Source organism: Lagopus leucura, unplaced genomic scaffold (assembly GCF_019238085.1).
Source record: "Lagopus leucura isolate 7727_CA_CO unplaced genomic scaffold, USGS_WTPT01 Super-Scaffold_100004, whole genome shotgun sequence".
Classification (NCBI taxonomy): Eukaryota; Metazoa; Chordata; class Aves; order Galliformes; family Phasianidae; genus Lagopus; species Lagopus leucura.
In genome coordinates, this window is record NW_024962264.1 from 10233979 (window position 1) to 10360883 (window position 126905).

Consider the following 126905-nt stretch of genomic DNA (forward strand, 5'->3'; position numbering starts at 1 on the left):
TTCCAGGGAGAGGGCATTCACAGCCTTGTTGGGCAACCTACTCCAGTGTCTCATCAGTAAAGTTCTTTACGGTTCCAGTGTCACCATAAAGAATTTCTTCCTACTATCTAATCTACATCTACCCTCCTTCAGTTTAAAGCCATTTCCCTTCATCCTGTTGCTGCATCCTCTTATAAAAAGTCCTTCCCCAGCTTTCCTGTGAAAAAAAAAAACAGTTTGTGAATGTCCTTGTGTAAGTCAGCCTCCCCTGAACAATATGAAGGAACAATCCTTTTACGTACTCTTCTGATGCGCGCTACTTAAGGCTGTCCTCATCCCCTCAGTGTGATAGCTGATGGATTTGATCACTCCCATGGGAATTTTTAGTAGAAAGAAGATTTTGGCTCTCCTTTTTATTTCCCTCTGGAAATTTGATTAGAACCTGTACACTGCAATTCAACAATGCAAAGTTTCTAATAGCTTTAGAGTGCATGCGTTGTATTGAGGTTTGCTACTTAAACATAGATCTCTTGTGGAATAATTTATACCTTGAATAATTTGTATCTGAAATGTTGGCTGTTACTCAAAGGCATCAGAAATCTGTCTCTTTGGTTACCATCAAGAGTCTTCTAGAAGAAGATGTTGAGTGAGTATGGTGAATATCAGAGTGGCTGTGATTCCCAGTAGGACTGGACAGTAATACAAGCACTGCAGAGTTTGTTCCTGCGTTTTTCCTGCTCTTCTACTCAGAACTAAATGTTGCACGTGACGGATACATAGCACATGAAGTCGCAGCGCACCTTCTTGCCTGCCTCTCAGCAGCTATCTTTAAGCAAGATTTGCTGGAAAAATCCTGACGTTGTCTTGTTGGCCTTGTGGAAGAAACTTGAAGTGCTTCTGAAACTTAAAAAAAACACATGAGTTGCAGGGTCCCTTGTATAAGGAGGTTAGGAATCAAATAATGATGTACTGTGTACTAGCCAAACTACTCTTTGTCACAGAAAGAGACTTAATGAAATTCTGGAGTTTCACAACCAAAATAAAGATAACTCTTTTTATATTTTATTTTCATGAAAAGGATAGATTAAAATGTTTTAGAGGAGTCAGAATATGAGCATGTGGTTCTAAATTTCTGCTTGGAAAAAGAAAAATTGAACAGGATGAGGAAAATGATGTTTTTCTCCTCTGGATTTTGCAGTTGCACTATTTGGATTGATCTCGCTGTAGAAAATTTCGTTTCTTTAGAAGAAGCATTTTGGCTTTGTCCAAACAGCAGCAAGAGAACACTTTCAGGTGTAAAAACTACAGATCCATAAGGCAACCCCACAAAATTTAGAAACCTGAAAATAATAGAAAGCAAATCTGTTAGGAATTTCTATTCATATCAGAAAGACATCTTGCAAAAAACTTCTGGATTCTAGATTCAGGGAAGGGAAGTATTAAGCAAAGCATTGACAAGAACAATGAAACGGTCCATGAAATTTTGGCCATCAATAATAGAGAATTCATGTTTGCTTATACATCTTTGGTTGTGGCTCTGAAAAAAGTGAATACTTCTGCAGTTCTATTTATTCAGTTTCTTCATATTCGTAGCTGCTGTGTATTTTGTTGATTGTGTGTTGATGACTCAGAATGAAAACCTGTAAGATGAGCAAATCAGAAATAAAAACATTATAGTAAGTCTTACAGCTTTTAATAGAAATTGAAGACTATGTAACAGAGAACTGAATCCCTGAAATAGCACATGGTGGCAGTTGCACAAGTCTGGATCACAAAGCTTTTGCTTAAGAGCCACTTTCATGTATTTTTGACAGGTCATGTTTTAAATAATATCTTATTATTACCAGAAATAAACCAGAACTATTTAGGGTTCACTTTTGGCACACCAGAGTGACATCATTAGTGCTGTTGGGTAGGCTGAAGTTTGTGAAGGAACGGAGGGAGTCCTAGAGGTTGATCTCCAACAGAGGGAAGATGTCCAGGAGATTTTCTGTGGCCCCAGTATACCCATCCCTGCTGTGCCTGTCCCTGCCATACCCATCTCTGGTATCCCAGCTCTCCAGGAAGATTGCACCTCACAGCTTGCCCTCATAGTGATGGCACAGATTGGAAATTTCCATCTGAGTTTGTCTAAGAAATCTCTTTTAATAGCAGCTGAGGATGTGCCAAGAAACATCTCTCTGCGTCTGTAGGCCCTGTGTATATCTGTTTATTCCACACAAGAAACAAGGATGAGAATTTCCCCTGCCTTTTCCTAACAGGTCAGCCTAGTTAGCTGTCTTTGCCCTGATGCAAATATAGGCCAGCACAAAATTGTGCTGTGGATGAGTGACTTTATTTACCTTCTCTGCTCCCCGTATCAGTGTGGCTGAGGCACGCCCTCATCCTGTGAGGAGCAATAACGGCACAAGATGTGACGGAGGGGGTTGCTCTTCCTGGCGCTTCAATGAGGCTCGGCTCACAGATCCTTTTTTTCCCACTTTTCCCAGCACAAGTCAGACTTTGAAGCACAGCATAATTAAACGCGGTAAGTAATGAAATTGACTTAGTCTGAATTTGATCAGAGGGTTTCCAACTGAATTTTATATGCTGGTGGCCGTTTCCTGGCGGGAATACCTCTGCAAAAAATAGCCTCTCTTGGGAGTACATCATGCTTCCAGATGGCACGCTCAATGAAAAACAGGAAATTGTCTTTTTTGCATAATACAAAATCCAAAAGGTGGAAATTAAAATATTTCTCACTTCCTTAAGAGAGTTCAGAAGGAAACTTTTAACTTTCACCTGCTAGTCAACCCAAGAATAAATCAAATCCTGATCTGATTCAATCAGGAGCGTGCATTTACTAACTAGCCTGATTCTCCTGGACAGAGCCATCAAGCAGAGCTCACACCAGGTCTTATCAGCCCATTCTGAAGAGGGGCTCTTCCCTCCATGCTAGTGGCTGGATGATCCTGCTCCCCACATGAGAACAGGCAGGATTCCTCATGTGAGCAGCAGGACACAGCCAGGGTTTCATAATTCATAATGCAGAGACAGAGAGTAAGGCAACAAGAGTGTCAGCCTCCTTGGAGATCTTCAAAAGCCACCTGAACATGGTCCTACATAACCAGCTCCACGTGGCCCCCGTTCTTCACTAGAGAGACTGAATCTTATGACCTCCAGAGGTCCCTTCCCATCTCAATCGTTGTGTGATGTGGTGAAGAGGCTAAAGATTGGAGACTGAAAGTGGAAAAAAGATATGTGATAGGGCAAATGAACAAGCGAGGGGTTAATGTGCAAGCAAGAAACTGGTGAAAGCAGGAAGACAGGGAGGAGTAAAAAAACTGTGCCAGAAGGAAATTTATCCTACAGAGAATAAAAAGAGAAAGTTGGACCCCTGGATCTAGTAATTATTGTCATAGCCCTGGGACAATTAGAAGATTCGATACAAGTGTGTAAGTATAGCAAACTGAAAACCGAACAAGGAAAGATAACAGTAGTCTGATAGATACTTTAGGGAACTTTGTGAAGCCTTTGAAATGCTAATGATGACCAAAGATGCTTTAAGTGATAGCTACTCCAAACACACAGGCAGAGATCTTCCTTTTAGGTAACAATCCTGCTGCTCCTGCTTGTATCTTTAAAAATGCCTGAAAGTAGAAAAGCTTAAGAGAAAGACTTTCTTCTATCGCACAGATGGGAATTCCTTTAAGAATAAATTAATACTTTATTTCTGAAAAGATACTTACTTTGTTTTACTTTTTGAGGACTCAGTTTTCTCTGAAATGAGTTAAAGGCTTTACAGGAATCAGAGCCTAAGCACCATATGCTCGATCTTCAGACCCGAAGTTAGAGGAAAACATGTTTTGTTTTTTTGTTTGTTTTACCTTTCCTGTAAGGGGCTGAGGGAGCACTCTAAAATGTCCCTGAGTGAAATGTTCACTCTGCCATTTTACCAAGGGGGCAATTGCACACTGTTGATCTTTCCCTTCTAGGGAAGGGGTTTGTTTTGAGGTTAAGGGAGACAGCTACTGGAAAAAAAAAAAAATCCTATTTAATAAAGAAATGAACAATTTGTTTGGCAGAGAAGACAAAAAATGCCTGATGAAGGAGAAATAGGAGTGTTAACCTCAGACTTTGTGTGTGGTCTACAGATGAAGTGTTTTGAAAGCCATGTTTTGCCTGTCCTCTCTGAGGGAATAGAGAGGGAGAAACAAATGAGTGCCATTGCTGCCTGTGATTTTTTTGTCTTGTTTTAGGACAAGCAAAGGCAACTGTGAGGCCAGCTTACTCACTGCTTGTGATTGAGCATCCCATTCTTGCGGTCATGGCAGAACGAGGCAGTGGTTTGGACCTCCAATAGCCCCCACCCCAAGTTCTAGATTTCGCTGAAAATACTCTAACAAACCACTTTGTTCCTTAAATCGTTGCTTTTCAGAGGAAATTTAATTTAAAATATGTATTTATGACTAAATGAAACCCTATGCTATGCAAACAAAAAGATTATTGTTTGAAATAATTCCCGTCTTCTTGGGATCTTGTCCAGAACTCATATTTTGTCGGAGCCAAACTGCAATGGGACTACAAGTGTTCTGCTCCAGATCTGGTAATTCACAACTTCAGGGGCCACATCCTTCTTTCAGCTCAACCGCTGTAAGTTCAAAGTTACTCCACTGACTTCACATTTGGCCCTAGATGTGGAAAACAGGATTTCACCTCCGTGTCACGCTTTGCTCAATTTCTTCTTGGATTTCTCTTTGTTCATTTTGCTCTCTGATTCAAAAACAAGAATTTAATCCAGCCAACAGATTCACTCAAGTAATAAAGAGCCAAAGTAAAACGGGCCAAAAAGAAGTAGAAACTGGAATGTGCTGGTGCATGGAACTGAGGCCCAGAGGCATGCAATACCTTTTGCTCTGGCTGACAGAAGCTGTTCCTATTATTCATGTATTTTGAGGAAGGGAGAGCAATCAAGTTTATGGTATTGCGCGAACAAAAGTGTGTTTTAATTAATTCTGAACATCAGGGATTGTCAGCTTTGAGATCATATTTCATTATGTTTTCCAAAAGCTTGCTACCACAATTGGTTCTGCTTTAGGCACCAAAGTGAGCCAGGCCCTTCTGTGTGTCAGGATAATGAGAAGTCTAAGTACGCAGCCTTTTCCTTGCACAGCTCACACAGAAGTAAAATAAAATTTCAATCTGTGCATTCCTCCCTTTCCTCCTATCCTCCCTGCTGTAAAAAAGGACGCAAAGAAATGTGTGGGAAAATAAATGTGGTAACTTGAAGTATTCCTAAATCTTGAGACTGATTGAAAAATAAACTGTGGGCTTTAGAATTCATCTTTCCAAATCTTTGTCTACAACTAGAAAAGCTCAGACCCTTTTAAAGAAAAGCAGAAGCTGGCAGCCTCCAACGTTCTCACATTGACATGTCTCTGGAAGCATGGGCTGTGTAAAAACACACTAAGTATTAGATTAGGCAACAAAGACTGTTTTTCAGCTCCATGCTAATTACTGGAACCGGCCAGACTTGCATGTGCAGAGAAAGAAACTGAGAGTAATCCTACCCCAGAAAAGTCATTCCTTCCCCAGGCATGCGAACTCAGATCTAGGCAGAATCCTATGACATGATTTATGGTTTCCTTAATATAAATTAAAACTATCAAATAAATTATTTATAACATTTCTTATAAAAAATTACAAGTGCAAAAGCTACTGCAAGGTATTAACATGGGTCAGCTTGTATATGCTTTGGGGATGATCTAAGCAAAATGTGACTTCATATAAACACATTGCCTCAGGGTTTACACCCTCGCTTTTGTGTCTACTGGAAACGCAGATATGTTTAATCAGAAAGTTAGCAAGCTTGCCTTCCCATATCAGAAACATTAGCCTCTATTAATCACATTCCCATCTGATTTTTATTCCATCCTTGGTGTTGTTCTGTCTTTTATATATACATATATATATACATATATAAATAACCAAATAAATACAAAAAAAAAAAAAAAAAAAAATACCAAATAAAGCTTTGGCTTGCTTCCTGTAATTGCAAAAGACTATATGTGAATGGGTTTCTGTTTACTGCTTATATGGGAACTGCTGAGTCAGGGCCTGAACCTCTGATTGATCACCTGAGGCGAGCACTGAGTCAGCCAGAGGAGCACAGCTGAAGGCAATTCTCCTGTGTGCCGGAAGGGGTGGAGCCTGGCTGCACCTCTCCTAGACCTATTTAAGAGCTGGCTACCAGTGGGGAAGGATTTTTTTGGGAGATTGCTTCTGTTGGTGTTTTGTGAGTGAGTCCAGGATAGGGGTAAGCCTTTTATTTATTCTCTTTTGTTATCATAGTTTACTTTGTCTCATTTTCTTGTTTATTTTATGGTTATAGCATCTTAATATTCTTTGATTATACATTGTTGTTGTTATTGCTCTTGTTGTTAGGTACACCTGATCAGGCTTCCTCAGTCTTGAGGAATGCATCACCAAGATGGAAATAAATTTACTCAATAGCTGTTGAGCATCCAGACAAACTAAAAGGGGCTGAAATGTTTTCAGTGGTTGCTGTCTTCGCCATTTCACAGCCTTTTCCCCTCCCTTGTTTTTCTCACCTTTCACAGGGATGTGGGATGCTGGGAGAAGGAACAGTTTTGGGAAGCAAAATGGATAAGTGTTTTATTTGTTTGCAACTCTTCCTATAGTAGAACCTGTATTGTTTTTTCCTACCTTGAAACAGAAAAGATGAATCAGAGTTTGTTGTACCCCAACATACTGAATATTACCTTCCCCCTGTGACTTCCTACAGCAAAGCACTCATATATAAATAGCTCACAAGGGAAATGGAAAAGAAATTTTGGGAAGAGTAAACTGCAGCTAACAGTTTTATTATCATGCTGCATAAACTTGGATTGTGTGACCATGAAAATATTATTAAAGCATTTTCTGCTGAGATTTTCTTTGCAAACTAAGTACTTGCCATTGCCACTACTTTCTCTTACACACATGAGTCAAGTGCCCAACAGCTTCTGTTTCTCTGTTATGTCCTTAGAGATTTTTGTTCATTAGGGCATGCAATAGTGGAGTGATGCACAAGGCAGGCCTGCGTTAATGCAGCTGGACTTGAGGATGAGAAGTAGACTGGTCAACTCCTGTTCTCCATACTAAATTCAGAGACAGACCATTGAATTTCAGTGTGGGAAGAGTGAACCTAAGGAGGTTGTACTAAGCTGGCCTCTATGTGATTTTTGGGATCAGATGTAGATAATAGTAGTAGAGAAATGTCAGGTATGGTTTTAGGAGGGATTGCTACTTCCTTACTTGAGTGTATTAAATGCTTAAAATTCACCAAATTCCTAAATGTCCTATTGCTAGTCTCTAGTACAGATGGCCTGGGATATTCTCTAATGATCTTCTGTCAGAAACGCTTGCTAATTATTTTGCATTATAGTACTAAGGGAATTTCTTTCTTAGAGTGTGGAAAAAGTCTCTTTCTGCAAGCTCTTACAGTGCCTTCTCTGTACTGAAGTAAATGAAGAAAGGAACTGGGAAGCCATGAGATGCAGCCTGGTACATTTCAAGATAAAACAAGGCAGCATTATTTTTCCATTTTCAATACTGATCTAAAATGAGAACTCAGGATAGAAAATTACACTGCAAACGTTCAGTGATAAGACTAATCAAGCTAGGTTGTCATTCAGCCTCTAAGGACCATGCCAGAAATTGTTTCAGAGCGTGTCAATAGAAATAGTCATGATCAGTTAGACAAAATAGCTGCCTTTGACCTTTCCTTTCCCAGTGAACAGGACTCTTTCTGGAAAAAAAAGAAGTGTACTTCCTAATGGTGGCAGTTCTCCAAAATGGTATAGAAGTGCTTATTCATTAATGACATGATTATCACTGGAAAATTCAAATTAAGTTGGATTCTTGCTATTTTAAGGCAATTACTAAAAGCCCATTCCTGATTTCTTTCACATAAAGGAACTGATGACTTGAATGAGAAAGACAGACCAGATCCATCTTAGCAGTGTGCGGTGTGTCCATTCCACGCATGCAGCACGTGGTGCTCTATCTGTGTGCAAGGCAGTGCACTCATGGGAATCTTCCAATGCCTTGGTCTCGTAGGCAGGGACCTGCTGGGGCCTGATGTGGCTCTGCAGCTCAGGTGGATCTCTTTTGGAGCACAACACACCCAAATCACACAGATTTGGGATGTGACCAATCTGTATCATAGGAGGTGGATGATGGAAAAGGCAGGGTATAAACAACCTGTACATAATTAGCAAACTGAATACAATTATAATTTTGTTCTTGCTGCGCTGTTCTTACTTTAATTTGCACAAGAAGCAAATGCTTCTTCAGTATACCAGGTGTTAGAACATTATTCTCATGCCTAGAAGCTTTGTCACATCCCTAATTAGGGCATTGCTGGTCTACCTGTCATTCAAGTAGCAATGAATTAAGTGGTAAAACAGCCAGTTGAAACAATGAACTTCTGTGCTATTGCATCAGGGTATCATGAAGTGAAATCATAGAATGGTTTGGGTTGGAAGTGACCTTCAAGGTCATCTAGTTCCAACCCTGTTGCTGTAGGCTGGGACATCTCCTGCTCGACCAGGCTGCTCAAAGGTTCATCTATCTTGCCTTCATCAGCTGGTAACTCCTTAAGCAGAAGTTAGGTCAGATAGCTGTGCCCAATCCAGCTCCTTCCCCACGGCCGGGACGCAAGAGGTAGTGGGAAGGCAAGGTGCAGCTTCAGCTTCCTTTTGCTCTGGCTACTGGCTGTTTCCTGCATGTGTTCTTCACTCAAGTGTTGGAGGACAGATTTACAGTGTGGTTTGATTCCTCATAGAAGGTATTCCTCTTATGGCATTTTGCCCGAATTTGAGCCTTTGCTTGTGAAAATCCCTGTTGATGGGGATTCCATTTTATGTAAATGCACTGTAGTGTGCACACTGCATTAGTGTAGAGAAATTATTTGTTTTTAAACCTGCTGATGAAACACTATGTATGATACAGTGATAATTTTTGTTATATGAATAGAGCAAGGGAATGTTGCTGCCAATATGAATCTCTTTCATAAAAAGAAAATATATTCTTTCTTGAAAATGAAGTGAAAGAGGAGTTGATTCAGCTCAAAGTTGGCATGAGACTCTGTACTTCAAGTTCTTTAACTTACCATTGTAGAACTTTTTTATGATGTGTGATACAGCTCAGTGCTGGCTTTAGAGAAAAGTTATAGCTAATGGGAAGATCTTGAGCCACACTTAAGTTTTTCCTTATAGTTTGGAAACCTTAATAATGACAGATATCTGAATCTGTCCTAATTCTCAATGAAAAACAAGTTACAGTATGGCTAAAGCTTGTGATACGACTAAGACATGGAATCCCTGAGATTTGGGGACTGTTGTTCTTCCTATTTTCAGTGAGATTGATGAATCCATCCTGGACAATTTTCCCTCATGGTGAAGAGATCTCTGAGCCATGGGCCAAATGTCCCCTTTGTTGAGCTCACCTCCTAATTCCTATATGCCATGACAGAGCTAAGGGGGCATGGAAATCAAACAGAGGGAGGAATCCTGAAATTTGGGTCCAAAGGCAACATGATCTCTATTTCCACTGCATGAGCAGAAGCTGTATGATAACCACTTTTCTTCTGTACAAAAAGATCTACACATGGAAAAAAAAAATGCAGAAAGCTGCATAAAGCTAGTAGTTTGTACTAGTAAGTAACCACTGCAGTATCATTTGGTGTCAGGTACACAATTTTGATTCCAATCTATTACCCATCACTGAGGAAATGTCATTATAGGACCGTATCCTTCCCCTCTTGCAAGCTGTACACAGCTGTCTTAGCAGTAATGAGTGCTGTAACAACATGCCTACAAAGGCTTTGCAAACTGTTATTGATTGCTGCAGTGTATGAGGAACGCATACATAAAGATTAACGATTCTTTCATTTTTATAAGCTCATTATATCTGTGCATACGGAGAACGCCTGTAAGCAGTGGAGATTATGCAGGGCAAAGCTCCTTCTGTAATGCACTGGGAGATTGTTGAAATGTTGTTAATGATATACTCACACACGCACCTCTGTGGTGCTCCATACCGTCGTGATGGCTTATGAAGCAAAGTGATATTTGTCTTACTAGATCCCTCAGAAAGTTGTTCATGTCCCAAACTGTGTTGATTTGCTAAAGCTGTTTTGCTGATTCTCGTGAGATAAGGGCTTTCTTGATGTTGGAGGTCTGCTCTGGTGGATGACAGGGTATGCAAACTACTGCCATAAGAAGTTGCACTGTAATTATATCACATGTACGCATACCCCTGTGCTCTGCAGAAAGGAATGCCAAACTACTCCAGTGTTTATCAGTTCCCTATTCCATGGGTAAGCGAGGAGAGCTGCTCTTCTTATCTTACCAAGCCCATGTTTCTGGAGCTGAAGGTCGCAAATACCAAAAAGCTAGATCACAGCTTGGTGTGAGCCTGTGTTTGTGTCTGTGGCCTCTAACCAATGGCATCTCGTGTTGAAACTGAATTCCTGTCAGCATATATGGGCTGCCTTGAAGAGAATACATTTTCAGCTCACACAGAAAAGACAGACTGAAGTGTTGCTCAGTTCCTGCGCTTTCTACCTTTTACATGCTGGCTGTGCTGCAGCAACTGAGAAAGGTCCACTTAACAACTGTCGTATACTGTGTTTATTATGGACTTCAGCTGTTGACAGTTATGCAACTGGGATGAAATGCATCCCCATAAAAAGCACTCATACGAGGCCAATGCCGCCACATCGATGCTGCCTCAAAATAGACCTCAGGTAGGCCCAGCAGCAGCTTGGAGTCTAAATAAATGACAGCAATCTGTGATATTTTGACAGCACTCTACAATATTTTTCATGTATAATTCCTCTACTCCAAGTAATTTCACTTCCCCATCTCTGGTGCTGCCTAGGCACTTTGACAGGAAAACAGCAAACACAGCAAGTTGCTCGCTCTGCTCTTCCCTCAGAGAAACTTAGGAAATCACACTTTTAAAATGCTGAGTTACAGCTTGTTTAGACCAAATGCTAAATTTGCATCATGATATGATCTCTTATTTAAGTTTACACTTGGTTTTTCTGCAGCTTTGAAGAACATGTCACATGCTTTCCTCACTCAGTGTGGTACTCTGCACAATTACTTCAATTCCCAACATATTCAGCAAGTTGCAGGATGTTGGGTTTTGCTTTTGTTGGGATTTTGGCAGATGCTTTGTGGAAACAGCAGTACATATGTATGGTCATGTAAGAGGAGATTTATGGTATGAGCTTTTTTGTGTTTCACCCACATCATGTTCACTTTTAGGTTTTACACACTGTGTTACAGAAAATAAATGTGTACTTGTAAGCACCTCTCCTCCAGTTGCTTATGCAAATATGGAGGTGGCGCAAGCTAGCCTCTGCCACTGTTACAAATGGGCCTGTGTGCGTATTGTTTGCTGTGCACATACTGCAGTCCTCAGTCCTGCTAAGTCCTTTCTGCTCTCTCCATATCTCTCAGCTTAGAATTGTCTTAGAATTCTGCCTGTCTGAAGAAGTGGAACACAGCAATGTGTACCTGTGCTACACTAAATCTTTAACTGGGTTTTAAAAGGTCAAAAACTGGATCCAACATCTCTAAGCTCCGCAATTCCTACTTGAAGCACTCTATCCTAACTTTACATGTTGGCTGAAGTTTTTTCCCCCCAAACTTTACTGTTCTAAGCACTCTGAAGTCAGAGGACATATTTCTATTGATTCCTGTTTTCATGCTGTAAGCAGCGAGAACTATGTCTTTACTGTGCTGATCAAACATAAGCAGAGTGGGAGCAGGCACAGGAAAACTCGGCAGTTGCTTATGGCAAGAGGTTGATCTGGATGTGAAACAGACAAGGGCTTGTAGCATATTTTCTCTCTACCAGTTCTTGGTAACTCCATAATGAGCACTGCTGTCATACTAAATTCCTGCTGGGAATCAGAAAGGGTGCAAAGCAGAAGAGCCTCCAACACTACCTCCAGCCCTGTGCCTGCTAGGAGATGCAGCAAGTACAGCCCCCAGGACTCTGCTCCCTATCTCATGCCCCTTTTGTCCCCTTGACAGGGGAAGAATGAAAGGCTTCGCTGCCATACAAGTCTAGGAATTCAATCTCAGCGCAGGGCGTAAAGACAACCTCTGCTGCAAGAAACTTTCAATCTAAGACCGAAAAACCAAAACAAACTTGGGCAGTGAATTCTGCATACAGCTTTGCTTAATTCCCAGCATCCTCATCATTTTTGGTGTTCACTCTTTGCCTCTTAATGACTAATGACATCACATACTTGTCTTACACTACGTTACATATTCCTTACTTGCCAGCAATGCTTGCTACAGAATAGTATCAGAGGAAAATCACTGTTGCCCACTAATATCAATAGACTCTTAAATCTGGTTCCTTTGTGTTTCCCTACTGTTTTTATTAGGTATTTAAGTTGCTGTGTTCTTATTACAGGTTGTAGGATGTTGTGACAAATGGAAATAAGCCTTTGTAACAATTTTGACATTACTAGTCAGAATCAGTTCACTTTTCATAAACCTGTTCTATGGGAGCCCTGTAGATGCATAACAAAACACAAACTGTGTACTGTTGGTACATCTCCTTTCAGTTTTCAGACAGAAAACTTCAGAGTATAAGCCAGATCATTTTCAAAGGAGAGTAGAGTATATCATATGTTATAGTGAACCAAAGTAAACCAAAAATGTGTTACGTTGAAAGACTGTAACTGTACACCAAAAACAGAACAATCTCTTCTTGAAAGCGAGATCTTTATTGAGCAAAATGTCATGGGGATAACTCTGCACTTTTGCAGTGGCAAGCCTGATTGCTCCATAGAGATGGACATGTATAACCACCAACTGGCGTAAAAGTGATCGAGGTCATAAAATACAGCTGAGGTTATGCTACTTCTCCTCACCTTATTGTGCGGAGGGATTTCAAACCACTTTTAACCTTTGGTTGGGTCCTAGATAGGCTTTTATCAAATCTGCACATGCGTTGAACAAATTAGACTTTAGCTTATTATCACTGTGTCTCTATCTGGCTTTGCTCAATTAGGTGTGTTGGGCACTTTTCAAATGGCATTAAGTACCTCATTTTTTGCTACAGTAAACACAAAAACAGCTGTGCCAGGAAGAGAAAAAAGCTTGCCCCTGCAGCTGACGGAGCTGCTGCAGTGCACTTTGTCCCACTGAGCACAGAGAAACAGTGCTGTGAGTGCTGGGTAAGGCACACCAGAGCTGCTTGTTTCCTTGAAGAGCATTGGTGCTGTGGAGCAAAAGTTGTGGGTTCACCTAAATAAAAGTGGGAAAAAAAAGAAAGAAAAAAAAAAAGAAAAATTATCTCATTTTCTTGATGCCTGTAGCTATCCAAAAGTTTGACAGCTTCAGCTCAGTTTTGTTGCTTGTTCATTTTTGTTGTTGTTTTGTGGTGTTACCTATCCTTTCTCACTGCCAAAGATGTCGAGAGCAGAAAGGATGCTCAAGATTCCTGCTGTTAGGTCACAACACTTTATTATTTCTAGTTTGTTGTATGTGGGAGGCTGAGGATTAGCATAGAACTAAGCATTGCAAACTCAGATCTTCCTGCTATCTGTGCATGGTATTACATACGTACAACATCCAGATCAAGTTTGTTGTGTTTGAGCAGAGATGTTATCCTCATGGGAAGGCTGATATTCTGTGTTTACACAACAGGTTAAAAGATGAGGGGCAGAACACCCTTTGGAGAGGGACCTAGCTACGCGCAAGCAGTTGCCTCAAATAATGCCATTGCTTATGGCCACGGGTCACCTCCTTCCACGTCTGTATGCCTGGCTCCTTTTTTATCAGTTCTTGGCTAATCCTGTGTGCCTGGCCCTGCCAGCCTCTTGTCCTCCCAAGCTCAGGACAACCCTCTGTCGCTGCAGATTTTCTTTCTGGAGATCCCTGCTTTGGAGTTTTCCAGTGAGCCCTGGACAAGGGTAAGCCCTCAACCTATTCTTTTTGGTGTAATAACCTGTTTAGCTGAACTCTCTTTTGTGTTTCTTAATTATAACACCTGTATGTTCATTGATTTATACACACTTTCTCTTGTTCTTTCTAGATGTGACTTTATACATCCTGAAAGAGAGTTGTGGCTCCATTGCCCTCCTGCTGTAGCATTTCTCTCTCATGTTTTTATGTCTTTTCAGATGCTGTGTAACCTGAGGGCTAGACATTTCTCTTTCCTTGACTGTGGCACTACCTGTCATATTCAACCTGAATTCTTCTTTCTGGTTTGAGGGATACAGAAACAGAAGATGTAATTCAAACCCAGACAATATGATACACGCCTCACTTAACTGAGAATATCCACTTTACTTCAGTCCTATGTGCTCCTGACAATGTAACAGTCATTTGAAAACACAGCAGACTGAGCCTGAAAGAGTTCAAACTTAGGGAGAAATCACTTCTCGTGAAGACTGAGTCCAGTGTAGAAATACTTAAATTTTAAGTAAAATAAAAAAAATCTTGCACAGATATGTGTTCCTCTGTTTGGGAAGGCAGAAAAGAAGTACACCTTCCTGCTCCACTCATGGGTGTATTTAAATCATAGAACGGTTTGGGTTGAGAGGGACCCTTAAGATCATTTAGTTGCAATCTCCTTACTGTAGACAGGGATGCCTCCCCCCTCGCAGCCCCACACAGCCTGGCCTTGTGTGCTTCCAGGGAGGGGGCATTCACAGCCTTACTGGGCAACCTGTTCCAGTGTTTTCCTAATATCTAGTCCATGTCTACCCTTTTCCAGTTTAAAGCAGTCATTTTGCTTTGTCCTGCCTCTACGTGACCTTAAGAAGTCCCAGCCCAGCTTTCCTGTAGGCCTCCTTGGGATGCTGGAGGGCTTCTATAAGGTCCCCCTGGAGCCTTCTCTTCTCCAGGCTGAAAAGTCCCAGCTCTCTCAGCCTGTCACTGAGACCTTAGATACTGTTGTAGGGGTTGATTAAATAAAAGCAGTGATAGAAACATTTATATCTTCTACAAAGTGGGCTGTGAGAGATTTAAGCCACTGAAGGTTTCACAAGTATCTGTAGAAAGACATTTCTCTCCTGATTGCTCTGCCTAGAAAGGGTTGTCCTGGCTTCAGTGCAAAGTGCTTGATCCTGTTTTTCAAATTTTTTTAATCTAATGAGTAAGTTTAGTAGATCTCCTATTCCTGCCATTGATAAAGCATGTAGAAAATTCTCAAAAACACTAGATTCCTAATATTTTAGTCACTGAATTATGGTAATAGAATAACAGCAACAATAATAACCATAATAATAATTTCGGACTGGCATTCATCTCTGAGAATATATTTGCTTTCGTGACTTAGGTGCTGAAGTTTCATTTTACCTACCTTTACATTTTACTAGCAAAGCTGACTGTCTCCTGCCAAGCTGCTTGTTCTGACTCTTCTTATTGTCAGTGGAGATAAAGAAGCACTTCAAGAATGCAATTCAACCAATCACCTTAACATCTTCCTTTGGAAGAGACAAAATGCATCCTATCTAGTTATATCTCACCACTGACTATAAAGGATGTGTAGATGAGTAACTCGTATGCAAACGACTTCACTGTAGATGACTACAGTGAGATGAAATCCAGCCTAGATGACTTGCACTGCTAGCTGGCTAAATACAATAGGACTCCTCTTTGGCTGGTGCTGTAGGCGATTGCCAGAACCAACCCTGAAACTGCCCTTACTCGGGTTGAAAGTATTAGGGTGGAAGGCAGGCATTTCTTTTTCTTCCAGTGAGACATAAGAGATTAAACGGGACTGTCTGAAGAGCTACTGATGAGAATGATGGCTAATCATTTCTGAAGGAGATATCCTTAAATCTGCAGATAAGGTAATTCATAGTTCTCTAAGTTGCTAACTTCTCTGCAAAGCAGCAGCTCCCAAATAATGTGAGTTTGGGTTCCAGTGCGTGATTCTGTAGTCTGAGAACTTGTTTGAAAGGTATTTTCTAGCTGTCATCTCTGCTTTGTGATGGTAGGTGCTTTTTTGTTTGTTTTTTTTTTTTATGTTGTCACAGAAACCTCCATCCTGAAATATCTTCTTATTTGCTGTCTCTCCACCTTTAACTAGTTCCCCCCTACTCTCTACACTGCAATAATTTTTTGGAGGGGAAGAATTCAATACATCTTTCGCTGTGTGTCTTGTGGTTTGGGTGGTGAATTCTTGGCTACGCACACCATAGTCTGGTCTCGTGTATGACCATGCTTTACAGTTTATCCTGAAAAGTCATCTCTGTAGTAAGTAATACATATTCCTATTACAGGATCAAATCAAACTTGTCTTGTTAAGTTTTCATCCTTGGCAGAACTGTGTAAAATCCTTCCTGTGTTAAGAGAATGCCTCTTGAAAGCAGGAACAACTTGTTTTCAGCACTCTAAGATAGGTGCAAAGGTATTGTCCTTATGGAGGGAAAATACTGCTGATTGATTTTTCAAACAGTACAGATCAGAGGACATTTCTGCATGGCTGGCCAACCAGCTTGTCTGCTCCTTCTTTCTTACTCCCTTGCATGAAGCACGGTAGTCAATTGATCCCACTGCAAAAAACTAAGGACAAACATTTATCAGTGAATTTCCATTCCAGGAGCAGGAAGGAGAACTTTCTGAACAAATCACAAGGGAATTTTCAGTCTATTACACCAATGAAGAATTGAAAACTGCTCTCTCTTTTTTTTTTTTTTTTTTTAGTGAGTTTTGCAGTATATACTTTTCTTTGTTTACCTGCATCAATATTGAAAGGAATAATAGAAATCAGACAAGAGGTAGTTTAATGACTTGCAAACAATTCTGAAGTGTACAGATATCAATCTCATTTAATTATATCTGGTTTGTATTACTCTTTCCTAAATTTCTTTACCAAATAATCTAAAGAACTACAATCTGAAATTAATAAATACTGGATGATGTCATCCAGTGACAAAAGAACTCTGTAGATTGAATTTATTGAATATCTGAATTTGAATATTTCTGAACTTAAGGGAGATGTCTGAAAAGAAAACAAATGTCTGCTGGAGATCTTTTTTCAAGCTTGAAAAATTTTAGCACCGATTCACTGTTGCATAAATATCCAATCATGTTTTGCAGTACAGCCTGAGATATAAAATATATTTTTTTCTTCATTAGAGTTTTAAGTTTCCTGTGGCACGACAAAGTGCAAGCTTTATTTATGCAAAGGGCACAGAAGAGCTCAGCCATCATTAGGAGGAGCCACAGCTGAATGAGGCAGCAGTGTGAAACTCCTGGAGGCATGTGTAGTTTTTCACACTATACAACACAAAGTCAAGGTGTGTAGCAAGCGGTGTCTTATTATGCAAGTCAAGAATTCCTAAGCCATTTGCATGAGAAATCAGTATCGTTTATATTTTTAGAAACAAATCCATACGAATTTAATCTCCTCATCTATCAGCTCCTGTTTCCTTTGTCAAGAGGGCTTGGCAGGCAAACCAGGAGCAAATTGATTTACACATGACCTACTTTATGTGGTGAGCTATATAAACAGTCTACTCTGAAATTTTGGAGAAGCCATTTAAAACACTTCAGAAGGCACTCACAAATGAACACAGAGTCAGCAGAGGGACGAAAGCATCTTTCATAGGAGGAAGGCAGCAATTGAGACAACTCCAGTCAGAGGCGCCTGATGTCCAAGGCAATTAGCTGTGCTGGGGCAAGAGCAGTCGCACAGCAGGGCACAGTGTCACTTTGTCAGTGCAGTGTTTTGTTCAGAGTTCCACACAATGCAACTCGTGGCAGTGTCTGATCATAAAATGGATGCTGAGTTGGACGACAACAGGGATTCATAAATAGCAACACACGCAAATGTGTAGAAGTTGGGCCTGGAGTTATGCTGGCATTATAGCCAGTGGGAATTCCAGCCGAGCTCCCTTCCTTCACAGCTCAGCTGGGCACGTCTGCTCCTTGGCTACACGTAAATGCCAATTATAAGCTTCTTTTTTAGAAATGGGGAAAGCCTCTGCAACGTAACTAGTGGCAGTGCTTAGTTTCCTTACTGCTAGTAAAAAAAAACAGGCAGTGTAAATCAAGGAAAACTTGCACGGGGAAAAAAGAAAGGCATCAGTTCCTCAGAACGAAGATTTCAGAAAACATGAAGAGCAGGACTGATGACAGTGTGCACATCAAACCTCTTCAGCTTTTTGGGCCATCGCTGGCAAGCTAGCAAGGCAAAGTAAATCCTTTTCTCTCCAGGATAGTCCTTGAACAAAAACACGAAAGAGCTCCACAGTGCAATTAATTGAGCTCAAAGGATCTTTATCCTGCAATCTTCCTCAATAACAGCACCCTTGTATGGTTATAAGCAGGGACCAAGAGGAGAGGGCAGCTGCATCCTGACACGCTGCCACAGCAGCCAGTCAGCCCAAGGGCAGCATGACAAGCTGACTCCATGTTAGCTTCCCCAGCACAGTGCGATCAGCTGAGCCCATGCCTCCTTGCATGAGATCCGGACTGTGTCCAAACAGGCTGTGCTTGGCCTTGTTTTAAGTCTCAAAGCCAAATTGCAGCAAGAAAACTAGCCGAAGCTTCCACTCTTGACGGAGGTCTCTGCAACTTTTATCCTATTGCTGGACTCCAGGGCAACACTGGTCTCAGTGTATTTTAATGCATGAACATGCAAATGTTTTGAAATTGGCCAATAGGTAACTTGTTACGTTGGTGCTTCCGTAGAGTCTGTTTAAGCCAAAAGACTGTCTTTATTTGATTAGCCCTTGAGATTAGGGCTAATTAGCGGGGTTTAAATAGATGATTGGATCATGCTATAACATCCTGACGATGATGGAATTTTTATTCACACAGATTCTACATATTTGTGCTCTGATAATACTGAATTGCCTCCAGGTTTCTAGAGAACAGTGGAAAATATTGTGGTCTTATCTGACATTTGGAGATAATGTGGAAATTCTTAAAAAATTGCAGTAGCAGCTTGAACAAAAGAGTTACAGCAACAGTCAGCTTAAAACCTAAAGCTAGCACTGCAGGTTTAAGCACTTCAGTCCATCTTCACCAGCTCCACACATCACAACACTTCTTTTATGCTTCCTGGGGCCCACTGATGCAGTTGCAGGGTTGGTGTGCAGAGATGTCAGTGAGGACCACCTGGATGCTCGGGTGTGCACACTTTTAATGTTGACAAAGGACAACATTCATCTATTCTAATTTTTATTTCTTTATTTTTTTAGCAGAATTCTTGTGCTCTTTTACCACCTTTCTTTTCGTACTTAATAGCGCTTTGCCAGTTTTAACACTTCAAGAATAAAAGAAAATAATTACGGTGAACATTTGTAAGGGTTTTTAATGGCTCCAGGCTTTCACCTCTCATTTTCCTGTTATTTCTGCAAACGACCCCGGTAAAATGATACAGACGCTGCCTGGCAATCTAATACAAAGCACCTTGATGGATCCCAGCAAGCAGCAGCGCGCTTCCTGCAGGGAAGGCACACTAGGGGGACTAGTTGTCTGCGGTGGAAGAGCGCTGCTGCTAGCAGGCAGCGGGACCATCCCAAAAGCCTGCAATTAAATCATACGGGAAAACAAAACAAACCACCAACCCTGTATTTTTGTTTGTAGATTTTTATTTATTTATTTATTTATTTATTTGGCGGAGAGCATTTTTAGAAACGAGTTATTGTATGAGTTTCGTCTTTTAACTGAACGGCATTTGGGATCGCCTTACACATCAGCCTCCTCGCTTCCCCCGCCGGTGACGAGTCGCACGGCTGCCGAAGGGGAGCCCAGCAGGCGCACAGCCCGCACACCGGGGGCGCGGACCCGGCGGAGGCAGCAGCGCCTGGCTCGGCAGGGCTTCGGCTGCCGGCTTCTCCGCGCTCACAGCCCAACTTCAACTGCGGCTTTTTTTCTTGCTTTCTTTTTTTTGTTTTTTTCTTCGAGGCAACTTCAGACTTGCTGAGAGGAGCTTACTTTCGCAGAGGTGTTTTTAATGCAGTTTTTATAGCTTTCTTCTCTTTTTATCTGTAATGAGCTGTGTTGCGGTGCGTTTCACAGGGCTAACCACCGCGCCGGCCGCAGCTTTGTTATTCAGATCGCCGCTCTCTCACAGAGCCTTCCTCGCGCCCCTGAGCGCTCCCCCACGCCCCAAAACAGACCTAAAAGCGACTCGAGGTGGGCTAGGAAAGGCGAGCTGCGCTTCTTTCCCGTCTTCTTCACCCCGGCCCCCCACCTCAGCGCACGGCCGCCGCCAGCGCCCGTCCCACCGCGCCGCCGCATTCCCTTTCGGCCGCTCCCTCCCTGCCGACTACAGCTCCCAGCAGCCTCTGGAAACGCGTGCCCGCCCCGCCCGGCCCTCGTTGTGCGAGAGGCTCCGGCCGAGTTTCGGGGCAGCCGCCGCTCGGGACGCCCGGGGGCGGGCAGAGCGGGGAGGTGCCGGCACCGCTGAGGGGTGGGGGCCGCGAGGAGCGGGACGGATCCCTCCGGGACGGAGAAGAGGCGGCCCCGCGGCGGGGCACGGGCGAGAGGCGGTGGCTCCCGCCCCGCCGAAGGAGGCGGCAGAGCGGCCGTTCCCCCCTCCTCCCGGCGCAGGGGGAGGAGAAGGAGAAGGAAGGCAGCGTCCCGCCAGGCAGCGGGGCCGAGGGGCGGGAGGGTCCCGGGGTGCGGGGCGGTGCCAGCCAGGCGGAGCGACGGCCGCAGCCTGCCCCGGGACGCCGGAGCTCGAGTTGCGGCGGAGGGGCGGCGGCCGCCCCAGTCGGCTCTCCCGATGCGTGTGTGAGACGGCGGCTGCGGGAGGAGGAGGAGGAGGAGGAGGAGAAGGAGAAGGAGGAAGGGGAGCCTCCCGCCCCGGCCCCGCTCGCCCTCCGCTCCGGCCGCTCGTTGTGCGTGAGACACAGACACACACAGCCCGCGCCCATCCCTCCTCCCGCCCCTTCCCTCGCCCCGCAGCCCCAGGAGGCCGAAGCGGGCGCGGTGCTGCCACCGCGTCTTGGGGCTCCCTCGGCCCGGCCGGGCCGCCGCCGCCGGAGGAGCAGGAGCAGGAGAAGGAGGAGGAGGACGAGGCGGGCGGCCCAGCCATGAGCGGCGGGGAGGTGGTCTGCTCGGGCTGGCTCCGAAAGTCCCCACCGGAGAAGAAGTTGAAGCGCTACGTGAGTGTCCCCTCTCCCTCGCGGCTCTCCCGCTCCCCCCGCCCTGCCCGGCCTCCGCCGCGCGGTTCCTCCCGCCGGGCCCGGACGGTGCGCCCTCCGCCCGGCAGCGTCCCGCCGCCGCCTTCCCGACCCCGCTTTCCTTTTCTTCTTTCTTTCTTTATCATTATTATTATTTTTCTTTCGGGTGTTTCTGCTTCGCTTCGATCGCTTTTCCGAGAGAATCGGGAGCGAGAGGGGGGCGGAGTTTTTTTCCCTTCTTCCCTTTGGATCCGAGCTCCGTGTAGATGTATTTTAAACGTAAACACTCGCCGGCCGCCGCCGCCGGTGGGGCTCGGGGACCGAGGCTGTTCGAGGAGCGGCGGAATGTCGCTCTCGGCCATGGGTGCCGCCGCCGGGATGCCCTGCGCGGAGCCCTCCCCGCCGCCGGGAGCCTTTGCCCTTGGGAGCGGAGCTCTGTAGATCGGGAGGGGGGGGAACCGAAGGGGGGGGAAGGAGGGAAGGAGATTGCACGAAGCGTGTGCCGTTTTTTCTTTTCCTGTCTGCCCGCCGTTGCTCAGAAGTGAATGTTTGAGAGGAGCTGACATTTAAGTTCGCAGGAAAATGGAGCGTTTGTGCTGAGAGGGCAGATTCGGTGACAGGGCAGCGGCCAGGCTGGGGCACGGGGTGCTGCCGGGCCGCTGTCGGGTCACGTAGGAGGTGCGGGTGATGCCAGGAGCCTCTGAGCCGAGCCCTTTCCCATTGGCACCGGCACAGCTCCACGGGATCTGTGTAATTGGTACGAAATGTTGGTTTTGTTTTTTTTTCCTTCTCTCTTTTTAAAAAAAAAAAAAAAATTTTAATAGTTATTTTCCTAAAGCCTGTTAGGTGGGATTGAAATTGAAACGGCCCTTTGCGATTTTCAGTATTTTTGAAACAAGCTAAACATTGATCTGAGGATTCATGAGCGTGGAACCAAGTGTAACCACGCTGTTTTGCATCTGTTAGTGATTAACGATCGCTTCTTGAAAAAGAACTGTTGCTTTTGTGGACAGTTTTTTATATTCCAGGGAATTGGTGAAAAGGGACTGTTCAACACAGAGGAATAGTCCATTCACAGGTTCCCAATGGCAAAAATCCCACTAATCCAGAGGATGCAGGATCAGATCTGCAGACCGTGACCTGATGGGACATGGGAGGGTTGTGCTTCCCTGGTGGATTGGACATGGGCTGCATTTTTGCCTCGTCCTTTGTGTGTGTGTGTGCGTGCGTGTGCTCCATGGGTGCTGCTGTACCACTCTGTAGCAGTTGGGAAAACTCCATTTTGCTCAAGTTTGAGTTAATTTCCCACTCAAGCTCCAAATAATGTACAGTCTCATTAATTATGGAAGAAAGTGTAAGCAAGTTTGCTGTCCAAAAACGATACCATAAATGAATTCCTGAAGGCATAAGCTTTTTTCCCACGTAACTGTCCTTTCAATGTATTTCTCCTTCCATATTAGAATAACATCAGAACCTTTGAGGGAAAAACTGACTATACTTTTTGTCAAGTGGCACTCTGTCCTCACAAAGTAATTTATTTTCACTTGAAATAGGGATCTGCTTTTTGAGGATGCAGTGTATGAGTTGAGTGAGCATATGGCAGGCTCACATCAGCAGGACTTGATTTAGCATCTGGATGCACTGGAGGCTTAAAGGTCATAAGTTGCACATCGTCGCCAACTGATTTCTGCTTGTACACTCCTGTATAAGAGAAAGCCAGATTTGAAGTTGCTTGCCTGTGGTGCCTGATTAGTTGTAGGCTAAAGGTTCATTTTAAAGGTGTAAAAGTAATACCCATCTTTAAGCAAAACTGAGGTTGACAAATGTGAGCGAATTTTAAGTGAGAGTGCTTTGGCTCCTGCTCTTTGTAATTCTATGCTTGTGCTGGGACACAGAAAAGCTGTATTTTTTCGAAGCCATATTTTATCCTGCTGATGTTTCAAGAGGCTGTACCAGAAGAAAAGATGGGAAAGTGATTTCAGTAGGAAACTGTTCCTCTGCAACACATACTTTTCACATGTATATATGGAAAATTGTAACTTCACGCCCTATTAGTTTTAGCATGCGAGTGTTGGGGCAAATCCAGGTTACCATCTGTGAAGGGAGATAAAAAGTCTGAAATTTCAGTTAAATATGGCTTCGGTTCTTAGGAAGGGTGAAAAGGAGCACTTTGAAGCTAGTGCACAGACATATGTTTCGCAGGGACTGCAGTTTTTAGTTTAAAATAGTTGGATGCAGTATTAAAGCTTGTGATCATTTGAAGGCAAAAAAAGAAAGGAAACGATCCTGCAGGTGGAAAAAACAGATTTACTTGGATGTATGACTTAATGCCATGCGTATCTTTCCCCCTCTTAAAAGGGGTCCTATTTTAATGTCATGTTTGTGAGTTCTGGGTGCAGCAGTAACTTTCCAATAACCGTTGGCACCTGTTGTTGGCTCCCTGGAGCTGATGTGCGCAGCAGTTCATTTGCTGGAACAGGCTGGTGGTTTTCAGCTGCAGATTTTGGGGGAAAATAAAAGTAACTTGTGGTGTCAGCTGCAGCTCTGAGATCAAGATGCGGTTTTAGGAGAAAGGGAGGGAGAGGGAAGCGGGGCTATATTCTGCACAAGTCTCTGCAGCCTGGGCAGTGTCTGTGTGAGTTGCACTGAAGAACTTGTTTCTGCGCAAGGATACAGACCACTAAGCTTGGTGACTTCTGTTACATCCTGCATTGTTTCCTTTCCTGACTTCGTCTGCTGCCTTCAGTTCTGGGAACTTTTTGGCCAGCTGTCACCAATTTGCACTTTTACTGTTCTGGTTCTCTTATTTTTCAAGATTAATTGGAAATCCCTTTTTTCCCCAGTCGGTGATAGCAAGCGGTGGTTTCACAGGTCTGTTACGTTGCAGGTCTGCTGTCTGTGTGCCCGTTCAAGTAACTCGTTCTTTGTGGCAACAGCATATAGAATCTGCCATTTTGTGAGGAAGCCACCAGATACTTCGACACAGCTGCTCTTGGTAAAGCTATGGAGAAAAACTGCAGTGAATGTTAGTGAGTCTTCTAAATTCTCTCGTAGGGCTGCTTTGCTTTCGTTTGGGTGGTGCCTGGGGCTCAGCAGGGTAACTGGATATGCTTCAAATCAAGGTTTTAGTGTTGGTGCTTCATTTGTACAATTGATTTGTAGAGTCTAGTGATGTGACGAGCAGGTGGTTCTGTGGTTTTCTTGTTATTTTTTAAAATGAATGTGGTAGAGCTGAAGCTGAACTTCTTTTTCCACTGGTTTGTATTTCTGAGTGAAAATATCATAATTCTTGATATTCTAGACTGGAATGAAAGGTAAAATTTCATCAGAACCATCTCACAGGCTATATTGGAGGAAGAAAAAGCACTTCTTTGGGTTAGCTGGTAACCAAAAATGCGTTCGGGTATTTGACTTCATTATTATTAATCCCATTTTTAATTATTTAAAAATGAAGAGAGAAGAAGTGAGAAGTAAACTTGATTTCCCCAAGGCGATCAGGGAGTATGGATGTATTTCAGACGAGGCTGCATGGCATTCTACTTTTCATTCCAGTGGTTGTAGTTACAGGCAGCAACCAAAAAAGGGACAAGACGACTGAAGCAGCCACTGATGTTGTAAAGCCTTGTCTTAAACCAGTATAAGTATGGCAGTATTAAAAACTGAATATTTTGCTCTGGTCTTGTTTGGCTGTTACTCTTTGGCACTAATCGTGTGGGTAGCTCCTCTCTCTTGGGTAATACTTAAATGTGCTAAGAGATGTAATGGCGTTAAGAAATGTTTTATTCAGCAGAACATTTGTAATCTGGTAGAAGCTGCAGTGCATGACAAAAGCCCTTTTTCTGGAAGGCACCTGTTTGCGTTCAAAACCTCTTGTGATCTTGTGTCAGTATAGTGAGCAAATCTAAGGAGCCAGTCAATTTACACACAATCATTTAAAAAAAAACAAAACCCAACAACAACACAACAAGATGAGCTGGTTTGACATCACGGTGCTGTTCCTGTAAAAGTGGGTGGGAAGAATCAAGGCAGATGGCTGTAAGCAGGTAATGTGATGTGCCAACTTACTATTCTCAACTTGGTTGTGCTTCACTCCTCTAGGAGTTGCTGACGTTTTGCAGGAGTAAAGTGTAGAAGGGTTATGTTCTGAAAGGAAGCCTGTTCCTTCCCTTCTTCTACGGACTGCACAGGAACAGTATCGTGACATTTGATATTTTAAGACATCAGTTAGTAAACCCTAAACCACAAATTGGAAAGCAGAAGTAAACCGAGCATTTGTTTTGCTAATAGAAGCAGGTTGTGTGTGCTGATGGAAGATGCTAAAACCATTTTGGGTTTAACTTTAGGGGTATGCTGACCTTTGCAGGCTTATACTTTGGGTGAAAACCTCACTTTTGCAGCGTGGAACTCCATGTGCAAGCGTTTATCATTTCTACATGTTCTAAGAAAGACAAGTTACTCTGATTTTTCATAGAATGTGTTGTACTGATATATACTGTGCTTTTTGTTTCCAGCTTCTTGTGATGCTGCATAGCAGCTGATATTCTACGTATGCATAAAAGCTTGCTGAACACTGTTGAGCGCTGAGTTTAAGCCATTCATGCTTTCAAATCAAAGGAAATAATGAAATACTCCAAATTTAATTTGCAGTTAAGCACAGATAACCTTATTTTTTTGTGTTTTAGTCAATTGTAAGTCCAAATGTGAGGGAAAGCATCTATGTAAAATAAAGGTGAATTGAGTACCTTGAGGAAAGGAATGTTTTTATTGGCCAATTTGGCTCTAAAAGGTCTAGACCCTAATTGTCAAAATGAACATCAATTTTGGAGCCCTCTGGAAGTGCTTTACTACTCCCAAATACTTGTACAGAAGTGTTATTTTTGGTTGGTGAGGACACCATCATCAGGTGGGTTGCAACCCTTTGGTTTTCATTCTTTGTTGGTACTGAACTGTCCCATGTTTAGAAAGAAGAGAATGTTAGAAAATCATTTCCAGCGTCCTTTAAAAAAAATCTTAAAATCTTGGAATGATTGCTCACGTGCTTCTGGGATGTGATGTTACTTTTTGTTGCTTGTTTTTTCAGTTGCCTTTTTTTTTGGCATGACTTGTGGATCAATGGCTTAGAATGAAATGTAATCTTGCAGATCTTTAGGACAATTCATTTCTCGTTCGATTTGGGCTTCTGGCTTTGAATGGAGTCTTGGTTTAGGAGTGGAAGGAGCATCAATGATTGAAGATATAGTTTCAAGGAAGAGTAATTTCATTTACTGTAGGGGGCTCTGGTTTGGATATTTAATGTTTATTTAGTTTTGCTATTATGTTCTTCTAGTCCAAAAAACAGACTTCACCGAATCGTACTGGGTGAAGTATTTTCTTAAATCAAGAAGAGAAGTACAGCTGATGGGATGCAGGTTTTGTTTTTGCACAGAGCCGATGAAACAAAGATACACCACCTTACCTTTCATCTGAACTTCTTCTGTAGTATTGCAATAACAAACATCTGGAGACTTTTTTTAAACTGACCTTAAAATTTTCCACGCTTCAGTGACTAATCATTTTATTGCCAATAGAAGCAATTTAATCTGTTGCAATTTAATTGCAGTATTTCACTAGGAGGGGAAGACCTTATGTCATGCAAATTACTTGAGCGAGGCAGACAGAAAGATCAGACAAAAAGGGGTCATCTTGTCAAGGCAGGTATGTTGTAGACAGGTGAATATTGTTGGTTCAATGTTATTTGCTCTTATTCTAGGGACTCTAGTGTGAAGTGGGATTCACATATGTAAAACCTACGTGTTTTTAAGGCAGTACTACATTTCTCTTTTTGGGGGGTTGTGGAGCAGGAAAAAAGTTATGCTGTCTCTACAGCAAAAGGAAGGGACTGCTTATTTGCAATTCCTTCTTTGTCAGTTCTTTAAGAGGCTATTGCAGGGGTTTGGGTCTTTTTTATTTCCCTGCATTATTTACTTTGGAAAGTATTTGTATTCATACAAATAACATTAGGTTTATGGTAGTTGTATTTTCCGATGGCTTCTAAGAAAGTCTTGGTTTTGTATTTGTGTTTGGTCTTGCTTCCAGCTGTTAACAGAAGTTTTTTTTTTTGTTTTTTTTTTGGAACATGCCACTTCACTTTCAGTTGTAAAAATAATCTTACATTGTAGGTGTTCAACTGTCTTAGCAATATCCACGAGGGAAATACACACATGGTGACTTTCACTGAGATGAAAGGGACTGATCTGACTGCTTAACTCCCTCTTTGTAACCAAAATAATTCTCTGTGTTCTGGCTCTGGCTGGGATGAAGTTTGCTTCCCCGGAGCTGCCCATATGATATTGTGCTCTGCACCTGTAGCTACAACAAAGCTGATGGCACACTGATGTTCTCACTGTTGCTGAGCTGTGCTGGCGTCTCAGTAGGGTTCTCTCTGAAGCCAGGAAGCTGGGGTAGGCAAGAGTTGTGGCGGGGGCATAGCCAGGACAACTGACCTAAACCCACCAGAGTGTTATTGCACACCATGCAATGACATATTTTGGGAGGGAGGAGAGGGCTTGTACTGAGAACTCTGTACTCACGATCAGCTGCTATGCTCTTTGAAATCTTGCTTTCCAATTCATGTCTGAAGGTCACTTGCTTCTGTGCAGCCGTTGCTTGTTGCAATTAAATTGATCTCGACCCTTGAGCCTTTATTTTCCCCATCACATTTTCTTCCTGCCATCTTCAGTTGAGGAGGAGGAGTGAGAGAGCAACGTGGTGAAGACTGTCCGTGTGAACCCACCACACTTCAAGGCAACATGCCTCGAAGAGGAGCTGCTACTGCTGGGATGCCCTGCTAAGTTAGTTTAGCGGTCTGCCACTTATGTGCAGCTTATGTGTTCACACTACATCAAGAACTTAAAAGGGTTTTGCTAGTATGGCACTTTATTGGCAGAATCATTTTAAAAAAAGATTCATTTCTGGGGAGCTGTGCTTTACGCTTCATGGAAATTCTTGAAGAACAAACTTTGTCTTCTCTGCTTTTTATAAAGGAGCTCATTTTTGTCATCTCCCAAACACTGGCAAGCTTGAAATAGAAATCTTGGCGTCAGGATGTTTGCAGAGGAGGCCGTGTGGCTTTCTGCAGGTAGAGGTGGGTGGGAATGGTGCTAGGTTATAGGGATGACCTTGTGTAGCAGGACAGGAGCTATCTTTCTCTTTGCCTGTTCTGGACTCTTGAGTTTTCCAGCAGGCTAGATGATCACATGATGGTTGTTCTGCTCTTTTATAAGTGAAAACAACAACCGATAAAGCCTTTGTGGCAATGGAGATAGTGGCTGTCACAGACTAAATCTGCTTCCCCACCCACTTTCCAGCACAGCCAGCCTTGGGGCAGGGTGATGGCAGATCTGCTGCCTGTCTTCCTTCAGGGTAAGTCTGTCTCCACCCCAAAAGGAATGCGATGCGTTTCAGTGGTGCGGCAGGCACGTTTCTCTCCGCTGGGGTTACAGCTGCTTTTGGGCTTTTCAGTATTTTGGCCTCAAAAGAAAAGGGAAAAGAAAAACAACACAAAAATAGACAGACTTCAGTTTATTTTTCTGTGTTGTCTCGGGCTTGGGATTCAGAAGCAAAATAAACCTTGTGTAGGTGTTTATTGCCGACAGGAGGAGTTCATGGGATTAGATTTGGGGTATGGAATAAGAATACAGGAAGTTATTCAAATGCAGTTAATTCCTCTGCCTTCAAACAGACCTGTGATATGATCAACACACAAAAATTACAGTGCATTAGGAGGAATTATTAACAAGGTAGATATGCACATGTTACCAAATAAAAACAGGTTTTTAATCCTAAGATTTTAAGTAGAATGATACCTCTCTGTATTTCTATACATATAAATGAATCAAGTGTGAAAGTAGTGTCAGTTTGTCATCTTTCCTTGTATGAAGAACTGCTCTGAGGCTTGTCACGTGCTGGACAAATGTTCCCATTCGTTCTTCATGCATGCTTTGTTTACAGTTTTCTGATGCTTACGTTCCTTTGCAGATTCTTAAGCTGGTTTAGGTGTAGTTGAAACGTTGGGCTTGGTTTTTGGGGGGATGGTGCAGGAAGGGCTGACAGTTATGAAGGGTTACTTTTTGGAACAGCTCAGTCTAGCATGTGAGCAGTAGTTAATATTGGTGAAGTCCAAAGTCCTTATACATGATCTGTCTAACAGTTATGATCAAAACAAACAACAAAGAAGAGGTATATACATTTTTGTGATCCTTGGAAGTGTGCTGAAATACTGGCAGCAAGTCTGCCCTTTCCCAAGAAGCGCTACTGAAAAAAAAAAATGTAATAGGAAAGCCAGCAGGAACAACTTGTCTGCTGCTTGCAGTGGATATTGTATGGATTGATGTTGTGTACTTTTTGTCGAGGAACAGCAGAGGATGTTGAAATACTTCGTGGACCTAGGAAATGCATTGGTGATTTGTCCTTATGTAGTGAAAAGAAAAAAGAAGGGGAAGTGAGAGGTAGAGGGGAGGGTGATCAGCACAGCCTGGGTCTGAACAGGCTCACTTATCCCAGGACAGATTAGGCAGTGGAGTCCTGCCATGTGAGGCCTGAGTGAGGAATGCAGGAGATTCCAGGGGACTTGGATCGAAAGCGTCTCACAGCTGTACGAATGAACACGTGGAGATTTTGGGCGGGACAGAAAGAGGCTTCCAAAATGTTGTGTTCTGACCGGTTCCATTGATTCACCTATGATCAGTCTATTCCTAGCTCTGCTGTTGTGCTGCAAGCATCAGAGATAGTTAACGGGCATGATTGAGACTGGCAGTTCGGCCTTCCTAGGAAGTAGGGATCTGTATGAACTTTATCTGAGATGTAAGCCACAGACTAATACAATGGTACCCCTTTTGAATGCTTCACTTGTCGCAGAATGCCACAGTTGTTCTTTTTTTTTTGTTTGTTTTTGTTTTTTGCGTGGTGCTTTTCATTAAAGAAATGTTTCTTTCTTTTAGTTTTATAAGTAGAAATGTTCTTGTGATGACATTAGGTAAACTTTGTGTTTACTAAATCATTTTCTGTTGCTACAGATGATGACTTTAAAGGAAGAAGTGCAAGAGTAAGTATCAAGTATAACAGCGTCCTCCTGGTTCTTGCATATTCTGATGTCTTGTTACGTTCAGGTCTACATGGTTGTTACTGAAAGTTTGTGTTATGCTGCGTAGATAAGTTTTGTAGTCTAATGATTAGTTTGTTGCCCAGTGTGAAGTAACATCCTTAAAGCTCAAGGCTGAGATCATGTCACCTTCTGAGTAGTTGTCTACCTATGTCTACCTATCTGGTAATGTCTACCTATCTGGTAGTTGTCTTTGTGCATAACTGAAGTGAAATGCGTAAGCTTGTCAGCTCTGTGACAAGTAACTTCAACTATCATTTTACTGTTAAAGGTCTGTCAGCAGATAGAACGCTTGCACAGATTCAAGAGGTGGTTATTGCTGAGATGACACCTGGTTGGTTTGTTTGTTTTTCCTTTCTGGGGTTTTTGGAAGGAGAAGGGAGATTTTGGGGGCTGGGAGGGAAAGAGATACGAAGTAAAGAGTAGCATTCAAGTGACTCATCAGTGTAAATTGGGAAACTTAACCTTGGTTTCATCCCAGGGTAATTTGGTGCCAGGACAAGTAACTGCAGAGTTTTCTGCTATGGCGTGTACTTCTAATGCTAAGGTAATTGCCTCTTCATGGTCCTTTGCGTGTTTCCCTGACCTGACAGTTCAGTTTATCTGGGAATTTCTATGGATCCAGGATCGGGGGAAAAAAAGGAAGTTTATTGTCTGATTTGTGAGTAGTAGCAGGATTGTCTTTATATAATTCTAGAAATGAGACAGGACTTTACCTAAATTTCCTGGTGTCCTCGATGGCATTCTCATACTTGTAGTACAGCCACACCTGACAGATTCAGATGTTCTACTTGGCTGTTCTAGCATTGGAATGGACCCACTTCTAAATTGCAGTAACTGCATAATTAGAATTTTTGCTGAAGCATGTTCTGTTGGGAGTCAATCGAAAGCACTGTGAAGGGGAGGTGCCAAGTCATTAGCAACACAGATGAGGTGCCCACTCACTTCCAACAACTGCTGGCAAGGCAGAAGCGTTCCCGTCATGGAGCTTCTGCTCTCTGTTTATGGGAAGAGGTTTTCCTGTTGGTCTTTAACTGGCGTTGGACAGGGCTGAAACGTGTTCCTGCCTCCCTTAGGTGGCTGAAAAATAACCTTTTCCCTCACTTTCCATTGCTGAATTCCCATTTCAGGTGGTTGCCTTCTCTTCCCTACGTTGCGCTTGTTGCTTCCCCACTGTGGGCAGTGCAGTACGGGCGGAGGAGATGGCAGAGACCTTTTCTGGTGAACTGCTTCACTGGTGGCTTCTGATACTTCAGAGTGCCCTGTGGCAGTGGAATGAAGCCAAGTGTCCCAGCTGCTACTGAACTCGTAATGAGGTTGTGTTAGGAGAAAACATCAGCCTCCTGGTGGTTTGAATCCTTTGCTGCTGGTCACTGCTGATAAGAGGGGAAGGGATTGAGATTTCAGAGGTTAATGCTGCAACTGCTTATATGGAATAGGGAACAAAGAGGACCATGATCTGTCCTTTCCAGCTGAGTGTCCGAGCTGGACAGATGTTTCTTACTCAGTGCTAAGGAGGAAAGTCCCTGGCCAGCAGCTCTAGGATAAGGGTTGAAAGGTGAAGAAGCCCTATGGGGGCCTCCTGCTACTTCAGCCCTGCACAAGTGGGAGAAAAGATCCAAAACTTGTCTCCTGTGTTCTTTCCTCCTCCTTCCTCTTGTTGCAATTACTTGGTGTTTATTTTCCTACTTTTAAATTGCATAATTCAGTCCATCCTGTCACTTCCTAATGTCTGAATCATAGGTAGCTCTTCCTGCCTGCAATAAACAAACATTTTGCTACTGGCACCTCTCCTGAAGTTGAAATTGTATTTGTGGGGAGGAGGGAGGGGGAATATCCCTCTGTCAGCTGCTTGGGAAGCTAATTGTCTTGTGTGCAGATAGGAAAAACAAAGACATCAGCTGGTGATGGAAATGGAAGCGTGTGGATACAGCGTATCCAATTTTGTATACCGATGTCCCCCTTCTGTTGGTCGGGGTGAGAATGGTAGCAGACAATAAAAACAGAGTATAAGCAGTAACATGCTTCTGAATTTATTAAACGTGGCTACTCTTAAGCTGCCTCATATCTCTCTGCTGTTACCTCTTCTCTCTTTTCTTGAAGCTTGCATGTATGTACACTGCTGAGGTGCTTGGTGCCTGCCATGTAACCAGTCACTTTGGGTAGGCGCTGCCTTGTCTAACGATGGGACCTTCCTCCTTTCTGAACGCTCTCATGGTAGGGCAAGAAGGTGGCACAGAGCACTGTGAGACACGTGGGCTGCCTCTGTCCATCTGCTGGACCTCTTAGCCCATGTCTGTGAAAGCTGTTAAGCATGCTAACTTTGCTTTTCCTGTTATTCCTGTTAATTTTAGTCTGTAAAAACCTTAATTTTATTTTCATTTTTAAATCGAATGTCAGTCCAGAGTGATGCGTGGAGGATAAAGCTGATATCTGTGAGGGTCTCTCACCCCCCTTCTCTCTCATTTGTTCCCTTTTGCTCTGCTGGGCTGTACTTTAAGAGGAAGGTATCATTGAGTCTTCGTAGATCACAGTACAGTGTGCTGAATGGTACAGCTCCCTACACTGCAACTGCATGTGGAATTTGTAGTTTACTGTTTTAAGTCCACCTGAGATAGCAGAGGAAAGATCCACTAGCTGTTCTGGCAGCTTTATGTTGGTACCTTCCTATCCATCTCTGCATTGTCACTTCCCTGTCTGATTCCCCTGCTGTAATGGGAAGAAGCTGAGAATAAGTCAACTGTATTAAGGACAGACTAGGTGAGGTAAGAACACTCTGAATGTTACACTAGCTTTTTAATACTACTTCTCTTGTAATAGGGTACCTTCTTTTTGACAGTTACAACCTACCTTGATTTTATAGCTGCCTTTCATATAGCATGGGAAGCACATGATTTAAAAATAAAAGCACAAATGGGCTTTGCCAGTCAAAGCAACGGAATAGTATTCCAACTTAGTTTAATAGCAATTTCAGAAAGGACAGCTGGGGCAGAAAAAAAAACCCACTGCTGTCAGATACTATGGAAATGCCCTCCTGTTTCCCCTTTACTCTGACAGATTATGTGTGCTTAGGAGTAAAGGGCTTTCCATGTGCCTTTTGTTCTCTTCTAGTCAGTAAAGGCAAGGACAGAAGTTCTTCACAGAGAGAAGATAGAGAGATTTTGGAACTGGTAGCTCATTTTAGAGGTTATGAAAGAGCTGAATACCCTTTCTGTCTTCATCTTCTGCTTAATCTGTTTCCTTATGTGTAATGAAAGAATTTAGATTTCTTTCCATGATGGTATTTGGGCTATAAAAGTAATCTTGGAGGTGCCATTTAGGTAGCGAATAGTGATTGGGAGCTGAGAAGAAAAGGAAGTGTGACGGAAGACAGTACTCTGTTAATAATGGTAGTCTAAAAATAATTGCAACCTGTTTCTTAAAAGGTGCTATACCATGTAGTAACCGAAGATGGAAACAAGTTTGTGTTCTGATTTTGTCCTTTGTTACATGAATTTTGGAATCCTTGCAACTGAGTTGTACAGATTCAAATAATACTTGTGTCCTACATGCTGCATGGTGAAATTTTTTGCTGAATCAGAAGCAAAAATGTAAGGGTTGGGTCCTGTAATTATAGTATTACGCGACCTGTTTATGATTGCCTTTTAATTTAACTTTGCAATATGAAGTATTTCTGGTTGGAATGAAGATAACATTGAGCAAAGAATAATGAACCCAATTTTTCAGTCTTTTGCATTACTTGATCTTTTAATGTTCCTTGGTAATATTTTGTCAGTTTTAGTCATGAAATATCACGTTGGTGTGTAAATCTTTTCATTTGAATCTGCGGCTCTTGAATTGTAATCTTACCATGGGTTTCAGTAATTGCTCTTGCCACTTGTCTGAGGAGATGATGGTCTTGCCTTCTCAAAGTATCTTTGCTGTTTTTCTTGGAGAAGACACAAGTATTATTGAAGTAAAACCAGTTAGAAGATTGTATAATTTTACTTCTTTTTTTTTTTTATATATTTTTTATTTTTTAGCAAATGGTTAATGCAGTGCTTGTGAATAAGTCTCAATTTAAAATGCAAATATTTCTCAAGGCAATTGAACTACACAGCCTGAAGTTGCTATAAAACACCTTTATGGCGTTAGGAAAAAAGTCATGTGAAGCTCTATACCAAAACTTGTAACTCTGACAGCAGGCGTTAGCCAAGAAAATGGTTGAGACTGTAGTAGAAACATACTTTCCCACGAAATAAAATCCAAGGATGTAGCCACCATAATTGTGCAATGAATTATCATAAATGTGATGTCATAGTCTCTGCAACCTACTGAAGGGGTAGTGTGATTTTGAAATCAACCAAGCGGTGAATAACAGTTCTCTGAATTGGCCCAGACAACAGCAGACGCATGTCTGCATCATTTGAGGAGAGCAGTCATCTCCTTAGAGTATTAAACTATTTCAAAATAGAAGTTGTTGACTTAATGTGTTAATCTTGGCTTTCCATGAAGAAGCACAGTGTCCCAAACTGATTATTACTTCTTTTTTTTTTTAACAGATCCCTAAACTTTCAGATATTGTAGGTGTGTAAAAGGCTGATTGGAAGAAAGTTTCTTGGAAACCATTAGATGTTGTTACTGTCTATTTGTCTTTAGAAAACTTTTTGCTGCCTGGTGGAAAGAGGTACAGATGTGATTGCAGGATTGTACCTTTCTATCTCAAAGGATAAATAGAGAGCTTTGCCCAAGGGTATGTTTTGAAGATTAGGTGGAAGCAACAACCTTTAAGGTATGAATGGTACAATTGAGAAACTTCATTAATTGTTGTATGTGAGAACCAAGATATGTTGCTTGAACCCTACCTGTGGTAGGCATATTTTGATGTAAAAGGACCAAATGAATGTGTCCGTCACGTTTGCTGCAGTTCTGGATTAAGAATCAGATAAGTTAATGAACTTATTAGCAAGAACACATTGAACTTCCATCAAGTATGGTACAAACTTATCTGGGTGTCCAAATCAGTATATATTCGGAACATAATGAAGTGCAATATGTACTTTCATTGCTTACCATAACCTCTTGCTGTAGGTATATTATAATTAACACAATTAAGTAACTTATAAATTAGTGATGGTACCAAGAGAAGATCTCTCTGCTTTCCTAGCACTAAAATCTTCACACCCATCCCTGTATCCTTCAGGCAGAAGCCTGGGTAAATAAATAGGCCTTGCAGTGTGCCCTGAAGGTTGTAAGGGGGAGGCGAGAGCAAAATTTGGAGGCAAGAGCATTCCTGGAAAACTCTCTACTGGGACATCTCTGTTTGGGAAGTTTTGGCTTCTTCCTGGGTCAGTCTTTGCTCATGACTGTTACAGATGTCTACAGGTGACCTTTTCCAATCTGATCACTTGTGTCATTGTTCTGCTCGTTCTCTGTATACGCATGTATTTTCCTTTGATCTTTATTCATGTTAGAAACAGTCAGTACCTCCTTCTTGAGCTCATATATTTAGTCTTGTGATGCTATACCCTGTACTCTGGTAGTCTGATTAGTGTCTCTCCTGAAAGATTGTAATATTGTTTGTTTTTTTCTTTTCCTTTTGGTCTCTTTCCCTTGGCAGGCTGTATCTTCTCTATTAGTTTCTGTCTCTTTATCTGTGCTGTTTTTGGGCACTGACCTGTCCATAGGTGACTTCTCACACTTGTTTTACTGAAGTTTTAGATGAACCGTGTTTTCTTTATTCTCTTTGATCCTAAATGCAACCTCTTTGAATTGTCTTCTGTATAGAATCATAGAATCACCAAGGTTGGAAAAGACCTTCAAGATCATCCAGTATGTTCCTACAGTTGCTTCAATACCAAATGAAGTGTATTTTTTCTTTTCTTGTAAGCCATCTCTGCAGTTCACATTCTCAATTACTTTAGGAGAACATGGACGGATACATCTTCATAATTAAGTCTCTTGACTATTGGCATTGTCTGCTCTGAGAACAATTAGATGGTTGGTGTTTGTCATTGGGTAGGTATGAAGGCTTTTTCCAGATGACACAAACTGCAGTTACTGTCATTTTTTGTCAGTCTTGCTACCTATGTGTGTATCTTCAAGTGCCACGGCTAATTTCTTCTCAAATGCATTAAATTCAGGCTGTTTCAAGGTTATATTCAGAGCCTTTTGTGATTGCATGATATTGCTATAAAGACACTTGTCCAATAATTTTATTTGTCTGCTCCAGCAATTTTTTTTATATAACATTTTTAAATTTAGGGTAAACTGGTTGAACTCCTTTCTGGACTATTACAACTTGACTATTTTCTCATCCAGTTCTTAATTCTGGCTATTCTGTTATGTGTACAAATGATTTGTGGATTATTCTTCTCACATTTATATGAAATGCTCCTACATCTGGAAGGGGTTAGGTTCAGCTTAAGACAAGGAGGATGCTTCCTACACTGGGTATGTCACTCAACATGTTATTGTTTGTCACACTTAAAAATGCTAATAAATGTGTTTATAACTTGTTTTTCACAAAAAGAGTGTTTGTGTCAACACTCTTTATAAAGCAGAGCAATTGAATTGACCACTTCCCCTGTCTTAATTCTGTCTTTCTGAGATTGCACACAACTGAAGGAAGGAACTGTGCTAACACAGGAGTTTACACTGAAAAACAGTCCCATCTCTCCCTGGGCTTGGAATGCACGTGGCAGGCTTTAAAAGAAATTGCTCTTTTTTTCTTTTTTTTTTTTTTATTTTTCAGTACAATCCGGGTGGAGTGAGAGATTCTCTGTAGCTGGGGCTTTGGCTCTGTAGAGATCCATAAGGCTGAAATGGCTTGGATCTGTGCATAGGAACAATTGACAGAATACAAACTGGAGAGCATGGGAATTATCTGCGCTCCGTTAGGAGACCTGCCAAGATAAGCTGCTGTCTTCTGTATCAGCTGCAAAGTTTCTTTGTGGTCATCCTTGAGTGAAGCCCCAAATAGTGCACATGATTTGAATTCCTTTGAGATATAAAAGCAAACACAAATATGAAAGCTGGCTCCTGAAAGAATGAAATATTTTTTTAATTATAAAGCCAAATTGTCTTTCATTTGATGATCTCATTATTCTAATTTAAAAAAAAAAAAAAAAAAAAAAAAAAAAGACATGCATTCCTGCATCTGAAGGGGCTAAAAAACTCGTCAGTATTTGCGTGCTTCTCTTAGCATGAAAATTGTCTCTCCTGGACTAAGCTCTGTTGGATATGCTTATTTCTTTCATCAGGCTTAGCTGAGGTAGTTTGGGAATGGGAGATGCGTTTGCAGTGGTGGTGTGGCTGCTGGGGCTACAGCATCTTGATTACAAAAGCTCTCAACAGTGCTCTGAAAGTGAATTATTAGAATATTGCTCCTCTTGCTCTGCAGTGAAGGGAATCTCCATATCCCAAATGCTGTTATGTTATCCAGGTCTCTTGCTCTGAATGAGTAAGCGATTGGGTGAGCTACCTGGTTTGAGTTCTGCGTGCACTGAGATCCTTAGAGGCATGGAAGGCTGCTGCTGGTAGAATGAGAACTTATCAGCCTCTGTTTCAGCTTTCCTAAGACTACAAGTGGATGCGTGGGGGAAAAAAGACAGAGCTGTCTGCAGGTGGATGTGCAAGCTTCGCCTGGAAGCCTTCCAGGGCTGTTGCTTACTCTTGCAGTTATACCTCTGCATCTCTGTGCAAGAGATTCCTGGAACGGAGGGATGGAGATGATGACTTGTTATTTTCTGATCTTGCTAACCTGCAGTGTTCATAATGGGAATAACTGGAAATGAAGAGGCTACTCAGGTGTAATGAGGTTTAACTAATGTAACCAATGTTTCAACTTGTTCTACTGCATGTTTGCTCTAAGGCTTGTTTACGTATTGTATAAGCCAAACCCGCCTGTCTTGTTAGGTGAGTGTGGTTAAAAGTCTGCAAAGCTAAGTGAAGTAGTGTAATATCTTACGTAGCATTAACAAAATATGCCCCTGTGGTATGACACACTAATGGCATACGAAATCTATGTGCTTTTGAGACACTCACCGTAATGGTGATAGCACTTATTATTGCAGATGGTGGGAAATCAAGTGTATTCAAAGCGCATTGCGATTATCCTTACTTGCTCAAAAACACCCCGAAGGTGGAGGATCAGTGCTGGGATCAGAGCTCCTAAGGGGAAGATAAATGGAAGCTGGAGATACTCTACCACTGTGCTTCAGGCTTGTTGTGAAATAAATTGAAAATGTTTGCCTTGATGGATGGTTTGTATCATGTGAGGTAGTTTTTTCTTCTTCCCCCTCCTTCATAACTTCTCAGATATGCTGCCTTCATGGGCTTCTGGTGAGCTTTTGGGCTTTCATCACAGGAATGCTTTTGGTATTTCATGTTTTGTCGCTTCTGACCGACGTTTTTCGCTGGAAACTTGTGCTGTAAAATGAATGTGGCAGTCACTCAGATAACCTTTTTGATACTGAGGAAAACTGCTCCAGCATACTTCTTTTTTTCCTTTAGGACTAAACCTAATGAGTTAATGCCAAGCGAAGTTCAGCAGAAAATTTTTCAAGTAAGCTGCTGATTCAGAGCTGCTGTAACTTGATCAGAGCTTTGCTGAATACTTGGTTGCTAACATGAAATAAGTCTTAAAGTTTTAAACCAAGTAACCTCCGTAGTTACTATGTTGTTTGCCAGTTTGACTCACGAGGACTGCTTCTGCTATAGAATCTGTCTGTTATGAAACTATTTTCTGCTTTATGCTTAGGATTTTTTTGCGGTCCTTTATTAATGTTAGAATGTAATACCTGTATTTCTGTAAGAAACTGAAGCTATATATTGCAGTAGAACAAGCAAACAAAAAAAAAACTCCAGCTTTTAATTTCGTAAGAAAGCAATTATAAATGGTATAAATTCTTCATAAGACTGAAAATACAGCTGCGCTACATTTTTGTTTCCTTTCTGTGCTCCTCACTATCCCAAAGCATTGGAAGGAAACACAGCATCATAATTTTAGGGTTTCCTGACTTTTGTGTTGGCGGTGTTCCTAATATGCATGTGGTGGTTTGCTTAGACTTTACTATCTGAAGGCTTTTATGGTAACTTAAGGCAGAGATAGTGAGCATTTATACTCATGTAAAGCTACGTTGTGTTTTTTATCACAGTTCTTCAGTGTAGTTCTGTGACTGTAATCTGTGTTACTGGAAGGAGGCGTGTGCAGAACACTGGCTCCTCAGGTCATGACCTGCAGTGATTTTCATCGAGAAGTGGTGGCTACAAGGGAAGTTCCCTTGTGTGAAACTAACCAGTCATTTTTCATTATTACTTTTTTCAGTCCAAATATTTTGGGTGTTGTGTAAGAGATAGCAGTCTCCAGATTTCACTGGCATTAGTGCGTTGACTTCTATAGTGCTGAGTCTGGCTTTTTGCCTAGGATCTGGATGTGAAAGTGAAGCCAGTGATATGTTTGAAGCACTGTGAAGGTGTCAGACGTGGCCCTTCTTTATTGTACTGTGAAATCTCTGCATGGCTCAGGTAGGGAAAGCTACAGGCAGTAATTCCATCTTAATGTGAGGGAGGTTGTGACTGGCCATTCTTTCTCTGGAGTTGGGCAGATTTGTTTAACCCAGCAAACGATCTGGAGGTAGGGGAAGAAATTCCTCGCTGCTCTTGCTGTCTTAAATTGAGAAGCAGCAGAGAAGAATCCAATAGTGGGCTAAGTGCACCAGGGGTGATAGAATGGCCCTGTGTATTTACATTTGAGTTATTATAGTATAGTCATTCTTCTCCATCTTCTAAAATTAGCAGAGAGCAGCATAATTATAATACTTTCATGCTTCAGGATAAGCTTTGCATTTCATTAGTTCATCGGTTCTTATTTATGCTACGTCAGTTCAGGAAGAAAAAATGTTAAACTGGAATAACTTGTTTTGAAAGTTCAGTACGAGTGTGCTTTCTTCATCCCTAATTTTCAATCTCCCACCTCTTCTCTTAATGTGAAAGTCTGTTTGCCTTGTCCTCTCCAGTAAATTGTAGACTTAACCGTGGAGCAGCATCAAAGCAGTTTATTTGCCTTCGAATACATGTATGTATTTGATTAGAATTTTTCAGCTGACACCCCCTAAATCTTCCTTTCTTCCTCCTTCCCCACGCAAATATTTTTAGGACAAGATTGACTGGTAAAAATAGTAACAGGTTTGAGGCATCTTGCTCTTTCTCAGTTTTGCTTTGGATTCCGAGCTCAAGGTTGTGCATCTCAGAGAGGCAGTGGAGTTTGTCACCCCAACTCCTCAGCAGCTCCTGTTGGTTTGGCAGCACAGTGCTGCGCTGTGAATAGTTGCTGGTTCACAGGCAGCTTTCAGGTAGGTCAGCGCTGCTCTTTCTCACAGTAGGTTGTGGTCTTCAGTGACTGCGTTGTACAGAGGTTTCTAACCATTTTGGGAGCCTTGCTTGAGGAAGAATCTGGGAGCAGATGGCCTTCCTCTCCCTAACTCCATCCAGTGTGGGGCTGATGGCTGCTCTCTGCTCCTCCCTTCCTAGCGAAGGCGTCTGTGGAGCCCAGTCTTATTCTGGATATCCTCACCCAAGCAAACATCCATGCAGATAGTGCATGCAGGAGCATGCGGCCCTGGCTGGAGCCACTCGGGTGTGCCTCCCTGGGTGGACTTGTGCTTTGCTGCTTGGGAATGGTCCGTGTGAAAGGAGCCTGTGTTCCTATGGGATGGGAGGCTTTGGTGTTTATCTGCCTTGAACACTACTTGAAAGGTAGACGATGAGGAATGCACCCTCTTTAAAGATCATAGTCTCGTAGTATTTTATGGATACTTTGTAAGGCAAAAGAGTGTTTGGCGGGGTTAGCGGGCAAATAAATGTATGTGGCCCTGGGGCTTTTTGTCCTCTTCAGGAGTTGTGCTAACATACCTTTCAGATATAACCAGAAGGATGAGCTAGTCATATTCCCTCTCTTCTATGAGCTGTTGCACAGACTGGAGTAAGAAATGAAACGTTTGTGCTTCAGACCTCTCTCAAGGGTACAGACGCGTTCTTGGTCGTACTGCCTTTATTTTGTGTGGATGTTAATGGAAGCAACCTCTTTTACCACACATTTGGCTTGTTCGCAGTCTTTTATGTGACCTTGTAGTGAAGTCATAAAAGCCTGAATCTTTGCTATCGCAATCCTTGCCATAGCAACATGCGTCATAGTCGTATAATTATTTATTTAATGGGTTTAATTATGAAAATTGGAAAAGGCACTTAGGAAAGCTGGGTTGGATGGAATAAAGCACACTTTTAAAGGATAAAGTACTTTTAAGGTAACGTGAGACAGTAATAAGTTCTGAAACATTTGTTTTAAACTGCCTGCTTCCTTATGTGTCTGCCTTTTCCTCCTTTTTTTTTTTTACTTTTTTATCTGCTGCTGTGCAAGACTCATGCAGCTGCTTCAGTGATTTTTTTTTTTTTCCCTTTTGCAGACCTATAAATACACTTCCTTTGTCACTTTGTCATGTTGTTTCCTAAGAACTTTGCTTCCAGATAGTGTTGCTATTTGGAATTTTTCTTCTTTGAATTTTGTACCATTGTGATTTTAAAAAAAAAAAAAAAAAAAAAAAAAAAAAAAAAAAAAAGTAATTAGAAATCCTAAAAGCGAATGCTGTTTATTAGTCTTTAAATTTCATATTGTCTGCAGCTTACATTTCTCACATTAGGAAATAAGGGAAATTGATTTTGCTATTGACGGGCACTCCATGAAAGAATCATACAGGAATGCAATTTGGAGTATTTTAAGAACATACGGACACATTTACTCATGGAATGGAGAAAGTAAGGCGTGTTTTCCTTTCTTTTTTGTAGGACTGTGCACTGTCCTCTGTAAGATTTCTCCACTTGCATATCAATAGCACATATACCAAAAGTTGTGATCAGCAGTGTTTAGTAGTAGTGTGCTGTCAGTCTGTTCTCTGATGAACAGTTGAAAGCAATTGGTTCTTGCCTTAATTCATGAGGGAAGAATGAAGTGAGACAAACAATGTATTGATTCCATTTCAGATTACTGACATGTGAACATTCAATTGAAATCAATATGTAGCTTTGAGGCAGTAGCAGAGAAATAGCTGAACTTCTGGCAGAGTTGTCCTTCCTTATATCTCTGCCTCCAGGCTGTAGGGAGCCCTGAATGAGGCTGAGCCAGTGGAATGGTAGCATCAGAGCAGGTCTTGGCAGCATGAGGTTTTATAGACATTCTTGCTACAACTACATTAAAGGCTTGTTGCGAAACAGGACTTGGTGACAGAGCATGAATTGTTAATCCAGGATGGGGCTAGAATTTCAAATTTGAACTTTTTGGCATAGAGGTAAGGGTGGGGTTTGGGAAGGAATTTTGTTAGTGGGCTTGTGATATAAAATGCAAAGACTTTAGAGTGAATACTCAATAAGTAACTTGGAAGACGTTTACTTCTATTCTGTTGAAGTTATTATTGACTCAGAAGCCTTCGTTAGTGAATGTTCCTGCTCAGACCTGATGCATGGAAGCAGAGTTTATTTCTTTGTTTTGCGTGTTTGGTTTTCCTTTGCAGTGCTGAAATGTGAAACCTTTCCTGTTGGCACGTTGGCTGACTTAATCACTTCTTTGGTAGACTCTTCCTCTTTACGTAGGAAGACGAGACATCGGCTCCTCCGTATGTGAGGAAATCTGTGGGCCGTGATCTTTTTCCCTTAGGAGATTACTTTTTTTATTTTTTAAATTTCACAGATGTGATGCAGAATTGTACATAGGACCAAAGATTTGATAACCCTTGGGAAAAAAGTCTTGAATTAGTTTTTCCATTTGTGTCTTTTTTATCACATCGTGCCGGCTGCTTGTGAAATTCTGTCTTCTGGAGCTGCATTATTTAGGAAGGAGTCACCTGTGGCTCCATTGCTTGTAAAAGGAAACAACACTGCTCTTTTGAGTTAAAAACAAGCAAACAAAAGTAGTACTAAAAGTAGACTGGATTGGTGAGCGCTCCTTGCTGAAAATGTCATGTCAGTGCTGTTACTGTATGATCTACCTGTACAAACCACCCTGAGACTCTTCACTTGTCTCCTTGGTTGCAGTAGTGGAGCTGCAGAAATGCAGTTCCGGAGCTCTGAGAGATTGCACTCTAGACTTACTGGTGGTTTAATAAAGCTGATGTGTATGTTCACAGAATTACTGTGTAAGCTTCTCTAGGCCTTCCAAGTAGAAGCTACACCATGTTAAAATGACTAATGCACAGATGTGTGGAAGTTTGTACCAACTACCTTCTTTCTCTGCTAAGTTCTTTCTCTCCTGTCCTGATGAATTTGTCTCCTACAGGCAGCAGCCTTTTTGATTTTTTCTTTTGAGCTCTGGGAATACAGAAACTTGGAGAGTGGCTGTCCAGCAGAATAGGCTGCACTTGAGTGGAGTGGTTGTTTGCTGGGAGCTTTAGAAGTGAACCTACACCTGGTGAGAAGGGAGTGGCGAGAATAACTTGCACCTAAGAAAACAAACAAACAAAAAGCACCAAAAAGGAATAGGAGAACTAGGTAATGTTACAATCTTTTCCACTTGCCAAAGGCAAGGTCACTAAATTGAGCATTTGATTACGTAAAGCTTATGCTTGGAATGAGGAGCTCTAGAATCCACAAACTATGAAAAAAATCTCACTTTTGGGTACTTTTTTTCACTTGTAGTTTAGCAATTCAACCTTATTTCTACCCAGGAAGGTCAGATGTTCTTTAAATGTTGCTGCAGAACTGTACCACTTCTCCGTGTTTTGATGCATAATGTAATCAGCTTGATTGCTTTTAAATATGTCATTCAGACCTACAGTTACTGTCAGCTGGGCCAAAGACATTCTCTTGGGGAATTTCAGTAATGCTTTCTGGCAGATCACAGCACCTGGTGGTAGCAGGATTCATTGTTGTTTTCATTTTCATTCATTGCTGTTAGCAGCAGTTCATTGTTGTTTTTTTCTGTTGTGTGTGTTTTTTTTTTTTTGTTTTTGTTTTTTTTAATCTTCTGAGGCTAAACTGTGTCCCTCAGAGTAAATAGTGATGGGATGTTATAGCAGAAAGCTGAAGCAAGTTGTGAAAAGGTACTGGGGTCTCTTTCCCCTCTGCAGTGAGGAGGGACTGTACAGGGAAGGTGCTCTGCTTGTTACATAGCAGACAGCCGGTCTGTACTGCCATGTGACAGGCATAGCTTGGGCTGGGCCTGTTCCTGGTGCAGTTTTTCCTCAGGAGGAGAAGCTGAGGAGGGGGAAGGTGTGCTAGCTTGTAAGCTGTGTTACTGGGTGGTCTTCTTTCTTGGTTACTAGGCGCCCATGGCTCGCTTTGGTTTGGTCACTGCAAAGCTAGTACTAAGTCTGTGACAGCTTTAAATGCTTTCCTGCGCTTTTTTCAAGTTGTAGTGCCAGGCTGTGTTAAGAGACAAGGTTTGTTTTTTCATGCATTTTGTTCTTGAAAGGCTTCGTTGGCAGTATAAGTTGAGAAAATAAGGCATGTGCATAGCTGTGCTCTTTTCTTCCCTGAGCGTGGCGGCATATCAGTGCTAATGTGAATATGATCTCACTAAAGAATCAGCTGGTTGAATGTGGGACCTCGTAATGCTATGCATTCTTGATTAGTTGCAAACTGAACAGGGCTGACTAATTATGATCTTCAGTTTTCTTATTGGAGTGGGATGGTTCTAGAAGACACAGGCGCCTCCTTTCTCCTTCAGTGAAAGGAAATATAAAAAAATACAGGTGGGCTCATAAGAAGTTAGAAAAGTGACAGAGGTAAGAGATTGTTTGGCTTCTTCATTCATTTGCTTACTTAAGCATACTGCTATTCACAGATCATTCTTATAACAACTTTGTGCTTAGTTGTGAACTCCTGAAGAAAGACATCTGGCTGCAGCTTGCATTAATTATGAATAGTGAATTGCTGTTTTGAATATACTGTTTAACAGAAAATAATCCTGATGTAATGAAGTACTTGTGTTCTTAAGGGGGGAAAAAAAAGTTATCTGCGTGGGAATGTGAGGAAGACTTAAAAGTGGGACAGTCAATAATTGCCCTTACCCTCATTTTGAAGAAGGAAGGCTTTCCAAGTAGCACTGAAGAAGGTATAAATAATTATTAGGCCTTAAGGTAAGAGAATATTGGTGAAAACAAGACAAATCACTTCTTCAGGCTGCTTTTATACTGCTGGTGGCTTCTCTTGTGTTAAAGGTAGCAATTTCTTACTGTGACATCTTTATTTCTTTCTTCCTCCTCTCTTCTTTTCAGAAAACTTGTTGGCGAAGCTGTCAATGCAAATTTGACCTTTTAAGTTTTTGTCTGAACAGCTCGTGCTTCAGGAAATAGTTCAGAATGTGTGAGATAATTTATTGCAGGAATTTAGTAAGTTTTATCATTTTTGGAAGTCGTCAAGCCATTCTAAAATCCACGTCTTTCATCTTACCCTATACCATGAAAGTATAGGTCCTGCTAATTGATCACTTGCTCGGTCCACTCCTGCATGTGGCCAGTGAAGCTTGACATGGGTAGTGCAGCGAGGCTGGGGCCGGTCAGGCTGTGGGCGCTGTAACGCTCCGGGGCGATGCTGTGTAAGTGAGGCAGGGGACTTCTGGCTCTGTTAACCTCGGGCAGCGGCAGACCTGAGCAAACCCTGCACCATGCTCCATTTTCTCCTGCTGTCCCCTGCTTCTGCTGCAGTGATAATATGGAGCGGCTGAAGTCACCCAGCTGGCTGCAGGCCAGGCTGAACTGCCTGTAGCTTGTGTGGGGACCAGTGTGGTGAGCAGAGCGGTGACAGTGCAGGCAGAGGGGCAGCTCCCAGCGAAGGTATGTTTGGTCCTTTTCCCTTTCCTTCTTGAGCATAGTGTAGTCCTGCTTGCACACAGGCTGTTTCCTTTCTTTTCACTAGCTTTGTGTTCTGTCCCTCGGGATAATTGTACTTTTTTATCTAGTTAGACAAATGGGCACTGTTTTGTAAGCAGTGTTCTATCTCCAGTAAGTCATTAAGTAACCGTGTTTCGTTGTTACAAGTCTTGTTGAACAGCCTTGGCGTTGAGGGTCAATAGACTACCTGTGTGTAATAGAAGCGCAGGTGTGCAATCCTTGCACACCTTCAAAGGATGTCAGTCAACTTTGAGAGAAGATCTTCAAATCTTGTCTGAGTTCTCTGCAAGTGTATAATAACAAAAGAGAGAAAGTCTGAAATCATTCCACAGGAAGTACAGAAATAAAGATCTCCTTTAAACGTTCACAACTTAGTGAAGCGGGGAAAGAATCCTGTCAGGGGCTTGCAAGTAATCTAGGTTCTTGTAACTGTCTGAAAAAACGTAATAAATCGCAGTCTTTGCTACTAAGATGACTTTTAAGTTCTGGTGATGCTGCAGTGATTTGTCTTTAAATTTGTGACTGCTAGTTCATTAAGGACATTGCAAAACTTGTTTGTTTATTGCTAGGACATTATATGTATCTGACAAGCGATTTGCTTTTAAGAAAAACTCTGGAATAGGCAAAGAGAAAAGCCAAGTGTTTGGGAGATGCTTGTTGTCCCTTCCTGTTAGGAATGGACTTTTTTTTCCTCATTGTGCTGTACCTGTTGTAGAGAAACCATTGGATGATAATGGATTGCTGAAAGGTACTTCATGTTTAGAAAGTACTCTTTGAAATGAATAAAGTTAAGTCACATTACAGCTATTGATATTCTCCTGCTGAATGTAAATGGAATGGCTCTGTTTCTTCTTTTAGGGATGATTGTATGGATTCTGCTTTAAAAGAGGAACTGCTCCCTTGCTACGCCATCAAATGAAAACAAATTAAGTAGCAATAACCTTACAGAAGGTGGTTGCTTTTTTTTTTTTTTTTTTTTTTTAAACTGAACCTTTGAGAAAGTGCTCGTTTGACTGAGATATGACATGACCTATGTAAGTTCCTGTATGGTATATTTGCAGTTTTTATCTATTACTGTCATCTTCCCATATAGCTTGAAAAAACGTACTCTACTTTGGTTGCATTTAACTTTCCAGCTAAAAGAATGGGAGACTTATTTGTGAAGTGTCTTCTGAGCAGCAGAATTCCATGAAGGTGATTATGAAGTGTAGTCAGGTTTTCTCTCTTAAATGTGAGGATCTGATAGTAATGAGAACATCTGTACAAAAGTGGAAGGGTTTCCAGTTGCTTCTTCTGATGTAACTTAATCAGATTTAATGCTTAGTAAAAAGGAAATGCGGAGTACTAAACGGCCAAGTGGAGAGGGAACTGGAGAGATAACAAGGCGTTTCACCTTCTCAATTTGTAAATCAGATAACGTCAAACTGAGTGAGCTCTCTTGTGGCTTTAAACATTTTATTTGTGCGTGCTTCTCCTTGTGTATATATTTTTCTTAGTTCAGTACTTACAGGAGTATCGCAAGCATCCCTTAAGCTTTATTACAAGTAGTGTGTGTATGCTTGGCATAAATGTCAGCCTCACTGCTCCTCCCCAGAATGGATTTGTCATTAATAGAAAGTAGTTTATGTTCTGCTCTTATCCATAGTTCTTGAGTGAATTATTTTTAGCTCTCAGATTACAATTTCCTATTAAGAAAACATTAACATAACTCCTACTGAAGAATTGCTTTTCATTATCTTTTGATCTGAAGACAAACTAAAAATGTTGTGTGACGGGAATTGGTGCTTTCTCTTCAGGAATTGATGCTTTCTCCTTTCAAATGTTATATTTTCTAACCGGGTTTTCTTCATGCAAACAGTATTAGAGTGACAAGAGCTAATGCTGGGCTGCCAGGTGTCTGAAAATGGACCAATTTTGTCTGGTTATGATAAAAAAAAATTGTAATTGGCAGGTGTGGGCAAGACCTCTTAGAAGTTCCCATGCTACTTTTGGACCTTCTAGAGATAGCGAGAATAGTCTTACGTTCAGGGGGTATTTCAGGAAAATTCCTTGCTTGTGATAAACAGGAAAGACAGCGTGTAACACAATTATTAGCAAGTTTTTGCATATATGTACTCACAAAGAACTTTCTGTATTTCTCCACATTTAAGAAACTTGATCAAACCTGTAAAGCTTCTTTTTGGATAATCCACAGACAGAAATGCTTGTTCTCCTGCGCAGAAGGGGAGAGTCATTTTTAAAAATGGCATAAAGGTGTGCATTTGGTTCATTTTGAAAAGCATTGGTTAACTGTGCATTGTAACAGGAAATGTTTTCATTTCTTACTAGGAAGAGGATCCTTAACTCTGTACCTAGCTTGATTTCCACTACTCTCCCTCCTCCCCCAACTCTTGAACTGCTCTTCATTTTGTCAAGACTAAGGCTGTAACTGGAAGCAATACAATATAATGCTCTGCTCCCACCAGCTATGCTGTAGAAGCCTTGGCAGCATTGAATCAGTCAGTGTGACTCCTTTAGTTAGTTCTTCACCAATTTGAGAGAGCAACTTCCCAAGACTATTTCCTTCGCCTGAATTCTTTGACTGTTATCATATCGTCTAAGAAAAAAAAAATTGAACTGAACATGAAAGAGAGGTTAATTTGATTTCCTTATTCAGAAAGAAATATTTCTTCCTAACAAGATGCTGCTGAGAAGTTTTTACCCTCTAAAATTACTGTTACTACTTGACTCTCTAAGTACCTTTTACGCATTGGAGTCTCAGCTGAGCTTAGAATCAAAGGCCATTATGTTCATTAATATCATCAGCTTTAGTCCATGAATTTTTTTTTTTTTCCTGGAGAGGTGGGACATTGTGATCAGTTTCTGTGCCTTAGTATGCAGAAAATAATAGCCTTAATGAGGGGATCGTGAACTGAGGCAGTTGTAAAGTAAATAATTTTATTCTGTGAAGGGCAGTCACTATGCTGAAATACACCAAGAGTAGTCATAAGCCAAAAGAGACACATCAGTAGCAGATGAAAATCACAACATCACGTCTTGGTGATATCTTTTACTTCATTTGTAGGAGAAATATCATCAGCATCTTATTGAACTTATTTGCTTGTTTTTAAATTGGTAGAAGACTTCTAAGATTCCTTTGTTGGCTCCAAGATGTAGGTCACAGCTAATTAGCAAGCTCCTTCATTTGAAGCTTCTTCATTAGAGATAATGCATAATCATGGTTAACGACACTATTTATTATAATAGCGTATAGTCTGGAGCTGCATCAAATAGTAATTTGTTACTCAATTCTGCTGAATAATTAAGTTGTTCCAGTAATCACTCCATATGGCTGTTTCTTACAAGTCGGCCCTGCACTGGGCTGAGTTAGCCTGCCTTTCCATTCTCTCAGTGAAACATCTATCATTTGTTCCCTTCTTGGGCAGGTGAGAAGCCTAGATGCTACAACGTGGCTCCTGGCTCCTCTGAGAAACATTTCAAACACTGGATGTTTACTGAGCCATTCCAGTGAACAGGACAATTGTTAGAGTGCAGTGGTTCTGTCTTCTAGGACCTGCAAAGTTGAGGCAGTGTTTTCTGGTTTATTTTCCTTTATAGAACGCACTTGTTATTTTCAAGTAAAACATAGGTATGTGCCTCCGTAATGGCATAACTCGCTGCACAGAATTTAGCTGCTTCTCTTAGTATATACACGCAAGCATTACTGGTGTTTTGTTCAGTTTACATCATTATCTTGTGTAGATAAAACAAATTACTTTCTCTAATTTAATAAGCATTTACACAGTGCTGTTTAGCTTAGATGACCCTTGATCATTTGTGATTCAACTTCTTGCAGGAGCAAATTTGACAGTAGTGATTTTTGCAGAAATGCAACTTTTGAATTAGAGCATGCGTTAGCACAATTGAATAATTCAGGCAACTGTGTGTCATATTGAGCAATGCCAGGAGGGCAGTTGATTGCCGGAAGTCTAAAAGTACTTGGTATAATTTCCTTGCCTCGTGCACACTTGCGATGGCTGGAATCTCAAATGTGTGCTTATTTACGTCCTACAGCTTGAAATTCCAGGATTTGGAAGAGCCCCTGTAGAAAAAACAGCGAATTCTGAGATGGGTATGTAGAGTAACGTGTTCATACAGTCCCATCCTGTGCAAAGCTGTTACAGCTAACATCTGGGACGGTGATGATTTTCTGCATCACCTTGTGGGAGGGACCAAAAAAAACCCAAACCAACAACAAAACAGGACATGACACTTTCAGGAAATCAGTTGTTGTTCTCTTCTTTTCAAAACCGTGTATGAGAGTGTGTGCACCTGCGTGTAACTTGTGGGAGGCTGCTGAAGGATGAGCAGGGATTGTTTTCCTTATGATTTTAAGAGGTCCCTCCAATCAAGTTGAAATGAAAAGACACGAAACTACTGGCTTTGCTTTTTTGTGACACTTATGAATATAAAGTATCATAGGTAGACACACAGAAATGTACAAAGAGTTTTCCTAAAGATGGCCTCTGTAAACAATGGCCCCAGATGTATGTTCAGTGTGCTGTCATGTGTGTGCTGCAGCCTGTCTCCCTCTAGAGCAGGACAGGGCACAGACGTGGTCCTGTGAATGCAGAGCTTTGTGCTGCTGTGCATGATGCACTGCTGATGTATCGGGTCTTTGTTGGTGCCAGTTGATTTCCCTCTTCTTGCAGGTTTGTTTTTTGTTTTCCAAATGCTTTGCACCTGGGGAAAGTAAATCAGTACTTCCATTTTGTCCTTTGTCTCATTGTCATGGTTTTTTGAGTTTTTGGTTGTCAGTATTTCGCATCATAACATCACGTGGTGCACTGAAGTTGAACTGTTAATGCTCAAGTTCCGGGCGCCTGAAGAAGAAGAAGAGAAGAAGAACTACATTCCCCAGGGGGCTTGGCAGTCAGAGAGGAGATATAACTCCTGGCAAGGATGCCTGATGGGCTTTTCTTCATCTGCTCTTCTTCATCGGCTCTCCTCCTGTCTCCCTGCTGCTCAATGACTGCGCATCTCACCTCAGTGTGATGGTGAGGCCTATCCACCTTTCAGACGTTCTCTCATTATATTTAATTTATTAGCTTCAATTCTAATTCTATTGTGTTATGGTGTGTTGTCTTGCATTCCGATACTGTATTTAGTGAATTAGTTTGTTTCTGCTCAGATCGTTGCCGCTGTTTTTAATTATTTTGGGGTCCCCTGTTCCCTTTTTCTGGCAGCATGGATTTTGTGAAATCGCTCTGCCCAGCTGGTCACGGAACAGGGCCAGACCACCCTGTAAAACGTTGACATTCTTGGTGGAGAATGCAGGCATTAGCTGCTTTTTAGCTTTTTAGAACGAATCTCTCTCTGCTCTCCGAGAGCTTCATTGGGAAAGTTTATCTCTTTCACAGGTGCTTACTGAAAACTTAACCTTGAAAGTCCAGGCGGACTGCCAATATTCTGGGATATTTGTAAACTTAAGCACTGCTATCTTGCTTCTGTAAAGAGAGGGAAAAAAAAATGATTTGGCTTTCTTTTTTAAACCTGTTTGCAGAGGGAGTTGCTAATTTTGCAGAACATGGGATTTTTAAACAGGTTCCCAGTCTCTCCTTGGAATCCTTTATGCATTTTTTGAATGCTCACCTGATCAGCTTGTTAATCTCCCTGAATGTACTGCTGCTCATCATTTCACTCAGTATTGGTATTTATCATATTTTGAGAAAGCCTTCCCCAAAACCGGAGAATACTGAGTGGCAGGGAGTGTGGAGACACTTGGGAGAGACTTCAGAGAGATGGACATCTTTGGTGTCATGGAATTTTACTCCTGAACACCTGAAAGACGCTGAGAGCTTAAACACGTGTTTGAGACAGGAATGTTGCAGCTCAGGCAGATCTGAGAAGGCACAAATGATTTGGGGCCTGGCTAATGCTTATCGAACCTTATTCAATACTGCCCCAGAGAAGGAGAGAGTTTGTGAATTTGAGAGAGAGAGCATCAGAGTGCTGGAAGGGAGAGTCTCGGGGAGACAGTACAAAATGAGCGAGAGTCTCCAAGCTGAAAAGGAGAGTTTCCAGGGGAGACTCTGAGCCAAGAGGAGACTCTCCAGGCTTAGTGAGAGAGTCTCCTAGTTGAGAGAAAAGACCTCCAATCCAGGAGAGATGCCCTCTGAATTGAGAGAGACTCCCTGTAATCCGAGAGACAGAGTCTCCAAGGCGAGACAGAGAATCTCTGGGTTGAGAAGGAGAGTCTCCTAGCCAGGAGAGAGAATCTCAAAACCTGCTAAGAGTGTCTCCGAGCTGAAAAAGAAGGTCTCCAAGCCCAAGGGGAAAATATCCGAGCTGAGAGAGAGAATCTCCCATCTTGACGAGATGACTTCAAATCTGAGTGAGACTCCCTTGAATCCAAACTCGACATCCTCCAGTCTGAATGGGACACCCTCCAATCTGAAATAAATACTCTCATAATAGAATAAGACAGACTCTGAGTTGAGCTGGAGGGTGAGAGCATCGTAACTGACCAACCTGATCAACTACAGGAGGCACCATAACTGATGTCAGTTACCCCTGTAAGAGGGCGGAAAGTGAAACGAATCTCAACTCAGAAGAGAAGAAAGAGGAAGAGGGTGAAGTAGAGGAAGCAGTCATTGTAAGAGAAGAGGAGGAAAAGAGGTCTAGAGGAGTGGCTCCAAGATCGAAGGGAAGCACCTGTGAGTCCAGGGGAGGGATCCTCAGTAAGATCATGGTCACCAACACCTACGAGGGCAACAAGAAGTCCTGAAAGAGAAAGAGGTGAGCAAGATATTGTTACCATTATTGATGGATCTCTGAAAATGAATGGAATTCGAAGTCTGAGAAAAGACTTTTCACGTTACCCAAATGAATCTATTGTCACCTGGTTACTTTGATGTTGGGACAATGGGGCCAACAGTGTGTGGCTAGATAGTAGAGAAGCTCACCAACTGGGTGGCATTGCTAGGGACTCAGCCGTTGACAGAGGTATTAGTACATGCCAGAACCAGGCTTTTACGCTGTGGAAGCGGATGCTGTTAGCTGTAAAAGAAAGATACCCCTTCAAAGATGATCTGATGCCTGAGAAAAAGAAATATGCCCTGGATTGGAAGATGGTGCAGGTTGCTTATTAGCCACATCTCAGGCCGAGCATTCACTCTGCTGTGTCCGAAGACTTGTCTAGGCCAGCTCTTTTTTTCTTTGATTGTCGATAAGGCAATGCTTTACCCTTCAGATGGAGCTGGTTACCCTGGTCTGTTCTCTGGTAATAGCTATTGTTCACCACTCTCCTGTCTGAGGGCAGTTGGGAGTAATATCAGTGGAAATGATCAGGTTTCTTTGTTCTAAGCTGTTTAAATACAACATTTATCAGAGTATATATATATGAGTACGTATCTTGCCTTGTGCCATTCACTTGGGTTTTTCAGTGTACTAGACAGGAACTGCAAGGGCAGGCTGAGATACGCCTTTTTACAGACGTGGTCTTGGCGGTGCCATACAGCACATATGTTGAGGTTTGTGGTTCTGAACTATATCCATGGTAAATCCTGTAGGTGAGGTTTGAAAGTATGCTGGCCTAAGGAGCACCTGCACTTTCCCAGGACAGACTCTTTTAAATATGCAAAATTAGAAAAACGCACAAACAACCCCAATCCCATACATAATGTGGCCAAATGTCCACCTCCAAAACCATTTTCTCATGTTTAAAGTTTTCTGTGGGTGTAACTTCCAGTGCAGCTTCACACTCTCTGCTTCATCATAATGGAGTCAGAAAGAAATTACTGCCAGGTGGGAAGATATTTCTTAAAACCATCTTTCAACATTTGTGTCTATTGCAGTGCATTGGTTACAAGTATGGAGCAATCTGTTGGTTTTGACCAACGAGAAATGTGTCAGAAATTATATGGTTTTTATGAACTAAAATAACTTGTCAGACACGAAGCGTTATTATGGTCATATATACCAAGCTTGAGGTAATAATTTTTTGGTACATGACAACAATTGCGAAATTCTTTCTAAAACTGCAGTTCAGCCTGAAAATTTGTTTCCTGTGATCATGTGCTGAAAATCAGTTTCTTCCTGTCTTTCACTCTTGTGCATTCATTGGCTATTTGCATGCTTGTGCAATTTTAATGTGTTTTAGAGTGCTTTGCATTAGGAAAAGTATTTTGGTAACAAGGAGTTCAGTATAAATAAACTAAGGAGTTGTTTGAATTCCTTAGTCAGTTTTTTCTACCAAAAAATGACTGTTGCTTTGTTTTATTTTTGTCAATTTCTGAATGATAGATTTACATGCACGAGTGAATTTGTACTCCTTTCCTCCTCTCAGTCCAAACACTCAGGAAAATTGACCAGAAATGTGAGTGATGGCACTTGTTTTGATTTATGCAATATTTTTGGATTTTGAAAAGTATCTTAGGAAATGCATATGAATGGGTGAATTACTAAAAGGCAAGTGGTCACTTGAAAAAGAAGTAATGGGGGAAAGAATCCCATCCTTGAATTTATATTCAGTAAATATTTTTTTTTCAGAGCAAGGTGTTTTCCTTTTCATTACCCCTGCATTACTTATTCTTTCCTAAGCTTTATGTGTCTCTCCTCCCTGAGCTTTGAATTCTGTTGACTTAATCGGCAGTCTGCAGAATATCGTGGCACTACGTGAAATCGGGATGTGTGACTAAATTGAGGTTGATCTGTTTGATCTGTTGTCTCTTTCACACTGAGAGTGCAATCGTAATTTTCTGACTTTCCATTTCAATTAGCTTTTTGGATCTCTATGGAAAGTAACGTTGCAACACCAGGTATGTTAATATAGATAGACCAGCCAATCAATTTCTAAGTTTTAGGTTGTTACAGAGTTAGTGCACTATTGTCTTCGTTTAATCGTGTTAAAGCTGGTTGTACTTATTATTCTTCTTGTCCTGGACATCTGAAGTGAGTTGAGTGTGTGTCAGAAAATAAGTGAAAGTAAAACAGATATTGGAGTGTGTGTAAGGCAGTTAAATTCTTTTAGTAGCAATGTTGAGAAAATCGGGTAAGCATGACAGTACTTTTCAGGTTGAAATTTGTGTGGATTGTGGGAAGGAACAACACGGTTTCAGAAGGTTACTAGCAGACTTAATGAATATTGTTCAAATTTGGAAGCAATATTAAGTTGCTGGATGGAACAGTTATGTGTCTAGACCTACTTAGGGCCCAGAAGTTTAGAGACACTTGTGCATTGCCAGTTTTCCACTTACCAGTGTTGTGGTTCACGTTAGAAACTTTTTTTATGTTGAAGCATATAAAGTTGCCTCAGATTTTTAATGGTTTTTTTCTGACAAAGACTGCGTTGCTCTTTTTTGGTCGATTTCAGTGCTCTCTTTAAGAAACAGAAACAAAGACAGAACAACAAAAAAGGATTAAATAAACGGCCGTCAAATGCATGTCCCCCTTTTCCACTCTCATATGTCCTTATTATCTTTGCAGTTATTTTGATGGAACGTTGAAATAAGCAATACTGATTTGTAGCCATAGGGTTTTTTATTCTGTTTTTTTTTTTTTGCTTTGTTTTTAAAATGTGTTAACAGTTTAATCTCCATGGAGAGAGAGATCAAGCCTGACTATCCATCTTGCTGTTTAAAACTGTATTCCTTGTTAGGAGAGTCTTGCAAGCTGTTGGACATTGCTTTGGAAAGAGTGGATTATTTTATTCCTTCCAGAAAGCTCTTGCTCAATCACTGGTGTTTCAAATCACAGAGGATACGATAGTTTTTGCTTATGCAAACTGTCCTTTGGCTTGTGCATATGTGGAAAAAAGCAAAACTTTGCAACCATCAAGAAAACACAGTGTTTGGTAGCTGCTTGATGATATATTCATGTGACTGAGATCGGAAGGCCTTCAGGAGGTGTAGTCTGGCCCCCTTTGCAGACCACAGTCAGAGCAAGGTGTTGAAGTTCACTGGTTGAGCATCTCTGAGGACAGAGCCCTTTTTGCAACCTGTTTCAGTTGGCAGCCTCAGGATAAGAAGTTCTTTCTTAGGTCTAAAAGAAATCCCTTGTACTTCAATTTGTGCATGTTACGTTTTGTCCTTTTACTGGGGCCAACTTAGGACAGTTGGGCTCCACTGTCTTTGCTTTCAATGCTTATTACACATGGATAAGGCTAGTCTTTTTTTATTCCTAGGCTAAACACGTTCTTGGGAGCCATCCCTGGAAAACTGCTTGTACCCCAGCCTGCATGGATGCCTGTTTTAATCCTCCCAGGTGTAGCACTTGGTATAGCTCTTTGAGCTGGAAAAGATTCTAATTGCCCCACTTCTCCAATGTGTTGAGCTCCTCTGAATGGCAGCACAACCAGCTAGTGCTTTAGTTGCTCCTGGCAGTTTGGTATCTTCTGTTTTCTTCCAGTCCACGGGAACCTGTCCAGAATGCCTCCATGACTCTCAGACTGTAAGTGGACTTGCAGCGATGTCAGCTAGTTCCTCGGTGCTCGTGGATGCGTCCTCTCGGGTCTCATGGGCTTCTTTGATTTGTGTAAATGTTCCTGAACTTCTTCCTCTTCCACTGAGGACAAGTTTCCATTGCTCTGGCCTTCCCTGTAATCTCAGGAGTCTGGCATTTCTGAATGCCAGTCTTTGTGGCAGAGGCTGAGGTAATGAGGTGTTGTGTACCGTGTCCTTTGTCACCAGCCCTCCTGCTACCTTCAGCAGCCTTGTCTCTTGCAGCTGGAGGAGCTATCCTATTTTGGATAGATGTTACCTTTGTGTTAAAAAGCTGTTGTTTGGGTTTTTGGGTTGGTTTTTTTTTTTATTGTTGATATTTTCATTTGCTAGCTTCAATGGAAGCAGTGAGTGAATCTCAGGTGTTACAAGTGGTCACTGATTCATGCACCTCCTGGTGCATCAGGAGTTGAGTGGCACTCTGCATCCCTGAATATCTCTGAGCAGCTGAACAAAAAACATGGGTAGATTCTTGTTTTTTGACTCTTGTTTGGCACTCACCCAGTATCCTTTCTGTTCCTACCTTACCCAAGCTTCCTTCTTGTCTTCAAAATCTGGAAACTGCCTTGATGCTGTGTTTATAAACAAGGTGTGTTAAAGGTAAATGAAAAATCTTCAACGAGTTTGTAATTCTTAGGAAATGAAAGGTGTTGGCTCAGTGTGGAAGTAATTGAGTTTAGGTGAGAGATCAGCATGGCCCAGTTCTAGTATAAAGGCTTATGTGTTTGTTTAGCAGCGTTACTTGTGAGATTTGATTTCTAAATTTGAAATGGAGACCTATTTACCTTCATCCTCTAAAAATTTGAAGCTATTGACTGCTTGGACTTGGAACAGTTTATGTAAAGCTAGCTGAAAAAGTTCTGATGCTTTTAACGTTGTGTTTTACAAGATTGTCAAATGCTGTTAGGTTACCTTTTTATCTTAGTATGCTGCCCTGAGAAAAATAAAATAAAAAATTTCTAAGAGTGGGAAGAGTCCCAAAACAAATCCTGTCTTCATTTGGTCCAGCAGAGTGTGTAGGCTTGGATAATGTAGGTAAGAAATATTTTGATTCTGTGATCTAGCAATTGCTGTGCTAGCTTTCTCTTCTTTAGCTCACTTCTGAAATAAGTATCCTTGCAATGGATTGAGAAACTTTCAGAAGAATTTGGGGGTTTTGCTTGGTCCAGCAAAATGGTTTGATAGTCGGGGATAGGGTTGTAAAGGCCCCAAGTTGCTTCATGCCGGTTGATTTTTTTGTTGCTTTTGAGATTCTTGATTTTACTTGTGTCAAGTTCTAGGAGGTTCTGTGCAGTTACAACAAAAATGCTGTAAGATTGTAGCCTTGTGTACTGTCTGGTCTCCTAGATTTCACTTCTGTTCCCTTCCTAGAAGCAGCTAATGGTGTTCACCTTAGAGAAAATGATTTGTGTATTGGTGAGATGTTTGTTACAATCCCCAGTCAAGTCTAGGTATATGTGTAGTCCTCAGAAAAGAAAATGGCATTGCTAACTGTGTTAACATTTCTGTTTTTGCTAGTGTGTTGTCTACAGAATGAACTTTCTAGTGCTAATGCCTTCAAACACTTCTGGAGAGTAAAGAGGTGATGTCATTGTGGTGAGGTAGTACTACCTAATTTAAAAGACGTCTTAGGTTATTGGCCATCAATCTTGAGCTGTTTTGGACAAGGCACTTCATTTGCCTGGTATGAAATGTAAATACTAGAGAGGCTTGTTTTCATTATCTTGCAAGCTGTGTAGTGTAGCTAGCTGCTTTTTTTTTCTTTTCTTTTTATTAAGTATGAGCAGCAACTGGATCACCATGTTATCTAGAAAGGTATTAGAGCTCAGGGCTGTTTTTTCCATGCAACTGAAGAACAAAAAATAGACTTAGCTTAGCCAGTTGAGGCTTAATGTATACATTTCTTCATTAGCTTCATCTGTGGAAAAAAGAGCAAGCTTTATTTGTTCACAAGTAACAGTATGTTACTTGTGAAGCTAGAAGCAGCCAGCCTACTAAGTGAATGGTGTGGATTACTGTAGGGTTTTCTTATTGGTAACATTAAAAAGAAAAATAAATAAATATAAGAACCCACGGTACTGTACACTCCTTTTGATGATGATTGTGGAATCCTGCACTTCAGAAAACATAGCTACTGGTACTGCTTTTAATGAATTTAGTATCAGAGGATGATAACTTACGTGCTCCCAGCTTATACCTAAACTTCATGTTCTTTGTACGGGCAGTATTGTGCTTTGTTATGATTGAACATAGAATATATGTAAAACTTAAAAATGGGCTATAGCTCAAGCCTGTTGAATGTAAATGACGTTCATGTTAAGATTTGAGCATCAGTGTGTTCTGTACTTGAGCTGCAAAATCTAGCTCGATTTTTTTTCATGTGCGTTTTGCTGCAGTGAGATAGAAACTCCTCACAGTTGTGGCTTCTGTGCACAGCAGTCATCTAGTTCTAGGAGTGCTATCAGAGTAAGCTGATTAGCATGATTGATACTGTATGTCATGGGATTGGCTTAATGGGCTACGGTTGAGACTGCATTGTGAAACCACACACAGATGAGGTAATCTCATTAGATGATTAAAACCTTCATCAGGTCTTCAAGATGGCAGAGCTCTCAGTTGTACTGCAGTTGGGAACTGATGCGAAGTAAGTGTAGTGTTCTGCTCGGAGTGGTGCTGAGATGGAGATCTTGCTGGCTCTTTCTGCTGGATCAAAGTCTCAGCAGCCCGGATAAAATGCTGATGTGGGATGTTCCATCTGGCTGTAGCTTGAAGTAAGATACTAAATTAAGTAATTATTTTCTCCTGGAGAAATTCATTCATTAATTACTATTTTGCTGCTTTTTGTGAAATTATGTGCTATTTGTGTTTTATTAAAAAAAAAAAAAAAAATTTGGCTTTATGTAGCTTTCTATTCCCTTACGGTAAGAGTGAATTTTAAGTGTTACATTGCTGAAAACAAAACTGCTGTTACATAAAGTAACTGCCTTTGCTGTTGTTTTCTTTTTTCCTCTGGAAGTTGTCAGCTGTGCTTTGGCCCCGGAGCAGAGCAAGTGTAAATGGCACTCCTTGTCCTCCTGTTTGTCCTGTTTAAAGTCATCATGGCAGGTAGAGCGTGCACGTGCTAGAACAGGTGGCATACAGAAATCCTGTTTGACTTGGTCGTATGCTACGTTTTAGGCAGCTCATTCAGTGACATGAAATTTGAAATGAGAAGTAGTATATTTGATTAGTCGTATACTTAAGCCCTGGTTTGCTAGCAAGCTGAAATGAAAAACAGATGTTTCTAATTCTGAATTTCAAGTGTTACGGTATGTATAATGCAGGTATTTATATGGATGTTACTGTATGTATAATGCAGGTTATTAGGAAATGCTTAGGAAGGACAGACTGCTCATCTGGGACTGACAATAACTGCTTTGGCTGTAGAGCTGAATTCTTTGATATTAAAGATGGTACTGGCAGTCTGTTTGGGGAGAGGGAAAGAAACATTTCTGATTTGCATTGCATGTTCTGGTCAGTTGGTCTGTTCTGTTAGTGAGAGCAAATACTGTGGCACTAATAAATATGTATGTGCAACTAGTGAGACAAAATCAAGCACAGATACTCTGTTTTGGCAAGGGAAGCCCTGTGATGTAGTCCTTTCTGAACCCTTCCCAGATGTGGTCTATTTATTCTGCAGTTCTGCAAGGAAGTGATCTTTGTCTAAGAGCTATTGAAGGTATGGTGTAAAAAAAAAATCCTCAGCAAAACCCTACAGCAGCCTGTTCCAGCATGCTAAAAAGTGGGAAATTTGCACACTGTGACAAGAATATTCTTTCACATGCATTTGACATAGCATAAAAGTATACATTTGTTAAGCTACTAGGGGATTAATGGCAGTGATATGCTATGAAGTATGATGAGTACAGTAAGTACGTGGATTGAGGCGCTTCAGGTTTAATTTCCTTGATTTATTAAAAATGGCATAACTTGAGATTATCTTGTATTGATTTTTAAGTGCAAGGTCATGCTGGATTTCAGTGATATCAAATAAAAAGCAGGATAATAATTTGTGATACTCAGCTTGGTTTTGCACATCATGTACTCAGTGCAGAAGAAAACTAAGGTTCTGGTGAGCTTTGCAAATTTTCTTGCTCTTTCTTTAAGCAGTTACCTAACCTTTAGGATGTGTTTTTGTGTAAATCTGTTTTTCTGTATGTTAAACTTAAATGGATTACTTGACTGTTTTAATAGGCACAGAAACATTTTCTCTCCTTTTTAAGTTGTTCACCTGAGTTGAAGTATCTCAAGAGCTCTTATTTAGAGACTTTGGTCAACTCTTGACCCTGCCTGGGGTTCTGGAGAGTACTCAGTTAACAGAACGTTGGTAGCTTCTTTTTACTTAATGGGCAAAGCAAGCGTCATCTGCAGCTGCGTTTTTCTGCAAAGAATCTGTTCCTCTAAATAGGTTTTAAAATTATGGAGTATTTCCAGTGAAATGAGGCAACTGTTTTCATTATGAAAATAGAAACCTCCTTTGTTGGGCTGACTGCAAATCAGCTTACGCTCTCCAGAAATTTGGCCTTGAACAGGGGAGAGCAAATCATAAATTTGAAGATTCTTTTCTCAAGATCATTTTCAATGAGAAAGACCCGGTGCGTTTCTTTCTCTTGCCTGCATATCACATCCACAGGAGGTGCCTTAAGAAAAATATTTGCAGGAATGATGCCTAGGCCTGTTGGTTGCTGCGAAGTAACTCCAGGTTCACTGAGGCGGTGTGTAAGCTAGGGAGAGCAATCCCTGATTGTCTTAGTTACTCTGCTATTCTTATTTAAATATTGGCACGTTTTTGTCCTGATTACATAGGCTGGTTTGTAACCTTTGGTAAATCTGTAGCTTACTTTGGTTCCTGCATACTTGCTTTCTACGTTATATGTAATAAACTGAATGCCCTCGTGAACGACAGTAAGCAGCCTGTCTTAAAATGCTTATCCTTTGTTTCAAGTGGGGAAAAATATCTTCTAAAATATCTTTATTCTAATGTTTCAGAGAAATGTGGGGCAGAAAGGGGAATTAGAGCCAGAGTAGTTGCAGACTGTTCTACGAAGTTCTGCCTGGAGTTGAGCATGCTGTATGGAATTGCCTGCTGTGTGTATGTCTATATTAAATACTCAAGAGTTATTTTGCTGCCTGAGCCGTTATTATTTTTTTTTTAACAAACCTTCTATGCTTCTGAAAATAGTGATCACAAAATATTTTGTTCCACTGTCGTGCTGTTTTTTTCCTTCCCGCCCCCTGTTCCCTTTCCATAACAGCATAGTATGTGAACCCAAGAAGAAACTAATGTTCTACCTCTTAACTGTTTTTTCTTGTAATATGTTTGTTGAGCTAGCTGGTCTGCTTCCAAAAGTGCAAGAGTGTGTTTATACATCTAGCCTAACAATAGTATCATAACACCAGTTTGTATAACCTGGGCTGGAAATAACAATCTAGATGTTGTGAATCAAAGAGAGCGGTCATTTGTCTGTGCTTTTCTACTGTGTCAGCTCATTTGTATATAATCACTGAAACTTTTTACAGTTCTCTGGGAGATGTGTCATCACTGTGTGGTGTGACAGCTTTCCTAAACGCTTAGAGAAGCTCAGCTATGGCTTCTCCTCAGAGTGGCATCACATGCTGTCATCAGCTCATTCAGAAGGAGTTGAATTTCTATGTCTGGCTCAAGCACATATTACTGGAGAAAATCACCTACAGTATAATAAACTATAGTAAACTATAATTCTGTTCTTGCAGTATTTGAGTAGAGTTGTGAAGAGGTGGAAAGCATGTGATTAATACTGGTTATGCTTATTTATTACTTAGAGAATCACTAAGGTTGGAAATGACCTCTGAGATCACCTAATCCAGCCGTCCACCTACCACCAGTATTTCCCATTAAACTGTCCCTCAGCCGTCCACCTACCACCAGTATTTCCCATTAAACTGGTCCCTCAGTACCACATCTAAATGTTTCTTGTACACCTCCAGGGATGATAACTCCATCACCTCCCTGGGCAGCATGTTCCAGTTCCTGACCACTCTTTCTGAGAAGAAATTCTACCTAATAACTATCCTGAACCTCTCATGGCGCAGCTTGAGGCCATTCCCTCTAGTCCTATCACTAGTTACACGGGAGAAGAGGCTGGTTCTCACCTCGCTGCATCCTCCTTCCAAGTAGTTGTAGACAGTGGCAAGATCTGTGTTGAGCCTCCTCTTCTACAGACTAAGCAATCCCAGTTCCCTCAGCCACTCCCCACAGGACTCATGTTCCACACCCTCACCAGCTTTGTTGCCACTGTCTCAGCACGCTCCATGCCCTCAGTATCTTTCTTGTGGTGCAGGGCCCAAAACTGAATACAGAACTTGAGGTGCAGCCTCAAGTACAGGGGGATGGTCACCTCTCTGCTGCTGCTGGTAATGCTATTTCTTAAACAAGCCAGGATGTCATTGGCCTTCTTGGCCACCCAAGCACTCTGCTGGCTCATGTTTAGCTGAATATTGACCAACACCCCCAGGTCCTTCTCTTCCACACAGTCTTTCATGCATTCTGCCCCAAGTCTGCAGTGTTGCCTGGGGTTGCTGTGGCACAAGTGCGGGACCCGGGCCTTGGTCCCACTGAACTTCATCCTATTGGCTTCAGCTCACTGATCCAGCCTGTCCGGATTGCACTGTAGGACGTTCCTAACCCCACGCAGATGAACGCTTCCTCCCGAGTTGGTATCGCTTGCAGAGTTACTGAGAGTGCACTCAATCCTCTTGTCTGGGTCGTCATTAAAGACATTAAACAGTAAAGGCCAGCTGGTCGGAATATTTTGCTGAAGGTGCCAAGACTTTCTGTTACTTTCCTTCAGTGACTTTAGTTGATGAAATAATTGTTCTGATTTTAAACTGTTTGGACAGTGTCCATCAGCAGCTGATGTAAGGAGTCCTGGCAGTGTTCAGGCTTTTAATGTGCCATGGGGCCTCGTGGTTTAAAGTTTATGGTGAGGAGTGGAAAAAAAAAAGTGGAGCATGTTCTTTGACCTCAAATCAAGCGTCAAGCGATACTTAGAGTTAAACAGACTTGCTTTATCATCCTGTCCTCAATCTTATGGTCTTCATAGCATATTAATATAATTTTAAGTTTGCAAAATCTGAGCTGACTTGCCTCATCTGCTGAAGTCTGTCATATTTTGTATGAAAAATTTTATAATTGAGAATAAGAGTGGCTGCCACTCGAGTATGTCAGCATATTTTCAAAAGTGAGATAGTATTTGTTTGCATATTATTCAGTCTCAGGCCTCCTTACTTATCAGGAAAAATGAGTGCTCTGTAATTATGTCTAGTTTTAGCGAAGTGGCACCTGTCTAATGGAGAACTGACTGCAGCAGTGCAATTATGGGACTTTGTAGGTGTCTTATCTTCTCAGTCAGTGACAGTGAAGACATAATCATTCTGCATCAGCAGCTTCTAAAATTATGGCTTGATGTTGGTCTTTACAGTTCTTCTGTCACGATTCAAGTGGTGAATAAGCAGTGGTATCTGTCCCGCTCTGCTGCACCCCACAGACTCCTGGATCCTTGTCATACTACATAGTACACTTGTCACCAGTAGTTCTTGAAAGAAGAAGGCCTTTGGGGGCTTCTTTGAGTGTGGGAAAATGAGCAACATCCTTTGCTTGAAGTTTGATATGTCTTTATAGTAGTATTTCTTGGATTTATTCAAAGGCAACTGAAAGCAGTTATATAAGCTTATGTAAATGATGTGATTTTTTTTTTTTTAAGAGTTGGATTTTATGTAAGGTTTTTCGTCTTGTTTTTGATCTCACGTCTTCTGCTGTTGCCTCAGGTCACTTCCCATCTTAAGGATTAAATAATGGTCATCTTTATAAAAGAATATGTCTTTGAGAGCCTTCATGGTACAAGTACTGGAAAAATAATCAATTTCATAGCAATCGGGCAATTGCTGTTATTCATAAATAGTTCCAGAATGAAAAGGGTTAAGGTAGGGTTAAGTACCTGCTGGAGGAGGTTATTTTGTCCATTTGAGGTTACCAGCAATTAAAAGTATTTTTGGACTGGTGCATGTGTACCTTGTAATTCTGTTAGATGACAAATAAAATGTAGGAAAACATGTTTTCTTCCCCTTTCCACAGTCACATTGTTCTTAAAGTGCTGGCAGTAGTATGTGCTTCCAGTCAGTAAACAAAGTAGATGTCATTTAGATGTATAGGGAGCTAATTAACTAAGTTCCAGGACACCCTGTTTGAGTTCCTTTGCTGCCTGCAAGTTAAAAATTAAACAATTTTTATAGTAAGTAGAACTCTCAAAAAGTTAAAAACAAAAAAAAAAGACCAAACAAAAAACCCAACCAGTTGGATAATGGAGTGCTTGCTTTCAATGTCAAAAAACAAAACTTAAAAATGTGAAGTACTTTACAAGCCAGATGAAGTAAAGGGACACTTTAACACTTGCGTGTGCTCAAAATCTAATAAGAAATAAAAACAAGAATCTGAAATCTAATTTCTCATGGTACTGTTGGTGGTGGAATGATTTTTATTTTATGTGTTTTTAATGTTGATCTGTGTTCTGTGATGTGATCGGATACAAATGGAGAAATGAACAGTTTCACTGTACCAAGAGAACAGCAGGCTTATTGTTTGCTTTATCTAGTGCGCAGACAGAGGAGGGGATGAAGTTCGATGAGATCAGTAATTCTGTGCAGTTTTTATTCCCTTAGCAGTTATTCATTGGAAGGACGCTGCTGTTTAAAATGAACTCCACCAAAAACATCCCTTGTAGCATAAGTGCTTACATTTTAAAAAGAAAGCAACCCAAATCCTTCTCAGAACTTAAAGGGAAAGATCAGTGATGATATGAAAAATGTTCTTAGTTTTTGGGTATTTTCTGGATTATTAGGGCGATTTATTATTTTTTTTTTTTTAAATGAGGAGTGTTTTGCTTTCTCTTGTTTATCTTAAGAAATGCCTGCCACAGGAATTACATTTCCAGTGCGTTTTAGTGTTGAAAAGATGCCTTTTGAATTGTATATCATCAGATGATAACAGAGATGATTGTATTCATCTACTGCCCAGTTGCACAAAGTACTTTTTTCTTTTTTTTTCAGATCGTACTTACATGTCAGATGCCTTTAACTGAGGGAGATGTGAAACACTAGCCATTGAGTAAACTCAGTGCCCTTTCTTAGGTGGTGAGGTGCCCTGAGCTGGTCAGCTGGGAGCTCAGCCCCTCTTGCAGAGCACTACGCAGTACAGCTGTGGTGGCTCGCCTTTGAATTTAGGGCTGGGAAACAAGTTCCTTCTTCTGTGATAAAACTACATAAATACATTCTTATTTTCTTGTTTACTCAACGTTTGTCATATGATGCAAAACCGTTAGTCAAAATATCCAGAGCCAGGCAGAGAGAGAATTCACAGCAGTTGTCAAGGCAAATGCTTCTTTTTTAGAGGAAACAACAGAAGCTTTCTTTCTTTCTGCTTTCTTAGTTTAAGCGTGCAGATTTAATTCAAGGTGAGTCTGGGAAAAAGTGTAACTTTGAATTTCCCCCTTCTAATGCTTTGCTTTTTCTCTGTCAAATACGCGTACCTCCTCCATATCTTTTGAAATGACTTCTTCGTGGATCCTGTGGGTTGACCGTTCATTTTAGGCCATTGTGTAAATGGTTACTACTTAAAAATAGTTGTGGAGCTAACCTTGCTTCCTCTCTGGGTTTATCAGTTGGAAGCATCTTCTTTTTATCCTATGTGTAAGCGAAGACCTCTTTGGATTGATGACTTGATCTGTATAATGGAAAATCTAGGCAGGATATCCTTTCTCTGTTATTCCTTGGTGTGATGGCATCAGGTTCTGTCTTAAAATGGGGGAAGGGAAAAGGAGGATCCTCTTTACAGGCCAAGTGGTTTCAAGGGACTCTTAAACTGCGAACTGTCAGAGAGCCTCACATTTACTGTCAGCATTGAACCCTTTGTGCTGTGAGCCGTGATTACAATGTGTAGTTTCTGTGCTGAAAAGCTTTCTCACGTGCAGTACAGACATCTTGTATTTGGAAGTTGTTGTGGATACTGTGCTGAAATATACCATGTGGAGCTTCTCTGTAGTTATTTTGAACTTGCAGACCTTAATGAAATACTGCATTGACAGGCTGGATCCAGTCTTAGAATGCAGAAAGGCAGTGTCTGTGCTTCCCCTGCCAACGAAAGAGTATTTATAGTGTAATTCCAGTGGGATTGCCTCTAAAACCACGCAGAGCTCAGTGCAGGGTAGAGGTGCAGTGAACGCGTGATCCTGCGTATCCATGGGGTAACTTTCAATTTTTGTCCTCCCTTATTTCCCTCTGCAAGAGACATATTAAAACTGTCTGTGAAGAGCAGTGAATCCCTTAGTACTGGTTCATTCTGCCCTTATCTTGGTGACCTCTGTGTGTTGTGGTAGAATGGCATAGGAGGAACCTGGAGCCTTTGCGTAGGGTGACAAAGGCGGGACAGAATCATGAGTTTAATAGTAAAGCAAAATAGCAATCAAACAGTACTTGGAATTAAACTAATGAAAAAGAACTACTTTAATTGTCTTTGGACTTTGGAATCTATAACCCTTGAGTTTTCTTGCCAAGATGTTAGTAAAATTTAAAGCATGTGACTTTTATATCGGTAATGAAAATATCTCTGGAGTCATTGCATGTGCTTTTACATGAGGAGAAGATAAAGGTCTTTCCTTCTACACCATGAAGAGCTCTTTGGCTGCTTGACGTTAGGAAGGTCCTTCTCATTAACAGACTGTTTTGTGGCTTTCAATCATGAGACATCTTGACACTCTTGACTGCAGTATTTAAGTAGACTGCTGGTTACGTTTCATACTAGAATGTAATATTCTGTGAGAGGCTAAACTTGGTATTTATCTGAGCACTTCGATAAGAAATTGGTAGAAAAGGCAGAATGCTGTAAGAGTTTTTACTATTGTAAAATGAAGTCAATTCTCTTAATAAGTCATTAGGCAGTGGCCTAATGGCAGACTTCAATGCAGAATCTCACCGGTGTTTTTCCCTAGTTTTAGCCTGGTGCCCTAGGTCTATGTAGATAGCATGCTTTTTAAGCAACAGTTGGAAAACCAGGCAAGGGAAGGCTTTCAAACCTTAAACCCACCCCTCATGTATTAAATCACTCCAAATGTTACAATTGCTGTTATTTTCAGGCCATTGTGTCTACTTCCTGTTGGTCAAAGGTTACGAGGATAGGGTGGTGTATAGTGGGATGGAAAGCTGACAGGAAAAAGAAAGCTTTGCTTGTTTTGGGGTAGACACCACTACAGAAATGGCCAGGACATTGCTTAAGGTTTCTGAGGACTTCAAGAGGTAAACTAGAGAAAACTGTACTTGTTTATTCTTCTTTTTAATTTCTGTGTATAGAAAATGATTTGGGTTAAATGGGGGCTTCCTTAAAGAGTGCTGTCTTTTTCTGCTTCAAATATGCTTTCCCCCCCCTTTTCTGTGTGGGTTCTTTTTTTTTTTTTTTTTTTTTTTTTTTTTAAGAAAAAAAGAAGAAAAAAAAAGAAGTTTAGCTTTCATTTTGCTTTAGGAGTGGACTTGGGAAACTTTCTGAAGCAGCAGCCTTCTGAAGCTCTACCCATTAGCTCACTTGTATCACTAAAAGAGTTTTATGCCATGGAGTGCGAGTAGGAGTTATGTGATGTATTGCTGCATTACGTTACACTGTGTAGGCATACCTGCAGTGCTCCTAGCTTTTCTTGATATTTGTATCGTTGTTCCAGAACCACGTTATTTCTTAGCTGCTAAAGCAGTAGCATGAGTCCTTCAGCTTTGTCAACAGGGCGGCTTGCAACGAGCTGCTACGAGCAGATGCTGTTGGGGGCTCATCGTGCTGGTGTTCAGGTTCCTCTGGTAGGGCTCTTGTGGTAAGCAATTGTGGGAAGGAGACTTGAAGGATTTGGTTTCAGAACAAACCTGGCTTCCTCAGGTTGCTCTGGAGTGGGAAGAAAGAAAATAATAATGGGTCGTGGTGGTGAAGTTCATTAAAACTGCTGATGTAAATAATATGTGCTGTTAAGATATAGGAAACAAAAAACATATTTTTACATGTGTTGATGAGATTGGGCAGCATTTTGTAAGCTACTCAGTTGTTATCCCAAATCATTTCAATCCTCAAGTATGCTAGTGTGTTGTTACGTTTGCTATTAGTAAGCAACATAGCTTTTTAAAAATGTCTTAACCCCTTTGTAACTGCTACTGATCTATCTGAACCTAAAATGAAGTATATCGGTTACAGTCTTGGAAAATGTGTTTTTGTTATAAAAGAAACTAAATTTGGTTGGCATAGCGAAAGAAATGTGCATGTAGTCATGTTGTGCAAATTTGGACTGTGCTCGTTTTCTTAAAAGTGAATTTTTTTCTGGAGTTTTTCAGGTCAGTTGTGAAAAAACTCTACTGAGCATAGTTGCCAAGTGTTCTTAGTGATGGGGGGATGTGTATATCAGACACTAACTTTTATTTCACATTTTTATTTTTTTAGCAGCTGTTGTTTAGCATTCTGTGTCTACATAATTTATGCACATCACAGATTTGTTCATTGGTAGTGAAAAAGCTGATAATTTTGCTCTTAAAATAATGCAAACAGCGCTGAGCATATTTTTTTATTTCTCATCCTTCATTGGAATAAGGAATTCCTTGCAGTGCCTTGCAGTATTTAAACCATAATGTACTGATTCTCCCTATAATGCCTTGGCGGAACAATAGCTTTCCCTTTTCTCTGCATGAAGTGGCTCAAGAAAGTATCATTGCTGGAATTGTGGTTAACTGCTTTGCAGAAGAGGCTGCTGTTTTAGTCCACACATGCTTGACTTGCAGAAACGTCAGCCAGCCTTGCTCTCACAAGGGATGGCTAAGGATAGGCTGTCAACGTGAAGATCACTTAAAATGTAGTTTGGAATTATGGGGTAACTCTGCACTGCCCTAAAATCCATTTTAATTCATCCTTTGTTGAATGTGAATCTGTAGCTCAAATACTTTCTATGAGGGGAATACAAAATACTATATAATCATTTTGTCAGAGGGAACATGCAAGATGCCTGACCTTGTCATGTGTGGAAATCTATGCAGTATGAGCATGCCTCCTGAGTGAACCAAGTGTGAGACATGTAGGTTTGTTGCAGCTCCTATGTCCTCCAAAGGATCCATAATGGAGCCTGACATTGTGTTTTCACACAGTTCTAATATCTTATTTTTTTTTCTTGCTTATAAGGCTTTCGTGAGTGATGAAAGTAGATATTTACAGCAGCAAGAAAAAAAAAAGCTAAATCCGTACAAGATGTGTACAAAATAATTTAGAAAAAAAAAAAACCAAACCCTGGACTTGTGAACTGGAGGAATGGTGTGTTTTTTGTGCCTACGTACAAGCACCATTTTGAAATGACTATTCTGCTATGAGTAAGAAGTGAGCGGACACAGATGGTGGTGTATTTCATCCTCTGCCACTAGTGGGAAAGTAGCTGTTAATGTCAGTGCAGTGTACGCTTGATCTTTCAGCTTCAGATTAATTGCATCTTAACAAGTCTTACTTTTCAGTTTTATATTTCTGTGCATTGCTGTCGTGCTGTATTTGTCAAGATGTGCACTCCTGTGCTCAGGACAGTGGAATTCAAGGTGCAGCTGTCATCTTGTCCAGGTTGTCTTGTGCAGGACATCTGGTCACCACTGCAGTAATCCTTGTAATAGGAAATGCACAGTCATTACAAATAAGAGAGCCTGTCCTGAACATTTTAGTTTCTTAAATTAAGATTTGTGGGGGAGAGAATGTAGCTTTTAATGACGAGCCGATGAAGGAACTGAAGCAGAAATAAAAAGCACCCTCTGCCTTTGACTGATGAATACACAAAACCACTATTTTTTAAATGAATCCATCTGATGCGAAGGCAAATTGTAATTGGTTGAGTGATTGTAAGTAGTATCACAGAAGGTGATCTTCAGGAGGAATCTGAAGGCAGGAGGAGATGTTCCCCTATTGATTCATGGAGTCTTCAGAGGAGAGTCGGGAGAGGAGGGAGAATGTGTTCAATCTGTTATCAGTGGTAAAGCAAAAAGAGATGACTTGCAAATTTAGGGAGGCATTCACTCCTCTTAATAAGAAGCTTAGAAAGATGTTGAGGGACTGCAATGAAGCAGTTTTGGTTGGTAATGGAGAACTTCACAACAGAGATATGGTCAGAAAAGACGGTCCTGGTAGCATTACATTCAGTCTATTAAAGGGGTATGGGGAAGAACAGAGGAAGTTGATCAGAATGTACTTGAGATAGGGAGGAAAAGATGAAATCTGGGAGATGTTCTGAGAGCAAGGGCAACAAGCCAAAGGTGCCATGTGTGGGTGAGGGACCTGCAACAAATATTCTTATGCAATGGTGTTACGCTTTCATTGTTGACAAAACAGTGAGAGAAGGCTGAGCTTACTAGTGTCACAGGCAGCATGCTGCTAGGGAGCTATATGCTAGCCATGCAGGGTGGGTGGTGTGAAGCAGAATAGAATATAAAGGGTAAATTGATGAGGATTCAAAATCACTGGGTAGCTCTGGCTGCCAGGGGTGGGTGAGATGATTTAGGAATCTAGAAGGTCCATCTCGTCACTGGTCCTAGCATGAAGATGTGGTCCTGTAGAACCGCCTGGTTCTACAGGAGGTCCGCACTAGTGCATTAGCTTAGTGAGTTAGTTCTGCTTTGGTAAAGATGCTATGATAGTTCTCTGATGTGCAGGAGTATTGCAGATAAACTAATGCTTGCCATCACAACAGTTCTGACATACTGTGGAGAAGTAGCTAAGTACTGAAATGACTGCTGCTGCTGATCATGAGACAGTAACAGTAACAGTGGATGACGATACAAGCTGTACAGTTAAACTGGGGATAAGCAAGAATCTTTAAAAAAAACAAAAAAACAAAAAACTGTGAAAACGTCCATGCAAAATGTGGAAGGATTATGAAAATATTCAATTAGATTAAGACGTACCAAACAGCAGAGTGCAAAAATGGTCTGACTTGTCTTTTGTCCTGTTTTTGATGCTTTAATTAGCTGTGTAATGCTGGGTGACTAGTTAGTTCACATGCTGAAACATCAGTTATGAAAGAGTCTTCGCAGCGAATCTGTGTGCAAGTATTGTTCTGCTGCATTTGCAGTGTTTTCTTCTGTTTATTTAACAAGCTAAAGTTAGAATCGACAGCACAAGACTAGAAAATGGTGACAATAGTTGGAAAACAGGAAATTTTGGCCTTGTGTGTATTCGGAACAGATGATCAGGATGATGGCCAGGAGAGTGGAAACTTCCACTGAGACTGTTTTTTCCTTATTTTGCTCAGTGAGAAAAGATGGTGTTTCCTGGAAAACAAGTCTTAAGTATTTAAAGAAAGTCATAATGTATCCAGTGTTTTCCTCATTTCACGTTTGTTTGTTTTGCGGCTATCTGTTTACACACTTCAGTGCAGTCGTACTGGAAGTACAACAGTTGGACTGTTATGAAATTTAGGAAGTGAAGTTTCTGTTCTTAGAATTAAGATACCAAACATGCCCTATTTTGTTCCGAGTTTGTTAATTTTGTCTTATTTTTTTAAAGGCACCAGTTTTTCAGGAAGCACGTGTCGGCTGCCAGTAGGTGTTACAACAGTGATTTTCAGAGGCGACTGTTAATTCTGAATTTTTGGTACGGTCTCCTATAAAAGTTTTCTTCTTCGCTTCCGTAAAAGTGCTTTCTGAAAAACACCCGTGTATTTCTACATTTCCATGTGGAAATATAGAAGTAATGATTTCTCAGGGAAAACTTCAGCCAGAATTTTGCAATTTTACCATTCAGGAGTTCTGCAAGCCCTAAGAGTGGCATGTGGAAAAAGTTGTTGTGCTTGAGGTGACGTTGTTGACCATGACCTCTTGGAGCTGCTTCCCGGCAGTCTTCCCAGGTATGTGCCTCGTGGTAATGAAGCTCCCTGCTGACAGATGCCACTGCCCTGTGCCCAACACAAACAGTACTTAAAAGAAATATCATTTGAATACTTGGGTATTTCGCTTGGGCTTCTGAAACGATGCAGAGTGTAGCTCTACTGTATGAATCAGTGGAGTGGCGTTAGAGGTGTGCTTGGCTCAACATACGGGAACAAGAAATGGGAAGGTAAAGAGGGCACAAATACTCAACTTCTTCTGTTTGCTGTCTTTTTTCCTGTTTGTCAGCAGCTATTTCCCTGTTCCTTTTGCTCTGGGAAAAAAAGTAAAGAGAGATGGATGAATTACATGGAAAAGCATAAAGAAAATAAAATGCTGGTGCTGGCAAATGACTCATAAAACCTCAGAAGTAAGCTCAGCACTAAAACAAATGTCCAAGAGAGAATTACAAAGTGACCTTGGGCTGTCTTCCTTACTTCTCTCTGCTTCACACCCTGCTTGTTTTCTGTTTACTTTAGAAGTTCTTTTGGATCAAGGAAATGTTTAACCTATGTTTGTAAAACATCAAGTGTTCTTTTGGATCCTCCCTGTGCCCCTGGGTGAGTCTCTTCTTTCTTCCAAACCGTAGATTAATGCTCTGGAAAAGAAAGATGACAAAAACTGCCCTTGTAACATACTTTTTGGAGTGCCTGAACACAAGCGGCTATGCTTGAAAGATGAGAAGGAAGGTCAGAGATACGTAATATTATTCACGTTTCTGCTGGTCAGCCATAGGGAAAATACTTACGGGTGATGTTACTGGAGAGGGATGCCAGTGATATCTTCTTTGGGCTGGCTTGCTAGTGCTTGCTACTTTTGCAGGATTTTGAGAATGGAAAAACAGGTGGTCACAGAATCACAGAATTGTAGGGGTTGGAAGGGAGCTCCAGAGATCATCGAGTCCAACCCCCCTGCCAAAGCAGGTTCCCTACAGTAGGTCGCACAGGTAGGCATCCAGGCAGGTCTTGAACATCTCCAGAGAAGGAGACTCCACCACCTCCCTGGGCAGCCTGTTCCAGTGCTCTGTCACCTCACTGTAAAGAAGTTCTTGCGCACGTATGTGTGGAACTTCCTGTGCTGCAGTTTCCAGCCATTTCCCCTTGTCCTGTCTCCATTCACCACTGAAAAGAGTCCGGCCTCGCCATTCTGCCCCCCACACCTTAGATATTTATAGACCTGGATCAGGTCCCCTCTCAGTCTCCTTTTCTCAAGGCTGAACAGACCCAGTTCACTCAGCCTTTCTTCATAGGGGAGATGCTCCAGGCCCTTCACCATCTTCGTTGCCCTCCGCTGGACTCTTTCCAAGAGATCCCTGTCTTTTTTGTACTGGGGAGCCCAGAACTGGACGCAGTACTCCAGATGAGGCCTCACCAGGGCAGAGTAGAGGGGGAGGATCACCTCCTTTGACCTGCTGGCCACGCTCTTTTTAATGCACCCCAGCCATTGGCCTTTTTGGCCACAAGGGCACACTGCTGGCTCATGGCCAACCTGTCGTCCACCAGGACACCCAGGTCCCTTTCGGCAGAGCTCCCCTCCAGCAGCTCATCCCCTAACCTGTACTGGTGCATGCAATTATTCATTGGTCATTGTACTAGTAGTGGAAAAACAACTTAAATGACATGAGGATTACGGGTAATAATACTTGGTAAACCCAGCAAGGACAATTGGCCAATTTGTTAGTAAGTGCAGTTGCTTAAATGCATGAGAACAAATGCTGCAAAACGAGCTGTCCAGAACAAATATCCTTTGGCATATTTCACAAGTTTTAATCCTTTAAAAAATTTCATCTAACTGTTTGAGCAACAGCTTGAGGGTATCCACGTGGAACATAAAACACTTTTTAACATAAAAAGGTAAATTATCCATTTCCTCTTGCCCCTTCTTCCTTACTTTCCTTGTCCATTTAGACATGCCTACATGTTTCCACTAGAACCTGAAACAAAATGAGGTACCTTTCTAATAGACGTTGCAAGAAAAGAAATAAATCCTAAAGTAAGTAGGTTTATAGGGGATAGAGCTGCAGGCTATGGTGCTGTTGACGTATTCAGCAGATAGAGCTACGGTAAGGAGACTGTACTCTAAATTCTCTGTATTGCATACAGTCTTAGCTACAAGCTTTCAATTATTATCTGTTTTATTTTTACCTGCTCATAATGCTATTTGAAAAATAATGAATTCCAATCTTACTTTCATCATTTGAGGCTCTGTGAGTGAGCAGTTTGTCATGTTTTAGACTACTTGAAAAACAAGCAAGCAAACTTGTTCCTGTGGTTATGATAGTCTCACGATACGATGGTCTCATGATATAAACAGGACAGTGTTTGGCAGGAATGGTCACATCCTATGGTAGACCAGCTGATACGCTGTGCAGCTCTGGGAGGAAACAAGCTGAGAGTCACAGAAGTCATTTCTTAGTCAGAAGCAAAAGCAGCAAGCCTTGCTTGGGAATAGAGAGCTTTAGAAGCCTGCGTAGGCTTTTGGTGAGCTTTATTCCTGTGACTTTGGTCGTATCACACTTTGAAAAGCAACAGATTTACTTCTGTGTTAGTATTAAATCTGCACGTAGTGTCGTGTAACTAGTTAGTGTAAGTGCATTTGTTAATAGCAGTGTTTTAATATGACTGTTGTGTGTGTGTCTTTCATTAAAAAATAAAAATAATACAGTCTTCTTTCCTCTGTCAGATGCTGTTTTTCTGTGCTAAAGTCAACAGGATTAGGTTAGAAAAGTAGAAAACAAAACAAAAACACAAAACTCAGTAGGTTATGGGATGATTTTTTGTCCTAATACCAATATTGTTTATTCTTGAAAAAATATTTGAGCTGATAATGTATGATTGATAATCCTAAGTGACATGACAGAGCATTAGTAATCACAATATTCATTTGACTTAAACCAGTGGAGCTTCTTGTGTGTGTGCATGATTAAGAGAAATAGCTGCGTGGATTGGAAAGTGCGCAGTAAAATGAGATGCAGAAGCTTCGTACAGGGATGCCTGAAGGGGTTAAAAAGAGAGAAGGGAAAAGATGATTTGCCTAAGTACGTATTTGCACATGTGCATGCTGTTTTTTGAACATTTCTTTTTGGAAAGCAGCTATTAAAGAAGCTCCCTTTATTGCGCATGTAGCACAGGATCTGGTACTTCAGTGAGGCAGTATACAGCCCTCGTTACAACAGCAAATACTGAAATGTTAAAAATAGATCAAGCTTTAAGAATCCCAGATATTTTCGAATAACAAAGAGTAATTTATGTGGGCTCATTTTGCACTTTGACAAAATATAGAGGCGCTTTTGTGCTATGATTAGCAAGGGTGCTGATGTCAGTTCTCTTGTCTAGCTTTTAGCTTTATTCTGCTGCTAAATTGTGCTTTGTACTGTAATCCAGAGAACCTTTGTATCTGCCTTATTAGTGTGTAGTTTATGGAATTGCTTTTGTTTTTGAATATAATCTGTGCCAGTTCCAGTGAGTGTGACTCATTGTATGACTGAGATAAACATTCACATATGTACTATGTGAAAACTCTTCCAAAATAGTAGCAGGTGCTGCTAGGCTGAATTCTGTTATAAGTATTTAATAGTTGCTGTTTTGTAGCCAGAAGGGCTAAAACCAAATTCTGTTTAGCTGGTTGATTTTCTGAATTTGAGTGCTTTTTACTCTTTAATGCTCCACAGTGATTGGTGGGATTGACCAGACAAATTTTTCTCTCGTTAACACAGTATTGGAATTGAACTTCTGTGAAGTATGCTTGGTTGGTACCAAGTTCATTTTTGGTCACAAATCACAAGACAAATCAACCTTACTTCTCAGTAGCTTTTTCCCCCTCTAATCTTCTCATTTAGACACTGAAAATGTCATCTGGGCAAACTGAAGGCTGAGGTTTAAGAGAAATGTTGTTTCTGAATTAAGAACTTTGCAGTCCGTTCTTAACTGTCTGTGGTCAGCCTCATCTGAAGAGAATCCTCTGTTACTGGAGTTTCCTGTTATTACGGAGTCGAAGTTGTCATTTGATTTGGAAATAGGAAACAAGTGCACATTTTGCTGGTATTTTTGGGTCTCTATTACATTGTGCTTAGCAGCTGTGCTACCTGAAGATGCTTCTACTTGCAGTCTAAGTTCACATCCTTCATCTGTTCCGTTTGCCACCTCTGCATTTTTCTGTTCACCCAATGGTCTTGTTGGGACTGCAGAAATCACTGCTTGAGGCGTTGGCTTGATCCACACAGTTCCTCATTTAAAGGCAGCTTCAAAACTATGCTGCTTATTTTATCGAGTATAAAAGTTGTCTAAGATCAAATAAACTTCAAGCAGCTTCATAGGTGGGGAGTGAATCTCAAGCCCTAATTAAGCTGTCTGGTGTTCTTCTCTTTCTCCCATTTTCTATATTACTTTTTCATAACATATTCCTGAGCTTACTACCCAGAATAGCACGTAAGTATCACAGTAACTGGTTTGTGTGGCTCCAGCACAAAGCTGGTGGCACTGGTTTGCAGCTGGAATTTGATGGCACCGCTCTGACTGTCCCTCATGTCTTCCTCCATGAGCTTGCTCAAAGCTTACGCCTTCAGAAAAGTGAAACCCTTTTCCCTGAGAAAACCCATTTGAATCTTTTCTTAATATATTGTCAGAAACTTCTGTTTTTTAAGCTACATCAGTGTGTAAAGGATATCATGTCTTGACGTCCTCTGCTGATACTGTTTCATTCATTTGGCCTTCGGTTCTGTCTGTAATCTGGGTGAGCTGATACCTATTTTTTGGCCGGAGGGGGGTTCTAACATTAGGTTTTGTCCTAACAGGATTTGCTTGTTCACTTTTCAAGTGAGAATGCAACACAGTTTTTTCCAGTGGGCAGTTAGCAGTATGTCTGGTTTCTTTTACTGCGTGTTCCCACGTGTATCTAAAGGGAGATGGCTGGCAGGGAGAGGGAGGGGATTGTCCCCTTTTGCTCTGTCCTTGTAAAGCCCCATCTGGAATACTGCATCCAGGCCTGCAGCCTCTCACACAAAAAAAAGATACGGAGCTGTAGGTGGGGGTCAAAGGAGGACCTCAAAGATGATCAGAGGGCTGGAGCACATCTCCTACAAAGAAAGGTTGAAGGAGCTGGGCTTGTTCAGCCTGGAGAAGAGAGGGCTGCAGGGAGACCTCATTGTGGCTTTCCAGTACTTGAAGGAAGGATATAAACGGACAGAAATTTCACGCAGGCAGACAGTGGTAGGACAGGGGAGTGTGGTTCTGAACTAAAGGAGGAGAGACTGAGGTTAGATATTTGGGGTAAATTTCATTCGGAAGGCAGGCAGTGGCACAGGCTGCCTGGAGAAAGCTGTGGGTGCCCCATTCTTGGATGCACTCAATGCCAGGATGAGTGGGGTGGGGGGCAGCTCTGCCCACAGCTATGGGGGTGGAACTGGGTGGTCTTTTAAGCTCCCTTCTGACCCAAGCCATTTTCTGAGAGACGTTCTACGATTTTCCTGGCATTTGGAGTTTATAACAGAGGATACAATGCTGTTGGTAGAGCTGAGAAACCAGAGTGCAGCACTGAGCAGGACAATAAGAATGCTTGTGATGACATGAAGACGGATAAACGTGAACTTTTCTCTTTTGGTTTGCATTAGTGTCTTTGCAGTGATGGAGCGTATTTAATTGACGAGAAAGAGAGGCCCACAGCAATGAAAGGCAGTTGAGGGTTGACTCGAAGATGAGGCGTTTTAGTTGTGTTTTTCTCTCTGTCCCAGTTCTTCATATTTGCAGCATCCTGGAGGTTGATACAACATATACAGTGATTGTGAAGTTTTTTCTTCTGTGGATGTACCTCCTGCAGGGACTTTTTATGTGGTATAAGGCTAGACCATTGGGTCATTCTTCTACTTCCCCACATCTTTGATGTTTTCTGAAATAATAGCGTAGGTCTTTCTCTTTTAAAAGTTCTGCTGTAAAACATTACGAACTTCTGAGTGCAAAGATTGCCTAACGTCAAGGGAAGCATGCAGTGTGAACACTGTATTCTTTAACTGCAGGTTGCTGTTGTGGAGTATCAATTTAAAAAAAAACATAATCGGAGCTGGAATAAACCAGCCTGAAACAAGACGTTATGGTCTTATTTCTAAATATCTACGCTTAGATGCATTTCATTTTCTTATGCCTGTGGCAGTTACTTTCAGAAGATTTTGGGGCTTTTTTTCCTCTTCTCACCTCCTTATTTTCTTTACTGGATTCATCCTTCATTATTTTTGAATGGTAGCTTAATTATGTGATCTGCTTTTAAAAGCAAAACTAAAATGCAGAAGAAGTAAAGGTTAAAATATGGATTCAATGTTTCTCTAGTCTGCTGTTCTAACAATAAGTAAATGGACTGCATTAAATTCCGCTAACTTAAGTGTCATCTCTTCAAATGGTGGTTGAACTAATTATTACTGAATTCAGCTCGACCTGAAACAACGTACAGAAGGTTTTGAAGTATTATTTCCTACTTCTAATTTTTCTCTTTTTCTTTTATGAATTTTCAGGCATGGAAGAGGAGATGGTTTGTGCTTCGGAGTGGCCGTTTAACAGGAGATCCAGATGTACTGGAATACTACAAAAATGACCATGCCAAGAAGCCTATCCGTATTATTGACTTAAACTTGTGTCAGCAAGTGGATGCTGGATTAACATTCAACAAAAAAGAGTTTGAAAACAGCTATATTTTTGACATCAACACTATAGACAGAGTTTTCTATTTGGTGGCAGACAGCGAGGAGGAGATGAATAAGTGGGTTCGATGCATCTGTGATATCTGTGGGTTCAACCCTACAGATGAGGGTAAGTTTGTTTTTTTTTTCCCCTCAAAAAGTGTCATGTCTACATGCATAGAACATTTCGAAGACCGAATGACTAGTGTTAACATTCACATGTTTTAAAACTCACGTGCACTGACTGTGAAAGTTCTTTCTTGCTGTGAAAGAATGTGAGCAGAACGGAGCAAAGTATTCAGAACTCATTACAAATTAAACATGTCATAGAAAAAAGGATGTTTCTTTTCTTTTTTGCATGATGTTAGGTCTTGAGAAATCTTTAAGTAAAATCATGCTGGACAAAGATTGTCACCAAAGGAAATCCGTTGCGGTGTAGAACGCGTGGCTCTGTGATCAGGAATGAGTGCAAAATGTCAGGATTCTAATACTGCTGTGCCTCCATCTGCTTTACAACTTGGAAAAAAATATGCTCCCTTTACTGGCTGAAACAAACAATAACTTGTAGTTCTCCACTATCCAGCTCAAATGCTACCAAAGCAGTCATTGTGTGGGACCAGCGTTGTGGAAAGAAGGTGGCGTTAAATGCCGACAAATACATTATTGCCATTGCTTGTCCTGAAACTGTCCTTATTTATTATTATTCCTTCTGAAGGGTAGCGGGTGGCATGACTTTCTGTAGTTATGTGCATAGTCCCAGGAAAGATTAAATAGGAGCAGTTAAGTATTGTGAATTAAGCATATCAGAGAGAAAAGACTGCAATTAAATCCCTCATTTTTTTCTTCTGGGTTATGCATTGAGGGAGGGGAAGGAGACCACCCACAGCACATATCTCTTAAGTGACTGCCACATGATTCAGTATTCAATCTGATAGATGTGTTACAAATGAGAGAAAGGTAGACAGGTGGTTGTTTTTTCATGGATAACAAAATAGTGGCCCAGTGCAGCCACGAATAGGAAACACCTAGAAATTATTGTTTCTGGGGACAAGCTAAGAGTCTGGATGTGAAGAGAGCACACACTTACTTGACTGCAGAAAAGAGCGCATGAAATGGAAAAGTAGGCACCTCAAAACCGTGAGGCCTTTACTTTCTGAGAGATGTTTTTTGTTAATCCACTACTTTCTTTTGATACATCTCAACTGAAGATTAAATCCACTATGAATGCAAGGAGACCTAACTATGCCCTGTTCGGATCAAAATAGTTTTTAATTCTGTCAATTTAATCAGTAGTTCTTCCCTATTACTCTTCAATTGCATGTTTAATCTTCAGCTTTTAAGCATTTGCTGAATTATCCCAGCCCTATCACTTTATGTAGTTGGTAGTTGATGGTACTATCTGTGTCACGGGTGTAGTTTTGTCTTGCAATTCATAGAGGAAGAATTAAAAAAGAAACACGGGCAAATCAGTTGCTGAATGTTTGTATTTCAAAGTTCCTATTTTGTAAGATATATCTACCTGCTAACGGAAGAAAACAAATCCTAAGTGTACTGAAGAGCTGCAAGGTTGTACTTCTTTTTGGAGAGTAAGTAGATAAATTTGTGTTCTTTAGGCACTTTTACAAGTTGTAGAGTCTTCAGCTTTCTGATGGTATCAAATCGTGTTATGTAACAGTTCTTTTGAGGTAGGGCTTACGGTGATTAGGTAGTCTTTAAACTTACAGTGAGCCTGAAACATCAAGGAAATATATCTTTAAGTAACTTAGTTCTATTTAAAAATAAAAAATAAAAGAAAAAGGGGTGCTTTTTACTCTTTCTTCAGCAAATGTTTTTTTGTTTTGTTTTCTGTATTGCCTTTTTATAAGGGGAGCTACGTGTGACCACGAGTCTGAATTGCTTTATCATCAAGCTTCTTACTGCATTCTTAGCATTCATGTTTTCTGGGTAAGGTCATAATGTAATAGGTATTGGCTTAGTCATGTAGAGGTTAAGATGTAACTATAAGCGAGAATATGTTGCCTGTTGCTTGTGTCACTGGACTTCCAAGCATACATTCTGGGATGGAGAGAATAAATGGTTATGAGAAATGGCCATTGTCCTCTGCTTGGCACTGTGGAGACCTCAACTGAATGACTGTGGTCTGATCTTCTAGGAGGACGAGGATAAACGTTTAAAGAGCGGTGGAAATAATGGAAATGGGTTTTTAAGTGATCAAGTGGTAGAATAGTTGAATTTATTCTTTACAGGAAGAAATTAATCAGGGAGGAGTATTGAAGGGTATGGCTCAGTTGTTATCTAAGGTAACTTGTTCTATTTTCAGTGAGAAATATAATGGTAAGGAAAACTTTCTAAGGGTATGTAAACATAGGTTCTGAGACAAGGTGCTGAAAGCCCTCCCCTACGATTCAGTAGATGTCTGTGGTGAATGTTTTATATGTAATCCAGCTCCATGTTTTTGTAATGTAATGAATTACACCCTTAGCAAAGTGGGAGAAGGGAAAATGATCTTACTAGATGCAAACATCTTAGTTACACGTGGTCATTTGATGAACATAACAGTGACCAGGTGAAACAGGAGGGGATCATTGAAGAAAAGAAAATTAAAAAAAAGAAAAAGAAAAGATAGTGAGATTGACAATAAACTTGAATGCAGTACAGAAAATTTCAGTCGTCATACAGATTGTAGTTTTAAAAGAAACAAATAAAGAACTGCAGTTTTTTCACATACAATGCTTTCTAAGTTTGTAAGATTCCTGTTCAGGGAATTGCCATCTCATACGTGCTTCTCATGCTGTCTTTGTTTTGAACAGTATAATTGTCAAACAACCAGTTTGTTTTTTTTTTTAAATCGTGATCTGATAATACATGCACAGTAATAGATTGCTTGATGATAGCATGGATGTAAGAGCAATGACTGGCAGGATGAATTTAACTCCACGTTTCTACCTAATTCAGCTCCTGTTTTCACCAGTAAGAAATAAGGCCACGCAGCCAAGCATCGTTGCTACCATGCTGTTCTGAAGATATCTGTATCAGATCAGGATAGCTCTGTGCTTCCTGTAGCACAAGTACGAAACAGAAAACAGGTCTTGCCATTAAGAACTTAGCTTGTGTGATAGGAGACCTCAACGTAGAAGCAGGGGAGTAGGAAGAAGTAAAAGCAAACAAAGCAGTTTTTATCACAGTAACAGGTAAGTTACCTTAGTCCTTCAGTTGTTGAGCTGTTGTTGAACTCAGGGACTATTGAGAAGAAATTCTCATGGGTGTTTGGTAAATCAAGTTGGATATTAGAGGTGTTCAGGGTACTTATCCTGCATGAAGGGTTAGCCTGTAAGGCAGTTTTTTTGTTTCTTACTAAGTGGATGATAGAGGCTGGCGAATCAAAATAGCCAAATCAGTAACATGATGATAACTGAGAACTCTGGTTGTGAAAAATCTCAAAAGTGAGACATAAATGAAGATTCTGGAGGAATATAAAAATTCTGAGGATAATAAACTCAAAACAAGCCTTTTTGATGGATGTGGGTGAGGCAAGAACAGAACAGTGGAATGGAAATAGGTTTCTCTTTGTTAGACATGCAGTGGAAGCACTCTGAATGAGCATTGGTTTGTTTTAATGGGTGTGATAATAGGATGTACTGCACAGTAGAGATGATGTACGTGATGATAACCTGTGGTTTTTGACACTTCTTGGATATGACTAACTTGAGAGATAGCCAGACCTGCTCAGAGATGACGCGCCAGGAACATGAGAGACTAGGGACCCTGAATGGAGTAAAAAAAAAACATGAAAGGACCGAGTTAAACATAAAGGAGAGGAATCCTCTGATAGGGTTTGTGAGCTAGTTATCTTAAAAGTGAAGCAGTAGGTTTGGAGGGAGTCGTGGCCCAAGAGCATATCATGTGTAGGGTTTTTTGGATATTTACTTTGAGGAAGTATCGGTGAGATGTAGACCTGTGATTTGTTGGTGAGTGTGCAATTGCTGAGAGAAAGGTCAGAATAGGCTGTGAAGGGAGTTGTCACAGTTGCCAGAAGTCATCTGGAGAAAATAGAGTGGTGTAGTAAAATTAGAAGTGGTTTCAGAGAAGGACCTGAAATTTGGCATTGTAGATGTGGTAGAGGTTGCTGCTGGCTAAAGAACTGACGAGAGGTTCACTAAGGTGTGATAGTCCTTCTCCATTATGGAAAGGAGAAAGGGAATACATCAGAGGACACTGAGTTGTCTTCAATTCCAGATAATATGGCTAAGAGAAGACAGAGCATAAAATCTGCAGCGGTACCCTCTTACTTTGTAAGAGTATGAGGAACAAAAAATGCTTGAAAAAATACAATGTAGTCAAAACCTTAATCTTGAATGTTTGGTATTCTTATCTTAAACTGTCAATTGCCTTCAGCAGAAAATCATATGAAACGTAATTTTTCTTTTCCTTGAGGAACAGCCTCAATATAACTAACATAGGCAGTTAGCTTAGTTTTTCTCTGTGGTACCTGCTGAACATCTTTTGTGGCATTAAAATCATTCGATGAATTTCTTGGACAAAGGAATTCCAAGGGAGTGGGTTGCAAGGTTGTGCAGATAGCTACCTATCAAGTCATGAGGTGCTCACGCAAGCTTTTGTTTGCTGTAAGCTGAAAGCTTCAGAATTGAAGCTCGCTGCATAGATTTCACATTGATTGTAAACTGATCATTTATGCTGAAAATCTCTCTCAGCAAAATTCAGTGTGGAGAAGCTGGCAGTAGAGGAAACTCTGGCAGTGTATTTCAGAATGTGCCTTATTACATGAAGGAGCAGAGATAATGACTTCACTGACTAGCTTAGAAATAAAAGGAGGAGTTCTCTTAAGGAATAAAGTGAAGTATATAATCATACAGATTCTTTGAAGTTATTTTAGATACGTGCACCTTGCGTAGTGGATAGAAGCAGGAAAAAAAGAGTAACATAATAGTACATAACTTGTACTTCTACATGTCTTTTGTGACTCCTACTTGTATTTGAAAATTCTTGTGCAAGGGTATTACTCTAATATTTTGTTGTTTCAGTGAGAACATCTGCGTCATGGTAAATGGATTGAATGAGACATCTCAATCGTAGGATCATGCAGTTGTGTATCTGTTGTTAGATTGCGAAAAATCCATTTCTATTTTAGTCTCTCTACCTATCTTGCACCAATCCATTTCCTTACTTTTCTATCTTCTTCAATTATGGTTTTGGCACTTAATGAAATGGTGCTTCTTGTAGAAAACAGACTGCATTACACTTGGAGAATATTTCTAATATTTACATTCTCAGCATCTTGAGACTTCAGCATTGCATATCACAACATAGGAAAAAAAGTTGACTTAAAAAAAACCATGCACGCTAAGAACAAAAACCATCCCTAAATGCAAATGCCCACACTCAAATCTTCTGAATTGTTCATATTATTTTTATTCAGAGGCTTTCTTTTTACCTCATGGATTTTTTGATTGTTTGAGTAATGAGTTAAATATGAAAATGGCCATGAGAAGAAAGTGTAAGTTCTATAATAAGTGATGCCTATAGCTGCTCATAACAAACCAAGTGAGAAAAGTTAAAACTCCTACTGTCTTCTGAGAAAGCTACTTGTTGTAGCTGCGCTGAATGCAAGAATTATAAAAACAAAATAGGATTCTTTTTACACTAATTTGTATGTTAAATATTCTGGATGTTTTTCCAGCTCGCAGTTTCTCAAAGCAGTCGTAGTGTCTGAGCTCTGGGAACAAACCAAATGACTTGCAGTGTTCTTTGGTGTGCAGATGACCCCTTCCCTAAAAATCTGCTGGTTCAAAATGAAGCAAGCTGATTATTGTACTCTTTGAAATCATAATAGGCTGCTGGGAGAAACCTTATTCTTCATATCAGCTTGTGAAGTAAGTGGCTAAGGAGAGTGTTTGGGAAGGTACGGATAGGCAAACAAGATTTATTTGATCAGTGATCAGTCATTAACTTGACTGTTTTCTTGGTAGTAAAATTTGAAATAGGTTGAATGCATGAAGCAAATAAGTGGCCCGGCAGGTGAACTACGTGAAACTGCGTTCAAATGGCCTTTAAATCAGGCGATAGCCTGCTCCTCTTAGCACACAAAATGCCTGGAAAAACAAATAAGTGAATAAAACAGGTCTGTGCAAGGACTCGGGGATTTTGTCAAATTATATCTGTCAAAGTAAATGTGGCATCTTGTCACGAGGACAATGACCTTAATGATCCGTTAATGTTATTGGGCTCCAAATCCTTGCTCGGAGCCTTCTGGGCAGTCTGACAGCATTAACTTCAATACTCAGCAACAATCAAATGTAAGTGGTTAGGATCGAAATAGAATGAAACATTGTTGGGTGTTTATAAATTAATAAGTATGTCCCAAATTTTCTACATTTTACGCAACTGTTGGCTTCCTTTCTGAGAACGGAATTAGGGAATCAGTAGGGCTGTGAGAAGCGAGGGTGAAGAGAAACAAGTGCTGCCGTGAGGCAGTTTCTGTACCAAGAAAAATTAAGCAGCACCAAGTCAGTAAAGCAGTGGCAAAGCTCCATGAAGTTGAGAATGGATATTATGAATAGGGAATGACTGTTCGGTGCTTCTCTGAGGAGAGGAGCTGAAATGAAGGTACCAGGCTGCAGGTTTAAAATTAAAGCAAGTAGTTTTTCATGATGTGTAATATCGTAGTATCTTGTGGAACCATTGCTACAGGCTGTTGTGGAGCTCAAAAAATGTCAACAATAAGAAATTCAGAAAGAAGTCTATCGGAGCCTGGTAAGCAGAGAATGTGGATGCAACCTCTGGAGTGGGATGCTCTGAAGCTGTAGGGAGCCAGATAGTAAGGGCGTGATGCCAGGCCTGCCTTGCTGCTTCTGCTCAGTTTGTCTGTGACATGCCACTATTGTAGATGGGCATTGCAGGCTTAGAGGTTCCAGATCTGAGCCTGTATGTTTAGCCTACTGGTCATCTTCACATTACCTCCTTTCACCATTTACTGTATAGCCAACCTTTAACTTATTTTTTCACAGACTTGTTTGTTTTTTTTCTTGTAACACGATGTCATTCTTTCATACTCTGAACATGGCTGGTGCATTAGTCCTTTTTCAAGCTTTTTGATTGTGGTGGTGATGGTTTTCTTTCCCCTGGAAAGTTACCACTGAATCTTTTCTTGGGAATGGCAACGTGTGGTTTGTTTAAATACATGAGGCTCATGTAGACATACATCTTACCATGTCACTGCTGGGCTCTCCTGACTACCTACGGTCTCATTGAAACATCTCTCTTGCCTGAAAGTTTCAAGGGCACCTGTCTGATTTCTTTTTTTCCTTATGTGATATTGGCACCAAGCAAACCTAACGGTGTGAAGGTTTTGTTTAGTCAGGGGCAAGGAACAGGGGGTGGTGACTTGGGTACTCTGAAGCCCTTGTGAATCTTGCTTCTTGCTAAATATGCCTGGAGAATGGTAGTGTATCTGACAGGAAACCTTTTTCTCTCTCTCTCCTACTCTTACATAAGCTTGGCTTGTTGTCCCTGGTTCTGGAGGTGACGAAGATCTCCTTTTCCCTTCTCCCACTATTTCTTTTCTAGGAGCAAGCAAGTTACAGCCATTCTGATGCCTCTCTCTTCCAGCGTAAGGGCAATAAATAAAGATCAGTTGTATTTAATGTAGGTGTCTCATGAGAGCTTCATAGAGCTCTTGAAGTTTTTAAATGGTATATTTTTCACATTTTAATATTTTAAAAAATAGCAAAGAAACAGTTTTACTCGTGTGTGTGTGTGTGTGTGTGTGTGTGTGTGTGTGTGATCACTGGGTGCAGTCTGGTGTTCCCTTTGTTATGCTAACTAATTTACTGGAGAGCTCAAGTCCAACCTTTTTTGTAAAAACTTTTTTTAGGCTGTCCTACCTTTTCAGGTAGGCCAAGTTGAGAAATTTTCATACATCTTCCACCCACGTGGGTGTGGTGGGATTTAATTTCTGAGCCTGTGCAAGTGCTCTGGGAGTTCAAAGCAAGTACTTTTCTTCCTATTTCCATGTCTAAATCGCTCGTACCTTGTATAGACAGAACTGGAAGCAGGAGGGCTATGTTCTCATGTGTTCATCTGGTTCTTCCCAGGATAGTGCTGGGAAGCTGAAGTTGGATGACATGGGCTTTTTCTTTTTAGTCCTGAACTACCCTCTAAGTCTAAAAAGGGTAGTTTTTCCTGAATAATATGTCTGTTATAAAAATGCTAGTAGTCAGTGTCCGTTCTTGGGATGCACAAATGAGAATGTACGATGAATTGCAAGAACAAGGAAGCCTGAATAGCTGAGAAATTGTACTTTGAACTATGTTGTTTGTAATCTATGAATCGCTGAAAGAAAGAAAAATTGAAGGATTGCTTCATGTTTGATAGTGTCAGTATTTTTCTATCTCCTAGATAATTTAATAAGAAAGAAAAAATATACATTAATCTGCAATATATACGAATAGGAGTGGGTAAGAATTATATAGAGAATGCTTAAAAAAGCACATATAACTGCATTTACTGCGCCAAAATGAGAAGTTGGAGTACGTAAAAAGACATCTATTGCAACATGATACCTGTTGTATGTCTGTATTATTTTATTTACAAAGAAACTTCCGTTGCCAAAGCAGCTTCTTTCCTGTTGCTTTTCAGCTATTGAGAGGCCGGTTCTCAGCAGATGTGTAATAGCAAATGTTGAAGTGATCTTGGATGAACATAAGCAAATAGTGACTCAGGTTACCAAATTCAAGTAACGACCTATGGGTCCGTGTCTGCTCTGTAACAAGCCTTAATATTCAAGACTAAGGCTTTCTTATGCCTGCTGATTGTACAGTTTTGAATTTAAAAACAAATCCAAAGAAACTGATGTTCTGTTAACAAATATTTTGGTAGTGTTGTTAAAACCATTTCTTAACTGTGTAAAGCAGTATGCTTCTGTGTTTGCAGATGCTGTGAAGCCCCCAGTCAGTTCTTTACAAGCATCTGCTGAGTTACCCTTGCCCATCAACACTTCACCGCCTTCGATGCAAGCAGAATCTTCCCTACCTCCTCCTTATCAGCTAATTAACATCCCCCCACTGGAGTCTTCCTCTAGTCAAGAAGATCCTCAGGACTACCTACTGCTAATTAACTGCCAGAGTAAAAAACCCGAACCAATGAGGTAAGTTATGGTTTTCCTTAATAACACTTCTGAACAGGCCAAGAATGTTAGTGCTAAAAGCATTTTTTTGTTGTACTAAGTCACTGAAAGTTTGGATGCCCATAAACAGTGGGAGAAGTTGGCTGCAACTTTTGCTTCTCTTTCATGTTCTTGAACTTATCGCAATACAGAGGTGTTGGAACGTTAGACTCACACTTGAGAAGCAGGGAGAGTAATTCCTAATCTGAAGCATCGGATTAGTGTAGTGGTTCTAGGCTGGAAGAAATGTATGTTTATTATGTACTGCTACTTTTACCTTAGATAAATTTCCAGCATCTTCTATAGAGAAGGATATATATAATCTATGGTAACCATCTAAGAAATGTCACTGGTTTTTCAGAGGGGATAATGGTGGCACCCCTTGGAATGGGCTGCCCAGGAACCTTTGAATCTGTCCTTTGAGATTTAAAAGCAAGCAAACAAAACTTGTTTGAATGAGGCCCTGGGGAGCCTCACCCCTCTTGGAAATCCCCTTTTCTTAGAGGTATTGGAAGAGCTGGATTAGGTGATCCCTAGAGGTCCTTTTCAACCTTGAGTATTCTTTGGGATGAAGTTATAAATCTCTTGCAAGCTGCTCTTCTGCAGTAATTTAAAATAAAAATGTGCTGGGATATCTACACATAAATATGCAAAACTGCATATTCTTTTTATGATTTCAGGAAAGCACGTTGAAGGCTGAGGAGAGCTATCATTGGAAAGCAGCTTTCTAAGTGTTTCTTAGGGTGCCTTAGTGCCATACCTCTTAGTGTCAGTGCTTTCTTCATCAACAGCTTGATGCTCTGGCAGTTTTACCTGAGCCATATGCTCTCTGCTCCCTTGGCATTTTTATATTGCTCTTGTGCCCGAGTAGCTTCTTTCTCTGTTTGCTGATGATTGCATGGTAGAAAAGTATCCGCCCTTTACAATCCTCATTATAAAATGGAGGAATGAGCCTACAGTTCCCCTGGTGTATGAAATGTGCAAGTTAGAGGCAGCATGGCATGCCCCCAGAGCATCCTGGAGAGAAGGGGAAATCCAATGTGCGCTATGAATATTGAAATTTTAAATGTCTACTCATGTTTAGATGGTGCCTGATAGGTATGTCATAGTTTCTGCCAAAAATTATCAAAACTTTTGGTTTTGTTTCCATAATGGCTTGGCAGATAAATCTTGGCTCGTTTCAGAGCTCTGAGTCATCAGAAATGTCTGAGTACCCCTTTGTTTTCACGAGGGATGGGCACAGAGTGGATTTCCAGCACAAATGAAGGGTGTTTTTAAGAATGATTGAGGCTGGGATATGTAGTTGATTTTCTTGTACTTGTATGGTTGTATGACTTAAGTAGAGACAACAAAGTCTGAGGAGACCATAAAGGGGACACAGAAGGGGGCAAGGAATGGAGTCTGAATAACCTCCAAAATTACTTGAGGAAGACTTTAGATGGTTACGGGAGAAGATATTTGAATGTCTGGGGAAGACAGAGTGTCCAGTGGAGTTAAAAATGCCAAGGGAACTGAAAGAAGAACTGTATAAAGTCATGGGGAGCGTAGAGGTTGTTAAAGTAATAAGTTTCTTTATTTCAAAGCGATGAAACATTGGCAAGGTTATCAGTGGAGAATGGTATGGACTTGTACTGTTCTATATTTAAGCAAGTTCACTAAATAGCTATGTCTGTTTATTAAGAAGGATTTAATAATGAAAATTCAAAGCAGTAGTCACGCTGGAGTTTTTCCATGATTGCTCCTGTCATGTAAAAAGATTGCAGGTGTTTTGCTGGATTTGGTCTGATACGCAGGATATATTCAGTTTTCCTATGGAATTACAGCTTAGTGTATCTGCAGAGCATGTTACTAAAATGGTGTTGCAGGGCACGAAGTACATTACCATAATCCACTAAATGTCTGCATCATTTTCCTATTTGTTTCCAGATGTGGAACGTGCATCTATTTCATACAGCCTTTATTTTAACTGGGGGAAAGTTGTGTAAATGTTAATTAAAAGCAAAGCAATAGTAGATGGATATTGTTTAATTTATATATGGATTTTGTTGCTTGAGTGTTTTTTTCTGCATTGTTTTCTTTTTAGATTTTAAAAAAGAAGGAATGTTTTCTGCTCTAACTTTGCATAGTACTTAGTAGATAATCTGGGAAGCACTGATTTTTCTATAAAAAATCTTTGGAATTATTCTTTTTTCAGGTGAGATGGGTAACTGAGAAATCTAGAGGCCACGGTCAACCTCCCTTTTCAGAATTTTTAGTTATTATGTGTCAAAACTAACAATAACTTCAAAATGTTTCCTTACAGTGTCATGCAGTGCATCATATAGTCTTATTAGAATAGTTTGAACACAGTACTTGTGGTTATAATTATCATGCTGTATTTTGTCTAAAATAGTTTTAGGCTCTGATCACTGTTGGCTTGAAAAAGAGTATTGTTTAACTGTAGCATTTAGTGAGAGTGTGACGTTCATATTTGGATCATAAGTAAGAAAAAGAAGCCAGGGACTGTTTCCGAAAGTCTTATTGTTCTGGCTCATTCAAGATGTATATGGAAATAACACTGTCTTCCTCATTTTTCTTGTGTCTATGAAACAGCCAAGGGTCACCCTTTATCTCTGAAGAAGGGCAGGAATACCTTCTCTTAGAAGACTTTGAAAGTAAAAAGGTTCCACTGCAGTGAGTGAACAGTAGCTGTTCTTGGAACGTGTGTGAGAAATTAATTGCAGTGCCATTAACTTGCCTGAAAATATTGTTTGGAATACGTCTTGCATGGTGTTCAGTTTTAACAGAAAAAAACTATGGAAACTTGGCTTCCTTTTTCTGAAAATAGCTGTAATTAAGATAGAGCTGTTTTATTTACTTATTTATCCACATTTCTACTATGCTTGCTGTTTCTGTCCCAGATTGTTGGCATACAAGAGCAGTTTATCTGCCACTTTATTTATCGTTATTCTGTTTAGTCTGACGTATTTGTTCCTGCAGTTGCAAAAAGAATCAGCTTGCAAGGATGAGTGGTCTGACGGACAATCAGCCCATTTTTTCATGTTGTATACTGTCTGGCTTGAAATCTTTTCTCCTGGGTTTCTGTCAGCAGTCAGATTTTAGTACATGGTGTTAGGCTTTCTTATTTTGCCCCTGGTAATTTGTCTCTGCTCCGTGAATATTAACACCCAGTTCTTGTGGACTGGTAGGCTGTACAGGTCTCAGTACTGGGTAAAGAACAGTTTGCTCACTTAAGCACTTTTTGCAGATATGTGATGCACGCCTGGTAATACTGAGTTCATATCACAGTCATCTTCTGATTATAAATAGGGTTAGTTGTCGTCGTGTTAGATATTACTTTGCATTTATTTTAAACTGAAGTACAGAGAAACATGAATGCTTACCATGTCAGTGGAGGATTCAGCCCAGCCAAAAAGGACTCGGGGGCCTGGTGGATCATAAGCTGGACATGAGCCTCTCAGTTTCTAAAGGCTAAAAGAAGGGGACTTTTTAGCAGAGTCCATTGTAAAGGGACAAGGGGAGATGGGTTCATACTAATAGAGGGGATGTTTAGACTGGTTGTAAAGAAGCATTTTTTCACAAGAAGGGTGGTAAGGCACTGGAACAGATTGCCCAGAGGTGTGGTGGATGCCCTGTTTTCTGTTCAAGGTCCAGCTGGATCGAGCTGTGAACAACTTAATCTAGCTGCAGAAGTCTGTCCACTGCAGGGGTGTTGGGCAAGATGATCTCTAAGGGTGCCTTCTAAGTCAAAAGATTCTATGATTGCATGATTTATGTTAGAAAACATGCAGAAATCATCAAACATTGTATATCTGAAGCTTTTTCTTAAAAAACGAGTAAAAATCTGTCCCTCATCTGTAGAGCTAATCTAGTTTTTCTTGAGGTAACATGAATCAAGAATACAATGTAAATCTTATAGATAGTATGTATTCTTTCTGCCATGTTCAGTGGTGAATGCTGACTTCTGAAATCTATTCAAACTTCAGAGGGTCCGTTATGTTTTCATTAAGGTATAAACTGCTTTTGTGCCCTCTATTTCAGACCATCTTCTAGTTTTTGGTCTTGCAAAGTCAAAACTGTTTCATATTTTGAAAACTTAATTCAATTGCCTAGGAAGCCAATTCCAAAAGATCACTTAAAAAAAAAAAAAAAAAAAAAAAAAAAAGTGGAGTAAATCATAGAAGCCCTCTAACAATGAGATATGTATACCATATCAGCTAAGAAAATGACTGGCTGCAAGTCTTATGTTTTCACAAGTGCTCAAGAGAGAAGCAGCAGCATTTACTTGGGTCCAGAAAGCTCCTAAGTTGCATACATGTGATGGATAACTGTATTGTATGTGCTTTGTTGTTGCATCTTGAGTTTTGGTTATATATGCTTGCATGTGTTGCTTCTCTAGAGTCAAATATAACTTGGCATCATTATAATGTGTTTTAATGTCTGTAAAACCACCATTGTGCCTAGAACTGCTAAGATTACAGACATTTGCTTTGCTTTTGTGTGTGAAAACATTTTAAAGGTTGAGTTCTGGCACGTGGCTAAATGGATGAAAGTGATCCCCGTATGTGTACAAGCTAAAAATTGAGAAATGAGGTCAACTCTACAGTTTTTTTATTATGCTATTATATTGCTTTTGGTAAGATGTATAGCAGTGCCTATATTATTCCATGGTTTTGGAAATAATTTCAGGTAAAAGTATATCCTGCTGAACTGGAACTAATTTCAGTTCTACAATCAATTGTCAATGTCTGCCCACTTTATTTTTCTAGCATTTAAAATATACATCACGGTCCATGCTGTGCTCACTGAAGTAAAACACATGACTTTTGTTGTGGGTTTGGTACAAATGAATGCCACAGAACTAGAAGAGTGTGTGTTGAAAAAGAAGAACTTTGGAATGAATACTTCAAGTGCAAGGGCTGCATCAAAGATACAATCTGATCACATAATACGTGCGCAATTGATGAAGCACTCTGTAACCTTATGTAGTTCCTTCCATCCTGTGTGCTGTATTTTTTGTAGTTGTGTTGAACTTGCAGTAGTTCATTAGAGAACTTGTTAAGCTCTGAGACAGAGTAAACTTAACGAAGTTGATGGCACAAGGAATATCGGTAGATTGACTTCCTTGCTTTTGCCAAGGGTAAGTAATGAGAATATTTGGGAGTCTGTTAAACTAAGTGCAGGTTAGTTTTCCATGTCACGTGGAAACCAGTTCTGACTGTTGAAGGAGAACTTAAATCTACATTAAAAATAGTAATCAGAGCAAAATTAGTATATATTTTAATATGAAAAAATATATATAAAGTAACAAAAAAAATGCATAGAAAAGTATGTCATAAGTTAAAGCCGGTGAAGACCAGGCTGATGGATGATAGTATCAACTCTGTTAAACACAACAGGAATGTGTTAGGTGAAGAACATTTTTCTTGACTGCTAATGTCCAGTCTAAACTAATAACATCCGTTCCCTTGAGAGTTGGCACAGAGAGGCTCTTAGGGAGTCATTTGTCATTTTTTAGGTGGATCTCTTAGAAGAAAGGCTTGTTTCACACTGTATCAGTTTCTCCATAATGAATGAAGAGGAAACCTAAATGAATTGCTAAGCTGAATTCCTTTCTCCCCAGGTTACTAGAACCCTGGGAGGTAAGAATCTGGCTGTTGCTGAAGTAAGGAAATGTTTGATTTTACTGACAAATTGATCACCTGTAGAACAAGAGTCTCTTCAAGGAAAAATAGTGTTGATTTGAATATTTTATTTCTCAGCAGCTTTGTAAATTGAATTGACCAATTGCTTATTGAGAGTAGTATACTAGCCATTCATTGTTGCACACGTGCTGAAGTATGCATGTACATATTTATAAACAAAAACAATGAAATGGTTCTGTGGTAACGATAAAAGGAAATACCAGGATATGGTGGAAAAACTGTATTACCTCTTCCTACATTAGTATTTCTGCAGTTGTCTTCATTTGCATTTAAGCAAGCATTCAGAACTTAGAATCTCTCTTCCTGGGGCAAGGTAAATGGGGAGGTGTCACCCTCCCCCATTAAAAAAAAAAAAAAGTCAACAAAACACTGAACCAAAAGGCAGTTGTATCCATTATTACCAGTACTAATGAGAGCAGTTGTCATAAAAAGTGGTTGTTCCAAAGAAATAAAGGCAAACAACTGTGCCATTTTGCCTAATGATGTGGCATTAACTGGTGTTCAGGAGAAAAAGCACTCTTTTGTTACATATATCACATGGATTTTTCTCTCTCTGTCTTTTTCTCTTCTTTATAATGCATTAAAAAAAAAAAAATACTCGAATCAGTTTTATTTGGGTAGTAGATAACTTCAGGGTGTTGCAAGCAGCCATTCTTAATTATATTTTTTCATACTGGTTAGAACTAGCAAGTATTGTGAACTCAAGAATTGAATGCATTTTCACTTTTCAGTGTTGTTGAAGTGCTGCTAGTTTGCAGAGCTGATTAAAAGAATAAAAAATTAAACCCCACCTCCAACTACCTTAATAAACAAACTTTGCTTTAGGTTGTCTTGACATCTTCCTGGAGATCACTTGCTTTATGAAATATCAACCTGCTGAGCTGCTGCTAAAGTTACGTGCTTGTGCTGTTATCTATTTCACATGCATGGTCTGTGTATGTGCAATAACTTAGAATCCTTCCAAAGTAGTTCGTTTCATAATTGGGTTCCTGCATTTCATTTTTTAAAAGTTGGAAGAGACTGATGCACCTAAATGTCCACATTTTAAACATCTTAAAAGTTATTTTGATGTTTCTTTTCTTTGTGTTCGTCAATGTTTGAATCTCTTGATCTTGTGTGTAGATCTCACGCTGACTCTGCAAAATCCAGCTCTTCTGAAACAGACTGCAATGATAATGTGCCCTCCCACAAAAACCCTGCTCCATCCATGAGCAAGCAAGCTGTGAATGGCTTTTTTCAGCAGCAAGGTGTCTATGACTCTCCGCCTTCTCGTACTGGACTACCGTTGGCAGACTCCAGCCTTTATAACCTGCCCAGGAGTTACTCCCAAGATGTTTTACCGAAGGCAGCATCTCCAACGGGGACTGATGCAGAAGGCGAGCAGCATGTTTTCAATACGCCATCAGCGACGTCGTCGTTAGATGCACAGATGAGGCACATCTCCATTAGTTACGACATTCCCCCTACACCTGGAGGTACTTACCAGATTCCACGAACTTTTCCAGAAGGAACATTGTCTCAGACTTCAAAGTTGGATACTATTCCAGATATTCCTCCACCTCGGCCACCAAAACCTCACCACGCTGCAGATCGATCTCCTGTGGAAACATGTAGCATTACTCGCACAGCTTCAGATACTGATAGTAGCTATTGTATCCCTACAGCAGGAATACCACCCTCACGCAGTAACACCATTTCAACTGTCGATTTGAATATCTTTCGTAAAGGTCAGTGCTCCGTATTTTACTTTGCTCTTCCAGATTCTTCTAATGCTCAATGATATTAGTCTTATGAAGAAAGATGAGTTACATGTGAGTGGAATTGTGTTGCTTTTGTCCTCGAGAAGCGAGTGTGTGGCACTTCACGAAGCACTCACTGAAGTCTAAAATATATAAGAAACCAGAGAAAGACATGTTGATTAGAGGAAAAGCATTGAAATAGCAAAGCGCAGAACATTGATAAAGGCTACTCCACTGGCATTCAGCTTTAGCTGGACGTATTTGAAGTGCTAGACATTTCAGTGGCTCTATTAGTCTTTCAAAACAGCAGTGGAAAACTAAGCATTGTTTTTGCTAATAGGGTTGTATAGCTGAGTTCAAAACTGCTGCTATCAGTCTGTCAGAACAACCAGTGTAAGGTTCACACATAGTGACCAAAATCTGCAGAAGCTGGAAGTTCAGTGAAATTTGGTATGCACCAAGAGCTTTGAAATCAACCCTGAACTGGTTATTGACGCCACAAAGCTTTCTCTCCTTGTGTTAGGTGTGCATACAAAGCTTTTAAAGTAAAATTGAAGTTAATCCTTCTAGCAGTTTAAATGCCAGCATTGCAGACTTGCTAATGCGTTAGTGTTGTTTTTCTTTCAGCAGCTGGGTGTATTTCTGGGTACTAGCAAATCTGGTGGGGCTAGTTCTATTTTAGAAAGATTTTCGTGTGTCTTGTTTTTCTGCTTGTTTGTTTTTGTTCCTGTTCTTATTCTCTCAGATTTAAAGTAAAGAAATGCAGTGAAAGGCTGAGTTCAGAAAGTGATATTTACTGTTACAGAGAGCAGTTGTTGTTGTCTTACTAAAAACTTTAGGTCTAAGAGTTTCATTTAATTTAAGTTCCTGAGGCATTGGGTATAAAGATGTGACTTTCAGAGTCTAATTTTATACTGATTGAAGCTGGTGCTGATGTTTGTGAGGAAAGTTACAGTGCCTGTGGGATGGCAGGCAAAAATGAGGAAGGTGATGGTGGGGGGAAGAGCCTTTGGAGTTCTTTGTCTGGGTCAAGAGGAGAACAGAACAGAATTTCCCCTCGAGTTTCTGTCTTAATGTCAATAGAAGCAGGCTTGTTGAGAAGTAGTGCAAGCTGTTGCCTGCAACAAGTGAGTGAGACCCAGGACCTGGGGGCAAAGTATTTCACGAACATCCCAGTGCTCCAGAGAGGCAGTCACGAAGGTGAGGACCTTCTTAATGTGGAGTGCTGAGAGCCAGGGCCCTGAGAAGCAGGAGATATTTTGGTTCTGTCACTTATTCAATCTGAAAACCCCTGGAAGCCTACAGGGGAGTTGAGAGAAGAGTGGTGGGATAAAAGAAGAATTTACCTGTTATAGCAGTGAATCAGTTTCTGTTGAATCAGCACTTTCTAATCAAGTGTATTCAGTCAGAAGACATCACTGTAGACTTAAAATTACACCTGTTGTTTGTTTATTTTATAGTAGGTTTCTCATGAGGGTCTTCTATCTCAAAAGATACGGCTCTTACAGTAAAGTTTTATGCCTGCCTATTTGAAAGGAAGATGTAGCTGGTTTTTTAAAAGGAAAAAATACTGGTTTTGTGTTTTTTTGTTTTTTTGTTTTTTTGGTTTTTTTTTTTTTGTTTGTTTTTTTGTTTTTTTCCTGATATGGAAAACATTATAAGATTTTCAAGTTGATTGGCAAGTGCTGAGTTCATTTATGAACACAGTCATCTCAAGTCTGTGGATAAAACCTATCGGCCACAGCTTTGGGAGGTATGTTTGCCTGGTGTCTTAGAAGCAGACAGTAAATAAAAACAAACTGAATGACTGGTGCCAAGGGATGGGGAATACAAATGATGAATAGCCACTTTCTCTTCTTATTTCTTTAGAAATTAGTTCTCAAGACTGTTATGATATTCCACGAACGTTTCCGAATGACAGATCTAATTCATTGGAGGGCTTCCATAACCACTTTGTAAGTATGATGTGATCTTACGAGAGACAACAGTAACAGAGCTTGAATGCTTTTTGTTTCTGTGTAAAAAAAGCAAGGTGTACGGTGTTTGTGATTTTCAGTTTCAAAGTAACCTATTAATCTGAGTAGCTTAGGTTAAAAGATTCATATGATTCACAGCTGATTGCGTAACTTATTTTGTTAAAGGAAATATATGTTAATTCTAGAAAAACAGAAGCATGTTGACAGTGGGAAGTGTTTCAAGTGAAGAACTAGATGAAAATTATGTCCCAATGAATCCCAACTCTCCTCCACGACAGCATTCCAGCAGCTTCACTGAACCCATCCAGGAAACAAATTATGTTCCAATGACACCAGGCACGTTTGATTTTCCGTTATTTGGAAAGCAAGTCCCTCCTCCCTCTCACATGGGTTTCAGGTCCAGTCCAAAGACCCCTCCCAGACGGTCAGTGCCTACTGAAAAATGTGAACCACCGCCGGTGGATCGGAACCTCAAACCAGACCGAAAAGGTGAGGACAATATCCAATAGTTGATTTTATCATCTAATAAAATATTGTAGCTCCTACAACTTCTGATTAGTGGGAAATAATGTTTTTGAGGAATTCTAACGAAGGAATTTTGGCCCAATTTATGAGCAAAATTACTAAGATGTTTCTTAATGATGATAATACATCACAGTAACAGCCAAATACAAACTTGGGTTTAGATTTCAATTCAAAAATTACATAGAATTGCTAACACTCAAGTATGAGTTCTAGTCTTCACACAGAGAGGACGGCAGGCTAACTTATAATGGAGACAGCACATGAGGAACAACATAGAATTTGTAGACGTAGCAGCTCTTGGTACATGGTCAATACACAGTTCCATTGTATGATGCAGATGACTTACCTATTTTATGTGTTTGCTTTTGATCTAAACATTGTTAGCAATTAATAATAAGTAACGAGTGGGATATTTTTACTCAAGATATGCAGTATTTTTTATTCAAGAATAAAATTATTTTTAAAAAATATTATAAAATTATTTTTTCTTCACCAAATAATTCTTACGAATGTGTTACTGTAAGAATAACATTAGCTTCAAGGAAGTGTTTGCTGATGAGCACATAATGTTATCTTCACTTCAACCCATAAATACAAGGAAACTCACTTGATGTTGAGGTTGTCCAGTGTTTGAGATGTAGCAGCCATATGGGGCAGAAAAGATGTTGAATGTGGGCTATGAGGTTACCATAGATATTCTTTCCTTGAGATCCAAATGTGAGGAGCAAAGTCTTAATTCAAGCCTGCTTGTAAGGTATGTTTGCTCTGTCGCACGAGCTGGATACCACGTTGTTTGTCAAATGCAGTTAAGTAGGCTGCAATAGATGAACAGTCATGAAGCAAAACGAGAACTGGTTCTATGTGGAAATATTTCAAATGACTGAATGTGTGAGAGAAAACTCAAGGGTTTTGAAGCTGCAGTAATGCCGACAAAATTGAGGGAGGAGTGCACAAATTTTAGAGGGCTTCTCCAAAGCTATTCTGAAAAAAACGAGTAAATCTCTTAAATCTGGTGCACAATGTTTACTTGGCCTTAAGGTAAATGATTATTTAGGTGACTGAAGTGATAGGCTTAAGAAATAGATATCATTATGATGTCTCCATATGAGAGTACTTACTGAGAATCAGTAATGAATAGCTTAGACTTCCCAGTCAATGTGAAATATGTTATCAGAAATATCTTTCTTCTGGAACTGGGAACTAAACAAATAGTGTCTGCAGAACTTTGTAGCTCCTGTTTTCAGAATTACACATTTGAAAAGAGTGTTTAAGTTGAGAGTGGCTGACTTCATTTTGGAGCAAAAAAATCAATGTTTTAATCAGATGATCCAAAATATTGACCTAATTCAAACTTTAAATTACTGTTTTTTTCCTCATAAATGAAGACAACCTTACGTACAATTAAGCAAAGCGGATAATATCATTATGATACAGATGATCTCAGTGTAAAACTAAGTGCCACTTCTCATTCTGACTGCCTGTGTTCCGAAAGTGAAACATGGCCTTGTTCAGAACCATGGCTCTCTGCTTCTGTCTGTCGCTGCGTTAGCAGAGAGTAGCTCTGTTTACTTTTTAAGAAATACTGGACAGTAACAGAATGAAACTCAATGCTGGAAAGTATTCTCAAAGTAAATACTGAGCTGCTTTGAAGTATTTTTTTCTGACTTCAGGTTTGTGTATTTGACTGATGAAATGCTTGACTTGAAATACAATGAAGTTTTAATCTTGAAAAGCTTCTTGTTTTGCTGTTGGTGATGCAAGGCAGTCACGTAGATATCTGCTGAGGCAGCACTGCTAATTTTGAGACTCTCTTCTTGAAACTGAGTGTTTCACCTTCTGTAAGTGCTGCGTGAGGATTACGCTTCTCTCCTGCCCTCAAATGCTTTACAGATGAGAAGCCCTAACTAACAACGGCGAACAGTTTTTTAGGCTGGGAGGCTAACACATCTCCTAATGAGTGTAGAGGTGCCCAGTGTAGCTCCTACTGGCTGGGGGAACAAGCAAATGCCGTAGAAAGATCTTGAGTTACCAAGAATGGCAATAATTCTGATTTATTAGTGAGGTTTTTATCTTAGTGAAATGCACACACAGGCATACTCAAATTCTCTCAATTGTATTACGTTAGTGATACAAGTTTTCCAGTCTTGTCAAGAGCAGATATGATGACGCCCCAGGGTGGTGATGTTGTTCCCATTTCGGTACACAAATAACTTCCTGAAATATTTTTGGGAAAATAAAACTTCCGTTCTTTTTGAATTAAAATAGAATAAAACTTCTGATTTAGTGGACCCTTACTTAATCAAAGCAAGGGATGTGCTTTACATCCTATTGTGTTGTTTTTTCAGCGTTCAAGTTCTTTTGGCACATTTTATTATCAGCTTGTTTCTGCATTATTTAAATGTTCTGCAGTGGTATTCTGCTACAAATTAGTACCCAGAAAATAGTAAGTGCGTCAGTGTGTTCCCTAATATCTAGGTAGGCGTAGAAATGGGCAAATGGTACGTAAAATAGTTGAGTTCCAATTACTGTTCCTTTTAATATTTTTTTGTGATTAATTCAACATGTTCTGTTGTAGACCATCACTATAAATGGCAGCATTGCCATTACTGAGATCTGGTTTATTGGTTTAAGGCTTCTGGGCATATGAGGGCATATTATGTATTTTGTCAGAAGAATCAGTTGTATTTTTTTATCAGTTGCAGATACTGCTGCAAAAGTACTATTTGTGTTGCCAGCAAACAGTTGTTTTGTAGATGTGTTTGTTACTGAGAAGTACAGTTATAATCTTTATCTTAAACATTGGTTCAGTAATGTTTCTGTGTGGATCAGGAGAGTTTGTCAAATTTGGTTCAAAATTGTGGTTCTGAATGTAGAACAGAAATAGCAGAGAAATTACCAAATGAAAAAGGAAAGCACTGCTTTTAGTTGTTAGATGTGTGTGCTTATGTATCTTCTCTATTTTTTGTTCATTTTAAGACCTTGGAATTTTACAGGCAGTGGAGTTTGGCAATAGTAGTAAACGAATGCAAGAATTCCAGAGTCTGTTCTGTCATACGTAGCCTGCTTTCCCTTCCAGTGCTTCTGTTTTGTGAACCTCAGACAAAATAAATGCTTGATTACTTCAGGTTCTGTGGTCTTTGGGTAATAACGTAACTGGGCAACAAAGATCTGTCCATCTGTCAGCAGATGACATAATTATGTCAGCAGCATTGACTACAAGGTGCATGACTTCAAGTGCTTACATGAAAGCAGTGAAGTTCTGGGTAACTCGTCATATTGTTAACACTCTCCTCTGTTCCAGTTGTGATTGAAGAATGAGTTATGAAAATCAGTAATATCAATAACTAAATGTGGGTAATATGTATGTATGAAAGTCACTAAATTGTGTGCATGTTCTGTGCGCGGACACTTGCTCACCCCTGCTTTGCCAGATGTTCTTCAGAAGGAATAGACTGGGCAAGAAGCCATGATGAGGTGTGAGATGCCCTGTGTCATTTTGTTCTGGTTTCTAGAAGAGCTTTGTTTTTTGAGCATGGGATAAAAAACTACAACAACAAAAACAAAACACAGGAATTTGAGTTTGCATTTTCAGGTAGTTTCACTTAACTGGATTACCACTCCTTCTATGTGTAAGTAGGGGGAGTTTCCAGTACTTATTTGCAAGTCTTAAAAGTGCTTTCAAAACATTGTTGGCTTCCTGCCCCTGTGGCTTAAATCAAACACTTTACTCTTTCTTTAAAGAAATACACCAAAAGGTAAGTGATGTATTACTTGGGACAAAATGGAGAGTGTTTGGCCAGAGGTTTTTTCCGCAGTCACCTGTAACTAAATGACAAAAATTAGATTTAAAAGAAGTGGGTTTTCTTGGAGCGCTGTTTTCTTTAAATTATAATTTATTTCATGTAAAATCTTCATTGTATTTTTGCTTTTGGCTCTTTGGCTTGCCGTGGTTGCATGCAATCCTGATGCTAAGTTCGAAGCACTGCTGCTAGCAAAAGGCTTTATCCGGACATGTTACAGCCATCCCTGCAGTTAAATCACATTCCCTGAATTGTTAAAAGTCTGTGACAGGTTCTGTGACAGAGTGGTTCGGTGGCAATTTATTTATTTTTTTTTTTTTGAGGTGGTCACGCATTCGTGCTCCTCCTTCAAAAGTGCTGTTTATGAAAGTAGGGCCAGTAGAGTAAAAAGTATATAAATGCAGTGAGGTGTGAAGAATCCCTAGAAAGCTAGGGCTGCAGAGAACAGACAGGTTCTCTTCTGTTCCACCATGTGCTTTCATAGGGCTCTTCAAAATGTGTGATATGGGGCAGTGCCTCCTGCCACCGCTGCTCCACAGGGAACAAGTCTATGTAGTGAAAGATACTGAACAGGCAGGTCTCAAGTGGCTGTGTTGGCAGTCCATGAGAAAGTTGTGAAGCCTGACGGAGATCTGAGAGTTAAGATGATCTTAATCTTCGATACAAATGCGATGTTATGTCCTAGATCAAGGAAAGCACATCCTTAAAAATGAAAGGGGCAGAGGGTGGGTCAGTAGTACTTTGTAGGTCAGGACAAGGCTGAGCAGCGTGGGAGAGAGATTGGGTGTCCATGGGTCTCTGCACATGATAAGGACACCCCAAAGTGTTTTGTTTCAGGGGTAGAAGATCATGTTTGTCCCCTTAAAGCAAAATTATAGGATCTTTATATTTGGAAAAATATTTATTTAATAAAGCTATGGAGGAATCCTTCAGGACGTATAGTATCTAATATATGTGGTGCATCTCTTCATCTATAAAGTTCAGAGTTCTTAAGATTGTGTGTGTTTTCAGTCTTGGCTGGCAAAATGTATTTTTTCAATATCTATCTTGAACAAGTTGATGGAATTAATGGTGGTGGAACGTAGTTCCTTCAAGTCTTGATCTGGTGCTTTACTTACTGTAGCTTGGCAGCTTCCATTTTCTAAAGCACATCTTTGTGCCAAAGTGAATTTTTTTTTTGAGGTTCTAGAAAGGAAAATATGAACTGCGAGCATGTGGCTGAATTTAACAAGCTACAATCACCACGGAATGAAAATCAGAAGTTAAGTGTAATTTAAACTGAGTGCAGTGCTGTTATTTTTGTAATGCTGTTGATCCAACCTTCTTATAAAAACACTTTACAGGAGAGTTCAGATTAATGCAGATGTCTTTCCAGGGTCACAGGGAGTTGTGATGGAATAATGTATTCAGGATCGCTAAGCAGATTGCCGACAGACAGTTGAGAATTTTAAATTCCTGGTTCCTTGGATTTTTGATGGCAGTTATATTTGCCTGAATGTTGCTGGAGTTTAATTACTTTCAAGATTATTTTTAACAAGATTTTCAGTCCTAGTCTTGGGTTGAATTTCACAGTGTATTTTGCTGATGGCAAGAGAAACAAATAGGTAGTATAGTGACTCTTGACCTTTTCCTCCTCCCTTCTCCCCCTCCCCCCCAAAAGTTTATTTCTTAGCAGAAATAAGTCATCAGAATTTTGTGTAGAGATGCTTTCTGCAACTTCAGTCCATACAAATACAACTATCTTGAAAAGAAACTGCTGCTTGGTATTGGTAGTTTTAAGCTGAGAAAGCAGTAAATTAGGACATAGAGACAGGGAGTGATGCATGCATTTCTCTCCGTGCAGATGAAGTACCTGGTTGCACCTTGTGCTTGTTTTGAAAATGTTGCTTCTGCCCATAGTAATTGTGGAGGCTCTTTCTCTGGAGATGCTCAAAACCTGCCTGGATGCTTTCCTTCACAACAACTTGTGAAGGAACAAGTTGTTCCTTCACAACAACACAATCTCCTTTAGCAGAGGGTTGGACTAGGTGATCTTCAGAGGTCCTGTCCAACCCCTACACTTCTGTGATTTTTCTCTGGTTATTTTTCATACAAATCTTTACCATTTATGATGTTTCATGACGGAATTTATGGTCAGACCAGACAAATATATTTTTCGTCAGGACTTGGCTTTATCTTTTCCTTTTCCTTGATTACTTGTGAGCATCTCTCAGCCAGATTAACCTCCTAGAAAACTTCTTTTTTTCACCAAAAATAACCAAGCCTTACGTTTGAAAATGCAAGTCCACTTTGAAGATGGAATTGTGCATGGAACTCCCATGTGTGTCAGGAAGCATCTGCTATGTTTGCTACGTTCTGGCTACAATAGGACCCACCGTGATGCTTCTGGATGACAATCCTAATTACCCATTGTTGTAGTTGTGTATAGTTCTTTTAAAATCCTGAGCTAAACCTTTCTTAAGGAAATGGACTTGAGTTAATCATGAAGTTTAGTTATAAATAGCCAAGTGAACAGTTGTCTCGTTAAATATTTGTGTATGGGTGTCTGTATTAGAGAGTGTGAACATATTGCTTTTCCTAGTATAGCAGAAGCACCACACCAACAACCCAAAATAAAATCACAGGAACAGTTACAGCATTTGCAACAGCTAAGATTTCTTTAAAAATTAAGGGAAGGATTAGGGGCCAAGGGAGACCAAGTCAGAACTTGGCAACGCTGCAGTGTTCTGTGCTATCATGATTGTTGTACAGTCTTAAAAGAACACTCACTTAGACTTTACGGCAAATAGTCATGGAAGAATTGTGAATGACAATCAGTTTTAATCAGTGACAAGAACTGAACTGAACAGCGGATAAGAAACTAATTTTCATGCTTGCTTTTCAGAGCAGAAGTATGCTTCATTTCAGGAAATCTAAGTGTTTAATTTCTCTTGAAATGAACTTGCCGTTCATTTTGTTTAACAATTGAAAAGGTAAAAATATTGAGGATGTTTTGGTGCTTCTGCAGAGTTCCTAAAGCAGGATAAATGGAAGTGTACTGATTTATTTATTTATTTATTTATTTCCCCCCCATCTTCAGTCTCCAAAGCCTTCAGGTTAGCTAGATCTTATGCTTTTACAGTGGCAGTACTAAATTATTTCTACAAGGCTAGCTTTCAGCTCCAAGCCTAAAATAAAATTTATGTAGTGCCTTGGTATGATCCACCAGTCCTCAACTTGCAGCTGTGATCGGTCTTGCAAAACCTTGAAACAACAAATAATTTCAAGTTTAAAAAAAAAAAAAAAGCTGAATGAGTATTTCATAGTTGCAGATGAAGCTGATTTACTAAATCTGATGGTTTTAAAGATTTAAAAAATAGCTCTCTGAAGACAAGCTACAGGAATTACTCTGATATTAGTTGCAGAGATGGTAATGCAGAATTTCAGAGACCCTGGGGAGAGCAGAAACAGGACTTTGGTGATTACCTATTTTTTTCTTCCCTTTGTACATTTTTTTTGTCTTTTTCCCTGTGTTTTAATGCCTGTATATGCAACCATAGTTGATTTGATATACATCTTGTCATGCTATTCCAGTTTCTCATTTTTCGTTAAAAAGAAAAAATGAAATCAATCTCAAGTAGTATCACTTGGACTTCATGAGTGATAGTGCTGCTTGAAGCTACTAGTCAATAAAAACATCAAAACACTGCACTTTGGTCTTAAAGCACTGCGTGAAGGCTTTTAATTTGTCATGCAGTAGGGGATTTTTAAGTATGAACATGGTGAACTACTTGCAAATTAGAGCAGTCAAATAGTATTTGGATGATTAATAGCTTTGGTATTCTCAAAGCAGTTTTTCTGACATTTGCCAAACATTTTATGAATACCAGTGAACCTTAGCTGTCAGATGCAGTTTGACTTCATAGTCTTTTTTTTTTTTTACAATTCATTCTTAATTTTGGGAGTATTCAAAGTACCAGTGCTCTGTGATGAACTATTTGGAGGAGACAAAGGTATCTAAGAAAACTGGAGAGTATCTCTTCAGATGACTGCCTTGAAAATTCATAATATTGAAGGCATAAGCTGATTTCACTTCAATTTTACTGTTATGAGAAGACTTAATTGTCATCATCCATGTGGTACCACTGACCAGAACTGAGTACCATACTGTTGTTCCTATTTATTACTAGGTGCTAGTGTGGGAATGGATATGAATGTTGTGTAACTGAATACATGTTTCTGAATAGAAGACCTTGGCGGGAAACAGTCTTTCTAAAAACAACCTTTTAAAAAAAGCAAATTCAGGATATTTGTAGAGCTCTGTGTTGAAGCCCATGTACTCAGGAATTCACTCCGGTGAGGAAGGGGAAGCGAACGAAAGGGGGAGGTTGTTCTGCAGAAATGAAAGTCAAATAATAAACCCTGTGGGACTAAGACTGAGCTTCAGACTTGACTTTTTTTATTATTATTATTTTTTTAAGGAAAAAACCGCAATGATTTAGAGTACTGGTATTCTTGGACCTCTGCACATTTCAGCTTCTTCTGAATGCATAGAGAAAGATGCATATTTTTTTAATGGGAACTGAAAACTGTTATTAGTTACGCCTTTCTAAAAGTACTTCTGTTGATGCAGGACACTAATATGGCTGTTTTTTCCTCTTGCTCTCCCCCTTCTAGTCCAAGTAAAGCACTGCTGTAGCATTCCTACATCTGATCTCCTTGTCTCGTGAGGATTAGAGTCCTGTGGGCCAGGAAACAGCATTAACAGATCACACATTTCTCAAATTTTATGTCACATTAGTAAATTTACTTTAAAAATGTAAGCCCTAAATAGCTGGTGCTTAAGGAGTCGTTTGGCCTCTTTTATGAGGATATTTGCAATTTCCTGATGTAAAATCCTTTGGCAGCAAGCAACTAGTCAAAAAGTAACAGAAATTTTAAACAGAAGTCTTGTTAGCAGTAGTGCTTGAAGGTTAAAGCCTGAAAGCAAAATGAGGCTCTTCAATGATTACCTTTTGTGTCCTTAAAACAAGAAATGTTAGAGCCTAGCTACTCTGATACAGGACTTGGCTGTAGTGGTGCACCTTCCCACTGCCTGTCTCTGGCATCATATGTCACGTGTTGTATGGAAAACAAGAAGAGAATGCATCAGCCAATTAATGAAGAAAGAATTTTTTTTAACTTAAACCGTTATTGGAAACAAAATCAAACAAGTGATTCTTCTCCTGATGAATTCTTAAACAAAGGCAGCATTGACATATGCTGAAATGCCAGGAGCAGAATTCATGCCGTCTGAGTGCACTCTAATGCTGGATTCATAATTGCCTGTTCCACTGGGCAGTTTTTGCAAGCAGCCGTTTCTCAGAGAACTGGGCTGCTTTAGATCTGTTTCATCTCACAGTGCCCTTGCACGGTTGTATCACTATGTAGAAACTGAGGGTTTTTTCTAACTGTAGCATTTTGCATTTCACAAGTGCTATTTTCACTGAACAACAAAAACGTGTTAATTTTCACTTCTTGTTTGATTGGTTTCACTGTCCACAACATATTTATTTTGTTGCTTTTTTTTTTCCTAGTGGGCTTTTTAGTTGTCTCGTTTCCTTGTCAGTTTTAAAAATAAATAAATAAAAAAACTGTATTGTAGACCCAGGCTTACCTTTCCCAGGATAGTGTTGTAAATTAGATGTCGTCATATGTTGAGTGCCTGAATAATTAGCTTGGGTCAGCCTGGGTCTGTGAGCCTAAACCTACAGCGTTGGAAGCGCATTCTGTAGTGACCCTGGAGCTGGAATGCCAAGTGGAACCACGTGCTCTCCACAGAGACCTCGTGCATTTTCTCCTGCAGAAAACTGACTAGAAGAGGGGCCCTATGACACTTTTAAGGAGATTTTTTCTGAGAATAAATGGTGAAGAACAGTCTGTTGTACAGGTACACTGCATTTTCTGTTTATTGTATTCAGCTCTTTACTCTGAGGGCTTTTCTGAAAGCTCTGAGGAGCAAAGCAGCAAGGTTACTCTGGCTCAGCAGCAGGATCTTCAGTTGTGAGACTTGGGTTTTTTAAGTTCTAAAAACATGTATTTTTGTTCAAGGAAGCAACTAAGATAGTGGAGGAACTGCCGATTTTTGGACAGTGAATGACAGTTTTTAAAACTGACACATTTATTTAAGATGTGGTTTTTGATGGAGTGAAGAGTATTATCAAAGGGATTTCTGTTAGTTTATTTTTTATTTTTTTCACGAACAAAAAAAAAGCCAGGGTGGAAGAATTCTGCGGTGCAGACCGAAACAAGAAACATGAGTTTCATGACTGTGGTTTCTCCACAGCTCCTTTTCCTTTCCTTGATGTCAGGTCTTTCTGTTGCAGGGTGAGCTACTCAGAAGAGATTAGGCTTTTTGGTTTTGTGTGTGGGGGGGGGAGGGAAATACACAAATATTTTTATTACCTGTGGCAAACTAAGGTCGTTCCATTATCCCAATAATAACAAGCTGATTTGCCACTAAATTTATTTTAGACTGAACAGTTGTTCAGCAGGAAGAGGTAAAAACTCCATGCGTCTATTTTATGCGGGAACATCTTGTATGTTCTCGTCTGTTGCATAAAAGAAATATTACAGGGACCTGTACTTACTTATAAAGCACTTCACGAAGTCTCAGAACAGTTTCTGAATGCAAAATTAAGTACGAAGCGGTATGAAGTATAAGTATGAAGGCAATTAGGTAATATCTGTATTTTGCAAATGGGAGTGATAATATAGTTCAGGAAGGTTGACTGCACAAGACCACATTGAACCCTTACTAAAAACAGAAATAATGACTCGCAGACCCAGATTCCTAAGGCTGTGCTTACCTCTCAATACAATTGGTTTCAGTCACTTCAGCCTACATGATTTGGCTGCAAGAGTAGAGAGGTTCTAATGTACACGCTGGTTAAATTATTCCATTACCCTGCTACCTCTGCTTGATTTTTTCACTGCACTGATCTATGCTCACGTGCTAGTACTTTATTGACATTCTAAATAGAGTTGTGCCTGAATTTCTTCTTAATCAGATTATGGAAGTGGAGTGGAGAGTTGATGTGAGTAGGTGATGATATTCGACATCAAATTGTTAGTAGAAAATATTTGAATTTTAACTTCCAAATCTGTTTGATGGATTTGGGGACCTTGGTCTTTTTCTACAGGCAAGCTTTTATCATAGTTGTAGGTCAGGTACTCAAGAATATCGGGTCAGCACAGAATAAACTTGGCCAACATGCTGGGTCATGCTTAGTTCTAGCCAGCAGCATTCTTGACAGTTACTGTGAGTACCACTTGTAAGCCAGGTCTTTGGTTAGCATTTGCCTGGGTGCGCTGTCTTTTTGCCAGCACTTCTAGCCACTTAAGGCAGCATCTGTTCTTGAAATGAAAAAATAATTGTGTGAAAGTCTGTTCTTTCTCTTTTCTTATTTTTAAGAAAGTTGCTATGCAACAATATTGGTAAATAAATACATTGTTTTTTCTGCAGGATCTCTCAGAAGCACTGTGTAAATGTTCAGATATAGTACAAAACCTTTTTGTTTACTTATTATTTGATTATTCCCAATGCTTAGCGATAACAGTAATAGGGCTCTTCACATGCAAAACCTTTCAGGCTGAGATCTGCAAAGTCCCAGTGTTCTTGCCAAATTTACTTCTTTAAAAGGCATTCTTGGTTGCTGCTGGTAGCTCAAGCCCACATTTGACTCTGTGCCAGTCCTTTCCCATATTTTTTTTGCTGTAGGGCAACTTTTGAATATAAACAGTCTTAAACTTATTTGATTTATTGTGAAGATTTACCTTTCTCATATGGCTTCTTGGTGTAACACCTGGAGATGCTTGCCTTTCCTGATATTAAACATTTTGTCGTGTAAACTTACTCAGAAGATTGGAGTTATTGTGTATTATTGATCATATTCAAAATACGCAGCATGACCGGAACTGCTTGCAGGGTTTTAATAGGCAAACAGCTTCCTTACTGAAAGGAAAGTATCTTTGTTCCTGTGAGAAAGCTATTCAATCTAAGATGTTTTCTTGTTTTGCACTCTGTTTTGTTACTAGATTGGTCTAAAATACGGTGTTCTGTGATAGTGCAGCATATTAGAGAACGATTAGTGCATCTGCTGCACTTGCAGATGGCCACGAACAATTAAAAATATATATATTTAAATGGCTTCACTTCCTGATAAGGCCATTTGTGGTGAAGGCCGCGTGTGCTCTGGTGTGCTCCCGAGCGCAGACTGGGAGCTCGGAGAGAAGGTCTCTCAGTTTGTGCAGTCAGGGGGGTGATTTTGGTGCAGATTGATACAGAACTCTGAGGACTTCTCAGGTGAAGGGAGTGTGTTGTGAATAGGTAATAGTACCCAATACTGTAGTCATTTCACTGAAGAAGAACTTAATTTGTTTGGAAGTAACTTCTGAACACATCTGAAAGGTAACTGTTCTCCTGTCCTGCTGGAGAATTCCTTAAATACGTTTCTGGTGTTTTTTTATGTAATACAGCTTGAAAGCAACTGTTGTTCAGTTGCAGAATTTGTTGATGCAACTTTGGGCTTTTTTGTACAGCTTTTATGCTTGCCTCTAGCAAATTACTTGCATGCAGTATTTTATTTGTTTCAAGTTTGGTGCTTATGGCTTTAGCGTGAAACCTAGCTATAGACTGTAAAACTCTTCCTTGAGCAGCTTGCTTATGCTTGTGGCGGTAACCTTTCTGCAGGGGATTGTGCTGTTTATTTACAAAATTCCATTTTCCAATTTTAAAAAGAATATTTTATTAAGAGAGTCTTCTTTTTGCCAATTAGGTCAAAGTCCTAAAATTTTAAGACCTAAACCACATGGTTTAGAGCGAACTGATTCACAAACCATAGGTGACTTTACTACAAGAAGAAAGGGTATGTACTTTAGCACTGTATGTTTATGGAGCTTTATAAAAATAAGACAAAAATTAAAGGAACTGTTATTTTATATCTCTCCTATAGTCTTTTTACTTCTATTATAATCTAAGATCATGGGTGCATCTACCTTGCTGAGCAAAAGATGTCCTGTATAGGAAAGTCAAAGCTTTCTCTTGTAAAGAGCGCATGAATGCGTTGTTTTGGCATTAACACAGATACTAAGTCTCTTAAATTTTAGTTATTCGTATTCTGGATTTACTTTTTTATTTCCTTAGAAATATGTATTACTCACCTGGAAGTTGCTTGAAATATCTTTCATTAGGAAATGGTTGTGAATTCACAGTTTACTTGGGTCACTTGCTGTTGGATAAGGATTCAAGTAAGGCAAAAAACTGTTCCCGTGACCTTATGTTAATGCAGAGATTTACGTATGAAACTATATGAATATCGCAATTAGTCTGGGCGTTATTTAGGCTGTTGAGTTGGCTCTTCATGTGGTCACATGTAGTAGAGCAAATAGTAGATAACGTTAAAAATCTCAGTGAAGTTTTGCTGAACAGTACCTTTGGTTATTAAAGCCCATTGCAACTGGATGAACCATTGCTTCTATTCTCAGAGGGCTTTGCACAAGGTCCTTACTCTTTCTGCTGGAGTGGTACCTTGGCCACAGATTATACCTGCCATTTAGCTTCTGCCCTCCACAGAGGGCTGTGGCCAAACTGATCATTATTGTTGCTCAGTCTTCAGTGTCATCTCACCTATGTAAAGTTCAGCTCTGCCACCCTGTCTCCTGCGATACCTGGCACCTTGACATAGGTGTGTTGTCGGTCCTCTTCAGAGGCTGTGGTGACAGGTCTTATATAAGCAAGTAGAAGTGGCAGAATTACTGGATCAGGCTTGATGTGCTTTGGGTAATTATGATTCTCTAATTAAAGGGGAAAACTGTTAGGGATGCTGAAGACTGATACTTAACCAGAAAATGTGAATCATGCATCCTTATGTTTGATATGTAATATAGCTGACTCCGCGATGAACTCTATCTGAAGAGAGAGCATAACGAAAGTGTCATGAGTGCAGTTCTGTTTGTTCCTTGCAAGATGACCACACTGATTAAGCAACTGATTTCTGTCAGTTCCTCATGTGGTCTCTTAAGACAGCTTTTACTCCGCATGCCTGACATTTGATCTTGGTAACACGCCGCAAGCAGATGATTTGAGGGGTGGATGGTGGGGCTGGATGTTACTGAAATGACACTGCATTTCGTTTATTTAAAACAGTTTTTAAGAAGGTAGAAGTTCAGATTACAACTATGACAATAGTTTGTGTAATTTTTTTCTCTGTGAAGTCTCATGATCTTCCTTTAATATATGTATATTATTGGCTAGGAAAGGGTAAATTGTAGATATTGGAGGGAGGGATGATGTTTCTCACTAATACTCAACTTGTGGTTCTGTTCTGAAAATGGAGCTTAAAAATGGCACGTTAGCTGTCTCTGGTGGCACCAGCATGCTGCTGCTCTGCTCTCTAGTTGATGATTCCTGAAGCAAGCCAAGCACCTTTTGGCATTGCAACTAGCTACTGGCTCATCTCTCCATTTTGCAAACTTAATCATAGTTGAATATTTTGCTCATACTTTGAGCTGTGAAACCTAATCCGTAAAGAGACTTGTGCAGTGAGGGCAGAGTTTGCATAATAATAATAGTCCACAAGCCAATAAAAGCATACGGAGTTGGCAATGCTTGCATTTTAAGGCTGAAACTGTCAGTCATCCCTTTCTGTGCTTATCAGTTCAGCAAGTCCCCGTGCCACGGAACTTGATGCCATTTTCAGTCTCTTTTCGAAATAGAATTACTATGTACTTGTCTATGTTGCAAAATTCTTAAATTGTGTTTTTTTTTAAGTACTGTTGTTATTCTGTAACTGGAAAGCATAAAACATAAGTTATTATGTCATAGCTTTGTGAGAATGAAAGTGTCTCTTTTTAACTAGTGTTTACTGTTTAATAAACAGTGTTTCTTTTTGGCATTAGAAACTTGAAAAGCTATTAAATTTAAGTTTGCTTAAGAACGTTCTATGCTTGTGTTCTTACGTAGCAAAACCAGCTCCACTAGAAATAAAACCTTTGCCTGAATGGGAAGAATTACAAGCCCCAGTTAGGTCTCCTATCACCAGAAGCTTTGCACGAGAGTAAGTTTCCTAGCTTTTCTTCATTTGGATAGTTTCTGTTGACTGTAGCATTAATAATGTGTATATACATCTGTGTTGTATTTTCAGCCTATGTAATACAGATTGAAGTTTCCTCTGGAACTGTGTGTATGCATATGCATGCATTAAGACAAAAGTATGTCAATATTAATTCTTGTTTTGTAATAATGTATGTAAAGGACTGTATATCCAAACTATGAGACGCTCTAGTAATCTTGAATGAAGATTCCAGCTCTAACGTGCTTATTTCTGTTGTTTACCAGGAGGTTTAAGATATTCAAGATGTATTGTTTGTAAAATAATTCCTGGTAATTAGCTCCTCCAGGTTTCCCATGTCTCCCAGACCGGATTCAGTTCATAGCACAACTTCCAGCAGTGACTCGCACGACAGTGAAGAGAATTATGTATCCATGAATCCAAATCAGTCCACTGAAGACCCAGTATGTAACATCTACGTCTTAACTACTCTCTTCCTGTGCAGTCCTTACTTTTAAATCATGCAAACGCAAATCCTTCCACTCAACATCACCTTCATTTGTACTTCTAGATCAAAATTGGAAAAGAATAAAATTATCCCTATGCTGCAATTGTAATTTTGATTTCACTGAGGAAGATATGAGCACAGTCACGTAGAGACTGTGGTTAGCGTGTGTTTGCGCTCTGCAGAATAGATCAGCAGATTACTTCTTTTTCGTAGAAACTGTCTTGTCTTCAGTAGATAGTTCTAGACCATGCAGCAGTTCAATATCGGGACATGAAGGGAAATGTGCTATCATAGGTCCTCTGAGACAGGCCTAGAACCTTTATTGAAAGGACATGTGAGAAATGTGGAGGGTCCAGGGCAGGGAGAGGGGACGTTTGATACGTTGCTTATTTTTCCCCTTTTGGGGAAAACTTTTTTGGATGGTGATGTCTCAAATATTTAGCATCTATTGAAGAGCTAGGTCAGAGAAGTTACTGATATGCTGTGGATTTTTGCTTTAGTTTTCTTCAGGAGAGAGTATGAGAAAATACAAAAATTCTGAAGTGAAAGGATAGCAGTAAACCCAGGCCTAAAATGAAACACAATCCATAATACCCTTGAAACACTGGGGGAAAATCTGCTCTTGTACCTCAGTTTTTAGTTCACAGTAGTTTCAGTGTGATTAATGTGTTTTTGCTGCTTGGATTTCTTAGTAGAGAATCTGTTTTTCATCTTTAAAGCCGTATCAAGCTGTGGTTTCCAAATCTTCTTTGAGGCAGAAACTGCTTACCTCTGTTTTTGTTCTTTTCTTTGCTCTGCTGCCTTATATGGCATGTGCTATCCCATTTCACTTAACCCTTGTCTCTTGGCAGTGCTGCTTGCTACCCTATTCCCTTCTGTCCCAGATACCCTCCCTGGTCTCCTCCAGTCTCCTTCCCCTCGTGCTCTGTAGCTGCCTATGGATGACACCTTTTACGACCCCCAGAGTGAGCCCCTCCTGCTGGTTTCTTTGTGGCGCTTGTGACTCGGTGCGAGCTTGCAAGCCACAGAGTCCTGGCTCGCGCTTTGCTCAATGTCTCTGTGACCTGTCAGCAGCACAGGTGCGCTTCCTAGGTGAAGTGCACTTCAGCAGTGGGGAGCCACTGGTGTAAAAACTTAGCTCCTCATAGAGTACTGTGCGAGAGGCACCGGTAAGTAATCAGTCACATCCCCTTATACAGATGCAAGAGATGTCCTGTTTTGCAAAGGTTTGGAATCGCCTCCTACCCCCAGTAGAATTGCAGCATTGCAATTAGGAGTGGGGATTTCTGCTGATTCTTACAAGGAGTGCTAAGATGGTGCTTTTAGTATTGCAGCTGAGACAGCCTATCATTAGTATCCTTCTGTTTGCTTGCACCATTTATTTTCCAGGGTTGTTCTACAGATTTTCTTTCGTCTTCATTTAAGTGTATTTTATGTTTCATTTCTTACACCTACGTTCTACCTGTTTAGTTTGCTTGAGATAAAAAGATGTTTAATGACTAAGAGCCTTTTTTTTTTTTGTAATTTGTGCTGGAAACCTTAACACAGATGCCGCTTTTTGTGTTAAATATGAAGAAATATATTTAGAGAATCTGGGCAACAAAAACTTGGCCTGTTGTTTGTTTGTCATTGTTACCACTTAATACATTGGATGATACAGACGTAATGTATAACAGCATGGATTTTAAGAGCCTGGCCTGTTTAGCTCTAACCAATAAAATATTTTATTTCCTAGAGAACCTGAATGTTTCCAGGTATCCCAAGGCCTTTGTTTTAAAATATGCATAGACTATTCAGAATTTTTTTTTTTTTTTTTTTTTTTTTGCTTCAGCTGTATTTTAGTGAGAACTCCATACTTTTAAAATCCTTTTCTGTCATCAGCATTGAATCATCACTTGGACATGTTGCACTTCTGTTTTATTTAATAAAATCAGCAATGTTCTGCTCTCTCCTTCAAGTTGCTGTCAGCCTTACCTTTCTGTCTGTCCTTCTGCCTTCCTCTTCATTTTTTGCTGACTGCTGCCCTCTGTCTTCCTTTTTTTCTTTATCTTTTAGAGAAGAGTCCTTCTATTGTACTGTTCCTATAACACCTGTTAAGAGGGAGGGATCAGGCTGGGAGAGGACAGAGGAGGTGAGGTTGTAAAAGTTTGGGCTAATTGAAATGTAGGTATATGCAATACGACTTCAGTTTAGGCAGTCCTGCACAAATTATCCAAAGTGATAATCTTTTAGTTTTATTAACTTGAATAATACCTTTTGGTTTTAAGCTTAATTACGATAGCTTTCATTGAAATTGAAAAGTTGTGTTTGAAGCTTTGCTACTGTGAAAGGCTGAAATTCTTCTAAGATACCTAATAGCAATTTTAAGTTTTTCTTTTTTTTAATTGTAGCTAAGAAATGTTAAACTTGAGATGTGAAACACCAAAGCAATTCATTATTACCTCATGGTATGAAAGGGGTATTAGGTGGAAGGTACAGATGGATTTGGTGACAATCTTAACTTTGGGGGGGGCGGCTTTTGGTTTCCTTCCGTCCACTCCCTTCGGCTTTTGATTTTGTCCCAAGCTCAAGATTGTTTCATTTTTGTTTAATTTGACTATATCTACTTGTTGCATAACGTCAACAAAACTTGCATGGCTTATCTGGTCGTAAAAACTCAGTTCTTTAACCTTCAGTGTTTTGACAGTTAATAATAAGCATATTTGACAGTTTGGGTTGTTACTGTGTACATTCGCAGCTGAAGTTCTTTATGTTACAATTTCAGAGTTTGTTCGGTAGCAACAGTCTTGATGGAGGAAGCAGCCCCATGGTAAAACCTAAAGGAGATAAGCAAGTAGAATATCTAGATCTGGACCTAGATTCAGGAAAATCTACCCCGCCTCGTAAGGTAAGCACGTCCTGACTTTTAGAATGATTGGCACAAACAGCTTGGGATTTCCTTACAAGTAGCTGCTGGGAAAGAGCCTCCAGCCGTATCACCCCATTTAGTTTGTCCTAAGGTGAATCAGAGGGGCTCTGTCACACTCTCCAGAGAAACCTGTGCTTGTTCTTTATATGTTTGGGATATGTACTTAATTTTCTAATGAATAAATCATTAGTTTAACTTATTTTTTTCATTCTCTCTTGCCTTTATCCAGAAGAAGAGCAGCGGTTCAGGCAGCAGTGTGGCAGATGAAAGAGTTGATTATGTTGTAGTTGACCAGCAGAAAACACTTGCACTGAAGAGCACGCGAGAGGCATGGACTGATGGGCGACAGTCTACAGAATCAGAAACGCCCACAAAAAGCGTGAAGTGAAAACACTGCTTATTCTTCAAAGAACGGAAAGGAATGAATTTTGAAGATTTAAAGAACCATAATGGCCCTGTTGCTTGACTGTACGGTATTCACTGGTGTGTGAATAGGTTTTTGACCGAGTAGGATGGAAGCCAAAGGACGCTTCATAAGCATCAGAGGAGTTTAAGATCATAAATTGGCTATGTGGTCTCCGGAAAATTTGCGACCTGTAAATAACCTGTAAAATAGTACCACTTTGCTTTCAGAAAACCTCTCGTTCTGTAGTTAACACGTTTGTAGTATTACCATGTTTATGCACTTTTTCAGTTACAATGTTGGTTCAGGTATTCCCAGTTTAGTGTACCTTAATGCCTAATTCATTTGCAGAATTTTTTTCCTTACACTACTATTCTTTACAATTCTAGGTTAATTAAGCTACGTGTAGATATGGAAATGAATATTTGAACTTCATTTTAACAACTTAAAATCAATTTTTTGCAGAAATGCTTTCACAATAGAATAATCTACTTGAAGTGTCAAGAGGTAACCGTTAGTTACGTACTTGTTTATATTTAATACATGCAAAAGATTATTTGGAAGTCTGCAGGTTACCTTCCTAACAAAAATTGCTGTGATTTAATAATAATGACCTATACTGGGTTTAGACCTACAATACTGGCTTATATGTTAGTTGTTAGCGGTGGAACTTCTATTGTATTTTATTAATGACAGTGTTCTGTGTTTGATAGGTGAAGATTCTGCAGGGTGGGATCTCACACTTTTTAAGACTGAGTAATTAAATATCAAGTAAGCCTGCAAACCACTGATGGCATGCAGTAATATTGTGATCTCACACTTATTAACAAGAAATAACCTTTATATTATTTACAGAAGGTAGAGTATATAAATCAGGTACGTACCAAGCACTACTGTGCTAACACACTGATCAGGTTTAGACAGTGAGCTTTAGTTTTGTACTGTTTAGAAGTTCTAATGTCGGTTTTCAGTTCAAGATTAACGGGACAGTTTGACATTCACTGTTTATAGTACTAGCAAAATACTGTGATTTTGAATTAGACATTAATTCAAATGGAAATACTATGTTTTGACACCGTAGTGCCCTTCTTACGATCTGTATTTTACTTTAATCTCCTGCTTGGCCTTATATTTAAATCCCTATGCAACTGATATTTTATATCTCCGTTTTAAAAATTAGATCATGTACTTAAATGATCCCCTCGTAAACCACTCGTTCCTCTTTCCTGGTACAGGATTTTAAGCTCTGTATACTGTGATCCCTTATTTTACTATGACAGTTCCAAATAATTATCTGCCTTGATTTAGAAACAATTTTTTTGATATATGGAAGAAAATAGAGCTGTTTAAATACGTGAACAGGATAGATTTAGATAGAAAACTTACTAACGCTTTTTTTTTTCCTACAACTGCCCTTGAGTAAGCTATCGGTTTTGTTTTCCCCCCTCATTGTTTTATTTTGTCCAGGTCACTTAAAATTTGAGTATGCAGCTGTTTTGTTTTCTGACATGTTGGCCTTAGTACTGTGCCTAATCTACCGTTCGTTGGTTCTCTCCCCTCGCAACCACAATCTATCATACGTAAATTATGTTATTTTTAACGAAGGTTCTTTTAAAATTAGTAATATTTTGATGCTTTGAATGTTCATTAAAAAAAAAAAAGCTAAAAAATGGATTTTGAGATGAATTTTAAATAAATCAAGTTGTTCAGTTTCGATGTGTAAGCTCTGTCCTGTTAAACAGCAGTTGGGTATTAGTGTGTTTGTAAAAGTGCCTAGATTTCAACTGCTTACTTTCTGAAATCGTACATTACGTAGTTGTCAAAACAAAAAAAGTTGAATTAATTTTCAAAACAAATCTCTGCTTTCAAACCCTGCTGCGAGCAACTAAATTAATCGGAGTCCCAGCCTCCTGGGAGCTGGGAAAAGCGATGTGAGCCAGGGGACCTTGAAAGCTTGATGGGAAGCGTATCAGGTCCTGACGGACTCTGGAGGTGAAACTCAACTCTGCTTTGAAGTTACTATTACTACATAATAAACCGTTCCTCACTGCTGCGATGGCCGACGCACTCACAGATACATCAAATACTTGGAACGCTTAATGTGAAGGTAATTTTGGTTTAGGATGCTGGTTTTAAGCGTTTTATTGGTACAGTCATAGCAGAGCGCTTCCACCGAGCTGCCTCTAATTTGCTAACAGAAGTGATGCGATAATCACTGCTCTGGTTTAATCAGCCATAGTTGTTTTGATGCTTACTGTTAAGGGAAAGAGTCATACAGTGTGGTCCAGCACTTCCACAGGATCTTAGAATCCTATTTCAACCTTGTTTCTTTTGTCTCTCCATAGACACTTACATTAGGGGAAGAGATTTTGGAAGGGGTGCTAATTGTTTTTTTATTCATAACCCACCCTTCCTTGAAACATCTACTGGCTCTGTGCGTGTATTTATTTATTACTTAATAACTCTTCGGGTTGTTATAATGGAACACTGACTGACACTTGTATTTAGGTATCAGTAGTATTTTTTCAGGTGTCCTGAGCATCTCTGATATTGAAGTATAAATGCCTCAGAGAAAGTTTCCTAGACTGGCATCTCTTACTGAACAATTGATACAAGGCAGTTTTGTTCTGTTTTATGACATCAGTACTTGTTTTACAGGTTCTGCTTATTCTTTCTTCGTTTAAAATTTGACAGCATTCAGAGTGTCAACTACGAATTATACTCTACTATTTTTATACCATTTTCCTTCTTTTTCTTAATGAAAATAATAGCTTCCAACGTGCAGTGTAATGCTATGTAAGTAACAGGCTAAAAGTTATCTTTGGTTTCATTAAATTTCTAAGCTGTTTTCTCCCCTTGTTTCCAGTAATAACTTGCCTACTTTCATTTAGTCCAAAGAAACAGAGACACGCTAACTCTTGACGACATGTCACGTTTTCACCTTAAAAGCTAGAATGGGACTTTGCGCTTCGGGCTTGACAGAGCTCTAGGATTTTCAAAGGGTGTGAATATTAAATTGAGAATGTAAGTTCTAAAATTGGAAGCGGTAGAAGGAGAATTAGACTTAGCCGCGTCCAACTTCCAGTTACTAATTGTGTGAGGATGCTCTACTAACGAGTGGATGCTGGTTGAAGCTCCAGTAGAAAGCAGTGAAGGTGCAGCTTGTCAGTGTTGTCAAGTGTTCCTCTTCAAACAGGTAGGTTCTGTCTTGTTTCTCTAAAAGAGGGTTATCATACAGTATGGTGTAGTTTTCACTGCTGTGCGTCCATTTAAAATGAGCAAATTTAAACTACAAATACGCATCTGGATCTTGCTCATATCAAAAGAAAACGTTAGCGCCTCGTGCGGTAAGATAGACTCCTAAAGATGGCTTACTGTATCATCTCAACCATTGCTTTCTCATAAAGGCTACTGGCTACGCTTCTACGCAGTGTGACTTAATCACTGTAAGCTCTTAAAGTGCTGATGCAGATACATAGTCATGTTCTCCCAGAAATGTGCAAAGTGATGTTGAAAAAGATAAAAACATGAACGTGACCATTATCTTTTTTTACTTGAGATTTTTATTTATGTATTAAAAAGAAGACGATTCACTTAAGTGTGGCAGTTGTGATATAGTGACACACACAGGTTTTGCAGGCAATTGCAGTCTTGCAATGTTACGTATCGTTTGAAATGCATTGCTCCATACAGCTAAATGGGGACTGATGGGCAGCTCTGTATCTTTCCCATTGTACCGAGAGCTGAATAAGATCTTTACTGCAAACAAATTTAAGCTTAGTACTGTTTGTAATGACTAGCTGTGAGCAAACCTTCCTCAAAAGCATTATGACTATGGGCTGTGGATGAGCCAGAGACCAAGCTGTGAGGTTTTTGTTAAGCTTCCGTTTTAACTAAACAAGTGGCCAGATATGCTTGGATGTATTCCTGTTTGGTGAGGTACAGAGTGGGACAAAAAAAAAAAAAGTTGCTTATGAACAGTGTCATTGCCCTTGAGAGCTTCCCAGTGTATGTTTAAGTTCTGACATCTTCGGTATTAATGTTTAGTAACAAAAGTGGGAGAAGAGCAAGTACTTGCTGCATGACGGTGATAGGCTTGACATATTACTAAACAGCTAGAACGTTCTGATGCCAGTGGATCTCATTTAACATCTTCGTTAAGAAATCCTTTGTTTTGGAGGATTTAAAAAGGTTGTATGCTTGTTTTCACTTGTTTAGAAGAAACAATTTGTAGGGGAGCTGTTAGGTCACAGCTTGAACTGATGATTGAGCAGCTGGTAAAGGGCTGTGGCTGGTCCAGGGAACACGGGCAAATTGTTTGCACCTGTGCTCCCCATGAGTCCAACGGAGGTAAACTCAGGTGCAGCTTCTCTGCTCATCTATGGGCCTGCCACTGAAGGGAAAGCGTAGTTGTGACCTAGGCTGCTTCCTGAGAAGGAGTACCGTACAGCCAGAGAGCCCTTCCCATTTGGGAGACTTCCATCCTTCTTTCTGTATATGACTATTGGCCTACCTGCAAATAATTAAGCTGGTATTGCCAAGAACCTGCCAGAAGCAATTTCACTTCTTGGTAAACGGGACAAGAGTTACCTGAAGTGTACAGTTGAGTAACCCGCAGTGTCCGTGCACGACGTCAGAAACGCTGAACGTTTTGGTGAAATGGACTATGAAAGTATCTCATCGTGATGCTAAACTTAGTGAGATGAGAAATATTTTTTTGCTGTTACTAAACCACAAGTCATGGGGCAGTGCCTCTACGTCTGTTTTAAAAATGAGAAGTAAAAAATGAACTAATTTGGAAATATTTTAGCCAGATGTGTCCAAAGATCTTGCATACAAGAAATCCCGTGGTTTCAGAACCTAGAATACAAAATAATTAAAATGGAAACCCTGAAAGCTTTCTTTCAGTTATTTCAAAGAAAAAGAAAGTCTGTACAAATAATCTTGGGACGTGTTTGAAGATTCTAATAGGCTTTGTTGCTAAGCCTTTTCCCAGTAAGTTGGATCTGCAGTGAAACCAGAAGAAAATGCATATCACATCAGTTTTTAGAAATGCTCATAAGAATTTGGCTGCTGCTATCATAAGATTTTATTAAATGCTGCTCGAGGTTCTTTTCAGCTGCAGCTGCTGGGTACTGGTATGTAGATGGGACTTGCCCAGGTGTACCCACCCAGGTGTCCTGATTGCGTGCTGGGAGGTGGCGTGGAAATCCAGTCTTGTGGAGATATTTAAAAGGTATAATGTGAAGCAGAACCGTTCTTAGCATTACTCCGATGATTGACCGAGAACTTTTGAGTATGAAATAAAACATTTTTGGTTGAGGAGATAAAATCCAAAATGCTCACAGTAGGACGACTTAGTATTTTATTCAGGTTTAGCTGTTTCCCTTTTATTGTAGGAGAGTTGAGCTGTTCCTGGACTAGCTGTAACCAGCTAGCGAGTAGCTATATAACCTAGCAGTGCAGAGTCCAGCATGTGCGTGAGGAACACCACTTTTAAGAATGCTTCAGGTAGAGCACCAATTTCTACTTAAAAATCCAGTTTACAGAAAGCAGGTTGCTTCGTGGGTCATTGTTAGCAAATGTGGAAAAATATAACTGAGCAGCTGAAAGTTGCCTTTACTATTTTTGGACAGAATAGGAGGAGGAGTAGAATTGGTGCCTTATTTATTATCAATTTCTACTGGATTTTAAATAAGAGACAGTCAGAGACAGTCCCTGAAGATAGCATAAAAATACACAGAAAGTAATCTCTACTTGGTTTTGTACAGTTGCGTAGTTAATTTGCATACACTATGCAAGTTAATTGTAATCATTTCAGTATTTTCTTCCCTTGCCTGTGAGTGGTAAAAGATACTGGCTGGGAAGTTGTGGAGATGCCTCAGACTGGCCTGTTGGAGTACCTCAGTGTGTGTCTGGAGTTAATTGCACCCAAATGGTGATTGAAGCCTTTGCTGAGGTTGTTTTCATAGTAATACATGTACATATATATTTATTGCTGTGTATTATTTATAACAATAATACTTACACATATATGTCATACTTAGCTTGGAAAAATAGTTGTAGTTAAGCCAGAATAATAAAACAAATGGTGTGCACTTGTGCTCCATAATCTCTAGATAGGCCTGGCGCAACGTGTTGAGAAGTTATTGAGTGTAACAGGATTGCAAGTTCCCAAGCACATAAATCCACTGATCATTTGAGGAGCAGGCTGTCGTAGTCAGGCAATGAAGCATTCACCGGTAAAGCAAGTACAGGTTCCAACCATTTTCTGAAAACAGTCGTACTTAGATTGAGGTATGTAAGTACACGTTTAGGAATTAAGTTCTTAAAACACACTTTTTAACTCCTATTTGTTTGCTGCATAATATATTCAGGATTCATCGCTTCTGTGTTACTGTTAGTTCTGCTTGCTTGTGTGCTTCACGTGAAGCACTTAACTTTTAAAGGCTTTCTAAAAAAAAAAGATGATTAAGCAGAAGGGTGGGTCAAAATTGGGATTTAGTCTCTCATCGATCTCGCAGTGACCTTCTTTTTGTTGGTATGCTGTAGAGAGCAGCTACTCGTAGTTCCAGTACTCAGATTAGAAGTGAGAAGTTTTGTGACCGGTGCGAGAGGGGCACCAACAATTTTGGGAAGTAAGGAGGCTGAAAACTGCATAGGTTCTTGGAGGTGTTTGGTGGGTAGTGGTTCTGCTTCACTTGTTGGAAAAGGAAAAAAGTGTAGCCTTGGGATGCAATAACAGTGGATCCACAGCATCTTATAATGCATCAAATTGTCCATCCCCAGGTTTTTCTACTGGTATCTGTGGTTGATTTGCATCTGTGTAGAGTATTCTTACATTTTGGCCTACTGAAAAGAGAGTGATCTTTTCTTTAAACTATGAGACCGACTATAATGATGTGAAAATGTTCCTTTTTACCTTTTCTTTAGCCAGCCATCTCAGCTGACCTGGGATTTGGTCCCCTCAGAAGACTTGGGCAAGAAACAGAATAGAGGCTGATTGATGGTCGGGTCTAGTCTTGAAACATTTTTATGCAAGCTTATTACAGACCTAGTTTTGTGATAATGTGACTAGCCATGTGGATTCATTAGGATTTTAGTTCTGGTGGGTTTTTTTGGTCAGGGTATACTTGCATAAATGCAGAATGTACTTTCACAAAAGGTTAGGGATGAGTTTCCAGTTGATATTTCTAACGAAATTTCTAATCTATTTCTAATGAAAGCCTTGAGGCTTTCATTTAGTAACTGCTTTGCGTAGGAAGACAGAAACATTGAACTAAGCAAACAGGACTGTTCTTTATATGGAAATAACGCCTCTTATTAATAAATAAATAAATAAATAAAAGGGATGGAGTACCCAGAGAACACAAGCACCAGTGCACCTTTGCACCTTCAAAAAACAAAAACAACAACAACAACAAAAAAACCCAAGCATCAGAACGTGAGAATGTTTTCATTTCATATCTCAGATTAGCTGCAGTTGTACGACCTTCTGTTTCCTTCAGAAAGTATCACTTCTAAATAGCATCAATTTTGCTGGCTGCGGCCTTCTGCTCGGAGCTGCTGAAATAACTTGGCCCAGCCTACTCCCATGTGGTTGATCATTGGCTAGAATTGTATCTGTTTTAGTCACGTATTTACGTCAGACTGTCATTTTTGCTAGGTCTTTTCTTTTTCCCTGCTTTGTAATGAATTGAGTACTTGGTGTTATTGTTGCCTGTGTGCTTTGTTCTTTGAAGTATTACTTGGATTTTTCATGTCTTTCTGCCAAGACTTCTCCCCAGAATCTTCAATTCCAGGAGGTTTTCTCTGTCTCTGCCAGCGAGCACACTGGGCATGCACTGGAAATTGGGAGGAGACCGAACCCAAAATGGCAAAGGGATATCCCACACCGTGTGGTACCATGTTTATAAGTAAAATGTGAGGCAGGTTGGTCAAGGGGCTTGCCATTGCTGGGCACTGGCCAGCTACTGGTGAGCAGCTGTGTTGTTCATCACTTTAATTCTTGCTTACTAAACTGTGTCTATATCAACCCGCAAGTTCTTGCGCTTTTTCCAGTTCTCTCCTCTGTCTTGCAGTGGGGAGGAGCTGAGTAAATGGCTGCACTGTGTTTATCTCCCTGCCGGCTTAAACCACAATAGTAACTTTCTTTTGCTTCACAGTACGATTCACTTCACTTGGAAATAGTTTGTCCAAAAACTGCATCTAAGAGTTGACTCCTAATGGTATTGTACTGTTGCTGTGATACAGTGTCCACGGCAACTTCAGAAGAGTTATGCTGAATAATGAATTAGGGGTGAATTAGTGCTACAGTTAGAAGTTACACTGAGAAGTAAATTGTATTCAGAAGCCTTTGGGTCTATCCTGTGTTTTTACAGGTATCCTATTAGGGTTATCAAGGAATACTCCTATGATGTTCCGAGTTCTGTACAGCTGCAAGACCAATTTTATTTCCTGTCTCTATAGAGAGGTTTTGGCTGGAATGTTTTTTAACAATGCTTGACCGTATCTGAATGAAAGATTTGGGGCTGACACTTCCTTGAATCTTAGCTTTGAAGCAAAGATTCTTCTCTATAATAAAAGAGGAAGAGAGAGAAATAAGCTATCCAGGAAGAGAAAATAATTTTGCCATAGAGACGAACATCTTTTGAGGCCCACAAGGATCTCAACATCACACACTGCCTTGCTCGACGGCCAGGTTCGATGAGGCTAGGATGGAGATGCTATTTTCCCCCCCTCTCTAAAACTTCTCTCGCCTCCCACCAGCCCATATGATCTGACCTGATGATTTTCGAACTAATAAATGTTGACGCTGAAACATCCCCAGCTCTTCCTGGGTGCCTGATTTCTTCCTAAAAGTCACGCTTCTCCTCACCAGGGATCTTCCACCTAGGGTTTTGAGTGCTTCTCCTGGGAGATAGAGTAAGAAATCGGAAGGGCACCGTGTGGTGCTTCCCAGCCCTCTATCCTGCCTGCACTGTGGGGAAGAAGTGGAGGAGAGCAGGTAAAAACCTGCACCCAGGGTCCTGTTAGATGAGCACAGGTAGCTAAATGAATAAAAGGGGTGTAATCAGCTACTGCTTACAGTGCCAGGGTGCCGGTCGGCACTGGGCTCTCCTGTGCGGTGATGGAAAACAAGCAGTAGAAAGCATGAGTTGAAAAATCCTATTCTAGGGAAGCTGAACATTTCTGCCGTGTTATTCTTGTTTTCAGAAACTGAGTGCCACAATCGCTGTGTCCAAGCCGATTTCCTCCGTTCCTTGGAAATTTCATGTCGGAGCTGCCATCCCAGCAGCACTGTCCCGGCATGGGACGGGCAGCTCCGTGCGCCCATTAACAGCAGGTTAAGGCAGGCGCACCTGCGGCGGAGCGACGTATCATCACGGTGCGTGCAGCGTGCTGGGACGCGGGCTCTGCCTCAACGAGCAGCTGGCGCGGACGAGCACGCATGTGTGCCCCGGCCGAGCTACCAGCCGGCTTTGCCTGCGCACCCGTGACGTCACCGCGCTGGTCCCGCCTCCTTCCCCCGCCCCCCACCGCGCGCGGCCCTCAGCACGCGGCGCTCCGTTACCGGCCCGCACAGCCGTTCGCGCGCGCGAGGCAGCCCCGCCCCCGTCCGGCTGTTGCGTGGCCCTGCTCGCGAAGGCGGGCGCGAGAGGAGCGGCGCCAACGGCCGCCCAAGGAGGAGGAGGAAGAGGAGGAGGAGGCTCGCGACGCGCTCGCTCTCGCCGCGCCGCACGTTGAGGCCGGGCTCTCGCGAGAGCGGGTTGCCGGCTCGGTTCCTGGTTGGTGGGATCCCGCCGAGAAAGCCGGGGCGGCAG

The 126905-nt window shown here is 40.4% G+C and overlaps 2 protein-coding genes across 7 annotated transcripts in view; both read left to right on the forward strand.

Moving 5' to 3' along the window:
* The first annotated feature begins 20987 nt into the window (after nt 1-20987).
* On the forward strand, nt 20988-118797 carry GAB1 (GRB2 associated binding protein 1). 6 transcript variants are annotated; one of them, XM_042870895.1, is made up of 12 exons: nt 20988-21127; nt 79103-79397; nt 88217-88430; nt 91041-91121; nt 95276-95880; nt 97762-97847; nt 98054-98357; nt 110989-111078; nt 113175-113268; nt 115826-115901; nt 116535-116657; nt 116908-118797. In XM_042870895.1, the coding sequence occupies exons 1-12, from the start codon at nt 21056-21058 to the stop codon at nt 117064-117066; spliced, it is 2199 nt and encodes a 732-aa protein (XP_042726829.1). In that variant the 5' UTR covers nt 20988-21055; the 3' UTR covers nt 117067-118797. The 6 variants fall into 6 exon arrangements, with proteins under 6 accessions (XP_042726829.1, XP_042726832.1, XP_042726828.1 ...); XM_042870898.1 differs by lacking the exon at nt 115826-115901 and adding an exon at nt 113603-113726 and having other exon boundaries at nt 20989-21127; nt 98147-98357; XM_042870894.1 differs by lacking the exon at nt 115826-115901 and adding an exon at nt 113603-113726 and having other exon boundaries at nt 20990-21127.
* Nucleotides 118798-126532: 7735 nt separating this feature from the next.
* SMARCA5 (SWI/SNF related, matrix associated, actin dependent regulator of chromatin, subfamily a, member 5) overlaps nt 126533-126905 on the forward strand; it is a 23205-nt gene continuing 22832 nt past the window's right edge. The window contains 4 exon segments of the mRNA XM_042870460.1: nt 126533-126619; nt 126622-126643; nt 126646-126782; nt 126785-126905. The exon segment at nt 126785-126905 is cut by the window's right edge and continues 221 nt beyond it. Coding sequence (XP_042726394.1) covers nt 126533-126619; nt 126622-126643; nt 126646-126782; nt 126785-126905 — 367 coding nt within the window.

What these genes read in the sequence shown, in the direction of transcription:
- GAB1 (XM_042870894.1), top strand. Translation starts at nt 21,056, where the DNA reads ATGAGCGGCGGGGAGGTGGTCTGCTCGGGCTGGCTCCGAAAGTCCCCA. An exon ending in CTTTACTACAAGAAGAAAGG is followed by an intron (nt 111,079 to 113,174) that starts GTATGTACTTTA and finishes GTTCTTACGTAG; the next exon opens with CAAAACCAGCTCCACTAGAA. An exon ending in ACCAGAAGCTTTGCACGAGA is followed by an intron (nt 113,269 to 113,602) that starts GTAAGTTTCCTA and finishes CCTGGTAATTAG; the next exon opens with CTCCTCCAGGTTTCCCATGT.